General features: G+C 39.5%; 3 protein-coding genes across 4 annotated transcripts; 2 read left to right on the top strand and 1 right to left on the bottom strand.

Annotated features, from left to right (window-relative positions):
- The first annotated feature begins 30,453 nt into the window (after window positions 1-30,453).
- On the top strand, window positions 30,454-96,164 carry nlgn2b (neuroligin 2b). The gene is made up of 9 exons (XM_059351235.1): window positions 30,454-31,261; window positions 57,200-57,947; window positions 64,882-64,935; window positions 70,365-70,514; window positions 83,989-84,174; window positions 87,116-87,381; window positions 88,489-88,642; window positions 90,326-90,692; window positions 91,101-96,164. The coding sequence occupies exons 2-9, from the start codon at window positions 57,431-57,433 to the stop codon at window positions 92,035-92,037; spliced, it is 2,631 nt and encodes an 876-aa protein (XP_059207218.1). The 5' UTR covers window positions 30,454-31,261; window positions 57,200-57,430; the 3' UTR covers window positions 92,038-96,164.
- A 903-nt stretch (window positions 96,165-97,067) lies between these two features.
- LOC131986823 (endonuclease domain-containing 1 protein) lies at window positions 97,068-100,804 on the bottom strand. Of its 2 annotated transcripts, none has more exons than XM_059351951.1 (2): window positions 100,393-100,804; window positions 97,068-100,151 (listed from the first exon to the last, which is right to left on the bottom strand). In XM_059351951.1, exons 1-2 carry the CDS (start codon window positions 100,693-100,695, stop codon window positions 99,543-99,545), a joined length of 912 nt encoding a protein of 303 aa, XP_059207934.1. In that variant the 5' UTR covers window positions 100,696-100,804; the 3' UTR covers window positions 97,068-99,542. The 2 variants fall into 2 exon arrangements, with proteins under 2 accessions (XP_059207934.1, XP_059207935.1); XM_059351952.1 differs by having other exon boundaries at window positions 100,406-100,721.
- A 5,007-nt stretch (window positions 100,805-105,811) lies between these two features.
- Window positions 105,812-129,301, top strand: LOC131986354 (lysine-specific demethylase 6B-like). The gene is made up of 22 exons (XM_059351259.1): window positions 105,812-105,835; window positions 108,022-108,146; window positions 111,163-111,195; window positions 112,131-112,254; window positions 113,272-113,328; window positions 113,572-113,791; window positions 113,888-114,133; window positions 114,263-114,418; window positions 114,499-114,783; window positions 115,740-118,339; window positions 118,450-118,576; window positions 119,864-119,969; window positions 120,792-120,997; window positions 121,710-121,888; window positions 121,969-122,037; window positions 122,110-122,258; window positions 122,359-122,473; window positions 123,172-123,359; window positions 123,493-123,634; window positions 123,708-123,834; window positions 123,943-124,113; window positions 125,988-129,301. The coding sequence occupies exons 4-22, from the start codon at window positions 112,136-112,138 to the stop codon at window positions 126,009-126,011; spliced, it is 5,286 nt and encodes a 1,761-aa protein (XP_059207242.1). The 5' UTR covers window positions 105,812-105,835; window positions 108,022-108,146; window positions 111,163-111,195; window positions 112,131-112,135; the 3' UTR covers window positions 126,012-129,301.
- The last annotated feature ends 326 nt before the right edge of the window (window positions 129,302-129,627 follow it).

Below are 129,627 nucleotides of genomic sequence, written 5' to 3'. Positions count from 1 at the left end.
GGAGAAGGAATGGGCGAGAGACGGGCAACAGCCACTTCACTAAAATCACTGCTCGCAGAGGCTACAATTTTGTTATTTTACAGCTATGTCCCCTGAAAAAAAAAAAAAAAAACTCAATCATTTTGACTGCTCTTCTGAAACAGAGAGACAGTGCTGAGGGAGAGAGAGAGAAGGAGAAAAAAGAGTGCTTGAGGTGCAGATTGTGACAGTTCTCTGTCTCCTCGAGAGGAACAGGATCACCATGTGTTACCTTCCTGTCACATGCACCAACACATCCACACACAAGGCACATCAGCATATTTTGTAGGGGAGTCTTCCCTGCTGTATAATTTTCTGTCTCTAGTCGGTATTCTTCTTCATCGTCCTCCTTGACACCCTCTCATACAGTAGTAACCTCCACAGCTTGTCTGTGATTTGTTTCCTTGAGCTCTACATATGAAATGGAGGCAAAAAATAAAGTGACTTTGTTCCCTGAAACTGGCATTTAGTGTCTGACATATCTGACTGCTGGCTTACGCTAACCCTGACAGAAACATGAGCTTGGACAGATTGAGTTAGACAGCTAACCCTGCCAACACACACACACACACACACACACACACACAAACTCATATCACCCCCCCCTGCAAAATACCCATACAAAAACAAACACGCATATATTGCGGATTGTGTTCATGCCGCTCCCTCATTTGTTCTTCTTGCATTAGACACAAATGCCATGGCTGACATCAGAGATTCCTCTAATAATTTAGGACAAAAACAAACTTCCACAAGTATCAGTAGAGCGCACAAATCATGCTGACATACTTTTGCACAAAATAGCGGTTTCTGGTAAATGACAATGCCCTGCAGTCAAGCATTTCTCATCTTGTTGAGTTGCAACAAAAACGAGGTTTATGCTTACCGTTTTCATTCTGCAAAACAACCTGATTTAAAACAAACAGTATGTTTGGTGTAATGCAATACTAAGCAAATCTATTCAGTCATTTACATAGACTTAATGTCAGGCATTGCATTCTTTACGTAATGTGGTTCTATAGTTTAAACATGAGTTTATCTTCAGTGTAAACGTACACTAATGCAGGCTATATCTTGGTAAATAAGGGCTATAACGTAAAAAGCCTCTTCACTATCATTTTGTGCCATGAGTCTGTAGTACAACTGTATATAAAAGCACTATAAACATCTCTGGTCCGCCCCCACAGACTCAAACCCAATAAATCAACTTATCTGAGAGCTAATCAATCCAATTTTATTTGTCATGGCACCTCTTTTAAAAGTCAATTGCCGGAGAAACCAGCAGCGGAAGCAACTTGAAAATGCAAGGTCGATTCAAATCGTTTCTAACAATGCCGAGCAAGGTCACTGTCTGTCAGGGCTTGATTGACAGGTGACAGCAGATGTTTGGTCTCCACAGTGGGACCAGGCATGGCGGGGGCGAAGGAGAGGGAACCACAGATGAGATAACGCAGTTTGTATCGACAAGTAAACAGAAACGATATTTTTCTCCTTTTCTAATGATTTGTTTTCCCCCCACTGTTTTTCTCCAAACCATCCTCAGCCACTTGCCTTCTTTTTGTGGTCGAAGAATCAATCTCCTAATGGACATCACATTATAAACATTGCCAAAGGTTGTTCTCCTTTTCGCTTGCTCCAATCACAAGTACATGCCAAGTTACACCAAAAGAAAGCTAAGTAGGGATTTTTGGGACATTACACAGTTTCAAGGTTAACAAGTGTTTCCATCATTATAATGAAAATTCATGCCAAAATCTAAGTGGACTCATTAGGAGTAAAAACACTTTTCATGTCTTACTAAAAGCTATCACCTGTATGAACACAACGCAACCTAAAGCTAAACACCCATTATGTCAGGAATCTGTGTTGCTGCCATTAGTTATTTCCAATTTATTACCATATAAATGTTCGTCTTTTGTCTTGCTCAAATATATTTTGTGCACAGCCAGCACACTTTCCAACAAGGTTCTTAAACTCACATCTAATCACATTCAGGATTTACTGTGGGGCCTACCTCAGCTCTAGTGTCATTATTGGAGCCTCTTCGGTGAAGTGGAGGAAAAAAACAATCTGCATAAATCAAAATGAAATAAGAAAATTAAAAATAGAAACTCGGCATTCTGTTCCGTTTCCATTTATGGATTTTCATCATCTGAATAATGCACATGGGGGGGATTAAATGCAGATGTTTTGCTAAAAACAATCCTTGCCACAATCTCTGCATGCATATCAATTCGCATGGAAGCCGAGGGTATTAACAGGATATCCTCTTTGTGAGTGCTTTACGTTGAAATGTTTTTTCTCAGTATAACAGTCCCCACATGTTGCTACATTCCATGTTACCTAACGCAGACTAATCTTTACTAGACTGAAGGTTAGCGGAAATCTGTAGTTTTGCTTTCTTTATCCATCCCAGTGCTGGAAAGTAACCACACACATTTAATCAAGTTCTTAGTACAGTTTTTGATACCCTATACTCAATCTAACTTTACATGAGCATTTGATTGTATGCAGCTTCATACTTCTGCTCCACTACCTAACAGATTAAATGTTTTAGATGATTTCACAACAGAGATTTCTGTATTTGTGTTTTTGTCTGTGCTTTTCTCACTGGTTGGAATTGGAAAGAAGACAGAAAAAGGTTATGTCACATACTTCTGTGCACCAATCAGGATTTAGCAAAATTGCAGTCATACTATGAGGACAGTTGTTGGTTCATCTTTTCTTTTGCATGTTTTTAGTTTTTAGTAAACCTCTATATAAACGGATATCTGCATATGAATGCAGAATCTGTAAGCAACGAGACAAGATGTTGGTATTGGAAGTGTTTCTATTTGTAGTCCGAGTAGTATTGACCAATTACATAAGCCGTGTTTCCATTACAGTCAAAGTGAATTCAAGGCAACATTTTTGAAATATTTTAAAGAAAATGCAGGTTTTGTACATTCCATCAACTGTTTTTGAGGAAATAAAGACAAAAACCATCTCAAGCAAACAGAAAAACTTTTATCTCTTTGAAAGTTTCCTCAAATTTTGGTGTTTCCATCAAGCTTTTCTCATGTGAATCTTCAAAATGCACATTTCAAAATTAAACATCAAAATCAAAATTATTGATGGAAAACAACTATAGAAGCCGTCTTTGGTTAATTGCAGTCAAAAATTCCCTGTGGAGGGCAAAAGAGGTGGAACACATGTAATCTTAGAACCCATTTTCTGTTGACGATTTTTATTTTATTATGATTATTATGCTTTTTATTAGCTTGGATAACTTTGCGAGTTGGGTACTTGAGAAACAAAAAAGGGGCATAGACATTTTTCAACAACCAGTGCACGGAAGAGAAAGTCTTGTCTAAGATATCTGTTATGAAGATATGCACTGGCTACACCATCACCCCAGAAATATTGGCTCTTGTCCCCAGAGGCTGAATTGTCATCAGACAGATGGATTCTGGAGTACTCTTCCATCACATGTACAGATGATTTGCCAGCAACTAAAGCAAACGTCCCAAATCTGTTACATTAATCAACTTCACAATGTCAATATCTCTTGTAGGCAGTCTAGTTGCTGCAAAGTGTCTTTAGTATGCTGGTCCAGTATTCTATGCTATATTGTAGCAATTCTAAATAGTTTAGATATGCAGTCATGTTTACGTAAACAGACACACAAAGCCAGAAAGAGTTAAGCACATCAAAACAATTGGCCTAGTTCTGTCTCTTCCTCCCTCCTCTCTGTATCACTCTCTCTCCTTCAGTCCCCTCTCAGCTCATCACGCTGTCCACAGATGACAGGAGGTATTCTTCGTTAATCCCCCTCCATTATGCGACCATGTGGAATCTGAGGCTCGCTTCTTGCATACAGAAATAATATTTCCAATGTCCATGACCCATGGGTGAGTTGCTCATTAACTTTGAGCAGCACATATCATTCTCAGTTACATTCTTTATTTAGCCCTGTTCAGATGGGTCTCTGGTAATTAGGTTTTAATCGTGAGAGTTACTTGGTGTGTGAGACAGATGCAGATTCTTTTTTCCCCCCCGTATACAACAGCTCCTGACTTTAACATACTGCTTTTTTTCTATTTTTACCACAAGGTCTGTCTGAAATACTTGGCTTTTAAGTAATGCCAATTATGCTGGGTTTCTAAATGAATGCAGTGCCTAATAGTGATCATTGGCAAAGCAAATTAGAAATCTATTATCAGTAAGTTTCTCATTTTATAATACAATTTTTTCTCCATTTTGAACTACACATATCACACATCACATCATTTTTCCTTGCCAGATTCCAGGATTTGATGTATGTTTAGAAATACATATCCTTACAGTCATGGAAAATTACACAAAGAGACCAAAAAAGACTTAGACAAATTTTATTTTCATTCTCGTTAGACAAATGCACATTTGAACAAAGTCTCAATGCATTGGCTCACATTGTATTGTGGAATGTAAAAAACTATAGATAAATATAAGTTTAAATATAAAAACATAACAAGTATAAAACTGTAAAAATAGAATAGTGTATATTGCACAGAAACGTATTGAGACAATAAAAAAAACATTTAAAAAAACAAGACAACATCAAAGAGACACAAAATGAGCACAAAGATACACCGACCACCTGTTTTATTGTGTATTTTTAATTTGCAGATTAAAAAAAAACATGGAAACGAAATGGAAATTAAATGTTGCAAAAAAGTTTTTACTTTATGAACTACTGATAAAGAGCTAAACACGACAGAATGCATTGGAAACGGATGTAACGAATAATTGATGACCTACGTGATGCATGTGATTTCAATGTCCACTGAAAAAATGGCGGCAGATTAAACCTCTCCTAAATGATCCACATAGATCTGATTCAGCCCTCCTCATAATAAATGACACTTATTTCCATCCAGTTTTCAACATTGTTATCCCCTGCTCTATTTTCATTACACGTCATCTTGTTGCGCCCTCTACTTCAGTAATGGAACCATTGTTTCCTGAGAGGAGAATTTTGCTGCTTAGCTCAATGAACCAACTCCAAACAATTGCAGTAGTTAGTTAGGTAGTTGATAGAAACAAGCATTCATTTGCATTTTATTTTGCAGATTTTCTCGAAATTTGATTAACATTTGTGACACGTTGATGGAAACATGGCTATTGTTTTAATGCTGTCATTTGACACATTGTTATTCTGGAATATAGATTGTCAGTAGACCCAACATGCATAACATGCCACTAAAAATCAGAGCAACCTCCTTTCATTCGTTTCTTACAGCAATCACCAGAACCAGACTTTTTTTTTAAATTCTAGTCTCCTACTACAACCATTTGACCCGGAAATTATATCCATGGTTTAACTTTTCCAAAGTTATTCTGTGTCAGTAAATCATAAGACTGAACAAACAGGGAGATGAACTCAACTCTTCCCCATTCTATTTGTAAGTGGGGCGCTATCTTTTCTCATTGCCTTCATCTCGATGGTTGCCTGAGGTAAAATCTCAGCAGGTAAATCTGCAGGATTAAACCTGCCTCTCTCTTTACTCTCTAAACTTACATTGAGTGAGTAAAGATCACTTGATGAAAGCAGATTTTGAAAGTCCTGTGTTCGGGCTGTTTAAAACCCTCTGTCACCCCAGCTGCTTCAACCAGCAGCACTCTCTCCTGTGTGATCCTCCTCACTGCTGGCAGCTCCTGCTGGGAAAGACCTGCTCATGTGGAGGAAGACAGTGTGTGCTTTGAAATTCATTTTATTTGACCTGTGTCTTCACAAGCATCCTGAAAATCCTTCAACTCTTTCTTACCATTGGATGAAAACAGATATTTAGCGTCACAGAATCCCACATCGGACAGCTTTTGTCTAACTTTCTATCAAAATTTCACATAACTACTAATATAAATGATCATGTTATGTTTCCAATGAATTAGATGGTGTGAAACTAGAGTCTAACTTCTTATCTTTCAAACCGTTTATCATTTTAACCGTGTATGTTAGCCTCGGGTTTACTGGAGTCAGCAAAAGGACACTAGCAACAGTGAATTAGCCTAGTGCTATCTTTGTCCCAAATCGGTCAGTTTCGTCTCCTCGCTGTAAAACAATGACCATTTTCAAAGCACTTAACTCTGTGGCATAAAAAAACTGCTGTTTTGTATAAATGATCATGTTATGTTTCCAATGAATTAGGTGGTGTGAGTCTAACTTCTTATCTTTGAAACCGTTTATCATTTTAACCGTGTATGTCAGCCTCGGGTTTACTGGAGTCAGCAAAAGGACACTAACGTGGTAAATTAGCCTAACGCTATCTTTGTCCCGGATCGGTCACTTTCATCTCCTCGCTGTAAAACAATGGGGGCTAATGTATTTTCCGGGGAAATCTATGTTCCTGGGTAAGCCAAATAAATATCACCGTTATCAACGATCGTTATCAACACACCCGGACTGTACTTCCATCCTTCACAATAAAATACAGTTCAGTAAAAAATTCTGAGCGTTCTTACTGCTTTCTCTCATCAGAGTTACTTTCATATTGTAATTACACAAGATCCCAATTCACATAAATGAAATTTCACACGTAGGTTATTAAATACATATAAATCAATTCTACCTACATTGGTGTTGGTGATCTTATTTAAAAAAAACACCGGAAAGTGCGCCATTGCAGATGTGACCGAAGAGGGAATATAGTACCGAACGGAGGCTGACCTGTGAAGTAGTTACCATACATTTCTCCGGAATAACCTGGAGAACACACAATTTACTCGATATAATGCTCAGCAGACCGAAGAGCTTGGTAAGTTAATGAAACAAGATATCCAACCTTAACGACAGAATAGGTCTTTTGTCACCACCTGTAACGCCTCATTTGAGCGTTTTGCGGTACAGAGTGGAGCGTTCTAAAAATAGTCGACACGTCATAGACTGTATAAAAATCATGGATGTAGTCGTGAGATCACCCATTGGATTGTAGACTGCCTGAGACAAAAACATGACAAACAAGTTCAAAGCTATTTAGATGTACACAGTGCCGTGGTAAGCATTATTTTGCTTCGCTTCTCTCCTGATGATGGCTTAAGGCTTAAGGCACTTCCGGGTTTGCTTCACTGCTCAGACGGGGAGGTTGCCGCCTTGTTAATATACATACACGTACGGCTCGTTGTTGTAAAAAAAAAAAAGGCTGCAGTTTTGTTTAATTTAGGCTACAAAAGCAATTATCCAGGTTTAGGGCAAAAAACATCCCTGGTAAGGAGTTATAAAAACACAGTTTAAACAGTGAAAAGATGTAAGTAAATGGTGGAAGTAACAATAATGTAAAAACATGATGCACAGAAGTTCAGTGATGTTTAAATCACATCATTTACTCTTGTTTTCACATGGGACACGAACCCAGCGAACATCCAACCCATCTATCACCTATGGGGTCATTTTTGAGGGGGAGACCAGTCTCGGAAATATGATGCTTCTAATGGAAAGACGAGCTTTAAGTTCTCTCAGCTGCTCCTAGTTCCAGTCAATCCAAGCAGTGTGAACCTAACATGCTGGTCTGGATGGACTATTGAAATTGTTGCATTCTTTATCCTCTAGAAATAATTGTCTGTCACTCAGCATTAGTAGTTGTTTAATTCTGTCTCATGATGACCATTTTCAAAGAACTTAAACATGTGACATTAAAAAACTGATGTTGTGTTAAAAGTCACTGGATGCAAATAAAAGAGAAATTTAACCAATCATTCAGATGCAACAGTAATGATTAGCGTGATTCATATAAAAGAAACAAAAAAACGTTGATGATCGTTTCTCTTCAATACTCAATCTCTTTTTTCCTGTTCTTCAATCTTCATCCCTCATTTCTATGAAATGAATGAAAACCGAAATAGGCCTATGCCAGATTAGGATGACCTTTCATTTCATGGATTAGGAATGGAAATGAAATGTCTGGCTTTAAATAATGACTCCTGATTTATGAACTAATCTAGCCAGAACCAAATCCCATCATCCCTCCAAAACTGTTCTCGGTAAACACAAAGCGTACGTATGTGCGTTCATGTGCACAAATGTATGTAAATACTGCAGCTTTTTTTATTTATTGTGATGTATTCATGTATATATGAAGAGGATATGCAGAGGAATCAAAGCCAAGCAGGAATGCAGAAACAAGATAGTTTGATGCCAGCAAAATGAGGTCACATAAGTGGGTTTTGAGATTGGCTGTGTATTCAATATAAATATTGATTTTGTGTTTCTGGAGGTCTCTCAAGTGTTCCGTCAGTCATTTTGGCATTTCACAACTCAACACGTACTGAAGATTATAAGAATAACTCATTCATAATAACTCGTTTAGGATTCAGAGAGCATTACTGCATAATGTCTTGATGGTTTCAGAAATGGGATTTTTCTCATTCTACTGTCACTCATGGCAGCTAAACACGCCAGAATGAATGAACATGCATAAAATCATAGAACTACAAGAACTGCGTGTGCAAGCTTCTGCTTGTTATTATATTTTGGGATGAGAGTCTGATGTAGATATGCTGTTTAGATGGTGGAGGAAGGAAGTGGTAGGTAAAAGCTGGCATATCCTTGGGGTTATCAGATGGGCACCTCCCATCACAGATGTTCTGCTGAATTAGGATCATAACACCTCTAGAAGGCTCAAAACTAACTTCTGGCTCTGAAATCACCCCACCTGCTCCCAACACTGAGCACTTCCTGTAGATTTTTACAGTTATTTCACTAATTTGTCGTAACAACCTCGAGTCTAGGCCATGTTATGTTACAAAGTGAGAGTAGCTCAGCTGAGTTCATGCTCAGTCCCTGTTAAATGTGGGAGCTGACACCTAGTGCTTTGTACTCATTAGCCTAGCATTAACAGTTTTTAAACAAAGGCTTTCATGCGTACATGACAAATCCATGACAAGATTCTGAGGCTTAGTGAGTCAGTGGAACAGCAAGCAGGCGGACTGAGGAGCACAACAAACTCCACCTCCTCACATCTAAGATCAGTCAGGAGAGGCAATTTAAAGTTGTTTTCTCTTCATTGCTAACCCCTCAGAATATAACTAATATTCAACACTTTTGGAATAAACAAATGTTTGTCTCTATTCTGTTCTATCTACTATTTTATACATGGTAAATGGTAAATGGGGTGCACTTATATATAGCACTTTTATCGAAAGCGATTTACACTACAGACTGCGCTCATTCACCCATTCACACACACATTCATACTGGTGGCAGAGGCTACCAGGGCACACCTGCCAGGGGTCGAACCAACCTTCCTATCAGTGGGCGACCGCCGATGATTCCCTTACTTTTCCTCTCATAGTATTTGGCTGTTGATATTTGTGGTTTTCAAAAATTATTGTCTAGAAGTCCACAAATTGATTAAATATATTCATCACCTTTGGTCGGCTGTGGCTCAGTTGGTGGAGAGGGTCGTCTTCTGATCGGAAGGTTGGTGGTTCGATCCCTGACCATGGCAGCCTTCATGCCGAAGTATCCTTGAGCAAGATACTGAACCCCAAATTGTTCCCGATGCTGCGTTCATCGGTGTGTGAATGAATTCCCAATGGTGGCAGGTGGGACCGTTTAGGGTAGCCTCTGCCACCAGTATGAATGTGTGTGTGTGAATGGGTGAATGAGCGCAGTCTGTAGTGTAAAGCGATTTGAGTGGTCGCAAAGCGACTAGAAAAACGCTATATAAGTGCAGGTCCATTTACCATTACCATCTCCTGTCTGAATTGTAATAACTCTGGTGATCCCCTTATATTTAATCTAGCACCATCATCAGGTCCACATTTCATTTAAATGAATGTACCTACAAAACTAATTACGTTCCCATTGTTTGGGGTACTTTTGGTTACGTGCATGTTAGTGATTATTGACATCCTAACATGCTGAACAATGCTTTTGCAGTTGCACATTTCTGTATAATTTTCCTATCAAGTAAGACTTCAGTTTAGCTACATTTTGTCATAGCTTATTATCCCATTCTGGTGTCAGTCTGTTGTTATTGCTGTGGGGTTCTTCTTTTTGCCCCTGATCTCTGTGCAAGGTGTACAGCTCATCTGTGTCATTGATACTGCTGGCATGGAGTTCTGTTTATGGCCATTATGGTCTATTTCCAGCTGTTTTTCTCATCTGTCACACATATCAGGTGGTCACAGCAGCCATTGAATAAATCCACTTAAAGCCTTCCATACTCTTGTAATTATTTCTAGTGCTGTGTTTGATGTCCCAGGGGTTGAGTTAGAGGAAAGTGAGGGTATTTAGTTTCAGACCTATATGTGCCCGGGGTAGTTTTTCTTCAGGATCACCCTGCTCACACTCACACAGTTCAACACAAACACAACAGGAGACTGCCCAGTTTCACCAGTCTGATCTGCTGGCTAATGCACATCTTTATTGGACCAGCTGGGGTTGAGGACTCAAGGGCACCTTAATGGTTGTAATACAAAAAGGGCAGGCTCTATGTTATCCTTATCCCTTCCCTGGATCAGTGACACTAATCAATCTAAACTATTTACCTAAATAAATAAGTAATATGTATTTCTTCAGAGTGCTGTGTCTTTAAAAGTCAGTTTATTTACTGTATTTCAGCAAAGCAGTAACCACTGTCCCAAAATATGCTTTAATTTTTCCTTTTAATTAAATATATATTTAGAGCTTTATATAAAAGCATTAGTGGTTGTGAGGCTTAGCGCAGTGGGCATTTTTAGTCAGATTACAGCTGGAGACATAATGTGTTCACAGTGAGACAGCACATGCATGATTAACGGCAGAGAGCTGTTAACAGATTGAAAAGCTCAAGAACTTTATGAAACAGACATGACCTTTACAGATGTGGAGAGCTGTGGGGTAATGGAAGGAATAGATGCAACTGAGAGGGAAATGGGTGTGGTTGACCTTTACAAGATAAGATAGTCACCAACAAATGGATAACAACAGTTTGTTTAATTAGGTTTAAAGCACCACATATTAAACAGACTTGACTAATAGGCATCAAACCCAGAGAGACAGCATATATATATATATATATATATATATATATATATATATATATATATAATCAGGGCAAATTTGGCCTTCACTGGGAACATGTAAAAAGTGCAACTGTACAGCAATTAAACCCAAACTGAATAAAACTACATGTATCTTACAGACTGCTGCTTAAATTCAAATTTAACTTAAAACAGGAGCCCAATATGTGACGACTCAATCTGCACTGTGCAAACAAAATCACAAAAAGTAAAAAAAAATATAAGCAGCTTCAGTCCCTAATCAGAACATAAATAAATAGGAGGGCTCAGACTACACTGCACAATTCTCTGAGCTACAAATAAGGTGCAACAGAGAGGTGATGTGCACCCCATTATTTAATCAGTGTATTATATCGGCAGATATCGGCGTGTTGGCCGATGTCCGATAGTTCATTTTCAAACCAATATCGGCCGATACCGATAACGTGCCGATAATATCGTGCATCCCAGTCACAAATATATATATTACAACAAATATATACATATATTACATATAAATATAATAGTAATGGGACTCATAAAATGGCTATCTCGGTATGTGATTTGAATGGGAATGTCCATTCTTCAATCATTCTATTTATATGCTTCTTCTCCATGGTAATGGCTGCTGATGATCGTGGCTGTTATGGTAGTGAGAGCAGCTTGCCAAGCTTCAGTCATTTTTTAATTGGAATCCAGAATGTGGAAAAATACTCTCATTTCCTAATTGTATGTGTTATTAGATTACATACATAATTTAAGTTTTAGCTTCTTTATCTTCATTATGGATAATATCAACCGTATTTGGGAATAATAAGGATGGTTTGACCGCCAACTGGACATCACATTTAATGCCAAATTTGTGCTTTTAAAGGACTCACGGTATCATGAAAGTGTTAGAAGCAGAAGCAGCTAACTATCAGTTTCTCTTGACTTTCACTAGGTCATCAATGCAGAGGTCATTCCAATCAAACCAGTCTTAATTGCATCTCCTGGTGAATCCCAAAGACTCCTCTGCAGCATGGTAGATAGCTGAGCTGAGAGTTCCACATTTCACTGCTACCCTTCATAAGAGAGTACTCTTTGATGTTGTAGAGCTCCGCTGCAAGACAGCCTTTGAACCAGTGGGAAACTGCAGTGGATTAATGGATATTGCAGTCAAGTCTCTTGCTGGGGGCTTGCTTGTGCTATTGTGAGCAGACCATGCAGATCTTTGTTATCATCAACTTACCACAAGTCATGCCCTGCATATGGCCCAGTGAGAGGCAAAGCCATGAGCTCTCATGTTTGTTTTTCAGATGTAAAAGCAGGGTTGTTATGACAAGGCCATGCTCAGGGCAAGTGTAAAGAGGAACACATTGTTATCCATGTTTCAGACTCCATGACAGTTTGTATTGCCAGAGTCCATTTGGGCACTGGAGTTGTAACAAGGCCTGTTATAGCAGTTGTAGATTGTAACTAAGCAGCAGTTTGTTACAAGATTGTGTCCTACAATTGACCGAATCAAGCCATTTTAGAAACAGTCTGTCTCCTCTTTACTGTCTTGCAGGTGGTTGATTGAGCTGTTTTTGCACTTTGGGAAATGTAACCCTCACTTTGCATAAAAAACAAACACAAAAGATGCGTGAATGTTCACACACAAGTCGGCTGGCATATGATAATTCATTCATTGCCTGCTGTGATGTGAAGACATGCACACTTGCACCGTCACACACGCACACAGATCCAGACAGTGGTAAAAATAATTTCCTGTTTGCTCTGTCAGATCCACTGAACAAGCACTGTCCCACCTGTGAAGCCCAATTAAATGACATGCATGATGAGACCTAATAATTGCTGCTACAAATCAGTGAAGTAAATTTCCCCTCGAATGTTCAGGGGCAAATCTCAGGGAGAACATTATTTCTATGTTTGGTTGTGTCGCTCAGAGCTTTTTTTGTGGGTCTTAAGCCTGCATGGTTTGAGATTAGTTGGAAGCATTTTTGATCACAAAATAAATGCCAGGTTTTATTTACTTACTCACCATCCATGCTCCACTGTGAGTGCTGTGTTCAGAGATTTGCACTGCACGGTAGTAGTGTGGGGTAAGTTTAATTTAGTGGTCAGAGCAGGCTGTTTATCTCACGTGAGCCAACTTTAAATCCGGCTTTAGGTGCATTGAGGTACATGCCAGGGTGCAAATTGAACTCGACTGTATATGTATGTGTGTGTGCGTATTTGATAGGGGGCCTGTGCCAATCCCTGTCATGTAATTTGAGTTGAACTAAGGGAATGCAATATGCATGAATCAGTCCTCGGTCTGCAGAGGAGGCAGGCCAAGGAAGAGAAGCTGAAATAAGTTTAATTAAACGCGTGATTCATTCTCAGCTTTTATATGCTGTACCATGTAATGTCAGAAAATGAGTTTAAACCGAGACAGTAACATGCTCTACCTTTACCTCACAGAGGGCATGAGCTTATCCCAGCATGCACTGGGCAAGTTGGCAGTCCGTCACAAGGCTAACACAGATTAACACGCTCGCAGTCACATTCTCACCTCTGAGGAAACAGCACCTTCATGCTGGGAGGCAGCAGAGCAAGTCACTGACCCACCGCAATGTTCCAAATTGTTTAAAATGCAGCTTAATTAACACCTGTGCAGTGTAGCCGACTGATGGCAGACACAGGCATTGTGTTGTAACTAAAACTCTTTCTTTTATGAGTATTTTTACCCCATCCTGATATAATAACACTGTATGTCTTTGTAGGCTGAAATGTGACATTGGATACTTGTTATCATGCAGTGAACTAGTTTATGGTGTTTAATGCTCATGCTCCTGGTAATCAGCCTTTGGATTTGCATCGGTCGGTGCCACCACAGGCTAGGTGCCTTTCAGCCAAAACTGCAGTTTAATCCACCACCTCTGTCCTCTCAATTCCTGTGGAGGACAGCCAAATCCTTGTTTACCCCCAACTCTCATCTGTCACCACATTAAGCCTGTCTCTCAACAGAAGCCCCGACACTGCTTGCAATTAAAATGTTAATATGATACCTTTTACTCTCACCATTAGATACGCAGTAAAATCCCCATAGATGCTTCTCTCTCACACTGACACAAGTGGATGTGTGGTGAGTGCATTACAGAGTGCAGATGTACTTACCCACAAGCACACCAAGTGGATATTTATGTCATCAGATGGAACCAGAGTCCCCTGATTGTCTCTCGCTGACACTTGGATGCTGTTTTTTTGTTTCTTATTTTAAGCATCATTTAATACATACGATTCAAAGAGAGGAATGGAAATAATTTAAACAAGACTATAGGGCTGTCCACACCAGGAATATTAACTATAACAATAACAATGTGAGCATCCACAGTAAACAATGGTGCCCAAAAATGGATATTGATGACCTAACCTTACATTACTCTATCAGTGCCTACCAACATAGCAATTTGACTTGTGCACATGGGCACTCACCTGATGCAATGTATGGATAATCCAGGCTAGGATATCATTTTAATATTGATCATAAATTGGTGAGATATTTGTCAGTAGTCACTATTTCTTTGTGAATTTTGATGATTAGAATGAGAAAAGATTGATGGAAACACTAAAATTTGATAAAAAACTTTACATAATATTTTATGCTTGTGATATGTTTTTTGTCCTTTTTGAAAATTGTTAATGTGGTTAACGGGAGATGGAAACTAACATTTAACTCACATGTCTGATCAGCTGTTTCCGTTCTGCTGTTATTATAAGTTGCCCAATTTAATCCAAATCCTCAAGACATTTTCTTTCTTGCACACTCTTCTACTTCTTCTACTGTTCACTGATGGATTAGTTTACAGCAATACATTACACTGCCATCCTTTGACCAAAGTATGTTTATGCAGCTTTGTTTATTCACTCTAAACCAGGTGAAAGTCTGTTTGTTTTATCAGACGAGGTGGGGTTTTTTTGTTTTAACCTCGATGACGAACCTTGACTTTGAAGCCAATTTGACATTGTATCCAAATGGTGGAGTTCCCATGTCCCTGTAGTGATGCAATGGGGCCTAAAAATACTTTCCCCCCTGGACTTATTTTTTAAAAGAGATATTTTTAATACAGTAGATGCATTTTTTTACATTGCAACCACCACACAAAGACTCATATTACATCAGAATTTGATTCATTCTATCCAATGACATTTGGTTGAGTATAGAAGAGCCGTACGTTTAATTAATTTTGTTCCTGTTTAAGTTAGCAAAGTGCTAAACTGAAAGGAGTTCTGCCGGCGGAAGTCTTTAATACACTTGCTTTATGGGCCCATAAATGCTGAAGAAACAACATCCAAATTGCAATGGCTAGTGTTCGCTGAATGAAAACAACTCAACCGTATAATTATAATAATATAATTATAATATATTATAATAATTAACTGTCCCAAGCTTTACAATTTCGCCATATAGGCCCATTAAGGTTATCATTATGCTACTGTAATGTAATGCAAAGGAGATTCGTACCTGAAGGCATGCAGCCATCAAATACTGACCTCATTTCATTCCCCATGACTCTGTCCTCACAGAAACCCCACCACCTTCAGAGGACACTCTGTTTGTCACTTCTATATGTGGAATAAAAGCTTTTATTTGAGCACATATTGTAGCTCTTGCTTTAAAATTAAGCACTAAAATTTACATCCTGCTAATATGAGGGTTTAATAGCCTACTGAATCTGCCTCTGAAGTAGACCTCATAAGCTTTTGGCAATAAGCAGTATAAATTGAGATGAATCTTGAGTCACAAATTGCTGGAAAGAGGAGCTATAAAATGCATCACACTGTGCAGTGGACTTTATGTACTCAAGGTGAGGAAGTCCAGGCTCCATTAAAACTGACAGTGAATTAAAAAGCTGGTTTGAGTTTTATAAATATGTACAAACATATAGTGCCATGAGGTGCTCTCAGATGCTGTTTTTGTTATTCACATTTAATAATACAATGCTTATATTGAATCATGTAGGAACATTCTGGTCTGAGAAGGCTTCCTTGTCTAATTACTGCCCTTGTGTTCGGACTGCAGCCCATCTAGTGCGTCATGGCTTAAAGAATAATTTGTCACACCCCACTAGGAGTCTGTTTTCTTCTCCCCCAAGCTTTTAGTCTCTTTCTTTTTCTCTCTTTCTGTCTGTGCGTCAACCACTGTGTGTGTCATTTTCTTACTTCTTTGTGTTGAAATTTAAGTTAAAGATGCCACTAAATTGGAGCTAACGAACATTTCTATTCACCATTTAGTTTATCTATAATTTTGTAGTGAATTAGATGAAACTAACTAACTAAAAATGTTAGTAAAATATATATATATAGCACTATTGTGGGCTCTCTAGTATAGTGCAACCCATTGTATGATCAGAAATTGCAACAATGCTCACAAAGAGGATTGAAATTTGTCTATTTCTGGTTGTGCAATTAAGTTAACAATGTAGTGGGCACAAAATCTTGCACCATAGACTGATGGACTGCTGCTGGAGCTGATCGAATGGGAATAATACAGAAATGGAAGCAGAAAGTAGGAAGGATTGATGAAGGAGCAGAGCGAGAGAGATGACGCAAGCAGAGAGGAGACTGGAACACTGAGCAGAGCAAGGGAGTGAAAGTTGATAAAGAATGAAAAACTGATTACTTATTACCCCTTTGACTTGTAATCCAATGGCTAAATCAACTTCTAAGAGATATTTTTGGCCGATGGAAGATGATGTTAATCTGGAACTACAGTATGCGAGGCATGCTGGTCTTGAATCCATCTCAGAACCCATTGGTTCTCAGTCTGACGACAATGAAGTCTTTAGTGGCAACATCCCATGTTTCTGCTCCTTCCCACCAAACCCCACAGTCTCAGCCCGCATCTCTGCTTGTCTTGTGGACATCTCCACATGGATGACAGAACACCACCTTCAGCTCAACATCTCAAAGACGGAGCTCCTCGTCATCCCACCCCGTCCCACCTTATATCAGCCGATCAATCTTCAGCTTGGATCCATACAACTTGTACCCACAAGCTCTGCACAGAACTTGGGTGTCATGATTGATGACCAACTGACCTTCAAGGTTCATGTATCCTCAATAGCTCGATCTTGTCGATTCACCATGTACAACATCAGGAAAATCAGACCTACCTGACCGAGCAATCGACACAAGTCCTAGTTCAGGCCCTTGTGTTATCCCGTTTAGATTACTGCAACTCTCTACTGGCGGGTCTTCCTGCTGCACCACCAAGCCTCTGCAGATGATCCAGAATGCTGCTGCATGTCTTGTCTTCAGCCAGAGGGGGCACGGTGGCGCAGTTGGTAGCGCTCTCGCCTCAGGTCCTGGGTTTGATTCCCGCCAGGACGCTGTGGGCGTTGGAGGCGTGTCCCCACCTCCATGTCTCCGGTGTCCGTAGGGCTGGTCGGTGTCGGCAAAAGGGCCTTCCTGTGTGGAGTTTGCATGTTCTCCCCGTGTCCCCTGAGGTTCCCCTTACAGGGACCTCTCACAAAAACATGCATTGATCCTGGTCGCTATAGTGCCTCCCTCTGGTCGGTCAGGGCGCCTGATGGGGGGGAGAGGAACCGGTGGGAATAACGTGATCCTCCCACGCACTACGTCCTACCGGGGAATCTCCCCCTGGTGACAAGAAGCGGTCTGCTAACTCCTCATGTCTCGGAGGAAGCATGAGTCCAGTTCAGGGCTCTCCCTAGACCGACAGGGACGAGGTGGCGCCCAGGATCGTGATATAGGAAAAACTGGGTGATAAATAAATGGGTTACAAAATTGTGGGATTAAAAAAACAAAACAAAACAAAAAAAACAGGAGAGCACATCTCTCTGCACTGGCTCCCGGTCACAGCCCGCATCAAATTCAAACTCAACTCTTGCCTACAAAATAGCAACGCTCCTCGAGTGAAAGACGTCTGGCTCCTCTGCAGCTGAAGGCCTCTATGTCTCAAACCAGACGTCTGCTAAATGACATTGTAGAATTTTAGAATTATAGAATTCTGCGGTCCTGGTGTAGCCAGCAGATGGGAAAATGAAAACCAGAACACTTCAGATAAGATCCCGATGCTTACAGATTCAAATGGAGATATATGTTTGTTGAAATTAGTTTTGAGTAAGATTTTGTATGAAAACGGTCATCCATTTGTCCATAATTAACATCATTTTGCTTTTAATCATTTGGTTGTTGTAATCTTAGGTTACTTTTTACTAGATTATGTTTTTGGTGCGGTTTGTTTGTCAGCAGGATGACAGCTGCTTTTTAAAAAAAAATCCACACACCAATATCACTAAAACAAATGGGGGCATAATAATTCACATTTTAATGATTAACTCTGATGTTGTGAGGCTTGACATGTGTGCAGGGTAAGAATTTTTGCAGAAACACAAATTACGGGCAGGAAGCGGATTAATAAAACAGTCCAGTGCATGGCTTGAGGGCATGGCCTGTGGGGAATGTCATCATGTGATATTTTTAGTCGTAGTAAATCAAGACTACCTTAACAGAAGAAAATTGGATTAAAGAACAAATCTATGATTGAGAAGCAGTCTTTATACTGACAGCTGGTGAAGCACCAGCAACCAAACATTTCTATTGATATACACAGTAATATTGACTAGAGTTGCATCTCTCAATGTCAACAGAAGTTTAAAATAATTTGTGTATCCACCCTGTAATGCCTTTCATCAATTGTCATAAAAATCATGCTCCTAGTTTTTCCGTAATCCTGCTGACAGACAAACAAGCGAACAAAGCGGAATGAAAATATGACCTCCTCTATGGTGGTAGTGAGCAGCACGTGTACACGCACACATACATAGTAACAAGGACACAAAATGTAAATCAACCATTTATTGACTACTATAATCTGCCCCTAAAAACCCAAGCAGCTCTTTCTTTTCATTTTCTCCCCAGAAACTATTAATGCTCTCACTGTGTTAATGGAGATTAATGGGTATGGGCAACAAACAGACGTGGTTGAGCAAAAGAAAAACCGTTGTGAGTGTTGTGCAGAGGGGGGTGCAGCACCTTGTGAGTGGGTAGAAACAAGGACGAAGTGAAAGATGGATAGAATTCATTAGGCGGGGTAGAGGAAACACTAAGTTCTGAGGTGAAAAACACCTTCCCCCCGTCAGAGCAAGGTGTTCTTCAAATAATTACACTTTATTGTCCCTTCTCAGAGTTAGAGGGTGATTGTCACGTGGTGGAGTGTAGCACAGTATACCAGAGGACAACAAGAAGCCTCTTTGTTTTGCAGAAGTAGCCAAAAGATAAAGCATTTCCTGAAATTGTTAATAAAAGCTGGTTGTTTGAGGCTGCTGAAGCATCTAAGACTGTGTCAAATGGCTCAGTTGCTATATGAGGGTAATTGAGTGCAAACAGTTTCACCTGCAGGCTGGACAACATGAGACCAGTGGAAGCAACGTTTGAGTGACGGGACCTGGGATGGCTTGCTCAGTGGGCAGCTTTGGGGACACAGGAGAGGATGGGGGGGGGCTTATATAACTTGAGCTATGGAAGATCGGGGCATCCAAGCCTGAGTCCAGACCACAGCCTGGAGAGGAGAGACAGAGACAGACAGTGTTCTGTGAGGATGGGGGAAGGGTGGTGGTAGTTGAGGGGGTACAGCAGAGAACATTCCAGGAAACTCAGAGGCATAATCTTTTTATCCATGGCAGATTGGTTCAATGTGTGATGTGCAGCATGTGCACGTGCATGCATGCATGTGTGGTTATGTTTGTGCATGACAGATTTGTTTGTCCTCCTCCACATCACCTCGTCCTTCACTCGCTTTCTTTTTTTCCGTGTGTTTGACCCTAACCTTCACCGCCCTTCCCCATACACTCTCTCCATTTCATCCCACACACCGGATCAAGATCCGCTCATCTGCTTTTCGTCCTCATTAGTGCCTCTTTTCCTCTGTGTCGGTTTGTTCTTTCCCCCACGATCAGAAGATGAAAGTGACCCAATGTGGAAGGCAGAGCGAAGGGAGGTTTCTCACTGAGACTGCTGGTGTTCCTCTGCCCCTGGCCACGGTGGGGATTCGTGTGAGAAGCGGGGGGGTGGGGGGGTGGATGGCGGAAGGGCAAGAGGGGAGGGGGTGGGGTGCTGTGGACCAGATTCTGCTGATTGTAGGAAATTATATCCTCTAATTTCACCTGCAACTCCAAGAGACAAAGGCCTCAGGGAGAGAATAGGATAAGGAAGTATTTCACAGGGTGATAAGAAGAAAACAGAGAGAGGGAGGGAGGGATGAAAGAGGTAGAGAAGATGGACATAGGGGGCATGGGAGAGGATGTAACACTAGAACAAGGTTTGGTCTGCAGCCAGTCAGGGAAGACAGAGAAAGAGGACAGAAAGAAGAGAGGCAGCCACTGAGAAGAAAAGTGGTTCTGCTAAAACCAAACCATGTCCTTAAGGATCACCCATCCAGCTTTAGCACACATGCATGCACACACGCACACACGCGCACACACACACACACACACACACACACACACACGCATCCATGCACACACACACACAACACTTTTACCCACCTATACCCCCACTTTTCATCTTAACACCTTACTAAAGCACCATTTGCCTTGCCGGTCCCTGTGTATCCTCCCATCTTCCTTTTCGATCCTGGTTTCCCTCTCCTCCTTGATAGTCTTACTCATAAACCGTGACTATCTCCCACTGACAGAGCCGCTACAGGATTAGAGGAACATGTAGAAAGCGGAGCGCAGTCAGCCAGCACCTCCTGCTGTACACCGAACGCAACTGACTCACAGGTCTGCTGCATCCTTGAAAAACACAGCAAGGGCATTTCCAGATTAAGACACTTCCTTTTTCTTTCATTCACCAAAAGTACATGTGGACTTTAAACTGAAATAATGTAAAATATATATATATATATATATGATATGAAAAAACAAAGTATTTCAGTTTTTGTTATTTCACGGAGCATCTGATTGCTGAGCCCTTGTGACGCAGGTTGTTATCTACTGATGTAGAGATTATTTGTTGTATTTCTAATACAAGCAATACTAGAATAAGAATTTAACAACTCAAAGCTGTCAGTGAGTAAGCACAATAAACTGATCGACAGAAAATTAATTGGTAACTATTTTTAATCAATCTACTGTCACTTTTACAGTACAATTTGGCTAAAATGCCCCAAAAAATGTGCTTAAACAAGCTTCTTAAACCTCTCGGATTTGCCTACTGGTTGGTTGGTTGGTTGGTTGGTTGGACAAAATGAGCAATTTCAATACATCACCTTAAACTCTGTGAACTGGAGACATTAAATAAATAAAAAATGTAATGGATAATGGAACTAATCATAATTTGCAGCCTTTTCTTGTTGCGTAACAGTAACACAACACCACTTATTCACTTCAATGTGGAAATACAGAATTATCTAAGCGGCAGGAAGCACAATATTTAATTCAAATGTGTTCATCTACTTTACTAAATCAATGGGTAACCCACATGCCCTGTGTCCCATCTGTGTTATACTAATACAGCTAATAAACATATAACACATTGCTCTTCCCAGATCATCATATTGTAATGTCATTTCAGTATTCGTATTTAATCCAGTCAGATTTGGATTTCGGCTGATTTGAAAGGTCTTTGGCAAATTTGGATACAAAGAGGAAAACTGGGACACAGCAGTACATGCAGAGCCCTCTGTGTTTCACAATTCTAATTCCAACAGCAGCTTCAAGTCGAGCTCCTTGAAACTAGACAGTTAGACTGTATTTTTTTATCCAAAGATTGAGAGTCTTCTTTCCAATATTTATTGCTCTCTGAGATCCTACAAATGGTCCAGCCACCAGAGCTCTCTTGACCATTGAACTTTTCAGCATATGCTGTAACATCAAGTGGGCAAACGCACTGAAACAAGTGGTCAAACATTTACTATTGTTTCTTTTTTTTTATTGCAGCGTCCTTGTTGGACCTCTGTTATTAGTCGGGAGTCTGTGGGAGTGAACAGTATGAGCCAGTGCTAAGTAATTCAGAGAGAGGAGAGTGTTCGAGAGGAGACAGAGAATGAGAAGCTGAACGACAGAGAGTGAGCTTGGCAAAGCTACAGCGTTTTACTGCAGAGGTTTTAAATCCTTTAACATGATTTCCCTCATCCTATTAAAGACATAGCTATGGATAGGGAGACTGTAAAGTGTTACGTACAGGAGGGAGGGGGACTGAGTGAGAAGGAGAGAAAGGGAAGGCAAGAGGGAGAGAGATTAAATGGGTGTTAAATATAGGGAACAAATCATCATTCCAGTGCCATTTCTATCTGCAATCAGGCTTCAAAATGTTCTCTCTATCATCTCTTGTAGATCGGGACAGATTACCTTTCCTTATTTGCTCTCCTTGAATATCATTCCTTAATCTTTACATGGACCTCTCCTGTTGGTTAGGGTTTAGTCAAAATGTGTCTTTAGAATTTTATTTTCTCTTATTTATTCTCACCAAATCAACGAATAAGAGTTATACTGGTTATATAAAAATGGTTTAAAGAAACATTTCCAGTGAACATACAGAAGCATACCTCATACCTAAAGGTAATATTGTAAGTCAGTTGCAGTTTGGTCAGTTTCAAGCATTATAACTACTTGGTTAGGTTTAGGAAAACATCATGGTTTTGGATCACATAAGTTTGCTTGTTACATGACCTATACCGTGTAAGTAAGTAACAGTAAACCATTACGTATGTGACATGTATGTTAAGTACATTAAGCAAGTTAAAGCTAAAATAACTTAACATTGACTTTTGGTTGCACACAGTGGCCTCCTGGGTAAAAGTCCTCTGTTTGTTTAAAAAATGTCCATCCACCCTGATCCCACCCCTACGCGGACTTTGTTGCTCTCTATACTACGTCATCCCATCACAAATGTAAATATGGGTCGTAAATAAGATCTATGGTTTTGTTTTTGGGGGCAGGACATTCTCTGACATGTTATATTGCTTTGCATAAGAATGTCATAATGGCACAAAATAGCTGAGAGTAGTGTCAGATGTTTCAGTAGAATTATTAAATTGTTAAAGAAATGTCACTGTTTTGGTACATAGCTGTCTATTTCCAGGTATAAAAGTTTTTTGAACTAGCATAATAATTATATCATGCAGTGAATTATAATACAAAAATGTGGTCCCCCTAGGCGTTATGGAGCTTTACAGTAAGTTCCAATTTATTGTTTAACTGTACAGAACACAACTTTAATGTTTTGCTTCACTCTCATAAAATCAGCAGCAGGCAGCTGTTTTCAGCAAAAGCTGTAAAAGTACACTGTTCACTACCTGCAACAGCACAGAGACATGGTTAAGGGCCAGATATTTCCCCCAGGAGTTGAAGACAAAAAACAGAGCTAGAGCTCAAAGGATTGTGAGTATTGTGTTCAAATTTTAATTCCATTGACCTTGAGTGGCCAAAAAAACTCCATGATTGACTACCAAAATAATGGAATATTCTCTTGTACAATAAAGCACATGACTGTATGCACTGGTAAAGATGATACTTGGGTTGCTGGAGAGCAGGACGGAACAGCTACACTGAAAAAAGGAGATTTTTTTGGCCCTGTAATTATTATTTCAATCATCTATATAAATTATACAAAGAAATACGAATTCAGTGCAGTTTTTCATGTAGTGCATTACTCAGTGATTGTTTGTTATAATGTGTCCTCAGTTTTGTATGTAAATTGAGTCAATCGTTCCAAGTAATGTTCACTAAACCAGTTCATTGGCTTAATTAGTTGATATTTCCAAGTAAAATGTAATTGAGGGATATCCATGAATCTGCAATTTACTTGTGTATTTTCATTTTAAAAAAAAGAAGTGGTTCTATTAAATAAATATTACTTAGTAAATGTCACTCCAATTTTTTTCAGTGTAACTCGACCTTATACTTTGAACTCCTGGACCAGGTTCCACAATGTGTGTAAAGACTACAAAGTACTAGATGCACTGGTTAGGAACTCAGCTTTTTCAACCATAACCCGTAAACCCATAAACTAATATTCTCCCTGGCCATGCGTGGGATTACTATGTAGGTAGTTAGCCAGACATGCTAATGATTAAAGCTGAAATTACAGCCTAGCAGCAAACTTCAGGTCTGAAAATTCAAGCCAATGCAGAAGTGCCTGAAATCTGCATTCTTTCTAAATGCCAGCAGGGGGCGACACCACTGGTTGTAAAAAATGTCAGGTTGTAGTCTATGAGAAAATAATCCTTCTTCTTACTTGATTTATCACCTGAGTAAACATTTTCCTTATTAGTGGATGGTCTCAGTTGAAGGTTTAATTTCTCCTTTAATGCCGCAATGTATAAATTATTGTCCCATTTAGAGTAAAAGAGTCAATACAGTAGTACTTTAGGCTACCTTGTGATTGACAAGTTGTGACCACAGTAGTGTTCCTAGAGTCTCAGTCAGTGGTCTCTTCTTGCTCCTATACACTAATATGACCAAAGCCAAAATGCCAAACCTGAAGCTTCAAAACATTAGTCAGCAAATCAGTGGTTGACGTGCCAGTGGCTATGTCCTCCTCTTTATACAATCTATGATTAAACCACACAAACACACACAATGAAAATGGACAGTAATTGAACACCAAGGCAGGGGACTGAAAAGTTGATAATAACAGAGTTGTTTATTGCTGTTAATAATTTCTGTTATCATGATATATGAGAAAATAGTGGACATGGCTAAGAGAAGTCAGTGTATGTTATGGGGTTGCTTTATCTGTTGCAAAACATCATGCACTATTGCCTGCCTAACCATCAAATAATCTTTGCACACTTAGCCACATTATATTCACAGCACCGGTAACCTTTTAGACCATAACAGTGTCAAATGAAAAATCTGTCATTAAATTTGGTTATAGAAAATCAAATCCTGAAAAAAAAAAAGGAAAGGAGAACGAATGAGAGAGACTGACATTTAGTGTCAACACAAGATACTTCCCATGCTCTAATGCCACAATTACACATCTATTCAGAACAGGACACATACATGGTAAAGAATAAGCTATAATAAACTCATTACCTTCAGCCTTTTTTTGCTGTCCCCATTATATTGTTTATTCATGTACAAAATAAATCTCTGAAATTTTCTATACCCCCTCTTCATATTTGTTTGTGTGCTTATAAGGGCTATCAGAGGACCCCAGCACCATCACTATATCTTTCCTAAAGCAGCTGTTAGGTAAATGGGAGTGGACTCTTCAAATTAGAGGACTCATTAAATTAACATTGTGCATTTTAACAATGCAGTTTTTATAAATATATTAATTAACTTAGCTTGATTTCTGACAGGACAACTAGACCTTTACAACTTTTGACTGTAGTTATAAAAACCATATCCTAAAATGATGTAAATGTAATATGTTCATTAAGATGTTTTTAATACATATTTATTTTAAAGATTAATTCACATGATGTTTATTTCTCCATATTTTACATGCTCTTTATGTTCCAGCACCTAGTAGCCGATTTATCTGCATATGCAGGCAGTTTCTTGTTACCAGCCAGTGGTTTGCTTTAGCTGAAACTTTGCTGTAGTTTAACATTTACATATCTAAGTTAATTTGCTGTACACACAGACATCACATAGTCAAGTAGTTAGAAAAGACCTTCATACTACACTATTTTTTGTAAGAGTCTTGGCAAAATAATGCACAATTTATAGGCCTGCAGACTTTCCAAAGAAAAAAAAAAGAATGAAGAAGAGACGTGCTTATGTCAAACTCATAACTGCACTCTCAACCTTAGGAAGCATTGCAATGACACTGTGTATTCAGTTCATACTTATGGCCTTTAAAGGTTATAGTCAGTAAATGCCAACCTGAATTGTGTCTTCTTAAACAAAAACAAAACACATCCAGAAAAAACATCAGTGCTGCTTTGAGTGTCCAGGGATGCAATATTAATGTTTATCCAGCAGAGTGAGCTATTCTCCAACAACTGAAGAGCAGAAATGAGTCATCTCTTCATGAATGCGTCTTTGAACTGGATCCTGTGGCTCAGCTCAGTCTCTTCAGTGTTGATTTGTAACTTTCACTTACAGCAGCAACCTCATCCCTTGATTGTCTATTAATGTCTGTGTTTATATTAGTTTATGGACCTGATTTTTTAATACTTAACAGTATTTGTATCTGTGAAGTATGATTTCAAACATTTGACTGTATTTACCCTCTACTACCTCTTATTCTCCCTGCATGACTTAGTGGTATCTGGCAGGTTATTGGAAAAGATTCAGGCTGTTCTCATTAACCGTTCGTAGTTATTCCTACGGTATACACTTGACTGATATTTGCGTTTTGGAACAACATGTACAGTAGGAACAGTGTGTACTGTATCTTCATTAAATGCACATGGAAGGCATTCATACAGTTGCTCTGCCTCATCCATTCTCCCAATTATATACCACCTCCACATGCATTCCAACTCTTACAACCCAAGGGCACAAGAGCAGCATGCACAACCTTGATTTAAGGAAACAATGAGCTCATGTCATCCCGTTGAATGCAAACCAAACCAGCCTACAATTGAATTCAGCGGTGCAAAGTTCCACTATTCTCCCTTCTAGTCAGGTGATGATGAAAAGCTTGATATTGTGATGCAATCTGGAAAAAATGAAAACCAAAAACACAGTATGTGACAGAAAGCTCCTGGGCCAGTTTGGACATATACTGCTTTGTTGTTAATACTATTCAGTAAGCAGATGATACTTCTGCAGCTGCTGGCTCTTTAATCTCCTCCCTAACCTGTGATAAGTGGGCAGAGCCGCAGGGACCTTCGCACCCACCGAATCTCCCCTCTCATTTTAACATGACACCTGAGATTTGCCCTCTGTAGAATGACTTTTGAGAAATGTTTTTCCTCCGATCTGACCCTTAGTGAGAAATCGTAGTTAACAGCCTCTGGCTTTGAATTACATTCAGCTTTTTCTCTCTGTTGCAACAAAGCTTTTCTGGTCTTACATCACTACTGTTAGTTATTTATTGAAATTGGTGCATGTTGGACACAACGATGTCTTTAGCTATCAGTTTTCTAGCTCTGTGAATCTTGTCAGAAAGAACATTTGGAAGTAAATAAAGCTTCTAATGCACAATATTTAATCTCATATTTGACCCTTGTTCAACTATAATCTGAAAAACAAAAGTTATTCAATATTCTATGTTTTCAATGCTTTCATTTTTTAACATACCTTGCCAAGCACCTTAAAGGGATAATTTGGATGTTTTTGAAGTGGGGTTGTATGAGGGACTTATCCATAGTCATTGTGTATTACCGAAAGTAGATGGTGGTTGGCATGCAGAGTACAAACAGAGAAGCTAAGGGATGTACTGATGTGGACGGGTCAGCAGCAACTCACCACTTTACCTTGCCATTAGAGTGTCTTCCTTCGTCTCCAGTTTCAGCAGAAGGTTCCTCTCCCTTTGCTTCAGCCCCTTCAGTCTCCCTCTGCAAAACTTCCTCTTCTGTAAACTCTGATTCATAAATGTATTCTCGTCTCCACAGTGAACACCATGTCTTTGTTGCTGTCACAATCACTCAGGGGTTGTCTCTTCCATAAACTGCAGAAAGTCTGACCCAAACAGCTTATCATGGCACAGTTGCACTTGTGCGTAGGAATACAGAATTTCTATGGCTGAGAATATGTAGTGCCATAGGAAAGAGCTCTAGGAAGGCAATGTAAATCAGTGAAAATATTCTAAATATAGTGTACACTTCTACTAATATTACTTTTTTTTAAGGTGACTAAAATATGTTTACCACTATCCACTTTTCTTTTAAAGCATTGCTTTTCATTTAATTAATTTCCCCATTTAATTTGAATGATGGATAATTGGTTTTCTATTTTATTGGTAGAAGATAAAACAGAAACAATGAGAATAATGTACCTTCAACTAGTGTAATTATCATAATTTGAAAATGTTGAGACAATTAAGTAATTAAATAAAACAAATGTGTTTAAGAAATGCTTGGACAGTTTAAGCTTCTCAAGAGTAACAGGGCAAATAATAAGAGTTTCTGAACACAGGCTGGAAATGAAAGCAAACAATGAAAACCATTCAACAGAGGCAGTTTAAAATTATTTTACAGTAAAATTAAGCTTAGGATAGTAATTTGTTTTTTTTAATTAGCAGAATAGCTGAAAAAATGTGTAATTTAATGGGAGTGCAATCTAAATCAGGTGAGTATATTGCTCATTTTCTTTTGACACTAGTGCATAATTATGTTTTTAAAATTAAAGAAAAAATTTGTGCTCTTGATATTTAATGGATAATTCCAGTAAATACATTTCCTTGGTTTATTCCACAGCTGCACAGTATGCACACTTATTACTTAACACAATGTATTACTGTAAATACAAAAAGGAATGGTGTTTAGGAAACAGCATGACATTAATTGAGAATTGGAGACGTTGCACGTAATTGCATGTAGAAATGTGACATCATATTATAGGGTAACAGTGCAGAAAAATCCAATTAAACTAATGGCTATCGTAATCAAAGTAGACTCTGACATCCATTTATTTATCAGCCAGCCGTCTTGTGCTGCATATTGAGGTTTGGGTTGTGTGGGAAGCTGGCGTCCTCCTCCCCAGCCAAATCTTTTACTTCCAGGGACATCCCGAGGCATTCCCAAGCCAAATGGGATATTTCATCCCTCTAGTGTGCTCTGGGTCTACCCCGCATCACCTCCCAGTTGGACATGCCTGGAGGACATCCGGGGAGGTGTCCCGGGGGCAACCTCATCAGATGGCTGAACTGACTCCACTGGCTCCATTCAACACAAAGCCACATTAGCTGTGAGCTTTTTCTGTTTGACTGCACGCTTCACTTAGTTCCTACGAGTCAGACGCTCTGCACATGAAGCTTGTTTTGGCCACTCATATCCTCGATTTTCTCACCGCGTGCATGACCATGGATGGGAGTTGCAATATTGAAATACATGGATTGATGACTGGAAAAATGAGTGTCACATTTAAACTCAGCTCCCCCTTCACCAACACAGTTCAATAACGCCTGCATCACTGTGGATGTCACACTGATCTGCCTGTGGATCTCATGCTCCATGTTACCCTGCATAGTGAACAAGACCCCTAGATACGCAAACTCAATGCAAAGGGGCAAAGCAGCATTTTCTAGCAGTTATCATGGTCACAGTGCAATAAAGCTAGCAGAAATATATAATCAACATATGTTAAGAATTACAATCAGAGAATTACAAAATTAAGAAAATAGTAACTCAATTATGCTTTACAAACATGGAATTTCACTTTAACTTTAAATTTCATCTGAAAGAATAATATTTTGGTAAAACAAAAAACTATATGTGAGGTGTCACTCTTAGTGATGAACCCAGTAATTATCACAACTGCACTTTCCCTCAGCTCTACAGGAAAATTTGATATATTTCAGCTTGTTGTTTTGTGTTGTGTTTATTGCTCTGGTTCACTGTCGCTACTTAACCCAATCAGCAACCTGTTGGGCAGAAAAAAATTAAGCCAATGCAATAACGGCAAAAACTGCAGTTCCTTGAAAGGTCACCTGATGCTGGACCCAAATTAAGTCAAATAGGTCTTTTTCTTGTGCAAACAGTGAATGTGAACAACCTGATTGGTGCTATTGTTAGATCCAAAAAAAAAGTCATTATAGGCTCTCTCTCTTGTGTCTAGTGTATCTCCAGTTGAGACAGGCAATGTTTCAATCTCTAGGATTGTCTTCAGGCAAATGTGATAATAGAAAATAGAGAAAAACTTAGTTTTTCACCCATAGCAGCTCAGAATGTTATAATACAGTATGCCAGGGTTGTGTTTACTGCTTGTTTTTACTGCCACCAGTTGGTGAAATTGAATAGTGCAGGTGTAAGTGTACCAATTGAAAAGTGTCTCCATTTTTTTTTTTACCAAATGTCCTCTACAGGAAATTTACAGCTAAATGGTATTTTATAGGAAATGAAAAGGAACTATGAGACCTGTAGAACTGACCTTGATGGTGAATTATTATTTATTCTAGATACATCACGTGGGAATATTGAAATACATATATAGCCTAAATATTTTTAAAATGTTTTAGTAGTAGGTGTATCTTTAACATAATTATTTTATTATCACCAGCTCTTTACTGCTATTTGAACGTTATGAAATGCACAGATGCCTGGCGCCAAAAAGCAAAGCAAAAAAAAAATCTGACGTCAGCATGGTGCAGATCCTCATCTAAAAACAATCAAAGCAAATCCCAACCCTGTGTTTCAAAAGGATTTTTCCCCCTTCACATGACGATTTGAGCAGAGCAAGCGCCTGTTCGTTGGATAATGCGTCGCACCTCCTCGTCATGACAACTAGCAGTGAGATTGAAATATTGCAAGTGGTGTCCTATGAGCGAGAGAGGCGATGAAACCGCACTGAGAGAGAGAGAGAGAGAGAGAGAGAGAGAGAGAGACTGTTGAAGCACAAGCCGTGGGATCCTATTCAGTGCAGGCATCGGGCTTCAAAATAATATCACTGCATCCTAATATTAAAAGCACCTATGGTGCTATTCTAAAACCATGAACGCTAAACGGAAGATCCCCGAGCAGTTTCTCAATCTGAGCCTCTTTTTTCTGTGAAGAGCATCAGATACCAAGTGAATCCAAGAGAGAGCACCACGCAAGCGCGTAAAGAACAGATTGGACACCTGATTTTGTGGGGTGTTTTTAGGGCGCTATTTCATATTTTAACTCAAACTATCCGCGTTTTTTGACGGCCTTCGCAGTGCCGTGGGCCAGATACCGTGGATTATTATCAGCATGGACAAATGGGGAAAAGAGGACAGATCACTGCGTTGACTTTTGAGGCAACGCGCAGAGTCTTGACGCTATAGCGTTACGCATTTATTTTACTGTGAGCGCTTTCCCCCCTGTTTGAATCACACTCGCTGCTGCATCTCAACATTATAAAAGTCAAATATCTGTGGATAAGGAACAGAGCAGGGTGTTGTCAGAGAGGGATGAGAGGAGGAGGGGGCAGTATGAGGTGTGCTTTTTTTGGAAAAGCCGGAGAAAGACGGACACCGAGAAGGTGTACTGATGTGCGAAAGCCTGCGACGCGTTACCCTCCTGAGAAATAATTGCGATCAGGGAAGAAATGGCCTAGTTAAAACATCATCGACACACCGGCAGAGGATAGAAAAGAAGAATCGTGTTTAGATGGACGGGCCATCATCATCGTCATCATCATAATTCCAGTGCTTGCATCGAGTCTTTTAGGTAAGCCATATGTCCACCACTACCTCCTAAACGTGACTGGAGATTTTCTGTCTATCATGGGTTTTGTGTGTGCGCAATCTGTACGCTTTGGTGACTTCGCACATTGCGCACGTTATCCATCTTGACGCACTGTCACAATTGGGGAATGAGATTTCAATGTAAATCCTCGTGCCACTTTGTTGCTATAGCACATATTTTCTTCCTTTCATTTGGGAGCCTTCGATTGGCCTTGCCTGTTGATAAGCTGTCACATCTTAACATGACCAGTCCACTTTGTGCCTTCAACATCAGTATTCTGTCGTTTTAACCATGCTGTTAACAAGATGATATTCATGTGATTTAATTGGAATCAACTCATCATGTAGGCTGTCAGTCAGACTGGCTGCTCTTCTCTATTGAGCTCCAACAGTGTCCTCTTTTCCTTGCTATAGATTATTTCCATAATGCTTGTATTATGTGTATTGATGGCAGTGTTACAGCTTAATTAGACACACATGCTGCTGTGCTGCAATAGAACTAATCTCAACCACAGTCTATGACAGGCCTTGAACTCAGAAGATGTCCTCTCTCATGAACAACCCACAACACACTCTGAGACACACACACACACACACACACACACACACACACACAGTATGCACTCACAGACACACAAAGCCTGTGCCCTAGAAGATGCAGATAGGATTGTGAGTTAAATGCACACACTCTGATGATCCAGGGAAAGGCTCCATTAATATTCAGTGGTGGTTGGGCAGTGCTCAGTTAATGGCAGACAACAGGACCTCTGTTCTGACAGGTCGTGGATGAGAAATGGTATATTTTCATTTTTAGGGAGTAAATGCGTTTTATTCCCACTGATTCAGTGCCTGTAGCTATAGAGGAGTGACATTTAAAATCCATCAGAAAACCAATAAAGTGATTTTGTAGACTTTTGCAGAATTTGGTATTACTCTTGTTCATGTACTGTTGGAATAGCTGTGATTGCTTTCTTAAGCCGGCATCATGTCAACCTGGTTATTGGCATTAGGGCATTCACTGAAATTCAACAAAGGCTTGCATAGGCTTCACATATGTCATACATTTGATGACACAATCCAAATAGTGTCATCATATATATAACAGAAAGGTATATGGTGCAAAGAGTAAAGATTTAGCAGAAATGTACCCAGAACCCCCAGCTGAAGTGTCTCATTTAAAACCTGTATTCCTTCCAAGATAATAATTTGATTATCTTTTTCTGAAATGGATCCATTTTGTGTCTAGCATTTTCTAGCAAGTGAGCCTGGAAAATTTGGTGGCATTATATTAAAGGAGTATTTTTTTCCTATACCAGGATGTAGTGCAGGGATATACTGTAATCATCCAAACAACAGTTGATTTTTTAAAAATGCCAGCATGTTTTCATCTCTAAGTGAAGAATCTGTGCCTGCAACCAACCCCAGAGTACAGTATGCAATACACTACAGCAAAGGGCCAATAAAGCTAATACTGTGGTGAGCACTGTGTCGCTTGGTTTCCAGAGAAAGAATAAATGGAATAAAAAGAAGTAATGGCAGCTTAATGGATTGGATGACAACGTGAAGTAAAGACCTACAGTCCAGAACAAACCATGTTTTAATGTTTAATGAAGTATGTTTGGGTGAGCAAGGTGAAGTGTAGGAAGGTGTTCAATGTGATATTCTAGTTTAATATAAACTGGATCCAAACCAGAGCTTTCTTTCAGCGGGACGGTTGATGTCAAGTTGTTTTATAGTTTATAGCTATACAAGTGTTTGTTTGTTTTTGAGAGAGCAGCCTTGTCAAACATCAGTGCTTATTTCCATCACTAAGGAGGGCATTTAAAAGAGACATTCAAATTATTTTATCCTGGTATTGTACTGTCCCAACTTTTAGGGTATTTGGTTTTTGGTTAATTGGTTGATTTAAATTTTGGTTAAAGCCTAATTTGGATAGATTACCTTATTATGGTGAGTTCAATTGATTTTGATGTTTCTCATTAAGACCTTGATATGTGATATGTCAATTTTCATCAATTCTTTTAGCTTCTAACTGATGACTCATTGCATGATTGTGGATTAGAGTCCACACATTATTTGTTGAAACAATGCATATGTAATAATGTATACCATGAGTCGGGCACTTGGTGAAATGACCCTAACTCTGCTCTCTGTTGCTGCAGTGCTGTGTGGATGAGTTAAAATCTTCCATTTTATAAACAAAATGTGCTGTTCCACTGAGTCAACAAGCCTTTCTCAGACAGATTGAGCCAATATAAAGACGTAGTGTATGTTAGCAGGCCACCGGTGCAGTATGGGTAAAGGCTGTTTACACTAAATCACTACAGCCATGGGATATGCTTTATACAATTTAGGTGGTAAATTGATGGTAAACTGAGATGTCATCTGTTTCTTCCTTTTACAATCTGAATAGAAACAATAGTATGATTAATGGTTGTTTTTTATACTGGGATTCAGTTATATAATCTGCACAGGAAAGATGCATGAAAAAACATGTGATTATGCTGTGATTTGTTAAAGGCAACCACAATTTTATTTTATTCCAATTATGTTTATGTTCAGCTTGTTTGTGCCTCCATTTATGTTTTACTTCATATTCTGTGGTTTGGTCGTTGCTTTTTGTCGCTGTCCTCTTTAAACTGAATGCTTTTAGTACTGTAGATACCAATGCATCCGTCTTTACATATTATTCTGCTACCAGAGAATCTTGTCTTCCGCTGTATAGTTACGAGGCCTCACTGAAAACAGTGTTAAGAAAAAGTGGTCTTTGAGAAATGGCGCATTTGCACTTTATTCAGTGCAAAAATAGTATATGTTATCATTGTTATTCTCATACAATGCAGTTGCACTTAAAGGGCTTTTGCCCAACACATTCTCATCCCAACTTGTCAGATACAGACGCTTCTCTGTGGCTCCTGGCTTGTGATACAGACGCGCAAATCACCCTTTTGCGTCAGTTTGCAATGTGACAGACGGTGTGTCACCTTTCGCTAATTACAGGCACAGTGGCTTAAAACAACTTCCATACTCACAGTTAATGAAACCAGAGGGTATTAGGGTAAAAGAACAAGGGAACGCTTAAAAACGACAACTGCAACAATGACTCTTTGGTTTACCAGGTGTCCTGGGTCAAAGTATGTGTTTTTTTTACCCATTTACCACCATTCCCATCCACCCTAAATGGACCTTTGCGCTCTTTATAATACATCCGTTACACTAAATGGAAAGCATGGTACGGCTCATACAGGTGTTAAGGGTGCCTCATGTATCGGTATCTTAAACAGAGGGCTGTGATAAAACATTAGTATCTGATGAGTTAGGAGCAAGACTGGGATGCTTGCCTGTATGAGTTAAGTATAAGAACAGGAGATCTAGACTGTGGCTCAGATAGGAGTTTTTCTTTTTGACCATTTGGTGTAATAGTGATCCAATCACATTGTCAACTCTATGGCCAAAACATTTAACCATGGAAATGGAAATTCATGGGATGAAATGGGTCACCACATGACCAGGGCTCGGGTATTTAACTGGCTATTAAAGGCGGAGGACCCATAAGTAATTTAATAATTAACTACTAATTAACACGCTAAGAGCACAGACCTCCACCAAGGCCAAAGGTGCCTTTACATGCTCCTCAGGTGGTCCTATTTCCCAGATTAGGAAGTCGTTGTTCTGACTCAGGTGTGTTCATGAGCTTTAAGTCTTAAACATCATGGAGGCTGCAAAGTTGATGTTGTATTTTATTGCTAGAATTTAAATGTTGATAGCTGTTTTTAATATTTGTGTAACAATGTATAGTAAAGGAAATGGATCAGACGGGCTTATGGTAGGATTTCCCCAAATGACTCAAAAAATGTGGTTCTTCCTTGGCCCATGCTACAACCTAACAGCAAGTTTCATAAAATCAAGTTTGTTGTTTTTCTGTAATCCTGCTGACAGAGAAACCAAACGGAAAACATAATCTCCTTGGCAGAGGTAAAAATGAATGTTCTTTGTAAAATACTGTTTCATCCAATTGATCTAATTGATGATTTATCAATCGTCATGCCTCTATGCCAGTACCTTCCATGTTTTCTATTTTGGCGGTTGTTGTTGTTTTCTTTTTCTGGAGTTGTTTCTGAGGTTCCCCTCTCATTTCTCTTTTTCATGTCACAACACTGTGAACTGTGGGTCAGTCCCTTAAGGAGAGTCTGCAGCATTGTGCACTTAAAAAAAGTGTGTTTCAAGTGCTCCAAAACTCCACAGGAGAGCCCTTGTGTGTGTGTGTGTGTGTGTGTGTGTGTGTGTGTGTGTGTGTGTGTGTGTGTGTGTGTGTGTATATATATATATATATATATATATATATATATATATATATATATATAAACTGTGCATCAAGAGCATTCTTTAAAATCTGAAATTTCTGTTGGACTGAAAGTTGGACGTTGGGATGGGATGTAACCTGTACTTGTTGCTGCTGCACCAGCAACAAGTCCTATTGACTTTATGCGTCAGTGTATAGCACAAAAACAGAATTTTTAGATTTTTTTGTGTTTTTAAGTTTATACCATCATGAGGCAAGAAAAGGCAGACCGAGGCCCAAAACAATATGAAAATCCAGCCTAGGATTTGAGGAGCTTGGAGGCATGGCATCGATTGCTCTCCATACATCCTCGCCATATGACCAGCCAAATTTCTCACCAAGCTACAGCATCTTAACATAAAACATTTACTGTATTCAGGGTTAATGGTGTAGCTGCTATAATGGAGGCTTAGAGATTTTAATTTCTGTGTGAAGATGTCAAGTCAGAAATAGGGAGGTTAAAATGACCCAGCTCTCAGTCACGTCACGACCAAGGAGGAGAAAAGCAGGAGAATAGCTTGACCTGACCCATTATCCGTGAGCAAAGTAAAGCTGGAGAAAACGCCTGTGCAAATGCCATGGTAACCATCTTGTGTAACCTCCTTTGAACAATATCACATAACATAAGCCAGAATAAGTGCTGTCCTGTGTTGCAAAGTCTGGGAAGAATATCTCACCAAACCCCATTAAAATATCTGCTAATTTAATGTGTCTTTTATTAGCAGCAGAGATGCAAGCCCATTAAAACAGGACACGTGACCTTTCCTGAATTGCCACCCTTCAGTTCATCAGACATGATCCATTAAGCAGCTCTAACACTTAGTTCTCCGATATGTTTTGGGCAGTGACACACAAGCTCGAGCTGGCATTCAAATATGACATCTACTTTTTAAAAAAAAAGAAATTTCTCTCAAGCAGTGGTAGTTCATCCGAATTCACCTTGCTTATGACACAGCACGCACATTAAGCAGCTGGTGCTCTTTAGAAAGGTATGTGGTGTGTTGACATGGATTGAACAGATATGCTTTGAAATGTGGCCTACATGTATTTAGGATGCAGCCCATTTATTATTAATTTAATGTCTTAGTACATTTTAAGATGGGAACATAATAGCCGGTTAATGTTGCAGTTTGGAGTTAGCTAATGCTAGTTTCATTGGCTTTAGATACAGCGAGGAACTTTAATGCCTAATGAGATATGGTGCTAAAGGAAATGTTAATAACCATGCCCCCACCTCATCTCTACCCCTGCTGCAGAAGGGAAGTGTCGCCCAGTGAAAAACACAAAAGTATGTCCTTTCTTTTTAGTGCTCGGCTGTGCACTCAATGCCTTGTGGAATCCCAGTGTAGCTATTGTGTCAAAGGTTGAAGACATAATTAAGGACAAATCACGAGTGAAGACTGACACGCATTGACCAATAACAAAGGGACAGTGTGTGTAGTGTCGTCATTGACTCTGAACCAGTGGAAGTTAAGATGTTTGACAATGTTGTTCACATTGTAAGACATCTGAGCAAAACGCTGACATGTCCACCCAGACCATGGTCTTAAAACTGATGTCTGTATATGAATGGAGATTTAAATACGCTAATAATAGGCTAAAATGTCAGACGATAGCTGATTGGTTTCCGAGATTGCATTTCGGCAAAGTGTTCTGCCTCTGTTGCTCTCCAGATTATTTTTAATTTCCATGAATATTGTAAACTGGCAGTAAAAGAAAAGGCAAGTCATTATGTGGAAAATCAGACATTTAGTAGGAAAGAAATATCAACAGCTAGCTTTGACCTGTCACTGAAGAAGGCACAAACCTTGAATGCAAAACGTGTTTAAATATGAAAATTACAACCTTATTAGGTTGTTTTGATTGAATTAAATGTTTCATCTTACAAATAAAACGATGCATTATACTTGACCGTTAATGAACTAAACGTCAAACTCGTTGCTTTGTTGAAGCCCAGTGCAGAAAACAGGCATCTTTACCTTTACCTAAATGGAGTTCAACAGACATTTCTGTGCCGTCTGTGTGTTCTGTGGTGTGTTACAGTACATCAGCTGGTTTACTCCCCTTAACTGTTCATCTGCCCTCATAAGCCGGGAAAGTTAGCCATTTTGTTAACATATGAATCATTGTTGGTTTTTGAATTGTTTCAAGCAAGAAGTTCAGTGGTTCACATCATACATTAATCTTAGTATGTTGTAGATGTCAAAAATCTTGATGATTCAAGGTCTTTGCAGTAGTCATCAAAATAGACCATCATTGAACGCCCTTGGGTCTCTTCAAATAAACTGGGCTCCACTGCTTCCCACTCACACTCCGGAAGAGTAAAAATACCAGGGCTACTACGGTCTCAAAAGGCAAAGACCACTAGTTTGAAGAAAGTAAAACTTGATGTTTATCAGCACTGTATAAGGTTTCACAGACAGTTGCTGAATCAGTTGGCTGGTGCAAGTGGACGAATAAAAGTGGAGCTAAATAAAATCTAGGCCCAGCAGCGTCATTGCAGCTTCACCTGATTTACCTGGAAGATCATATGAGTGGAAACGACTGGTCCCATATCATTTTAAAAGCAAAGCAGTGCTTCTTCTACATCTTCAAATTGGCTAATTTACAATATTTCTGACTTATTATGCCTTATTTATGACTTATTAAACAAAATCAAATTTAAATTATAATTTAGCCTGAAATGTGTAAAATGATATTGTATTCGGGAGGCAAGGGGACTGTATGCAAAATGGAATTTCAGAAATGAATTTCAGCTTCATAAAACAAGACTGAAAAAGGCATGTTAATGCAATTTTCCAATCCAATCCAATCCAATTTTAAAAATGACACGTCAGAATTAATCTTACATATTTTTTCAGTCTGATCAATAAATACGATTTTTCACTTAATTAGGAAAAAGGGAATTGTTTTTTAAAGCTTGGGGGCAACAGGTCTGTTTTTTATGTGGTTGGTTGTTACCGACAGATTTCCTAAAAAAAATATGGGAGCCGGCTACCTGAAATTAATCTGCACTTCTTTGCAAAATGTTTGGATTCTTAAGGCCTGGTGATGTAGGGTCAGCCAACACTCCCAGGCCTAGTTGGTGTGAGAGCATGTGAGAATTTCCACATTTTTAAACCCATGGATTGAGCGGTCCAGGAGCAGTTTTGGAGTGGGATGTAGCAAGATATAAGGTGATGCTCCAACTTAAACAAAAAAAAAACCTGCTCTGCGCTGCAATGAAAATCCTCACGATTACGCTTCCTGCTAACTTGGTCCACTCCGCCACACTCATATACATACCTTTTGATTTCTCATGAATAATGGCTGTTGGCTTTAAGGATTTAAGGATTGTACTTGCTTTATTATGAACTGTGTAGTAGGAAAAGGAATGCCCTGTGTAAATATAACGTAATACCGTCCCTCCGGCTGTACTTTTACATTATGTCCAACAATCTGTCAAATCACTTGAACCATCGGTTGTAGTGAAGTCTAGGATGTAACTAAGGGTTTACATTGTGGACTACTAAAAGCACTACTTTGTGCAGTGCTCTTGCAAAATGTCAGGTAGTTCAGTCAGATACTAACATCAAAGGATTCAAGACGATTTATTGCAAATAGATGTCCAGATGCACTTGATGGAAAACGCTCTGCATTTGAGGGCGGTTGACAGATGAATCCAAGCAGCGTGGGGAAAGTCCGTGTAGTGTACGACCCGTAACAGAAGCAGTGACACGAATAATCACAGGAGGCAGAGTGTGAGCTTGTCAGATTATCAACACCCCCTAATTACCTTGTTTTAATCTGATAGGTGATTGTAAGAGTCAGCTGATTCTTATCAGCTGATGGCATGCAGGAACCCAGTGCCCTACCTGAACCACCATGCTTTATTCCTCTTCATGAAGACAGAGTCCATATTTTAAAAGCCCTGAACACAAAGATGTAGCAATTAACAATCATTCCTTTAAAGTTGTATTTTGGACTCTTTTTATATTCAGCTGTCAGGCTTAATGAGACTGCATGATGTCTAATTTCACTTTAAGGTTTCAGTGTCAGCTTAAATACAAAATTGGTACTGATAACATGTTGCTGTCTATTTTTCATTGAAATATTTTACTCAGCACATTGTATTTGACCTGTCAAATAGACAATTTATGAAAGATTAAATTAATATAACAGAAGTTAAAAAAAGATGAAATATGCCAGCACTGAATGGGAGCAATCACACATGTAATCAAAATTAAGCAAGCTGCAAGGTCTTGTATGTTTTGGGATGACTCGTTCATTTTAAAAGTCAGTACCTGCATTGAAACCCAAATTACATCCCCCATATTTTATTCAGCTGACCTCAGAGCAGCACCTTTGGAGTACAGGAAACCTCTCAACACTTTTGGGCATACAAATCATTTCAGCAGAATACATCACATACAGCGAGTCTCAGGGCTCTACTTAGGCTAACTTACGCATCATCAATGCAGCCAGCCCATCTGTCAAGGTATACTTTCCACTGAACGTGACAGTCCTCTTAAGGCAACGTTTAAATTTCAGCAGCCGTTTTGTGTCGTGGCAGCTTGGATAGCATTGCAAAGTAAACCGTATGTATTTACTCAAATGAATGATGATCCTGAGTGAAAATTCCCCCAGTGTGAGACAATAAAGCAGGCTTGTGTTGCTGAACTCTTCTAGTTAGAAAAGAGCCTAGTGTGCTTTTCCCCTCCGGAACACATGAGCAGTATAGCTGTACGGCCAGCTGCATGACTTGATGATTGTATCACCCATTATTATGATTGTCTGTGGTCAAACATTGTGCACCTGCCATCTCCCACACTTACAGCATATGATTACTTTATGTTTCCATTTGTGACTGATCCTCTATTTAACAATGTGCAAGGTTTCCCCAATGGTGTGCATCTCGATTACCAATTAACTGCGACAGCTCCTTCCTTTACAATGTCCCCACCTACATGAGGTTAGAAGGGCCGTTATTGTGAATGTAGGCAAACTATTATAATATTGATTTGCCCTGTGTATCCATTGATTTATGCCAGAGTATAATAACACATGATCTACTGTATGTGCTGCATCTCAAATAGTATTATAGATCCCCCTGCCTGTTTCGCCACCATTACTTGCATATCTTGAGAAATTGTACATGTAAAGCGAGCTGTATGGTAATGCTTTCTGAAAGATGTAAAGGTAAGTACATTGCAAATAGGAACCAAGGTCAGGAATGTGAATATTGGAAGACTTGTGACCATCCAGTCATGCTCAGATATAGCTGATTCTATGCTGGATGCTATATATTAAAAGCAAAAAAGCTCAAATTGTTAAGGGATGCTAATATTACCATTAAACTGTTTACCACAATAAGACTTTTGACAGTTATTATAATAATATACAATATTTTTTCATGTTTTTGAAGTAAAAACACAACTTAAGGGAGCAGCACGTCCAACCACAGTTGTCTTTCATTGTTGTGGCTTATTTGAGAGCATAAACTCCAGAAAGTTTCATTCAGCTGTGTGTCAGCTGTGTGTCTGCTCTGATTACAGGACTCTGTTTTGCTCCATTGATTGGTGATCGGTTGCAAGGGTGGGGTGTCGGTCAGAAATAAAATCCAAATGATCATCCCTCACAAAGAAAATGCTTCTTCCATCCATCGTACCATGCTGCACACACAAAGTTAGGTCTCACCTCGCTGAGAAGGTGGAGGTGTGCAGCTCTTTAGCTAACAGCTCACTGTGGCTGTTCCTGACTGTTCCCTTACTCCCTGCAATATCTAAAAGTCATCCCTTTATCAGGAAATGCTAATAATTAAATTGTATAGATGCATTTTTGATAAATAATTGCTGATGGCGAGAACCATGATGACAAATGCAGTACAGGCCAAAAGTTTGGACACACCTTCTCATTCAATGCATTTTTCTTTAGTTTCATGACTATTTACATTGTAGATTCTCACTGAAGGCATCAAAACTATGAATGAACACATATGGAATTATGTACTTAACAAAAAAAGTGTGAAATAACTGAAAACATGTCTTGTATTTTAGATTCCTCAAAGTAGCCAACCTTTGCTTACTAGAATATAAGACATGTTTTCAGTTATTTCACACTTTTTCGTTAAGTACATAATTCCACATGTGTTCATTAATAGTTTTGAAAAATTTACAATGTCAATAGTCATGAAAATAAAGGAAACGCATTGAATGAGAAGGTGTGTCCAAACTTTTGGCCTGTACTGTACATTGAATTTGTTGTGGCTTCTTCACAATAAAACCTTTGTGTTTCACAAGTCTAACACTTTTAATTTGAAGTAGTAGTATGTTCTGTTCTGTTCTGATACTTGTAAAGAAAGTGACTAGATAGATAAACAGTGACTCTGTTATAAACGTGATAAGAATGTACCAAATACATGCTGTATGTATGTATCCCTGTGAACTTCTTGTGTGTATGTAGGCAATCTGAATCCTGTGTGGGAATAGCACTCAGTCACTGCTAATAAAACTACAATATGGAGAGGTTATTACTGAATGCATGCATTAATTGGCTATTGCAGGAAAATGGCACCATAAGAAGTATCAAAAATGGACTTTAGTTTTGTGAAAACTGGAAGCATTATAACTTCAATGTAACGTATACATTTAATTTAACTCAAGATACAGGAGTTAGGAAATGAAAAGTCTGTGTTATCATTAGGGAAGGACTGCAGCTGTGAATAAGAAAAGACAAATGTTATTTTGCTAATCAGATCAGTGTACCTGCAAATCATAATCCTCTTAACAATGGTGTGCAAGATATCTCATTTTCCCTCAGTTCTTCTAAAGTGCAACAAAATGTCAGGGAAGTCAGAGTAAGGCCACTTTCACTTTTTTGAACAAACAACAGTAAGAAGAGAGAAAACAAGCCAACAAAAACACAACTTTGTTATTCTTGGGATCCCCTGTCGATATTGCGGGAGCGACTGCATTTACACATATAGAACTCCTCTGGTTTATTTTCAGAGAAAATGGGTTGTGTGTTGCCAGAGAGGAGAAACATGATGCAGGTTACCCCAGCCTTTTTGAAAACACTTTAATTATTAATTTGTTTGGATACTCAGAACACAGCTGGACGACTGTGCATTACCCCAGCAGTTAGGGAGCCGGGGTTTTTTGCATCGGTGAAGGACACAAACTAAACAAACAAAAGCATGGATACCAAATGGATGCCAGATACTTAAAGAACGATAAGCATTAAATCAGGAAAAATTGAGATGTTGGTGTAATCATATCAAAAGCATCTGCGGTCCAAAGGCTAGAATTAATCACGTTCAACTTTCCACTTCCCCTCACAATTCTTTCAACTCAGTGGAGCTCAGTCATTGTACCTCTTAACTCTCTCATGCATGATGTGTTTTATATTGGACAATTAAACATTTAAATGAATAAAAAACGGCAGTCACACAGACTTTACATGGAGTGATTTCATAGTCTGACTATTTAGTGATATGCTGGCTTGTATTTTGGGATTTTTCTGGTGTGGAGTTCTCTCCAATAAAACACAAATATCACTATTTCTGCTACATGGTGAAGTTAAATAAGTGTGAAGAGTGTCAGGTGGCCCGGCAAGAAGACACAACAGACTTTTATTTTTAGAACTTTCAACATAAAATGCCTTGAAGCTGTGGAAAAAGTTATTCATCTACATATATTTAAATCTTTATTTTAATATCGGTGAAAAACACAACATGCTCAATCCTTTCAGCTCTTAGGTTAGATCACAAAATGGATGTAATCATGTAAATAGGCCATTTCTATTTTATTCATAATTTTGGAAATTGCCTTCCAGTAATAACGTATTTGCACAAAGCATATATAAACCTGGCTTTTATACAATGTTATATATTATACAAAACATGTGCCTACTTCAAGTTCTTGAACTAAACTTCTGTTTTATACAACATAACAAATATTATCATTATTCAGTATTGTCTGATATGGAGTCGTGTACAGCACAAAGCTAACTTCATTATATGAAAGGCTTTGTTGATAATGGTTTGAATGGGGTAATGATTATACGAGCCAAGGTGATTGCTGCCATAATCATTACTGTTGTTCTCAATTGGCCAAAAGGTTGTTTGTGTGGCCTGAACGATAATTTCAAATTATTGTTTATGATTAATTTCGAGGAAATTGAACATTGAGTGTACTTTTTTGTTAGAAAATTGTATTGTACCAATGAAAATGTAATAATATTGCAATCTAACATGTGATTGCCATTATTTCAAGTGGCTTCCTGTGACGTCTATTGGTTGTATAAACAATCTTCATGCAGTTAACCATTAAAATATCATAAAAGTGTACCTTGTCAATAGCAGTGTTTGTAATCTATTGATGTTGTCCATTGTTGCAGCCAATTCAAGTATTTGACAGATAAATTAAAAGGACAAAAATAGATAGATAGATAGATAGATAGATAGATAGATAGATAGATAGATAGATAGATAGATAGATAGATAGATAGATTTTATATTAAAATAATAATATTGATAACTCTACCTGTATGAAAAATAAGATTGAAACAAAATGACATGTACAGACTTTATACATATGAGTTTTTAAGTTGTAATGGTGCTCCAACTTCCATTTGTCACGATTAAGCAAATGGTCAGGCAAAATAAGAACTCTAAATTTAGCTACTGTATATTTAGGGTTATAGTGCTGCACGACTTTCAGGCTTCAAGGAAGAACATGCATTAGATTGAATATGTTTGCTACTTAAAAAAAAGGATGACCCATTTCTTTGTATAAAAAAAGGATTTTGGTTTTAATATCCATTACCAAGTAAACATAGAATAGGTTAAACAAATAACAGAACTCAGTCTTTTAGGTATATTTAAGACATGAATACTTCAGCTACATGATCAGGGTGAACCAAGTGCTCTAATGGCACAGCCCTAAATTTTAACTATTCTTTAAACGCTCACTTGTCCAGGTAACTGATCGTAAGTTTCCCTTCATTTCAACCTCTGTAGTGCACATTCAGATGTGTCTGTTTAGGGACATCTACATATTCCTCAGTGTCACTTATATAACTTTACTTTTCGTGCCACTTGATCTTAAATCTCACACCACCTCTCCAGCACAGCCTTTATCAGCCCACACTAGTCCAGCTGCTCTTCTATAATAAAAAGAATTATTGTGCAAATGTGCTGTAAGGTGTCAACCATGTGTGCGTTGTGTTTCTTTGTACTCACATGATCTTATGTAAGAATGAAGCAGGTGTGGTTGACATGTGTCCCTGAAGATGCTCCTTAAATCAAGCTGCAGAGTCCACTAGGGATTGGAGGGGGACAGGTGACAAAATACCTTATTGCAACACATTGTGACAACATCCAAATGTAAATGGATACTCATCATCCCCAAACAATCACATTTTGGAGGTAATTTTAACTGGCTGGACTTGTTTGGATTACATGATAGGAACAATGCAAGGGCATGCTTGTTGCTGTGACAACAGAGATCGCAATAATAGCTCAATTAAGCAAACACAGTCTAAATTAAAGTGATTTGACCCAGCAGGGGTGTCTTTAATTGGACTGGGGGCAGTTTACATCATGAAGCATTTGGTACAAGGAATCACTGAGAAATGTTTTCTGTTTGGGTGTTAATAGAAGCCTGATTATTCATTAGTTAAAGGCATTCACTCAGAATATGGGCTTTTTGTTCACACTCACCTTTCTGTCACCCTCATAAACACTTCAACTGTGTTCTTTTGACACACACAAAAGAAAAAGATGAAATCAGAGCATTCTGACTAGGTTTGCAAAGGGGTGGAACATTTCTGGTGAATTTACCAGAAATTTTCCATTGGAAGTTAAGCTGGGGAATTTTGGAAATATTAAAAATAAAAAAAAACATGACATTTTCAACAACAAAAAAAGACCTATTCAAAAAGGAAGAGCCCCTCTTCCTTCAACATGTAAATGAGTTGAACATGTGATGGAGGAATGCACAGTGCATGTAGGGGGCGTGGCCTCAGCAGGGGGCGTGGCCTCAGCAGCCCTGCAGTAAGCAGTGAGCTATGTTCATGTGATTGAGGAATAGCAGATATTCAAGTGTATAGTTCCCTGTTAAGGGCCAACCTTCGATTTTGTAAATTCCCGTTTATTCTCATGAAAAGTTTCCAACTTGAAAACTCGCCGAATTGTGCAACCCTAATTCTGACCAGATTATTTTTTACAATAATTGTGTTGACAATAAACATGACAACGGGAACTATTATCTTAAGGTCTTAATTAATGTACTGGCTATTTGTGCAGGAATAAATGTATCCACTATCATGTAGGGCTGTCATTTGCCCCAGAAGGTATGATTAATTGACTGAAAATAGCTGCATTATGTATGTTTAAGTTGCTTATACCAAAATAATTTTACTGTAGTTTGATTTAAATTCTGTAATCCAGTTGTCTGTGCTCTGTGAAACAATTTCAGTAATCTCATAAAGCCTTGCAGTAAATTTAAAAACAAAAAAACCCCTATACAACCATTGTGCTGTACTTGTTCCCATAAGTCAAGATTGTTGCTTCCTAGAAATATATCTTTTCTTTCTTGACTGTGGCTTTAAATCTACAGCAAACAGCCAAGCTACTTCTCTTTTGACACTACTGAAATTGAATTGGTTTGAAATGAGTTGCAATGGACATTTAGTGGCAGAATGGATGTGCATCGTAATAAAAAAAAAGTATTGGGACACTGAGATGTTTTGATATGAAAAGAAACAATGGCTGTGAGTGCTGACTTTCAGCCTCGGGGTAGGGTTGCTCATAACCCATTTCTATACATATCCCAACTGCAGAACAGTGCAGCAGGATCCTTAACATAGAGACAACACAAGCAAGGAGCTTCTGGGCCAGATGCTTGTTGGATCTCTAGAGTCACTTTCACAACCCCAGTCCGTTTGGTTCGTCCGAATCAGAGTGAAATTGATACATTAGGTTGGTTTCGTATTTAGTCTGGTTTGCTGTCACAGTACAGAAATGTAAGCGGACCAAAAATAAAAAGATTTGAAGAGGGGCGTGTACGAAGGCAGAGTGCTGGAAATCTACTTGCAATATTATTTCTGATTGGTTGAAAAGTTGGCAGTGAAAAATGTAAACACGAAAATAAACAAAGTAACATGGAACCGAGGGAAAACCAAGTACGTTTGATACTGATCATAATCTGCTCTGGTGTTCACCAAACTAATGTGGAGGGAAACATTCAGAAGGAGCTCCTTTTGAGGCTCGGGGTCGTCAACAATGTGCTGATCCATTATTTCCACAGACGATGTGCTGCAATGAGACAGCTGTATGCATGCTGCATCTACCACCAAGGCAAATATTAAGTTATTTTGAGCAATATGTTAAATTGGGTCAGATTCTGGTCGGATTACGTTCACAGTGAATCGAACCGCACTAGGGTCTGTTTGGAGGTCCGAGAGTCCTCTTGCAAGTGGTCTGGGAGCGGTTGTTTTGGTCCACACCAGAGTACGACTGGAGCATGTACAAGCAACCAAACAGAGGATTTGTTCGATTAAAATGGACTAAACTTTGGGTTGTGAAGCGGCCTAGATGTCAAAGTCGCTGTGAAAGTGCCTTTTAAAATGTATTTTTATATATTTACCATTTCTCACAGAAATATGGCGCGCTTTCATGTAATTTTTGGAAAAGTCCCATTTAAAGTCCCTGGCATATGCTTTAAGTATGTACCATCTTGACAAACCATCACTGTGGTGGAGCTTTTAGAAAGGGGATTACAGGACGAGCCGTATCTTGACATTCAGCAAACCACTTAACCACGCATGTCACCCCTGCTTCATACACGTGCCTCTGTTTTAGCCATGACTGCTTTTCCCTCTATCCATGCCCTTGGTCTCTACTCCTCCTTGCCTTTTTAAGCCATCCTCTTCTCCTTCCTCATTCTGACCTCGCACTCTTTTCATACAATCCTCACGACTGCACACTTACTCCTGTGATTGGAAACCCCACTCAGTTTGGCTGAGAGTGGGTCGAGTGTACAACCACCGAAAGACACACATGCGGATATTTAGTCAGAATTATCCAGATGCAACAGGCAGAAGTTGTTGAATAGACTTTAAACATGTATCATTTTAAACTACTTATTTTCTTGATTTGATTTAAACAATCCAGAGAAGAAGACTTTTTAGAGAAAAAAACTCTTAAATATGTTGAAATAAAGTTGTTGGTGTTGAAGTAAAGCTATAAAATATAGAAAACATTATTATTTATTACCAAATAATATCTGCTATAATGATTTTGGCAACAAAAAGACAACAAAAAATGATAATGTTACATGTATTCTTACATACATCCAACTAATCCTAACAGAGTTTTAGGGCATGTACTGTATATTAGAAATATGCCTCTCTATATATATATAGAGAGATATGAAATGACCATATCAGGATCAAAGATGTTAGCCATCATGTCCAGCCCAGGTCAGACCTATGGAATATTAAATCATCCAACTTTGCTAACTACAGCTCAGCCTTTCATACCTTCAAGTGCACACAAAGTACAGGTTAGGAACTTATTTTTAAAATGCAGAAATGCCAAATAATCAATCATCTTATTGGCGATTACAAGCAGTCAATTACGGGTCATCGATACCAGCTGAAAAAACTTAATATGCATCCCTAATTATTTGTAAAGTAGCCTATCTCCATGGCTTTTATGGTGTTTTATTTCACAACTGCAAGTCCTTTCAGGAAGTCCTCCACATAAAGAGAGATGGATTCGCTTGTCAGTTGGATGTGGCTGTCAGAGCCGGTAATGAATTAGTCAGACATGCACATTGCCAGAGAAATGTTCATAACACAGCCACATCACGAACATGAGACACACATTGACAGTGTATTGCTTGGTAGACAGACAAATGTAATACTTTTGAAAACAGCGAGCAGAGCATTGTCAACCAAAGCACCAGTGTCTCCTTTAAACTAGAGGCTAAAGCGTGATGTAAGCTCGTGCGATGTTTTTGGGCTCTGGCTTGCTGTCATCACTTCTCAATGATCACATTTAAAGTAGGCTAAAGCAACGTCTGGCCCATGGCTACATTCAGACTTTTGGGTTTCCTGTCAGCCTGGGATCCTCGGGCTCTTTTGACTCTTTCTCAGTCTTGAGTCAAGAATAAAGCCGATTGCAGTTTTGCTAGGGGGGTTAGCGTTGAACGTGCCTGCCTCAGGAACGTAAGCTAGTTAATTCAATGTTATCCAGTAAATCTCTTTTTAAATTGCACCCCTCTAGACATGCTTTTATGTGTTGTCTTCATCTTTGCAACCACCTTCTCTGTCTCTTTTCCTCAATTTTGTTTTTTAGAGATTGTATATATGAAAAAAGATGAGCATCATTATTATTTTTGGCATTTTTAAACTTAACAGCATATGAGTGAAACTGGGCAATCACGTTAACATGGCTTAGCTGCCTTCTCTATTTAACTTAGTGGGCCATTCTATTCTTAAATTAGCTTTAAGCTCGAGGCAAAGCAGCTGTCAGACTGCTCCCTCAAACTGTGTGTATCGCCCACAGACACCTATACACACGCTAACACAGCTAGCATTTCACCTAGATCATCGCTAATTAGTGTGTCACCAGATTGTGCACACTACTTGGCTTCAGTATGACACATTCTCCCACTCACGACTACCAAACACACTTAAGAAAACAGATAAATAAAAAGTAACAGCCCCCTAGAGGCAGCAATGTTCATCTATACCAAAATTTTTAAGAGTGTCTGGCCAGTGGCTGTCAAGATATCTCACTCTGTTGGTGTGTTGGTGTGGAGAGTTGTAAGATAAAGGGTTTTCCATGTGATCTACAGGTGTTAAGGAGAAAGAACAGTGGTGACCAACAGCAACATATTGATTTTCTGGTCCAGCAGTGACAGAGGGCCTTTTGTCTAACATCTCCTATCGGCTCCTGCTGCCTGCTGCTTTGTGATCCCTGCTGTTGCTTTAATAACCTGCATTCATGCTTCATTAAGGCCTCTTTAATTGACTTCTTCTTGATCATTTGTGATTTTTTTTTTTTAATCCTAACTTGTGTTCTCATGTTGTTAATTATTGGGATGGATCCGTGCAGCATTGTAGCGAAGGAATATAATGACATTTAGTGTGTTTTGTGCAGCAAGCCTTTATCCATTTTGTATGAGATGTTTGCAGCAATTTCTTGGGTTAATTGGAGTTATAATAAGTGCAAAGTGATATTTCCTTGTGGATGTTCCCACATTTTCTGGCTGCAGTGTGATGAGGATGGGAAAGCAGTGGCAGATGGAGCGGCCATGGTATCTGATTGAGCTGCTCTTTGAGTCTGGAGGGCTTATGGTAAATAGAATAAATTGTGGGATGAAGCTCGCGGCCCTCATCAGCACTGACAACGCAGTGGTTCTCCGCAATTATGGGGTCGCAATGAAATTAACACTGTGAAAAGAACTTACAACCTAAAATGTTCATTTTCTCAGACGGATTAATGGTAACACTGGAGCGGCTTGGTAGTAGAGTGGTAACAGCGCATGCTATACTGTATAACTGCAACCTCTTGGGCTTTAGTCTGGCCTTGGGACCCTTTGTACTACCTTGTCATTTGCAAATACCTTCATCATTTCAAGTGTTAATTGTAAAAAAATAAATAAATACATAAATAAAAAAAATTCCAGACTATCCTCTGTTAAATAAAGGCAAAAATCCAAACAATAATCTTTAAAAAAATGTTTAACAACTTAAGTGCCCTATTTTGCATTCACAAGCAGTATATGAACATTTATTGATTTTTCAATTACACACTACAATGTAGGAGATGGTATTTGTTACAACGTTTAATTTTAAGGCCAGTATTCAATTAAATCCAAGTAAGCTCACAGAATTTGAGGTAACCCAAAAACAAATCGGAAGATGAATGTAATAAATCAAGTGAGAGGTGGTTCTCGTAGGCTGGACTTCTGGATAACAAAACTTCTTTTTGCAGCAAGTGAAGTCGCCCCCTGCTGGCCGTTAGAAAGAATGCAGTAGTTTTAAGCATTTTTCAGAGGCCATGTCCACTTGTCTAATGCAGTTTATGTCTGAAGACAATGATTATCAAGTTCCACTTTCATGGCAGTCTGGCAAGTAGTTCCTGAATTATTTTTGCTTTGGCCCAAAGTATAGCCAGGCTTTATATTAATTTAAATTAAATATCTATTCAAATAGATAAAACAGAGGTATTACAATGTGCACAAAAAGGTTATTCTCCATCAAAAAGAAACAGCTGGCTACATTAGCTGCCTTGAGTCACGACAGTCCTGTAAACTGTGACGTAAATAAAACACTTTATTACCTGACTCCAGACGTCTCCCGACTCCAGATGCCTAGCTTGCTCTTGCCATCACCTACTGAATGTAACGGTCACATCAATCAAGTGAACCGTGTGTGATTTTACGTTGTTCAGTCTATTCTAACGTGGTAGCTTGCTAATATATACATACCAGGATGATGTCTTGTCAAGGAACACAAACATCGGGAGCAGATGAATCCGTTTACACATGATTTTACTCTCTGTGTGCTGAAACTGTTTATTAAGTTGAATGCCTGTGCTGTTTAGTTGAAGCATCTGGCACTGGATGCATTTAAACATGCATAACAATGACAGCCTTGCAGGTATTTTATTGTCTTTGTTCCACTTTCTCTATATAGATATGTTTTTTTAAATCATATATTTTCTTTTTTCTTTTCACAATTTAAGATAGAACTTAATATTTTTCAAAATGGCTGTAACCCAAAAAAATTGTCTTGCATGAAAAAAAAAGACATATGTTTCTGTGATGGGTATATCCTTCCACTTCTCCATTATAATCTGTTTAGACTAAATTCCTTATCAAGCTGCCTGTTTATATGTAACAGACATTCGTATCACATGATACATGAAGATACGGCTTAAATGGTGCTGCGATTTTTCATCTCACCGACTTGAAAAAAGAACATACGGTACTACAAAATAAAAACGTATCTTCCCAGAAGGTTCAACAGTGATCCTATTACAATAATCCTAATATGGTTTAAAGCTCGATTGACATAAAGTCTCTCGAATCTCTGCCTATTACCCTCGCAGCCCTCCCCTTGTCTTCGGGGGCTTCAGTCTTCATTATGTGACATGTCATATGTTGGAAGACAAAAATATTTCAGGGACTTGGCCTGTCTGTAATTAAAAGACACTTTAAAATATAAGTTGGGCAGCTAGTGACTTTATATCTACCAAATTGATGTATTAGTTGTGAGCTGTGTGCACAGGGTAGTATTATTTCAGTTGACTAGTTTTGTCTCAAAGCAAAAGAATTTCACATCCAAATTGACAAGAATAGGCTGAAACTCTGTCTCCTCCGCCCTGTTGCCTCAGCATCATCGATGCATCATATGGTTGTTACAGATTACAAAGGAGAGGAAGTGACTTTTCTAGTGGTGGTTTCTGAGTAAATCAATTCTGATATAATGCTGCACTCTCTAGGAGTGGCAGCCATTTCTTTCCTCATCTCCTCTTCCTGTATCAACCAGTTCATCCTGGCAGTCTGTACATTGGGGCAGATTCTGGATTGCTTCAATGTCGAGTGTGAAAAGAGGATGAGGCCCTTTGGCTGAGCCTACATATGCAGCCTGACAAATCTAATCTTGGCACCAGTTCTTCTTCTTCTTAGCCTCTCTTTCGTCAACAAGACGATGTATTCATTTTACCCTGTCCATTTAGGATCTAAGGGAACATTGAGGCCTATAAACAACTATTTTCATTAAAACTGCAGGGTTGTTTTGCTATACCTGTGAAAAGAACACTTCCCAAAGCAGGCGAAACCCTATTTTCTTGTTGCATATGTTACATCATGCAGAGCCTTCATGGCTGTGTTGGTTACATGTTTGTTCACTCATTGTCAAACATTCCTATCAAACTATAGCTCATAGCAATATATATTTGTTAGGAGGAGTCGGGCACTGCCAAGATGACAGCCATCCACATTTAGCTTCACATTGGCTCTTCAGAAACCAATGGGAGATGTTGTGGACCATACGTCCATATTTCATACAGTCTATGATTACATATCAGTTATTTCTCTAGAATATCGAAGAGATATCTAAAAAGGAATGACCACTGTCGATCACTTGCAGACACCAGTTCAGTGAAAGAAATAACCAGAAGTCATATGATTCCCACAAGGTGTCATGGGGCTTGGATGAGGTAGATTTGCTTTGAAAGTCATTGCATAATAGCTCTAAACACCACAATTAATGGGTAGTGCAAAAAGGAGTTATCTGTTCCATTAGATACCGAGCATAGAGACAGTGTATCACTGTGTCCAGACATTGTCGCATTCTACTGCAACCAATATACAGCCATCAGACCTTTGTTTTCTTTTGTTTTTTAATTAAAGGCTCCCTTTTTCATAGCACAGTGACAGCAGACAGCAGACGAGAAAGTTTAGTCAAAAACTCAGCACTCTGTTTCTGGCTTGCTAAGCTTCTTGTCGTCCACAGATGTTGACTAGTAGAGAAGAGCAGCTTGACAGCTGAAGTAATGCATGTAGTTTTAACACTCAAAGTGGAAACAAAGCAATATAAAATCCCAAGGCAAGCATTTTCTCCAGCACCGCCGTTCTGAAAGTTTTCACAAACCACTCTGACCATTCCATTTTAAAAATACCCATAAAAGTGTCCCACTGGCAGAGACATTACCTTCTCAAACAGCTTCAGCTGACAAGACTACCTTTTATATAACAATAGCTTAAAACTGCCTTGTGATTTGTGTGTCAATTTATCTCATTTTATGCGTGAAGATGCACGCTCAGTGCTGTTTCAGCTCACGGATGGTTGACATGAACAGATGTTAGGGATGTTCGGGTACTACCATTTGCAAGTCACATGTGAGAGGTTGAGAATAGACCAATTTGTGCTTACCGTAGAGTCTGTGCTCACGTGCAACATCTGATGCCTCATCGGATTTTACGCACATGTATGTACATCATTGCTAGTGCACTCAGGGAGGCGAACATAACAGAGAAGAATATGCTGCACTTGACCCTCACCTGTGCTATCTCAGTAAGTAAGGACATACAATACGAGCACAGATGGCAGTAATAAATTCAAAATATCTAAATGACGATAGCATGTATAGGCAGTGAGCAATGACAGCAGCTCTGTGTAATTTAATTGAACTTGAAGCCACAGGCTCATACTGTGTTCTGTATATTGTATTGATGCGTGTGTGGCTCTCCACAGTCTTTCCCTTGAACTTACCAACTTCCAATACATTACAGAATAAACAGCAAACATGGTTCTTTTGAAGGGTAACAAAATCTGCCTACATGGCAAAAAAAGGCTGTCTAAAAACAAGATAAAAACACTAAATTGACAAGATTTCTTAAATTAAGACTGTTAAATCTAGAAATAAGCATGTTGAACGGTTAAAATAAGAAAACAAGATCAATTTTATTCAACACTTCTAAATCTAAAGTTTTTTTTTTATCTTGGTAAGAACCAAATCATTTGCAGTGCACCCTGCTCAGGCCAGTTCATCGCTGCTTGCAGCTTTAATTTATCTTGTTTTAAGAGTTAATTTCTTATTTTAAGCGTTCAACATGCTTATTTCTAGATTTAACCATTTTAATTTAAGTGAAATTATCTGTCCATGCAGCCAGATCATTTCCCTCAGATTTAGTGTTTTGATCTTGTTTTTAGACGCACCTTTTTTGCAGTGTACCAGCACTTATAAGGGTGTTTATTTGATCTGTTATATCATGTTTAATCTGTACTAGAAACAAAAGTGTAAAATTATAATCTTGTGGTTGCTTGCATGTTACCCCTGTTTACACTTTATTTGCTCAGCTGAGCTAACTCTTTCTTGAATGTAGCTTCATTTTTAACAACCAGGCATGAGATGACCTTCATCCACTAAATCTCAGTGGGAAAATGGTTAAGCTAGGACTGTACCATTAGCTGCAACGTTTCATTTATATTGACTTGAATTCTAAATTAGCATCCAAATGCTGCACAGTTTTTTTCTCCATGTCTATTCATTCAAACCTGGTGGATCTGCAGTTGCAGATAAAGATAAAGCCACAGTAATATTAGCAGTAGTCTACTATTTGGAGATTTCGTTTTTTTCTTTATGGTTCTAAAAAAATATGGCGTCATAAAATCGGGTGACAAAGAGTAAAACTTCATTCAAAAACATAAATTAAATCTTTGAATGTAAAAAACACAAAACACAAAAAATCATTGGTGCAGCCCCAGATGAAGCTTATTTCCCAAAATGTTGAACTTTAAATAAACGTGTTTGGGTGAATGAAGGTACAGAGAAAAGTAACATATCTCCCTCATTTACTTGCGTCCTATTTCAAATAGCTGTAGTTAGTGTCTTCTCTAAATCATGCAATCTTACCCTCTCACCAATGAGTCTTTACTACAATGTGTAGTTAGTCATGCACTGTGTATAATTCACATTAATCTTTTTTTTAAGTTGGATTTTCAGCTTGACTATGTATGCACACTAACTTTCTTGATGGGAATGCAGGGTGTCCTCACATATCCTACCTCCTCCTCAGAATGTGTAGACTTGTCATAAGATGGAGTCGCTCAGAGGGCTTTAATGAAGTGAATATTTTTTTCCAGACAACTTGTTTCTGTTTTGTCCTGATGAAGCAGAGTACTGCTCACATCACTAACTTTGAGCATCCTGTAATGTTGCACGCCATCCTTCTGCTGTATTTCCGTATGTCATCCCTTGTGTCTGCTGCCTGGCAGTGGAGTGTGGATATTGCAGAATTGAGGGTGGAGGGACGAGGTGGCATTCAACCAACAGTTAGCGCCACATAAAGCCTTTATCACACCTAAACGGCTCCGTCTCCCAAAGCCAGAGTGAGATAAGCACTGCCCATTCATCTGTAATGATGTGGAAGCAAGAACCAACTGAACTGAGTTGAGAGGGAAAGGCTAACTCTGACACAGTGGGGATGGCTGAAAAGGGTGCAGGGCCAATGGGGTTTGTCTTGTCCGCTCCTCAGAATGATGTGTTTATTTAGTTTGTGTTCTCTGTGGATTCAAGCTGATTACAAGATGAGTGTTGTTTTACACTTCAAAGTACTGTAATTATCTGCGAGATGAAAATGTGAAGCAGAGGCCACATTACACCATGGTCATTGAAAAAGTTCCCTTTGGACTACAAATTACGTTTTTGCAACCAGACTGAATATTCCTAGACACTTAACCCTGCCTTCAAATGCTCCTTGGAAACTACTGTTCTCAAGTAATAAATACAAAATCCATATGTCAGGGCTGTAGTCAAGACAAAGTCAAGTCCAAGACCTGGTCTAGGTGAGTCTAAGTCAAAGGCCAAGACCGAAAGCAGTCTGCACTGAGTTCAGAATAATGCTCATGTAGTGATTAAGTCGTTCAGATGGACTAGAATTATAGATTTATTTAGTTAAATTTGATCCATCTTCCAACATCAATCTAATCTAATGCAAGGAAATATTCTTAACAAATAAAATGAGATAGTGATTATGAGTAATGGTTAAAAGATTAGATTGACTATCACTTAAACAAGCTTTCCAAAAAATGAGAATAAAATGAATCTGCTAGTTTATCTTTCTTCATCTGTTGATTGTACACACTGTATCTTCCATTGTTCCTCAGACAAACAGATGCACATGGCTGATTATTATGCAGAATAAAGTTATCAGACCTTCTCTGTTGCTGGTCAGCCAAATTTACAAACAGTCCAGTTTGTGCCAATGTGCAATTGGAATGACTATTTATGTTAAGTTTTTTTTTCACAAATTGCAAATGTATTGTCTTTCTTCGATACCTGTGAGAACTGCCAGAATGTAGTGAATGTGATTCACAACCATTTTAGTGTTGCTAAGATAAATTGAGTTGCGTGTTTTGCATGATCTGACCTTTATAGGTTTAATGGCATTTATAGAGAGCACCAATCAAACTATCCAGAGTGAATATTGACCGATCACAGTCGATGGCCGACTGATTGTAGCATCCTTAGCATTTATGAAATCAAGAGTATAGCCTGACTGGCCAACAGCAAGCTATTTGCCAGGAAAAGTAGTGATAAAATGCAATCTACAAATTTACTATGCACTCAAGTGACAGAAACGAAAGCAAAACCTATATTCACATGGCTCTCTATGGTAGTTGTTGGCTAAGTAGCAATGATCTAGCTGCATACATGACAGTTAAAAACAGGTATATTACCACATTGGCAACAAATGAGTCATCTGGAAAGACACCAGTGGGTACAGTAAATGATGTTGTGGTAAACACAGAAGAATACAGCATAGTGGCATATTCTCTGGTGGTTTCATATTTACAATAATGAAGATTTATGCCTCCTATTTTAGACACCTTTTCTGCTGAACTATTACATCTGCAGTCAAGTGCCGTTATTCCTTCATTTTGAACTAACAGACACTTCATCTTAAGTAAAATCAGCTTACCCATGTTGTCTCTTGTGCCTGTTAAAAAACACTGATGGGGCTTAAAGAGAACACACACACTGACTCAAACCTGCAACCTGTCTGTGTCTTCCAGGTGTAATTGGCTCCCTGACTGCAGCTCTGGACCCATCAGGAGTTCCAAAGAGGAAGACGAATGAGACCACAGAGTCTACCTGAGAATGCTACGTGTCCCCCAGCCTCACCATGTCACCCTAGGAAAATTGTTAACCTGTCCCCGTCCACAAATCCTCTTTTTGCCTTTGTTATTTCCCATAACCCTCTGAGTTTGTGATCCCTCTCTACACCCATCTAAAGTCCTAGTGATATGACTAAAAGAGCCTTTATTTTGGACATGTTGTTTTTTCCTCTCAATGCTGCCAGCCACCAAGGCTATGGTGGGAAGCGCCATTATACTTCTCAGCAGGTTGCTCATCATTGTCTGCTGTGGCTCTTGGGACTAGTGCTACACCTCACCCTTTCCTCGTGTCAACGGGTTGACCTGAAACACCCCATAGTGTCCACTGGCTATGGAAAGATACGTGGCATCAGGAAGGAGCTCAACAATGAGATCTTGGGCCCCGTGGAACAGTTCTTAGGTGTGCCATACGCCACCGCACCTATCGGCGAGCGCCGCTTCCAGCCTCCTGAAGCTCCAGGCTCCTGGCAAGAGATTCGCAACGCCACGCATTTTGCGCCAGTATGTCCCCAGAATGTCCATGGGGTTTTACCTGAGATTATGCTACCAGTGTGGTTCACAGACAACCTGGATGCTGCAGCGACCTATGTTCAGAACCAGAGTGAGGACTGCCTTTACCTCAACATCTATGTACCCACTGAAGATGGTGAGTGAGACAAAACTCTAATGCTGGATATTGCTGGAGATTTAGTTAGTGTTGCTCTGTTAAACTGTGCATTTATAGGTGAGAAATCCTCTGTCTGCCTGAAAAGATTAGTTTGTGTCACGACTTTTTCTCTGTGAAGAATAGCTTGTACTTTTCTAATCTTTTACAAATATCATGTTTTTGTCAGTGCTCCAGGACTCCCTGGAATAGTGTCATTCTGATCAGTTAGCCAAGATTATATTAAATGGAAGAAGATCTCTTAACGTGACCCAAAAGACACCCAAGAGATTAATAGATGTATTATCTCCTGGTCTTTTATTAATTTCAGTCTTGGTTGTTGGTTTCTCAATTACAATCAGTCTAATCATTATCTAAATGTACATCATGCAGCATAGTCACACGTGCATCATTTCTAGTGTCAATACTCTTTGATAGACTTTATTGTTATTTCTCACATTTTAACATTAGATCAAATATTGAAAATTAATACAAAAAATATTACTATTACTTAGCTGCATTTTGTATCAATCAGCCACATTGGGATGTTTGCTTCAACCAGAATATATCTTCATGATGCTCATTTTGTTAGCTGGCTAACATTAATCATTAATAAGAGTAAGGAGCATGTATTTCAAGAGACTTGACAAAGTAAAGAACAGGCTAGTATATCAATTCAGATTTTGTTCCTTCAACCAGTAGAGGAGGAAAATCTATCCAAAAGGTCATGCACTCAAAACAATTCAGATATTTCTTTTAAACATTTAAAAGAACATAGCAAATATATGTTTTGCCAAAGAAAGCCCTCACCTTTCCAGTCATAGAGATTGGACAGTACGAAAAAGGCTTGTTACATTTAATGTTCAACATAGAAGCTGGACTAAGCTCAACATTATTATCATTTCAATTCACTGAAGGACTAGAATCCACATGGAGATATATTGTATTATTATTAAATACTCAACGAATAAGCCTTTTATGCCATGACTCAAACAGGATTTTAACTATTCACAAACTGTCTGACAAAGGTTTCCCTGTACCTGTGCTATTTTACTTAAGCTTCTTGCATGGTTGCTTCACTTGATTCTCTGCTTGGCCTTGGAATGCTGTTGTAGCATCTAGGTTAGAAAATATAACAAATACATTGTCAAAGACAGCCTTGTTGAGGTCTCCTGGGGTGAAATTAGCCAAAAACTGAAGATCACTATAATGCAAAACGTCCATTTCTTCATAGGCTATCTGGGTGTACTTCTTGCATTAACGATCCATTGGAGAGCATTTGAGAAAGCAGATGAACAAAGGATCAAAGTGTAACTTTGGAGACAAAGCATATGCTACTGATGATAGTAAGGGAGGTTAATGAAAAAATGTTAAAAAGTCTATGATTAATGGGCTCACCTGAGAGTTGCGTGAGAGTATGCAAGAAAACACATGTTTATGCATTACTGTTCTAATATTGTATGAAGTCTAACAGAGATTTGTAGGCCAATCTTTGCACCTCTGCAGCACCACAATACTAAATTTAGAATGGCATTTTGACACTGTATTTTGTTGCTTTTCCAAATTTTGCGCCCTCCTACGACCTATATTCCATATATAAATTGTGATTAATTTCCATATTGTCATTCAACATGGAAAATGTACATATATGGGTAGAGTGAGAGCTCTGCAGTGACAATGTGCAAGCTGTATGCTACATATGTCACATACTGACTGAGAGGCTGATGTAGAATCTCCTGTGTTATTCCCAAGGGACAAGGTGTGCAAATGAGTGAGACTGATTTAACATGTAGCCCTGTCTGCTTGTCAGAATCTGTCGCTTATTGTCAGGGGTCACTGCTTACGCAAGGCTGATGCTGTCCCCAAGGATATGTTTTGCCCTGTGTGTGAGAGCGAAATAGAGACTGAAGGAGACTGGAGTGGTCCTGAAATCAAACACACCACATTTTACACGTAACTGCTGTCACAATATTGTAAACTAAATAGTTTGCATGGTGTTCAGCTTGTGATTATGTCAGAAGAACAGGGTTCTGAAAGCTTGGTTTCAAATCTGAGGTATTTTGCCCTGGCATTCAATTTCTATGACTAAATAAAAAATATTTAATTGACACTCAAAATCTCAGCTAGTCTGCTTTCTCTGGACTGTGCGGTTTAACCAAATATAATTGGCAGTGATCTTTTATTTGATGAACCACAAAAAAACCACAACGTCAACACAGTCCTCTCGCTGGAGATGGAACCTGTACAGTGCTTGTCCTGATGTCGAGATAGAAATTTGCCAAGAAATAATGGGTCGCCCACTTGTCTTTAAATTGTTTGACTTTAGTCAACTTCAATGTGTTTAGCCAATGTCCAGACTGAAATTTTGCAACTGTTGCAACTGTCAATGATTGCCACAAATTTTGTACAGATATTCATGCTCCTCAGTGGACGAATCACTCTGTCTTTGGTGAATAATTATGAGAACAGGTCTGTCATAATAATTGCAATATCGACTTATCAGGCTCAGTAAAAATGATCAAGGTCATGCCCATACTGTTCATTATTGCCTGTTGTGTGTATTTGTTTACATGAGAATGTCTTAAACACTTAAGCCAACATGTCGCCATAAAAACAGCAGGGTTTTTCCGACCATTATAAGACTTGTGCACTGTGTTTCTGTGTGTTTTTTACAGCACAGAAGCCGAATGAGCAGAAAAGTAACTGTGCTGAGACATGTTTTACTGTACTTTCTGATCTTGCACTTTTATGCTATTGTATTATCATTATATCAGTGACATAATATTTTTCTAAAATAACAATAATATTGTTTATTGCTATTATTTTTCTGATAATGTATCATCCAATGAAATGTAGTCATTGAGACAAGGGTATATTAGAGCTCTTACAGAGATCCATGCCACTCTTAGGATGATTTATAACAACTTTGATGGTCTCTAACACCATCAAAATTTGAAACCGTCCATTTTGCATTTTACATGTCCATCTATAATTTGTCTTTAGTGCTAAGTAGCAATTGTCAGCACGCTTAAATGCTAAATTCAGCTGGTAAAACATCGTCTTCCAGGTAAATTCGCACTTAGCTCACAGCCTCACATAGCTGCTAATGTAGCTGGAGACTATTAGTGGTGTTTCAGTAAGTTAACTTTCTAACTTGATCTCAGTAAGTGGTGGTCAAACATGTTTAAAAGGACGGTGTCAGTGTTGTTTTGCACTGTGTTTGGCAGTGAGCAGTTGCATGGCGGATGTAGGTGGGCCAAAATGAATTGGCAGCACAAACTCACACTGCCTGGATCAAAATGTTTTGGTGCCAAGTATGGCCTTCACAACTTGATTTTAACACATTTAATCTCGGTAGTACAACATTATGTATTATCTCCCCATTCTACCTTAAGTCATGCCCCAATCTAATTTATGCGTTCGAAGTCTAGAAATACTGTCATTGAACATGTTCTTTGCGTTATTCTTCGGACAAAAGAAAATTCACAGCTCTCTTTTCTTTCTGCATCTGTTCACCCCTCCTGCTCTCTCCTCCCTGAAATCATCCCTGCCTCCTCTTCTCTCTCTCCTCTCCCCTCTCCTCCATCTTTATGCAGATGGCGGTAGAAGGGGTCACTGTTCTGAATGCAAATGAGCTTTGTGCCCTTCCCCACCAGGCCTCTATGTAGCCTGCTACTTTCTCAACTCAAATGAAATTCAAACAAATCCTTAGAATAATGTAAATAACACAAATGTTCTTGTGGATTGAACATTGAGATTTACACTCTCCCTTTATATCTCTGTTTTGCTCCCTACTGCCTTTTACAGTGTTCTACCCTAACTCTCCTGTGTGGCCAGGCTGCTAGGCAAGAACACTGTCTCACTGCATTCCTGTTTCCTCAAGACACTCCTCAGCCATGGGCCTGAGATCCTTCATTTTTATTGCCGCTAGAGCAGCCATTTACCGTGCTCTTTATTAAAAACCATATTTCAGGAGGCAGGACAGTGGAGGCAAGGATGGAGCTGGAGGCTGGGGGCACAGTAGAAGAGATGGAGAGCAGAAGCATAGGACTGCATGTGCTGAAAGCTGCTGCCCGGATGCAGGGGGGGTTGAACCGAAGCTGTGTCTGACACCTTGTCAAGCAGACAGGCCACCATAGACATGACATACTGCAGCTTCATCCCGTTTACTGCACTGAGGAAATGGAGAGGGACGGGAGACAGCTTGCGCTCTGGCCACTAGCTCACTGAACCGAACAGAAATGCTGTTGACTGAGAGATGGAGCTGCATTAGGTCAAACAGTACTGGGACAACCCAAGCCAAATGCTCCAGCGTAGGCCAATGCATTTCAGTGACCAGTGGCCCATTACATCATGTGACAGTCAACCTACCGGCAGGCTTCTCTACTGATGCAGAAAGGAAAGATTTTTTTTAAAAACATCCTACTTCTTGTCTTCTCTGATCTATTCTAGTATTTCTGTGTGGGGTCTGGTCTTTCAATGCAAATCATCCTGCAAAAAACCACATGGTTTGGCCCACGCTAGCATGTAACAATGCTGTCTATTTCTGTAGAGGAATGCTAGGAGTAAGTGACAGTCAGTACGGAAAGAAATCTGACATCAATTGTTTGAGTCATTTTTAATATGTGAAGCCTTGCTGCTTTTCCTAGTATCCCAGGGCTGTCCACCACTTAGGTCCAGACTTAAGTATCTCAACAACTATTACCATGATGTTTGGTACACACATTCGTGTTTCCCTTAGGATGATTTTTGATAACTTTGGTAATCCCTAACTTTTCATCTAGTGGCATTATCTGGTCAAAAATGTAATTTTTCAAAAGCTAATGACATCCCCATCAGCCTCAGCTGTACTGTGTGTTTAGTGCTGATTAGCAAATGTTAGCATGCAAACACAGAAAGCTAAGATGGTGAACGTGGAAAACATTTACTCTGTTCTTTCTAGACATTACTTTGCTAGCATTGTCATTATGAGGTGTCAGCATGCTAATGTTAGCATTAACTCAGATGGACACAAGTAGCCAACATTAGTTACTGTCACAATGTGGGCACTGGGCGTAAAAATGACAACTGCATTGGTTGCAACAACAGTTTTGTAGCACTATTTAGGTGTGATACAGGGCCTGTATTCATCCGGGACTGTTGATCTGACAAAATAAGACTGTGATGGGCATGTCTGCTATTTTAAATAAAACAAAAACATCAAGAGATTATTTGATCATGAAAATGATTCTAAACACTTCAGCACTTGTTCTTTGTGATTTTTTCCATTTCAAGCATTGGTGTAGGTGATGTGCCACATCTTAAAAAGTGTGACTGTCTGTTTGTGCAGAACTTATCCCCATCTATAGGTAAACTCTTTCTTAGGCATTAGAGAACCAATGAAATTATAGTAGTCTCCATTAGGCGGTGAGGTGTGGTTTTAGAGTGGTGCTAAGTAGTGGGGAAGTGCTGACAAGACGGAGGACTTATGTGCCTTTCTATCCATTACCGGTCTGTGTACCTGTCTGCTCTGTAGCCCAGGACCAGCTACTGTAACATCTCCCTCCATGGCAGGAAGTGCTCTCTGGATCAGGCGCCTGTATGGTGGTACCCTGAGGATGCAGTAAATCCATTCAGCATTGATCTTTTTCCATTTAGACGGAAGATAAACATTTTATATCAGGAAACCATATTCATATGAAGGGATGGGTGAAAATGCAACATTATAACGGTGGAGTAAAGTGATGCTCTGTGTCTCCTTTGTCAATAAGCACCATGAAACGGGTATATACTCACTTCACTGTGAGCTTTTCAACAGAATGGTAGAAACAGACATGTCAGCAGCACTCTGGCTGAGTGATAAACCCCTTGGCAACCCAACGTAGAGTATTCTTTAAAATAACGGACTGCAACGCCTCCCCACCGGAGAGCTGGGTGGGTACAAGGAGGACAGCAACAAATGATAAGGACACTGTTAACATGCTGTGTGTAGTGTGCTGACGTTAAATGTGTGTGAGGCTGTGTGCGTGTGTTTTAATGGCTTTCTCTAACACGTGCATATGCAGACAGTGACTGAGAACGACACTAAACGCAGCGGTAATTGTGGGCTGATGGAAAGCTCCACTGACAGAAACCAAGAAAAAACAAATTAATGGGATCCTTATCAGTTAAGACTTACAGAGGTTGACGTGCCAGGGCGTTGGCTGGTCATTGTGATAAATGCTTGTTATTGGCTGTGCCCTATGGAGCATTTAACAGGCGTTACCATTTAAGCTTAATGTGGGGCTCCTCTTTGACCTTGGTGAGGGGAATCCTGTCACAAGCCTTTGCAGGTGGTGTAAATATCAAAAACAGCGCCCTCTTTGCTAATTTGGTTGGAAAGACTTACATTTTATGCCGTCATTACTCTGCACAATGTGCATGCATAGTCACATGTATTCAGGTTGAGTCTCTGGGCATGCCCTTGTGTACGTGTCTTCAGTGTTTTGACACTCGAGTCTTTCTGTATCGTGCAGGGACTTTTTGCCCTAGGACTGCAACACTGTCCTGAGCCATAGCAGGATCCAGAGAGTCTTGGCATTCCTTTGCCTTTTCTGACCGAAAAGAGTGATGGCTTGATTCTGCTCATTGATTTTTCTTCACAAAGCAGCAGTGTGTCAGGACTGATAGGGAGAAGGGTTGAGGAGAAGTGGCCTCTGGGGTCATTTACAAGGCAGTTACGTGACTAGATCCTAAGCAGTTAAAAAAGATGGGATTATCTTTTGAGGAAACGGTGTGTAATCCTTGTAAACATTTTTCCTTCAGATGTACATACAGCCACTGAAAAGTATCAGAGCGTAACAATTCTGTGTTTGCAATTTTTCTCTTTTAATCTTCTGTTGTTTTTCTGCAAATGCAATCTTTTTGAATTTGTATCTTTTGTCTCCCCCTAAACCCCCTCCTTTTTTCTGAACCTTAGGTCCGCTCACAAAAAAACATGATGAGTCTACAATGAACAGACCACGGGATGAAGGTATTTTAATGCATGTTTTTTTCCTTATGCTCCATTTTTTCAAGCTCTGTGGGGAATGTTGTGCTTGTATCTGAATTGATAATCACCTTAGACTCATCGCTCTATGTGCACATTACATTGTCCATGTTAACTGCTTTTATTAGCACACAAATCTGCCACTCCTTCTCACAGTCACACATTTATCTAAAATGCAAGAGCTACATACAGAGTGGTTGTTCTTCATGCCTCACTGTCAAAAATGCAGCTCTTTGCACAGAGAGCTAATTTACTTTCCTTTCTCAGTTGCTATGTGGTTGATCAACCACACGCTGATGTTCTGACTATCCTGTGTGATGCATCACTGAAAATCAATATTCAGTCCTTTTGCACCTGCGCTTTTATTCTTGTACCGAACTCCTTATGAAACGGTCTGCTGAATTATTGTCCTTCATAATGTTATTGGGCTTTTTCCAAGTCTCCATTTTAAAAGAAAAAAAAACTGGAGGATTTCTGCGTATATTCACTATCAGCTTTACATTTTCAAGTTCACTGCAGTCAAATGGAGATGCTCTCACTGCTCTCTACTGATGCAGCCACAATCCATGCAGACAGCGTGTGCATCTGTTTCTGTACACATGCCCAGACATACTGTATATTACATAGCTTTAAGCACACATAGACTGCATTACATTTGTGCATTGTGTGTCTACTCAAGCGCAGTGCATGTGCAAATCTACGCCTGAGTGCATGTGCTCTAATTTGTGCCAATGTGTGTGGCTTTTTTTTTTTCTTTTTTTTTTTTGTATTTTGGGCTCTGTGCTATTTGGGTATTGAATTCTCTCTCCCTTGCATCTCTAATTGCTATGGTTTAAAAAGAGACAGATGTAGCTAATCCAATTGTGTGGTTTCTTAACGGTGAAAACAGAAGGAAGGATTCATGCAGGATTGCCTAGGAGAGGGAGCAGAATGATAGAATAGAGATGAAAGAAAAGGAAAAGCTGAGCACTGCGAGAGCACAGGGGAGGGCAATGAGGGGGAGAGAAGGGAAAAAAATAGTCATAATGAAGACAAGTGCATGATGAAATGACATTTACAAAGCTTTGAAAGTGAGAGAGATGTAGAGAAAGAGAGATTGAGAGGGTGGATGAGTAGGAGACTGGTAGAGCTTGACATTTATGCCGACACCTGATGGATCTTGACAGGATCAGGAGGGTTCGGGTAGGACTGAATTCCTCACTTAATTGCTCAGGTATGGATTGGACACAGGCTCCCAAACACTGTTTTCAAAATACTATTATTAGCATCTTGTTTTTTGTTCAAAGTTATTTGCAAGAGACTGCATTGCTTGGGCGTGGGTTTGGATGCAAAAAATATTCAAGTGCTGAGTCAGGCTGAAACTTTTACGCCCAAATCAATTGAGATTTCCATAAGAGAATGAATGAGAGAAGACCAGAATAATGGAAAACCAAAAAGTAGGCAGTTTCTATTGGGAGGTAAGACATTACATTGAGAATAGAAGTGAGGGTGGGTGGATATTGAGGAGGATAGTATCAGGTTAGGTAGAAAAGAGAGGAGTGAATAATGTGCCAGTGTTTTGGAGGCAGGCAGGAAAGACAGTGAGCTCCTTGTTGGCCATATAGGCTTTGGATTTGGGCTGAGTGAAACACTTTCACCCTGCGACCCTGCACCCCTAATCACCCCTCTGTTTGTGCCGAGCCCTCTCTAGTCATTCTACCATGCCTCTCACTACAACACACATCCAACTCTGTAAGCGTCTTTTATAATTTATTTTTTATTTTATCACAGGTTGTTGCACAAAAGTCATTATCTCGTGCAAAAAAAAGGAGTCATATCTTCAATTTGGTTATCATCACCTGAGGTCGCCTTGCCAGACACCTCACCAAAGTACTTGCCATGTGTCTATTTTTAAAAGTAATAGTCAGAATAAAAGTCAGACAAATATTCTTTTTAAGCCTACCTGAGTGAAGTCTATAGCCCCAAAAATGTTGTTTGAATAAAATGTGATGAGATGTAGAAGTTTTCTTCTTCAACACTATTTGAACCTTTTCCTATCCACTTTATTAAGCATTGTAGGTATGCATGAGCTTTTTATCTTTTATTCCAAAATGAATGGATTTTTATTTCCATATAGTTGGGTTTTTTTGCCTTACTTCCAGCCTCTTTTGGATTTAGCAAATATTTCAGTTATAACTTTTCATTTTTCCAAGGTTTCTGTGGTTCTGACAAAAAAATTTCACTCATTCTGTTATTCACAGTATAGTGATGAACAAAAAACTAAAAGTGAAACAAAGGAGTCAGAACAAGTTTGCAAGTTTAGTCCTGTAGCACTTAATATGTAATGACCTTGCTGTTCCGTAACACTGTACGATTACTTTGTGTACTCTTAAACTACTTAAAGGGAAACTGATATTTTTTTTACCTATTTTCCTGTTTTTGTATCTAAGTGACTAATGGGGACACCAATTTTTTAAATTGGTCAAGTATTGAGTGAGAGTGCTGGCGGCAGGTTCTATTATTTTCATTCACCCACTTAGTCATTATATACACATTACTGATGATTATTTTAGAACTTGTCAATGTGTAAATATTTTTGATATTTGATTTTCTCCTTATTAGCCAGCCCGAGCTTGGTGTTATTGAAAAGATGTTCAACTTCATTGCTAAATATTTAGCTGATTCCAATAATGTGGGAGATTTTAGAAGGAGCCTTCTCCTTGTGTGAGAAAAAGGTAGACCCAATAACAAACAAACTGGATCAAGCAAATGCTAAAGAAAATGTTTAATTTCTCTCAAGGGTTTTTTCATAATTTTTATCATCATTAGTAACTTAGATGCAAAAACATGTGAAAAAAGGGACCAGGTTGAAAAATACCAATGTTTCCCTTTAAAAGCATTGAGCTGTATGATAACATTATTGGTTAAGATTGCAAGCTGCTGGATTTTTACTGTCCAGTACAACAATAGATACCAATTTAACTTTCTAATCAAAAGAAAAACCACAGTCATGTTTCTGCCTTTTGGAAAAAAACAATGAAAGAAAAAATATTTCCTGGTCAAGGCTAGTGGAGCATAGGCTAGCTTGAAAAGGTGGCTCCTTGTTATAGGCACAATTCATGATTTAAAGATGAGCAAAAGAGTCACTCAACTTTATCTATATAGCACTTTCCCCAAAATGAAGTTGTTCCAAAGTGCTTTATGGCATTGGTTTTCAATATTTTCATGTCAAGGACCCTTAGTTAGGCTGGGTCCTTAGTCAATTAAATAGTGAAAATTAATTATTTTTCTGGAGACCTCCTGGAACAACCTCAAGGATTTCTGGGACCCCTGGTAGAGAACCACTGCCCTACAGCGCAGAAAGAGAAAAGCAAAAACTACAAAATGTATTGACAGGCTAAATTTGAAACTAAATTTAAAAGGGTTCTCCACCAATTTTACACACCAATGCTTCAAGATGATGGAAGTACTGGTGCAAAAAAGTTGTTTGAAGCCTTTTGTGGCTCCAGAGGGAGCTTTGTGAAAGGTAACAAATTACCTTAGGTGATGTCACTTGAGTCAGTGTTAGTTGGGGCAGAGGACTACAAGTTTGAAAATGAAAGAAGTTGAAAGAAGTTAGCTACCAGACCTCTGTAACCTGCTCTCTGCTGAGGCTAAAAGCTCCATTAGCTGCTTAACCTCCAATTTAACTGTAGGCAGTCATGTTGCATTGTGGGTAATGTAGGTGTCAGACTAAGAGGAATAAGGTGGAATAAAAAAGACTAAATCTCCAGTGCTTAATCAGTGCAGACTCTCAAATTGTTTTTGATGTTTGACAGATAAAATGTTCATTAAATATGTTAACATCTGTGATCTGTGTAAACACAGCAGTAAAACAAGCATTTCAAAGTTTAAAATGGCTTCTACAAGTTATTTTTCTCTCAGGATTTAATTTATGGTATGAGTGTTACTGTGGGCCTGCTGATATGTCACTCCTCTATACTGTCCTGGTAATGCCGGGATAATTGAACTTGTTTACATATCCTCTGGGAAATCAGCAGAGCTACAGAATACACCAGAGAAGAGCAGAAAAAGAGCAGCGCGTCAGAGTGTACGACTGAAAATCTTTATTTTTAGCCCGTCTGTTTGTGTCATACGTATGATCCATAAAAGATCTCTGAATGTGTGAAGCCATATGTGCCATTTTCCCATGTTCACTTGTATGTGTGTGTGTGTGTGTGTGTGTGTGTGTATGTGTGTGTGTGCGATGGTGAGTGACGCACCCAAGTGCATGTGTAACCTGAGATTCAGGTGGTGATGCAGGCGGGTGTGCAAATACGTGAGTAGAATTTGTTACCACGGCAACAGGCATTCAGTGAGTCGGTGCGATGGAATGGCTGGTGCAGTTCTATTAGCGAGAAGCAGTTTCCATAGCGACTCAACATCGCAGCTGCCTATGCAAGAGTTTGTGTGTGTGTGTGTGTGTGTGTATGTGTGTGTGTGTGTGTGTGTGTGTCTGCATGAATATGGTGTGAATCCTGTGTTCATTAGCGTACCTCACTATGTATGACTTGCTTTCATATTTTTTCATCCTTGCTTTCGTGTTTTTGTGGTGTGAACCTCCCATCCATGTCTCTACCCCCGTCCGTTCTCTCACACTGCCCTATTTTCATCTCCTGTCGTACCCCTCCTTTATCTCTCTTCCTCTCCTCCTATCTCTCTCTCCCTCTCTGTTCCCCATCTATGAGTGCTGAAGCTCATCAGGGTAAACAGATGCTGTGGCTGTTATTTATGTTTCCACTTGGTCTGGCTTTCATACAAATTATCCACAGGCCCTGCACAGTGCAGACGCTCAGCCTAACTGGGCTGCACTGGCAGCTCTCTCAGCCTTATCCACGCTCAGACACTCAGACCATACCACAGACGCTGTGATGGGGGGGGTTCAGAACGGGGGGGTTTGGGGCTGACAGAGTGAACCATAGCAACACACTGATGGGCACAGAGACACCAATAACAGATAGGGCATCGGAACTGGCTGCACCATTTGCTCCACACATGGAGGGGAATAGGAGTTTGGGAAGGTACCATCACTGCACAGGACAGGGGAAACACACATCACAGAATGAAGTACAGAGGATAAGTCCAGTGGGGGCAATTGAAATACTTGCTGCCAACTTAACGGCAGTCCACTGAAAATGTTTCATACTTAGTATCTTAGTCCTCTTTTTTCATCACTGGCTGTAGGGGGTTAGAAAAAGGTGCATATGGATCTTCAAAGACTGCGGCAGTTATTCAAATCTGGAGCTGTCACTTTAAAATGGGCTGATTACCTGTTGCCTGTGAACACTTTAGCTCAGAGGGAACTCTTAAAAATTCTGACTGTGTGGTTAAGGATTTTACCAAAGAATGCATTAGAGAAAAACTAATGAACGACATCGTTTGTCTTTGTTGTGCAGATATTCGGGATCGCCGTAAGAAGCCAGTGATGCTGTTCATCCATGGAGGCTCCTACATGGAGGGCTCAGGCAACATGTTTGATGGCAGTGTTCTTGCTGCCTATGGAAATGTCATTGTGGTCACCATGAACTATCGGCTTGGTGTGCTCGGTAAGTTTTGTGTGCCAAATCCTGCTGGCTTTATTATGGATGTTTAGATATCCACATTCAGTACTATGAAATGTACCAGAGCTATAAAAAAATAATAAAAAAACAGATCCACGATCAGATGGGGAAGAAATCAACTGCGTGTTCGGATGTATTTTTGGTTTTTTAAAAAGGGGAAAAAATCATATTCTGTGTGGCCAGAGCTTCATTTCAACTTTTTGCTGTGGTATTGAAAGAGGTAATGAGTATCTTTTTTTCTTTTTTAGGATCGTATTGAAAGGTACAATGCATATATAAGGTCAAAATCTGTCAAAAACACCCAATTTAAAACCCCTCCTTCTTGCAGTTCCTGCAGGCTAAATAGGTCTTAGACTGTCTATTCTCATGCACTGGATATCAACTGTGAATATAAGCCTGTCATTGGTGGCGTCTCTCACGCAGCATTCTCCTACTTCTCCTCTATGTCCACTAATTAATTTGCAGGGGCACCATTGTTGCATCCTACACTGCTCCCTCCAAGACAGTTGTGATTGGTTTAAAGAATAAAAAACAAGCTGGAGCAAGTTGCAGCCAGACCTTTCTCCAATGCTGACACAGCACTATAGAGATTGGCTTGGCTATACCAAACTATACTGTATATTGTACATCACAACGCATATGAATGTCAGTTTAGACCTGCATGGCATATGAGTACTATAAAAATGCTGTTTGAGTTTATGACATAAAACAGGCTCTTATCTCAAATTACTTCAGGTTATGCAGCCGAAATAAAATCGAGGGGAAAGTACAGACAGCATGCACAAGAGATGTTGTAAAAGAACAAATTTTATGTCAGTACATATATCAAAAACTCACATTCCTGGCCTTTGGGCGGCTGTGGCTCAGTTGGTAGAGCGGCCATCAATTGATCGGAAGGATGGTGGTTCGATCCCTGACCATGGCAGCCTACATGTCAAAGTACTGAACACTGAACCCCAAATGCCTCACCGATGCTGTGTTCATCGGTGTGGGAATGAATTCCAAATGGTGGCAGGTGGCACCAGTGTGCCCTGGTAGTCTCGGCCACCAGTATGAATGTGTGTGTGAATGGGTGAATGAGTGTTGTGTGAAGTGTAAAGCGCTTTGGATAAAAGCTATATAAGTGCACTCCATTTATCATTTTGCTATGAGGGTTTCTATTAATGTTCTTAAATTTAGACATGGCTTCCCAAAGCTGTAATTAAGAGCCAATCAATCAATCAACAAATCATTCAAACTTTATTTGTATAGCACTTCATACAAATAACATGTAACACAAAGTGCTTCACACAAAATAACCCCCCCAAACTCCACACAACCTAACCTCCCATAGACCAAGCAATTACGGAATAAATGATTAATACTGGTGGTAAGAACAACATTTAATAACAATCAAAAGCTTGCAAAGTAAAAACAAGAACTGAGGAAACGCTTTCTTAAACCTCATCAATTTACAGTGAGGAAACGCCAGATAAAATTATATAAATATATAAAATGACATTTTTTTAAAAAGGATACTAAAAATGAATAATAGATAATAACAATTATAAAATAGTAACAATAATAAATATTATTATTTTTATCATTACATCATGAAACCTAATAAAAGACTATACTAAAAATAAATAAATAAATAAATATTTATGCATAGGAACACCCTTAAGAGTGGTGTGATGTCACTTGACTGTGATACTAAAGTAAATTCCAGATAATAAAAAAAACAGTGATGTGGTGTATTTGGCTGTCTGTAAGCAATGCTTTGTATAAAAAAATGCATAAATCCTAAAGTGCAAATGTTGTAAACTACATTGAGAAATTTTATACTTTTTTCCAAAATTTTCAGTTCAAAACCAAACCTCAGCCAGACGAGGTTAAAACAGTGTCCAAAAGTGCATTGCCTGGTAGTTCAGGACGTGGTGTACAAGGGAACATCATAGAATTATTTTTTGCATTCGATTTTTTTTTTAATTTTCATCGATTTTTGGGAATAATTAAAGCATCTTCTCTGCAAAAAGAAAAAGAACTACCCTTGTGAATACTGTAGAATGGGCTCCGGGTCAATGGCTGGTGTATTAAAGTGACTGTACACAGAATGATTCAAGTCAAAAAAGTGGATTTGGTTTTAAGTTACTCTTTAAGATGCTTTGGGGGAATAAGCAGAACTTAACGCTAAAATTAGGACCTGACTCTGACCCAAGACTCAAAGCCATGTTTTTGCTTTGTTGCATTCTGACAGATGCAATACTAATCCTCAAAAACACATTGCCTACACTCTGTGTCCCTCAGTAACAGGGTCGAGGTCAGGTAGCAGAAGTCGAATGCACGTCTGATAATACAGACTGAACTACAATCTACTATTCTACTGGTCTTAGAAAACAGCTACAGTACAGTCTTTGTGTGAACCGCTCTTTGATCTGAGTGTTGTTTCTGTGCACCCGGGATTTTATAATAAAGCACAAACAGGTGTGTTTACTGTGTTCACTTAGCCTGAAAATTAATTTTTTCAATTAATTAATTGTTGTATTAATATGCACTTCTGCAGAAAAAGCAGCCAGGATCTGACTCATTATACTTCAGAGACACCACAGACCACTTAATGCCTTTGGTGTACATTCAGCTATTGGAAACAGAATTGAAATGTGTGTTTGTTGCTTTCAGTGTATTTTTGGATTAAGGGGGTTTCTATTTGTCCATTCTGTTGGAGCTTTGCAGTGCTTGCATGGCCTGTGACTGTGGGCTGAGCTGTGTGTGTGTGTGTGTGTGTGTGTGTGTGTGTGCGTGTGTGTGTGTGTGTGTGCGTGTGTGTGTGTGTGTGTGTGCGTGTGTGTGTGTGTGTGTATCCTGCCGTTGTGCTGCTGGATATCAGTGGACTCAAGTATTTACATTTGCCGTCATCTTTTGGAGGTGTTTGCACACAGACTATCTGACGCTGGCATTGCGGCTGCCAGGTTGGGTAATCAGATCTTGTTTATTGCATCACGCCTGTTTCAACATATCAGAATAATGATAAACAGAGAAATGGGAGTAGTTTAGGAGGCTGTCCAAGAGTTGCAGCGAGTATTAGCAGAGGGTAACATGATCCAGAGCGTTATTGAGAGTGCCAATGGAGAGGGGACAAGGACAAACTGAGAGTTAGTGGAATGAGGACCTGAACCTGCAGCTTTATCCTGCTCCATTTCCACTTGTTATGTGGTTTTTCACAGCTGGCAGACAAATCGTGACTGTTAACAAATTGGGCGTGAGATTCAGCTCACACTTTGAAATCAGGTTTGTTGGATGTACTATTAAATTACACGTTAATGGAAATGCTCTTCTAGGGTATCTTTGTTTGCCTCCTTTACAGACATCCTGACCTCGTCGATGTACATTAGCTGTGATTCATGTTGGAGATGTTTGAAGTGCACTCATGCATTGTACAGTATGTTTATTGCAGTGAACTCCCATACGCTATTATTAAAATGTATATAAAATACATAGAAGTGGAGAGCAATCATGCTGAGTGATTATGAGGGATGACGCAGTGTCCTCGATTCCCAACATTGTTGAAAATTTTGGTATGTGGGCGATTGTGTGCTCTCTCTCTCTCTCTCTCTCTCTCTCTCTCTCTCTCTCTCTCTCTCTCTCTCTCTCTCTCAGATATGCTTTAAATGGGTTACTGTACTAAGGCGATTATCCTTGTGTGTGTGTGTGTGTTTGTTTGTATTGTTTGTGTAGCATAAACATGCATGTTTGCCCATGTGCACAAAAATATCTCCTTGTGCATGTGAAAATTCGTAAGTGTGTGTATGTGTGTGTATGATTGCGCTACTTGGTTGCGTGCCATGCGTAAAATATATATATGAATAATGCACTATCCATCTGCATTTTTAATGGTCCTCCTCTCTGACACTGTGAATTTGAGTCAAAGTGAGAAACACAAGCGTACCGTATTTTAATAGTTTTATGTTCTAATCTTAAGTATTATCCTTTACTTACACACACAGGAGCTTACACATGCCAACCTCATTTCATACAATGCCTGCGCCTTTAAGAGAGTGATAGGGAGTCAGGAATAAGGGAAGAGCAGGGAATAGAGACAGATGAGCGAGGGAGAATCATAGAGAGACAGTGAGGGAAAAGGAAACAGAAGGGGGGAGATGGAACAGTCTAAAAATAAACCGTCAGAAATGCTTTTTTAAATCTGCAGTGATGCAAAGTATTCATTCACGTAAACGCTCCTGCAGTGTGACCACAGCACCTTTCCATATGGTTTAACGCCGTATGCTTCTACTCCACTACGACACATGCACATGTAATTTCCCAGCAAATTACATACTTTTCTTATTAATTTATGAGACGCCCTGTCGTGGCAGAGTGAAATGGGTGAATGAGAGGAAGATGTCTGCAGCACATAGCCCGGTTCAGAGGTCTGGTGACAGTTGAGATTCCAGATTGCTCCTCAGCTCACCTTCTTCTACCTTCCTCCTGCTCCAGGCCCAGAGAGCCTTCTGATTTGTGTTGCATAGCCATCTGTTCAGACTAATTAACTAATTAACTAATTAATGAACTCTGGGGAAAGGCCCACCATCGTGGGCTCTGAGAACATTTTTCACCTCAGGAAGAGAGATGAAACGCTTCTTCTGGAAACGTTTCTCTGTGCATTCTACCCAATTTCAGCTTTTTACTTCTAAATAAGAGCAACCTATTTAATAGTAAAACCCACAGCTTTTATGCAGAGTAAAATTTAGCGTTTATTTTGTTATTACCCTGTCAAAATGTACTTTCATATTGTGCTGGATGATACTTTGTGACTCAATATAACTCAGTTACTAAAACCGGATTAAAAACAGTTTTAGAAAAGTTCGAAACAAACTAATCGTGCTGTCCATGTTCTTAAAATGAGTCATGTTTTGTCTAACTAGATCAATACTGGTGGTCTAATTGATTTGTGGTCTATTGATTAGATTAGTTTACCACTAAGAAGAAGTGCAACAAGCTGTAAACACGACACCGACATAATTTCACCTTAAAACATTTATACAGTGTTTATGTTAGCAAACAGAGGCCTATCTACACATTATTATTCAAAGTTGTGTTTCGTATGTTTCTGAAGCTCTAGTTAACTTTCTTAGTCTACTATTTAAGTACTGGGCAGGAAGCTTTTATTGTCTTCTTTATCTTCCTTCTGTTTTATCAACCTTTTGCAATTAACCTAAAGAAATGTAATGCAAATCAATACTCAATATATGTTTAAATGTATTCACTCTAGCTTAACCAACTAAAAATCGTGTGCTTATGTACCCTGTTTGTGACACCCTGCTAAACACTGTTTTATCTGTTACATAATAAATATAATTTATGTATTTTTTATAAGCCCATGCACATGAGAACATTTTTAGCACAACTCATGTCAAACAGTATCCGCTAATTCTGCTTAGCCCAGTGAACCTTTGGAATCGGTTTAAATTGTGTTGCCCGTTGTTCTTGAAAAACATCCCGTTGAATATGACATAAACAGTATTTTTAGCCAGCAAAGATTTTGCTGTCAGTTAATTTCAGCCTGCTTCCTTCTCACAACTCAGCTGTCCCTAAATACAAATGAAACACACCTCCCACTCCCTGCACAGAGCCACAATCTTCCCACTCTGCAAGCTATCGTTAACTCTTCTTTCCCTACATTTTTCCTACAGTGCACAACTGTGATGACAGCACAGAAAAACGTAATAGTTTAGTGTCATTCTTATTGTGACTATAGGTTCACATGCAAACCACAATTTTGGTAATTACATTTAAACATAAGAAAAAATGTATTCCCTTTGCAAAAATAGCTAGAATATGCTTAATGTTTTCCCTGATATCTGGCCTTATTTCAAGTTTGATTGTATAGAGAGTGGTAGAAAGGTAAAATGGTGTGGGTTTGGGGCCAAGAACAGTTGCCTTTTTTATATAGGCAAAGTTCACATTGAGCACTAATGACTTATAGATATGTTGACTGAAACTGACACCAATCTGCCTCCCAGGCTGGCAGCCAGCTGCACAGCTGGACCAATCAAATACAAGGAAGATAATGAATGCAGCGAGTCACACTCGGTGCTCGACATCTTACACACCACATTAAGTGTCAAAAGATCAAGGTCTCCAGAGTACTACAGTACCTGAAATATAAGTATATACGTTATATAACTCTCCTTAAACTCCAGAACAACCTTAGAACATACCAACTTTTTTTTAGCATCGAAGTGATCCACTAATATCTTTCTGTTCATGTATGGGTACATTGTGGAGAGGAATTGGTAGTAGTGAATTTGGTATTTAGTGCTAGTTTGCCAAATTTAAGGCAAAAAAAAAATAGGCATAGCCTTTTCAAGGGCACTCATTAAAATACTTGGAAAATTTCAACTCAACCAAGTGTTATTGGAGGATGTTACAAGACAACAAGTCACTTTTGTGGTTGTGTTGTCTTTTGTGTTTCATGTTTTTATGTTGCAAATCACAATTGAGTCAATTGAGTTATTATTATTGTATAAATATTATACTGAATAGTCGGATGCCATGGCGTCACTATCTGTGATATAGCCTGATCTTCACTGATTAGTTGGGAGAAATCCATGTGGTTCTACGACCTCACTGAGAGGCATCGGGACCCAATTTGGATGTCCGCTGAAGTTACCAGATTTGGTCCTTTGCCCGATAAAGTAAGTTAAAATTATAACAGTTTAATCTACTCAAACACTATGCCGCCATCCATCCAACCGCACACTGGAAAATTCTTTCTTATATTTCTCAAAAACCTTGAGTGTTGCCAGTAAATTTGTACTGATGGTATAATATCCACATTTCAAAAAACTGCTTTATGTCTGTATCATTAGCTTTGTAATTAGAAGGTCTTCCTGTAAACAGGGCTTTAATTCATTTAATGTGATCCATTTTTAATTCTCACTGACTGATTTTCATCAGTGATAAGTCGTTTCTGAAATGGAACTTTCTTTGAAGAGCTTTGAAACGTCTTTGTGTCACTGTGATGTTTGAAGCATTGCTTTTCAAATTTGCATGACAGCCTGGTTTTACTGCACAGCTTGGTACCATTTCAATGGACCTTTGAGAGTAAAAATTGAGTGAGATAAGTAAGGTAATAAATACAATGACATTGGAAGCCTATGGGCGGTGTGCTAAAATGACATTAGTTCAGCAGGAGGAAGCCCAATTACAATTTCATTTCATTTCATTTCTGGGTATACTTGACAAAGAGGGATGCATAATTGAAATGGACTTGCCGGCAGGTTGTCAGATTGAGCTTCCAGCGCCAACGAGGAGATTTAAAAGATTTGTGTAAAAATGTTGATAATCCAATGAGCAAAAGGTGATATATACAGCAGCAGATCTTTGAATCAAAGAATGGAAATGATCATGAGAAGGTTGCCTCCAGAGGGTGCTAGCAAACATTTAATGTGGAGCAATTCAATAATGAAGAAGAAAAAATGCCATTAAATTACCATATTAGCATGTATATAAACTCACTATTATTCAATGTATGTGTTGTTCACGTAGACTCTTGTGAGAATGGGACATTACACTATACAGTTCTACAGGATTATACAGGATTTACTAACTTGTACACCAGATTCAATGCTTTTATTTGCAGAAGAACTTTTGAAAATATTTTAGAATGAGATAAGCTTAAGTTATCAGTACATAGTCCATACTGTATAGAGATATTCATCAATGGCTACATTCATGCACAACAGAAATCCCCAAGGTTGCCCCACAATACCGAATAATAAATCCACTTTATTTCAATCTTAAAAAACGGATTCTTTGGTATTCAGTGTGCAGGACACATTCACCATCTGCTAAAGTTTGTATTTCCTATTTTGTAATATTACTTTTGCTTGATTCATTTTGTGACTCACTGCTCTGTTTCCTCTCTTCAGTCACCTTTTCTGTGTGTATAAAAAGACAATATCTTCCCTCTGATTTTTGACAACTCTAATCATCGCCCGTGTGACGTCATAGTGTAATTATATAATATGCCCTTCAATATATTCCTTTCCCCTCTGTCATGTAGGATCTGACAGTAGCTTTGGGCAATATTCAGCTTAATAACTGTCTTATGTCTGGATTTTTTTTAACCCTCCCCCATACCCCCATTCCCTCCCTCTCCTCTTGTTCTCTCTTCACTGTTCACAGAAATATGTTCAGTGACCCACTGCAGTCATTCTGTTCGGTCCTGAAAATTACTCTGCAGATGCATGTTCCCGTCTCAGTAGTCAAACAGTCAGATGACTGACCGCACTTCAGTTCTGGAGTGTGGATTTGTGAACAGAGTAGACATTTACAGAGATGGTCGACAACAGAGAATGTACTGAATAAAGCTTTTTAATATAGTGCACTAAATACACTACACAAAATATTACATTTAAAAATAAATCCTTCTGATGCATGTCTCTATACTAATACATCTTCCTGGTGCAGATGCAATGCAATATCAATAAGGGATAACGGCTTTTACCATGACTCATCTCATCAGCGTACATTAGAGAAACACTAAGTGCTCCAACTCTTTTTTTTTGTTTGCATCTGGTGGTAGTGTGCATTATGCTTTCATCATTTCATACAGATAGAGATACACTTTTTGAAGGAGTCTCCTGTGAAAATACAAGCGGAAGCAGCACTTATGATTAGACTATCTTGAAGGACTTTTTGCAGGACACTCTGCATGATACAGCATACTTTTAAATATTTCTGTTTTAAATTTCCCTCCTTTAGTTACTCACCACTCCTCTGTTTTCTTTCATCCATTCATCTCCCTGTCTCCAGCCTGTATCTTTACTTAGAGGTTGATGACTCTCCTCACAGTTCCTTGGCCGTTACCTAAAGCAAGTGTTGAATATGCATGAGTTCAGCCTCATAAACTGCTGCTCTCAGCGCTAAAGTCAGTAGGAAGCCCAACTCAGCAGATGGGGGGAGGGGAGGGGGATCAGAAAGAAAACTTGCTAAAAGAGAAAGAGAAGAAGAGGGAACTTGTTTGACTTATCTTCAATGGTGAAAGATAAACCACATTTCCTCTCTTCATGTTGCCCTTGCAAAGAGAGTGACAGGAGGTATAAACTAGCATGCTAGCTTGAGCTAGCATGCTAGTTTATACATTCAACTCATTCAACTGTGTGTGTGTGTGTGTGTGTGTGTGTGTGTATTGAATTTGTTTTTGTGTTCATGTGCGTATGCATGCAGCTGTTTTTGTACTTGAATATGGAAGTGTTTGAATGTGTGTATGCAAGTGCTTTTGTGAGTGTCTGTCCATATCATTTTGCCTGAAGCTCTGGACAGTTGCCAGGCAACTGTGGCAGGCAGCTCCGCACTCAGCTGGGCAGCCACGGAGCAGACACTTCCACATGCCTATGGTTTTGATAAGTGGCACAGGTCAGTGCTGATACGTTACCAGGTCAGAGTCACATCAGGCTAAGAGCCAGTCAATTGCTGGGATGATTTAAGGATAATACAATTACACAATAACATGTAAACTATATCTCAATTACTGGGAGTAATCCTATTAATGTAACATTCTGCCACCACATTGATATGGTGTAACCCCTTAACAATCCAAATGCCAATACACTGATATGTTGTAATGGAGGTAAATAATGCTACAAACTATGAATCAATTTTGCCAAGAGAAAACTGACATGGCCCTTTTAAAAGTGGTTCCTTGACCTCTGACCTCAAGATATCTGAATGAAGATGGGTTCTATGGTTAACAATGAATTTCCCCTTTACAGACATGCCCACTTTATGATAATACCACACAATTTGGGTAAAAAATTATTCAGTTTTATGTCATTTTTGCCTTTTTTTTAACTTTTCTATATACTGTGGTCCCTTAATGGATGAGGAATTGCATAAATTGGGTATGATTGGGAAGCCAGATCTCTTGTAATCAAATGAGCTCAATTTTAGTCATGTGTGATGATGTTAGTCCTCATTGTAGCCATTGTGTTATAGTAAGAGCATTCTTGAATACTTGACCTCACGGTATAAAATGACCTGTTGTGACCTCTATGATCACAGCCTCATGGAACTTTATAACCAAATGGTAAAGACGTTGGTTATGTTGACAAAAAGCAACTTCCAGAACATTAATAATTACCGTCCAATCTCCAAAATGTCAAAGGATTAGATTAGTGCCAAATGAAAGCATGATTTTTTTCCTATGGTGCTTCTCAAGGTCTTGGTGTCTTAGTGTGGTATCTTGGAGGGATTCTTGTCCATTTTAAAGGGATCGTGGGGGGTTAGAGGAATAAGATTTCTATGTTTCTAACACTAATCACTACACTGTGTCAGCCCAGAGCAGCTGTAGTTTCTTATAAATTTGGTAATCCTATTATCTCTAGATCACAATTTAATCAAACTGTGGTTTCTCATGATTATTATCTCATTATCATTAGGTAAGAAGAAGGATAATTGGTGGGTCACTGTTTGTGGTTACATATTGAGCTAATATCATCACGTACTCGAGCATGAATTTGTTCTCTCAGGATAGAAGATAATTTACTTGTGAGTGATGAATCTGAGATCATGTAAAAGAATAAATACAGATATGGCTGCTCTAAGCAACTATGTTATTTGCTTAGTAAGTGCAACATCCTCGTCTGTGGATCAATATGAAAACATTTTGTTGAGTGTTTTCATCCCTAAAGCTGGACATCCAGATAAAGGCACAGACATAATGTACATTTTGATGAGGTTTACGTTAATCTACTGAAGTTTTGATTATTGCTGTTCATGCAGACATGGAGACAGGAGACAGGACAATGGCGTTCATGTCCCTTGTGAAAACATAAGTGAGTTTTGATTCACGTTTTCAAAGTAACTTACGTTTTTTTAATGCCACTGCCGTGGCTCGCGTTTTGTGAATCACATAACTTAAATTCTTCCCACCCTCAAAACTACCTCACTTCCGGTATTTAAATATACATTTATTTAATGTTTAAACTATCTTTTATAATGCCTAACCAGGAAGTTTTTTGCCCTAAACCTAGATCAGTGGTTTTGTAATATGAATTAACAGAAACTGCAGCCTTTTTTACAAACACGAACCGTACGTGTATGTATAATGATGTGTGTGCTATTTTTAGGACGCTCCGCTGTACTGCTAGCCGCTTTTGTCAAACGATCTATTCCTTCGTTTAGGGTGAAGATCTTGTTGCAAAGAAATACTGTCCATACTGTAAGATGCTGGCACAGCAGCAAAGCATTTATTAATGGCAGCCAACAAGTCTCTCTTTTTATCTCCAAGGAAGTTGAGTTTTCTGTGCAGTTTGTTTGTCTGTCTGTCTGTCTGTCTGCAGGAATACAGATAAAGTATTAGCACGATTTTCATGAAATTAGGTGGAAGGGCGTAGCATGGGCTAAGAAGAACCCATTCCATTTTGGAACGGATCTGAATTATGTACAAATTACATTTGTGTCAATATTGCAAGACTGTGCTGCACTCATGTACAGTCAGAATAATCTGAATAAATACATTAGTTCCTGATCATTTCCTTTGCTCGTCATTGTCACGCAAATACTGGAAACGGCTTTCAACTTCTTTAAACACTACACAATATAATACAAATAAGTTGAAATAAACAACAAAATGCCACTTCCCAACTCAGAAATGGGACCATGTATATGTCACATTTGCACATAAACATTGTCCAAATGTGAACCACAACAATATATTTGGACAGTACTCTAGTTAAAACAGATAAAGCCATCAAATACTACAGGCTTAAAGTGTAAGTACACTAAAGAGTGTGGAGTAAGATGTGTGTGCTGATTATTGTAGAGAGGTCAGTTTTACAGGTTATCACCACCATCACCATCATCATTACCATCACCATCATCACCATCATCATCATCACTTACATTATAATAATCAACAATAAAAATGAATCTGCAGTTCAACACACTTCAAAAACGTGCTGACTGTCCTCTTTTACCATCTGCCTCTGTGTACTCCCTATACTGTACTTTACGGCTGTCCCACTCGCTCCAACAGCACTTTAGAACTTGCAGCTCACTTTTTAAATTCCCACACCAAGAATCACAACAGTAGTCAAAAAAATACTAAAATGTGGTCTTGTGCCATAGAGACACATCATAACCAGCACAGTTTCTGTGGACAGTGAAGAGGACACCAGGCTCCTGTTTGTGTGTGAATAACTGAGTTATCAAGATCAGAATGTGGACAATTTGAATCTAAAATGTTTTGGTTCTTTGAAGCTCGCTTGATTTAAATCTGCAAATATTGAACAGGTTTTCCAGGCCAAACTGTCAAAAGGCCAGACCCATTGACAGTTAGCTGGATCTGTGAATCATATAAATGAAGTAGTTTTCAAAAACAATTAGATCACTTATAGACAATAAATATGTGTTTTTAGATAAGAACATGCGGTTTATTGTGAAATCAGCATGATCTGTAATTATTATAATTCAAATATCATAATGAAAACTTACCAATACTTATAAATAATAAAACAAATTTTCTCACTTCTGTCACATATAGCGTGGTTTGGTGTCTATACCAGAATAAATAGCAGCAGAAATCGGGTTTGGTATGGTGAAAATCTTAAGGATCATTTTAAAACTTTAAAAGGTTGTGTTTCAGCTTGTTTCTTCTGCCAGATAAATAGTTATTGCAAGTTTAATTGAGGAAAAACAACGTCATCATTTTCAGAAATTTTGCTCATGCAGCAGAGATGGCATAAAAAATGTAAACAAATAAATAAATAATAACAGTCTAATAATATTTACAACTGTTAATATAAGAAACTTGAGATGAATAGGCCACCTTGAAGGTGGGTGTAAATTATTATTATTTTTATTTTTCATCATATCCTCTAACCCAAGAGCAACTAATCTGAGGACTGTGCAGTTCACAGAAATCATTTTTGCATGTTTTCTGGGTATTGAAGTCATCCAAACCTTCCTTGTTGCAGGGTGAAATATCTCAGTGCTGCCTGAAACACATGTGACGTACTGTAATTCACTATCACAAGAACAAAGAATTGTGTGTGTGCCTGTGTGTGTGACATTTTGTTCAGTTTTTTTTATCTTGTTGTGGGTGTGCACCTACTGGGTAAATGTGTGTCCTCGAAGTAGGTGAAACATGCCTTCTGTTGCTCTCCTCCTCTCTCTGCTGACAAGTTCTCTTAACTGTGTTGTATTTCCAGCGTGGGTATTAAAAAATGAGTAATTTGGCAAAGCTTTCGTTGTGAAATCTCCTCAGACTTGCAATGAGTTGGAGGCTGAGAAGTTCCTGACAATGACAGGATGCCATTTTCTGTTTCTGTGGGATATTTTCTTTTTAGAAAATGCGATAAACGCACAGGATTATGTTATCCTGTGCTCCAGAATCTCTGCCCTGCTCCTCTTTCAGCACATAATCAGTTTTTTCTTTTTCTTTTCCTCTCTGTGTTTGTTCTAATTTACCCTGCAGGGTTTCTGAGCACAGGGGACCAGTCTGCTAAGGGGAACTATGGCTTGTTGGATCAGATCCAGGCCCTGCGCTGGCTCACTGAAAACATTGGCCACTTTGGAGGAGACCCAGAGAGAATCACCATCTTTGGCTCGGGAGCTGGTGCCGCCTGTGTGAACCTTCTCATCCTCTCCCACCACTCCGAGGGTGAGGTTCTTTTACTGTCCTTGTCACATTAGTAGTCATATACCCTGCTCAAAGGGGATTAACATTTCAGGACAGTGTGGGTAGTGTATTTCTTCACAGAGCATGTTAATAATTTCAATGAACATCCTAAACCAGATTTTTTTTTAAAAGCAGTATTATTATTCTCCCAAGTGAAGAGATGCAATATTCAGAAATGAGTCATCCAGTATTTGCAGCAATATCGTGTCCATATAGTTTTTCAATAAACATGCAAAACTGCAAAGATTGAGTGATGTGAAAGAAAGCAGATTGTAAATTTGGACAGTGCTAGAGTCGACAGATGGATGGAAACACGGGGTTATTTGCCATAAAACTATTATTCACCTTGGGACACCAGCCCTTTACTAATCCCAAATAACGTCACTCAGTGAGGGACTAAGATCACTGAACTGCACTGACAAAATTATCCCTCTCCAATAAAACTAATCCCCTCTGGACAGAGCATTCAGAATATATATATGTGTGTGTGTATATATATATATATATATATACACAGTTGCCCATACAGTTGGAATAATTTTGTTTTCAGACACATTCCTCTGTAGATTGTGGTTTAATTTTCATTGTGATATGTTTGGAAGAGATTAATAAAGTTTAGAGAATATATACACTTTATCTGTCAATAATTAATCACATGGTCACAGTCCTTTCATGGAAAGAGGTAAAATATGTTTTTACATATTTTTTTCCAACTTCATGGGCGACAGTGTATATGTTTATATTTAACTTGACTGTTACTTTCGTGATGTGCTAAAATGGTTGAATTGTTTAAAACACCTGATCTAATTTTAATGTGAATACAAAAGCAAGGGATGTACAAACAAACTTTTTGTTTTTAAACCATGCCTTCCCTGCATAATAATCCACCCCAATGGTTCCTGGTTGAATAAAATCTACAAATTTTGCAGATGAATATTGAACCAAACAGTGAATAGAAATTCAGTGTGCTAGTTGGTAAAGTTAATCGATTATTTTGTTCAAAAGTAACATTTTCTCTTATTTTAGGTTTTCAGTGGAAAAAAAGACACATATGACTATTATATCATGCATGGATTCTGGGTTTATTAACACATCTTAGTCCCATAGTTAGTATCTTTTCTGGCTAAAAATGTTTTTGATGGGTTTTTTTGTCTCTATGTCTTTTGAACTTGATTGGTACCATACCCACATGTCACCCCTTCAAGTGAATCTGGTGTGGCACAGGTGGCTTACAGCCTTTGGAGGATAGGGGAGTGTTTTCAAGTAGATCTAACTATACGGCAGATTCTTGGTCAGTACAATAACAGTCATTATTTACGACCAATTCACAGCTAGATATTGTGAGATCTGGAAACTGTATTAAATTACTATGAAACCAGCCACTGTAAGACCAGTCGCGTTATAACTGCATATTTAACAGGGCTTAAAATATGGTGGCTTAGATGTTTATTGAAAGAAACATGCTATTGAAATACTGAAAAAATAATTTCATCTGTTGAAATGCTCTAGATAACTTACAATAAAAAAAAACACCCTTGGCCTGTCCTCGAGGCCCCACCTCAAGATCGACTCCAGCTTACCATTTATTAAGGACTATAGTGTTCTTTCTTGTGTTTGTTTTTGAATGGCAGATCTCTTAAATACCCACCAGATGTTTGATCACTAATCCTCTGATGTGAGTATAGCTCAGAAGGTGAATGGCACTTTATACCTTTCCAAGAATTCAGATTATGTTATTACTGAACTGTTAACCTTCATGCTGAAAAACTGACCTTGGACTGGTGAAATTAAAACATTAAAAAAACAAACTGATTCATCTCCACGTATAAATGAAAAATCTTTTTTGTTTGACTTGACTCGGAAAACCTTCAGGAGGACACGGATAAGCATGTCAATAATTAGTTAGTATCGGCCAGTTTGGGCTGTATTGCATGCAGCATAGACAGACAAAGACAAATACTCAAGCACGACTAGTGTTCAAATTATAATGTTGGTGGGTGGTGTCTTATTAAAAACACATCATAGTAAATAAAAAAAAGGTTCATGTACATATATATGGTGTTACTACAAAGTTTCCTTAAGAATTGGGTAGTTTTTGGATCTCTTAATTTGGCTTATTTTGCCCAAATAATGGTAAGTTTTTACTCATTTGCACAGTTGTCATGTCAAAAAATAAAGGTTGAATATCCATGTTATCGTTTTGGGTTGTTATGCATGGATCTGAGGCAAAACTCCTCTTCTACTCCATTTTGAAGTCTGGCTGTAACACCACAAAGTGCAGAAAAAAAGTTGGTGAGTGAACAGTTCTTAAAGGTACTGTGTGTGTGCAGAGAGATGAGATGAGGGGTAGAGCTGGAGCTGCAGCTGAGAGGCTTCTTAATTGATTTCACAGGGAGAGGAGCGGGGGTGGGGCACATGCAGAATATGGGGGGGCTTAATTATTAATGACAGAATCTGCAGATAAAACAGAGGGACAGCAAGCCACTTTACATAACAGTGCAGCGGTGCAACAGTGCGAGCAGTTTTCTTTCTCTCTGTCTCTCTTTCGTGCTTTATCCAACACGGCCCATCAAGCCCACTGCTGTGTGTAGAGCTGCCACCATCTTTCTTGCTGCGGTCTCCCGTTGTATGTAATGGAAGCACTTCATTTTCCTACCCTTATGTTCATAAAGATTTTCTCCGTCTATGAAAAGCAGCAGAATATCTGCTTCATCTTGCTTCCTATGTAATAACCTACAATTGCTCCTCCTCCAACATATGCATTATTGAAAACACTCACGCTGTAAGGCCTTGAAGGCCCCATCAGCTGCTAGCAAAAGTGTGTCAGAGGGAAAAAAAATCACAGCATGAATCGAGAGAGAATAAGTGATTGTATGTTTTCTATTGAAGCTTTATGGGCGCTATGTGGTCCTGCTGTGTGTAGGTCTGTTCCAGAGGGCCATCGCTCAGAGTGGCTCAGCCATCTCCAGCTGGGCAGTCAACTACCGGCCCATGATGTACACCAAGATCCTGGCCAAGAAGGTTGGCTGCACTCTGGGGGACATGGCTGAGTTGGTGGACTGCCTGAGGAGGAAGAGCTTCCGGGAGCTAGTGGACCAAGACATCCAGCCTGCACGCTACCACATCGCCTTCGGACCGGTGGTAGATGGGGACGTGGTGCCCGATGACCCAGAGATCCTCATGCAGCAGGTCAGAGCTGACTTCACTGCACGTCATCCAGTGAATGATCCACTTGGGGCAGCTGTGGCTCAGCTGGTAGAGTCGGTTGGCCCCCAACCGAAGGCGGTTCGATCCCTGTCCGTCGCGGCCTACATGTCAAAGTATCCTTGAGCAAGATACTGAACCCCAAATTGCTCCCGATGCTGTGTTCATCGGTGTGTGAATGAATTCCCAATGGTGGCAGGTGGGACCGTTTAGGGTAGCCTCTGCCACCAGTATGACTGTGTGTGTGAAAGGGTGAATGAGCGCAGTCTGTAGTGCTTTGAGTGGTCGCAAAGCGACTAGAAAAGCGCTATATAAGTGCAGGTCCATTTACCATTTACTTGTTTCCCCAAATAAATTCCTATTATACTTTTTTTAAAAACTAACGAAATAATGAAAACTAGAATTGAAAAAACATTTTCATTAACTGAAATACATAACGAGAGTTTTTAAAGGAAACGTTAACTAACTGAAACTGTATTGTGTGGTTACAAAACTAACTAAAAATAACTAAAGTTATAGTGAAAATGTACTTGGTTTTCATCTTTGTTCGACTTTTTTCATACAAAAGCCTTTTTGTTGGTATGAAGTCTATCTATTTAGCTCTGACCAAATAGCTGCTGGTAAGTGAACATGCATGAACACATTGATAAATATGTTTACTGAGACTGGGATGTCTACAGGTCTGTGTGAGTCAATTGCCTTCAAAAAGTTCAGCACTTAACTTGAACCAAAATTCAAAATACCCAGAGCTGCAAGAGCTAATAACCGTTTTTGGGCCAAGATAGGCAAAGGAAATAAATTGTGTAAGCCAAAATAAGAATTGTGACCTTTTTGAATCTCGCACCCAACAAACACCCTATTACAAAAAATAAATCTAACACTAAAACTAATTAAAACTAAACTAAAATCAACCATTAAAAAAAAAACTAATAAAAACTCACCCTGAAAACAAAATTAACTGAATTTGAAAGCTAAATTAAAACTAAAACTAATGACAAATCCAAGACTAGTATAACCTTGTTTTGTATGTGGAACTGCCCTCAATAACTGCTAGTGCTGTCATGTCATGCTGTGTGTTTGTTGTGACACCAGGGCGAGTTCCTGAACTACGACATATTGCTGGGAGTCAACCAGGGAGAGGGCCTGAAGTTTGTGGATGACAGCGAAGGAGAAGATGGAATATCAGCAGCATCGTTTGACTACACCATCTCCAACTTTGTAGACAATCTGTACGGATACCCTGATGGTGAGACCCAATCTTTTTTACTTCAAAATGAGTAATTTGTTTAAATCTCAAACGTTAACATGTTTTTGGCCTCTACAGCACTGAGAAGTCTGATTTTAAAACTACAAAAAAGATGGCAAAGCAAAGAACTCCAGAAGCCCATACAGTATAAAAAAGTTGTGCATTGAAAATTATTAAATATCCAGTGTGTAAGATTTAGTTTTGAAGGTGAGGTTACAGATTACAACAACTTAAATACTCCTTCACTTTACGCTGCATGCAGAGAAAATGGGAGATAATAAGCTAGCATGTTTTCTGCCAACTGCGTGTGGTATTATTACAATGTTATCTGACAGAAAAAATGACTATGGGTTTGCTGTATTTCAGAAGAAATTGATACTTTCATTTTTTTTTTACTCTGCTGCAGTAGATGTTTCCTCTTCATTATCTGATGCTTTTTTCATCCAGACACTCTGAACAGAGCTGGTGGGCGTCTTGTGCTGAGCGACAGACCCACACATTAACAAATCTGATGGGAATTTTGGTAATAATAGAAGTGTGACACAGACAAGCTTTCAAAATTTGATCAATTATAAGTTTGCATTCAAGTCACGGTTATGATATACTGTCAAGTTAAAAAATAAATGGAGGTCAATGAACAAAAAAAAGGCGGGTTGAATAACAAGCTTTCCGTTTTTCTCTTTACTGTAGTGTAAATAACATTTAGCAACACTTTGGTTGATTAACTTAGCTGGAAGGAGACAAGCTAGCAAGGCTACCAGAAGTTAGCCTGCTGACGCCTTCATCTGTCTTTGTCGGTCATGTTAACCTTGTCTTGCAGTCATAGTGGTCCCTTGAGGGTCTCTGGTACAGTCTCACCTCTGTGAACAGATGTCTAGCTGATTTTATTTAGTGTAATGTAACTAGAGATTATAGTAGCATAGGATACCATTGATTTTGCAATATAGAACAATAGTCATGGTAATTTTATTTTATGATCTGGTGTGAAGACAGCAGCACTGAGATAGGAAGTCCAGAGAAAATCTAACAACACATCTGTGGAGATGACAAAGATTGTCAAGATTTAAACCAAATTACAGATTTCATTGTTAAATATTTTCACCTAATGTTTTAGATAACCACACACCAGTGGTGGAATGTAACAATGTACATTTACTCAAGTACTGTACTTGAGTACAATTTTGAGGTACTGTGTAACTTTATACTTTTACTTCATTACATTTTAGAGGCAAATATTGTACTTTTCACTCCACTATATTTAGCTGACAGCTGTAGTTTTCAATTTTCAGGTCGAGATTTGACATAAAGAAACATGATTAATGAAAAGTTATTATACATTTTTTTAATTTAAACTCATAACAGTATATTTAGTAGTTAAAATTAGTCCTACCTTTATTAAATTAAAACACTTCTTACATAAATGCATCAATATAAATAATCCAATAACATATTTATAATATATTTAACAATCTGATTTGGGTCATTCGTCATAACAAGTATGTTTACTTTTTATACTTAAAGTACATTTGATGATACTTTGACTTAAGTAAGTTTGGAATGACTTTTACTTGTTATTTTCACAATCGTGTATTAGTGTTTTTACTTAAGTAAAGGATCTGAATACTTCTCCCACCACTGTCACACACTGCATGCATACTCTCATTCCTTTTTATTTCTTTCAAGGTAAAGACATCTTGAGGGAAACCATAAAGTTCATGTACACGGACTGGGCTGACAGGGACAACAGTGACATGCGGCGGAAGACCCTCCTGGCTCTGTTCACGGACCATCAGTGGGTGGCCCCGGCTGTCGCCACTGCCAAACTGCACGCTGAGTTCCAGTCGCCTGTCTATTTCTACACCTTCCACCACCACTGTCAGACCGAGGCGAGGCCAGACTGGGCAGACGCAGCCCATGGAGATGAAATCCCCTATGTGTTTGGGATTCCCATGGTGGGGGCCACTGACCTCTTCCCCTGTAACTTCTCCAAGAACGATGTCATGCTCAGTGCTGTGGTCATGACATACTGGACCAACTTTGCCAAGACAGGGTTTGTATGATGTCAAATTCAATAATGACTCTATGGTGTTAAGTGCAATTGACCAATTAAAACCGTATCCCATATTTACAAGCTCATGTGTAACATGGTGCTAAAGGTAGAATGTGTTTAGTTTTGATTTTGGAGATTTTCTCTTGAATCTGTCGAGGTTTTGAGCATGTTGTGAGTCTAAACATCTGGGTTGGGACTGAGTCGCACTATGACATGCAGCACCTGCTGTTTCCGAGGCGTTTCTTTCTGCCAAAATCCAAACAAGATTTCTACACAGGTGCTCAGCTCAAATACAGATTCCAGCTCTTGTGTTTTGGTATAATAAATTGCTGTGTTAGAGAGTAGAGTAGACAGTGTAGTGATTCATAATTCTAAACATAAACAAATATTTTGATTCTGCTCCTCCAGGGATCCTAACCTACCAGTTCCTCAGGACACCACTTTCATCCACACCAAGCCCAACCGCTTTGAAGAGGTCATCTGGACCAAGTTCAGCTCCAAAGACAAGCAGTACTTGCATATCGGCCTGAAGCCTCGAGTCAGAGACAACTACCGGGCCAACAAGGTGGCCTTCTGGCTGGAGCTTGTGCCACATCTCCACAGCCTCCACAAGGAAATCATTAACTCCATCACAACCCGACTGCCGCCTGGAGGCCCCAACCGCTGGAAGGGCCCTCCCAGCTCTGGCACCCGCTCCACAACACGCCACCCTATAATCTCCACCTATCCACCTGAGCCCGAGCACGATAGTTCAGAGAGGCCTCGCTTTTCTCCCTTCCCCGATGAGACGAGGGACTACTCCACCGAGCTGAGCGTGACAGTAGCTGTGGGCGCCTCGCTTCTTTTCCTCAACGTGCTGGCCTTTGCCGCGCTTTACTACAAACGGGATAAGCGTCACGAACTCATGCAGAGACGCCACCGCCGACTGTCCCCGCAGCGCGTCACGACGATGGGCATGGGTGTAGGCATGGGAGTGGTAGGGGCCCCACCGCACAACGACCTGGCGCTGAGTCAGGAGGAGGAGCTAATGTCGCTGCAGATGAAGCAGCAAAGAGTGGAGCTGGAGCACGGCACACCCCTCCCGTCCCGTGGCGTCCATGGCGACCTGGAGCCTCTGCGTCCTCCCGTGTGCCCACCTGACTACACGCTGGCCCTGCGGCGGGCACCGGAGGATGTGCCCCTGATGACAGCCAATACCATCACCATGATCCCCAGCACCATCAGCAGCATGCAGCCCCTCCACCCTTTCAACACTTATCCCCCTGTACCGGCCCCCTCCACTACACCTGTCCCCAGCCACAGCAACAATGCCCTGCCACACCAACACTCCACCACCCGTGTATAGGACCAGGCACAACCTCTGCTACCCCACTCTGGGCTTACAGAGACGCACCACACAAACTGCTCCATACAAACTCCACTGTCACCACCCTCTATTCTTCTTTACTATATCTTTGTCTTTTCTCATTAAGCCCTCGAATAAAGCTGCAGTTTGTAAGATTTTAAGCAGTGAAATACCTCTAAAATGTAATCATAAATCACAGGAGAGTTGATTAGGAAACTCCTTTGCCAAAACCCTGTCATCATAGTAGAGCCCGACTGATGTGATATTTTTAAGACCGATACCGATTTTAGAGGGAAATAATTCAGGCGACAACAGGCGATATAGTGTATTTTTGAGCTGGAATGAAAATATACCCTTTCTATGTGGACCGTGCACCGATTTTGCACCAATATGACTATGCAAAGGTACTCAGAAGGATGCTTTCTTAAGCGAATAACTTTGTTAAATATATTTAACATTATTAAACATGATTATATATTATACTTACAATTTATTACATTGTCAAACAATTCTATAAATTAATTCAGGAAAATAAAGAAAAATATAAATACAATAAATAGTTTTAAAAAAATTGCTACTATATGTGGAGTATCAGTCGATTCCTGACATTTAAATAAAGAATAAATAAAAATAAAATAAATATCAAAATAGTGTTTGTTCAGTATCGGTTTATTGCTGCCAATTTACATAAAGAATTAATAAAAATAAAATATATAGCTAACACAATTTCTAAATCACCCCAAACTTAGTTTTCTGCATTTTTTTGTTCTGTAAAACAGGTTTTCATATTGGCAGAAATATGTCGGAAAACTAAAACGCCAAGAGTGATATGGCTGTGATAGGTCAATATCGGCCAATACATCGGCCAACCGATAAATCGATCGGGCTCTACATCATAGGAACATACCGCTTTGCCCTGTTAAAGCTCTTTCAGTATTTCATGTTTAGGCCTCCAAACGCAGCTTTAACCTTGTAGCTCTGTCTTTTAAAGAGCTATTGAGCTAATCAAAATCAGTCAGATATTTTAAGTGTAGCTTGGTTGTTTTGCGCATGTGTTGTTGTGTCAGTGTAAAACTATGTTTGACATAGAATACATATATTCATTTTCATCCATTTAGCGAAAAGATAATACAGTAGTGAGCAGCTTTGAACGAGGCAACATATGCCCCGACAAGCTGTCTGTCATAAAGCGGTGATTTCTTGAAACTTACAAATTGCAGCTTTAAAGGCCCAATCTGGAAGTGAAATTTGGCACCCTGTGTTGAGCACTATGTCCCAACAGCTGTCTCTGTGTTCTGATTTTGGAGACTTTTGTTAAGTGTGAAATGTATTGACAGCACCAGAAGTACAAGGACAAGTCATTTGACATTAAAGCATGACTTTTTCATAGATTTTAAAACTTTATTTCTTCCGTTCTACAAATTTATGTACCTTGTTTTAATTTGCAGTGTGACCCTTTCTGTCATGTAAGTTTTTTAAAAATCTGTATACTCACAAATGCTGCTTTCAAAACATTTCCAGATTGGGGCTTCAACTGTTGGGCGGTATAGGAAATAACTGAATCATACTCAGTCTGTGGGATGCAACCTGGAATCCAGGCTGCCCATTAGAACTCGCTGCATCTCTGCTCTAATCATGTCCAGTACTTTATTTGTTTTTCACTCATTATCTCTCTGTCTGTATCCCCATCTCAGCCCATTTAACTGCTTCTCTTTTCGCTGCATCACTCTCTCTCTCTTTCTCTCTCTCTCTCTCTCTCTCTCTCTCTCTCTCTCTCTCTCTCTCTCTGCATCTGCCCTTGTAGCTCTTTTTATTAAACCATTGACATAATCCATTTCCATCTCCACTTCTCTCCTCTTTCTCGCAATCACTTCTAGACTCTTTTTTCCTTTTGGAGTCTTTTATACAAAAACACAAATGTAAATGATGTATTATTAATAAATTGTAAGGATATGAATGAAAAAAAAAAGATATTCTGATATCTCGTTTTTACCAGCATTCTTGGTGCCAAGTACTGTGATAAAGTTCCTCTTTCACTGGCGTCCAGTGGACCGCCTGGAGAGGTCCATCCTGACTGTATCTTACAAAAGGAATTACCATCATAAAAAGTGCCAACCCCTTCATCTTTCTTTTTGATCCACACACTTTTGTTTTTTTAATTACACTCAATGTTGCACTGTGGCTGGTCTCTACTTTAAAGGGAAATCAGATTCAATATATCCTCGTTTAAAAAAAAAAAAAAAAAAGAATATAACGTTTTATTAACTACTTTGCTGTCTGGGATATTTGCATGATGTTTTTATTTTATTTTATAAAGAGTGTGGACAGAGAAGTTTGTTTGTCATTTTGATGATTTGCCTTGTTCTTCATTGTTTTTTTTATTTTGAAAATCATTTTCATTTTCTATTTTAATATCAGCTGCACTTTGTGGTACTTCAAAAAGGTATTAAAGTATTAAGAGATGAATATTGTGTAAAACTATGATTATAACAAAGAGAGTAAATATTTCCTCTTTATTTTTTTCATTTCCTAACACTAAGGCTGTGCCGCAAAACTACCAGAAAGACTGATGAAAGCCTTTTCTTTCCTCCCTTTTGCTCTGTTTCTCTTTATCTTTTGCAACTGTCAAGTTTGCAGTCACTGTCTCTCAATCTCACCTGAAGATAGCACTTTTTTAAGTTTCGAAAAAAAAAAGAAAAGAAACAACTTCTTTACATGAATAGTCTAAATAAGGTTTTTGTCTGTGACTGACATTAACCACATGCTTCAAAGACTGCCTGACAGTTATCTTTTCGTCTGCTCTTTTGTTGTTTCATGATTCTCCCCTCTGCAAGACGGGAGAAAAGGATAAGATATATTTATGTCGGTCAAAAGGTGAGAAAGCCTTGTACGCGCGTTTCACATCTTTCGCACAACAAGAGGCGGGTCACACTCTGGACAATTCTGAAAAAAAAACTAACCCAGTGACATTAGGACAACACTGGACAAATGCTGGCAGTGATTCACTGGTGATGACGATATAGCTCGTCAGCTACGGTGATCTGTCAATGCACAGAGGATCCATTCGAAAAACCTGATTTTAAAAAAAATCTTTAATGACAGACATTACTCATACACCATATACCACAAGAGCAAGGCGGGCGGGATTTACTCCCCCCTGCTTGTTATGTTCTGTATCCTGTCTACTTAGGATAACAACACTCTGGAGCCAGACTGCCATCCCTCACACTGGACTGGAGCGAGCTACGAGGACAAAAGAACAAACACATGAAACAAACTGTACATTTTTTAAGTGTAAGAGAACAAACTGGAATTTGTAAATATTATGTTTGTCGTTTGGTTTGAGTGATTGGCCGGATCTTTTCTTTGTGACAACAGGTGCAAGTTTAGATGACTTACATGATTTAAGCACTCATTTTTGGATTCTCCTTTATTTCCTAGATCTCAAGGGCAAATTCCAATAGGTTATGGGCACATGAATACATCTGTTAACATACCTGTGTAATTAAAAAAGAATCACAGCATGGTTGAGGTCAACATAAACACGAAAAGGAATGCTTATAGCTCAGGTTAGCCTAGATATTGTGGTGATAAAAATGCTCTTACTGCATACATGGCTGTCTAAAGCATAACGTACGCACCTGGCAATATCCCATCGATCATGAAGGCAGCTTTTGAGTGAAATGAGTCCTTTAATTGGTTAAAAAAAAAGCCAAAGAACAGCTGCAGAGAACAGATTAAGGAAGGGAAAACATGGATGTTTCGAGAAACGAAGCAGAAAAATTAGATGGGGCGGATGTTTTAAATGTGCTCAAAACAAACCACAAATCAAGGAATTTTACTTGTGATGCTGTTGGATTTAATTGTTAGTGTCTCACATTGTCTTGAGCATTGTCATGCAGTATAACCTGTAATTGGGAGGTTGGGAAATTCCTTTGTACTCTTTTGGTCTTATTTCAGACTCTAATCATGGTGGTTGTTTTGCTACCTTTTGCAATTTTGTCTGCACATTCTGTTTATGGGATTATTGACCCAGCTGTTTGATGTGAGTTTGAGTTGCCCACGCTTCCAAAAACAGCATTTTTTCTTAACAAGCGTTTGGACAGCCAACAGATAATGGAAGCACACTCACCAAGTTTACATGTTTACACTACAGTTTTGATGTTGGCTTAAGGTAAAGGAAAAAATATATAAAAAATAAGAAAAAGCATTACAAGGATCCAAATATCTTCTTCTTACAACATTTATTGCTGGAATGGTAAAGTGAAGGCTTGCACCTGTTTGTCTGTTTCATTTAGTCTGATTCAGTAACCTGCTTGAAGCTCAAGATACTGTGAGAGAGCATAATGACCAGAGGAGTTGAAAGAATTAAAGTTAATATTTCTATTTCAAATAGAGGCTATTACACACTGTATGTTGTGTATCTGAACTGGAAAACATTAAAAGACATTCTTAAACAAATGCTTTGGCATCATTTTTGTCACATTGTCAAGAATGCAATATGAACGGTGCAATTTGTTTTTTAGCCACGTGGGGGCAGAAGAACCCCAGAATTTAAACAGTGAAGCTGTTATAGTTAGCCTGTTAGCTCGTTTGCTTACACAACAAGGAGATACTGGTAGCTGTCTTTTATTTTGAGCAGCGTTTTTGGGCACCTGCTTAACATTCAATCCAGACTAACCTTATAGGTCAGGTTGATCCTGAGGGAAATAACTGGGCCTTTTGTTACGCTAACTGCTATTTTGACATGTTTTACCAGTTAGCTAGCTTAGTTGCTATTTCGTATCGAGGAAAACGGTCCTTTGTTCCCCCTTTTTCTGAAAAAGTGTCCTATGTTCCCCACTGTTAGGGTTAGCTCGAGACCTGCAGGTTTGCCACCCCTAACCTAATCTTTCCTCGTTGAGGCCTATTTGCATATGTGCGTCAAACAGCCCGCAGGCCTATATAGGCCTATTTGCCATGGAATGGCAGTAATGGTGGAAAAAGTAACAGACCGGGAAAAAGGGTCCTATGTTCCCCAGTCTCATACAAAGAGGGGAACATAGAACCCGGGGAGCATAGACATGCTCCACATTAGCTAGCTTAGTTGCTATTTGGTATCTATGGAAGCCCATTTTCTGTCACTGTATGAAAAGAAAAAAATAACATGCTGGATGGCCTAAGTCAAAATTATTTTTAGATATTAAATTAATATTTTGAGATACTAGGTCAATATTCGAGAAAGGTTAGCCATTATTTTGGGAATGTTTCCCTTAATTTTTCGAAGAGATTATTGCTATTTTTGAGATTCTGTCATTTCAAGATACTACATTATTTTACATTATTTTCAGTTGGGATATTGGAATTGTTTTGCTCATAATTACTGGCTGCTGATGCTGGAGATGTTTGAAAATGGAAAACCTGATTCATACAGAAATGTTATATTTGTGGAACATAAATGTTAAAGAGGTTTAAAAGTTTTAGTTGTTTGGTTGGTTGGGTCTGTCACGATGAGTGACTCCTCTCATATCCAGTTATTTGATGACTGACTGTGTTTAAATCAGTGATTATTATTGTTTTTTTTGTTTTCCTTGTTTAGACAGAAGAAACTGATGTGGCTAACAACAGAGAAACATGTAATTTATTTCTGTAGTAGTGTGGGTAAGGATTTGAGGACATCATGTTTTTCTGTATTTGTTGCTTTTTAGCATATAACTAGCATTCATAATGAAAAGTAGCTATCCTCCTAATGCCCAGCTTCCCATGATTTCACACAAACTTAGTTCTGACTTTCATTCCATGAGGTCTTAAAGTGATCCAGAGGATTTGAATTTCAAACCCTGAAATAACTGCGCCAGTCTTTTTAAGGGAACGGCCCTCTGATCTGTGTTTATTCAGCTGCTGTACACAATAAATCAATATTATGGCAAATATACTGGAGCAGACTGATGCACTGGTGCTGTTGGATGAAGCATTTGTGCTAATGCAGGGCTTTCCATCCATCCAAGCCCTAATGTGGAAATAATTGAATACTGTCTTTGGCCACAGACATATTTTACTTCAGGGTTATCACCGGCAAATGAGCACTTTTAGACCACATTGCTCCTATTGCTCCAAAGTCAGTTTGCACTCTAATCAATTGATCTTTTCCCCCCTTGATTCCATCTTTGGCATTATACATATCACAGGTAGACGACAAATAATTACCTTGGCAAAACAATAGAGATAGATCACTTTGAATTAAATAAGCAAACCCTGCCTGCCTTTTTTTTTTTTTTACTAAAATGCCCCCATCTGAATTTGTTTATATGCATCCAAAAAACTTTTCTATATTTTTTTATTTCTGAAATATTAAATCATTACTTTTGATTTAGAATATCTGGGTTGAATTATTGCTGCAATAAAGAGTCAGTTATTAGACCTCACCATGTCTAATAAATCTTGTGGTGGATGTGCACTGTGTTAATCAAAATCATCTTTGTTATAACTTCAGCAGTTTCATCATGAATAGATTGCACAATTGTTCAGATGACTGATGTTTATGTTAATGTCACAACATTTTTCTTTTGTGCTCAGCCTAATTACCTTTGCAGATAATCATACTCTATTGGTTTCCCTTTGAGCAGTGATCACAAGACATATTTTCCCTCCATCACTAGATGGCAGTGTGCAGCTATAATGAATAGAAAATGCCTGCTGCTGCAGGAGAAAATGACTGCTTCTTACTCAAATGAACCATCCTATATTTTTAACCCCTTTTGGGATGATGGTTGGTGACGCAAAGACTATGTCGTCAGCATCACATGAAAGGAAAAAAATAAATATTTAAACTACAGTATTCGCAGAAGTAATATTTGATGTTCCATTGAATACCCAAACATTATTCTCACTGTCCTTTATTGGATACAATTTAAACTTATAAAGGCTCTCAAATCATCTGAAGTCTGCAAAAAGTTATGCAGCTGTCTTTGAATTTTTTTTTATTATATTCAAAATACTTTTATTACAAGTAGATGAACTGAAATGATTGAACACACTAAAGCCGTCAGATAGCCATAGAAGTCACTTACTTGATTCCTGTGGTCTATGTCTAGTACCATCAGGTTGAATGCACTTATTGTAAGACGCTTTGGACAAAAGCGTCAGCTAAATGACATGTAATGTAATTTAATGTAATGTAAAAGTCAAATCCAATTTCCAAAACTGATCAAACATTCAAACTTACATGGGTAAACGGAAAGGGGGCTGTTTCTAAGCTTAAGTATCTGGAAAAACAACACAATCACAATAAAGTAATGATCAAATAATTTTATTAAATGAGCCAATTTGCATAGCTTCCCACACATCCGTTTTACAATATTTTCCCCTCTTGTTCTGTACAATGAGAGATAACGTTAGAAAACATGCATTTTTTAAAAAAAAAGCATGCAACCAACAGCTGTTTAACCCCCAAAATGACATCACATTGTTTTCCATCATCAGTGTTAACTTGAAAGCTGCCTAGGCTCTGCACACAGAGTATACTTTTAAATAGTATGCTGGAGGTACAGAGGCAGGGGTGAGGGAGAGATGCAGTTGTCATAGAAGATCTGGAGGTTCTGGTCAACATCCAAATTACTTTTCAGAAAGATCTCGAGTTCCTGCAGCGGCATCTCGTGCACGCTGTTGCCCTCTTTGGCGTTTTTGGCCAAGACCCCGTAGGTCGGGAAGCGGATGCGCACATCGTGGGGCGCGTTGCGGTCGTAATCAGTGCAGCAGTAGGCGGACCACACGTCCTCCGGGATGGCCACGCGGTCCTGGTTGTTCCGGCGGATCATGTTGCCTCTGGTGGTCACTCCGGTCACGATGTAGGCCGTGCCGCGGCAAAAGTTGTTGAGGCGGATCCGGATCCGCTCCTCGTACTCACGCCAGGGCCCGATGTTGAATTCGCGTATCTCTGGGACCACGTTGGTCAGAGTGTAGGTGGCGGCGCGGTCGTGTGGCGTGGACTGGTGCTGGTCTGGGTTCAGGTGACCTCTCTCATACAGGACCACATCAGAGTAGTCGTCCAGGACTGCCTGGCTGTCCTCAAACTTCATGTGGAGGTAGCCAGTGGGGAAAGGCTGCATGTTTCCATTCCCATCGATTTCTGCCAGCTGGGAACATAGACACGAACAAAGACATTGTTTTTTAAGAAATAAACTATATACTGAGAAAAAACAAAGCCTCTTCTGGAGTAGACTTATTGATTATTGCAGCTGGCATCATTTTGAAGGATATTTTACTACTTTAGCCTGGTTAAAGAGTTATTAAATTAATGAAAATCCCCTTTATGACTGAAATTCTTGCCCTTTTTTAAAAAACAAATCTTAAGTATTACTCAAAGACAAGTCTGACCTGTGGCTCATACATCCAAGGGTAGTCCACACGTCTGTCTCCCTCCGTTTTCTTGAAGGTATAAGCTGAGTAAACTGGAATCCGCTTTTGGGGGTCGTACAGGGTCACAAAGCGGGGTCTGTCTGCGTAACGTTGGCAGATCCTCTTCAGCTTGATGTCGGTGAACCCGCGTGGTGGTGTCCCCATGTACAGGGAGTCCTTGCATCTCTCTACATGATTAAAATCTAAAACAACTGTTGCTGATATTAGAGGCAAAAAGCAGGTGAGAAAAAGGCCAAGAGCTAAAGGTGCTGACACATTCATGGTCAAAAACGTCTCTTCGGTCTCTCCTCCTGTGGCTTCTGGAAAGCTATGGCAGAATAGGTTTTGCAGTTAGGATTATGACAAATCAGATATGCAAAGCAAGTAGAGTAAGACCGAATGACAGGCCTTCTATACGTGTGTGTGTGTGTGTGTGTGTGTGTGTGTGTGTGTGGGCGTGTGTGCGTGTGTGGGCGTGGATGTGCAGGGCATTGCTCTTACCTGGAATTCTAAAATACTAGTGAATAAAAAAGCAGTTTGTTCTCTTGAATATTATCTGAAATGTTGTGTTTTTTTAGGTTTCATTGCTCTTTTTTAAGTAAAGCTGTTGTGACACACTGGATCTGTTGAGATTATGTCCATCATCTCCTTGGTCATTTAAATTAAATTTTCCCCTGTGGGTTCATAATGAAGTTATGGTTTGACCTTTGCTGTGGAGGCCATTACATTATATTTATGGTGCAATCAAATAGTGGGGCAACAAGACACTGGATCATTGACTCCTTGCAGGTGCAGCCAGCACTGTCAAATGTCAACTTTTTACCATGTCATTATTTCACATAGTCAACTTAGTACCTCAAAGAATTCACAACTAAAACACCTATTCTGAAAAAAAAACTTGTGAAGGCTTTATTTGGTGCAAAATATAAATTCAAAAACTACCTGACAAAATAACTTTCCCTTGCAAAAGTATTCTGGCCTTGTAAGGTTTTCCTCCTGCTGTAGAGGATCAAGTGCAATTCACTCACATAGTGTGCTATTGAAATGGGCATTTAGAGATGTGCTATCAGTGTAAGGGTAAAATGCAAAACTGTTTAATCTGTCTCAGTAATGAACAAAAGGCCTACAGTGACCGGAGTGCTTCAGAGGTACTATGCTGCTCAGCATGAATGGTGGAGATAAAGCATTGAAGATTAAGCAATAAAGAGTGTACGTTCACAAATGGCCAGTCATGTTTGCTATTATATAATCAAAGATGACATTCAAAAGCAAGAATTGTATATGAAGCAGATGTGAAGAAAATTATGAAAATAACCCAGCACTCCATAGAAAATGAAGAAGTCTAATGTGCCATGGAGTAGAACAAGTATTTCATAGCAATTGGTTCAGTGTTCTGCCAAAATGGGTGCTTGACTTATTCTGGCAGCTCACTGTGTACAGAGCAATTAATCCATCTGAAACTCTCATCCTGTATCCAAAGGGTTTTTTGTCTTTAGTCCTTCATGACAGCTTGGGCACATTATGTAAATTCTGCATTTTTATTATTTTTATCAAACAGATATACTCCCACTATTTCCCCTCTACTGTGAGTGCTCAGTTTTCTCCCTCCCTTGTGTCCCTCGTGTTTTCTTATTATTTGATACAACATGCCATGTGGTGGTGTAGTGGTTAGCACCTCACAGCAAGAGGGTTGCAGTTTGAATCTTCTGTGTGTGGTTTGCATGTTCTTAGCGTGGGTTCTCTCCAGGTCCTCCAACTTCCTCCCACAATCCAAAGACATTCGGTTTAGGCTTAATTTGTGCCTCTAAGTTCCGCGACCTGAGTTCGGATAAGCAGTTAACAGCCTTGTAGTTGCATTGAGCCTCTCACAACAGAAGGGTCACTGGTTGATCCACTCATCAACCACATGTCCTGTCAGTGTCTTGATCTCATTAGACATGCTCTGAAGAGGATTATTATCTCAATCAGTCATTCCCCACCAGGGTTTTTCTCATGGGTATGTTGAAATTGTAAATTGTTGATTTAATAATGAATAAGGTACAAAGGTATTCACCTATACCTGAACACCAGTGATGGAAGAAGTAGTCGGATCTTTTAAGTAAAAGTAGTAATTCAGCAGCAAAGAAACACTGTTACAAGTTCAGGTCCTACATAAAAGTTTAACACAACGTTTCGTATGTTTAAGTAAAAGTACAAGAGTATGAGCATTAGTTTAAGAATTTATTATGCACAATGAAGATTTGTGGTGCATTCATGTGTACATCACTTTAATATTGCAGCTGGTAAAGCTGGAGCTCATTTCAATACCTTTATATATTGCTGGGTTCCATCATCGTCATTTATTAGTTGATTTAAAATTGATTTAGTAGTAGTAATAATACATTACTATTGCCTAAAGTGGTCATATAAATGTAGTGGAGTAGAAAATAAAATGTTTTTATTTAAGGTGTAGTGGAGTAGCTGTATATGGTAGCATAAATTGTGAATAACCAAGTAAATAGAAGTAAATATACTTAGTTACATCCCACCACTGATGAACACCATGCAGTGCTTACAAACTAGTGAGAAAATGAGCTGTAATGTTAAAACACTTGGCTAAAAGTAATGGATAAACAGTTAAAATAGTTAGCTATAACAATAGCCACTTTTATATAACAAAAAATCTTCATACATATCCAGTTTAAAATCAGTGTATATAAATACAAATAATATTTGGAACTTGGCTGGTGGTATTGATGAAGGGGTACTTGAGCTCATGTAACAGGGCTGTCTATCAAAAAAGACTGGGAACCACTGGTCCAAATGTCTGAAATATCAAGGAAATAAAATTTGCTGCATATCAATTACTGAGTGTCTGTGCTGTGCTACACTGCCCTCTCTCCAGTCTGTCTTATGCAAATAGAAACTGTTTGTCAGATTAGCTGGAGCAACAATCCCTCACTGCCCTAATAAGTCAATTTGAGTGACTGAGTGTGGTTATTCATCGAGGGGCCAGCTTGCCTCTCTGATCTAATCCTGAGTTATGACAATCATAACTTATGTAGCTGGGGCCGATGATGCAGTTATGTGAACAGACATTTTTCAGCTGTCAGCATTTTACCAATTAAAATTATAAATTCAGACCAAGTGCAGCCCCAGCTCAGCTGCCCTCTGCTGCTGCATCGTCAGTAGAGGAGGGAGAAGACTTTTCAGTGTTTCAGTAGAAAATGCAGTTACTGGTCATGAATTTAGTTGTCTTGAAACATACCTTACCAATGTGAGTCATATTTGCAGCCCTTCAGGGTATTGATTTTAAAATATCTCATTGTCTGTTTGTTTGGGTGGAATAAAGACTTCTAGTATCTGTAATTCTCATACAAATGATAGCAGACATAATGATAATAAATTCTGCTATAGTAGTTCTGTGTCTCTGAGTCAGGCTTATAAAAATGGTCAGTCAGTCACTTATTCAGTAATGACATCTCAGTATAAAGGCTGACCTGGAATGAGCCCATTAGACAAGTGTTAATGTGCCATGCAAGTTTAGAGATTTAATGACAAATTCAATACATTATTATTTTTTTTTTTATTAATGATTCATTCTGATACTGGGAGGCACACAGGTGATTTAAAAATATCTCATTTGAGCAGTATAGCATAAAACATATTTTTTTAAAACATTGGATCTATTATTATTGTATTTTAACACCAATTGCACATTTAAATGTCCCTGGCAGCCCTACTTCTTGTTCTGCATGTTCACGTCCAGTATGTCATCATGCAATAATTAATATTGCCCACTTGGAGGCAGTGTCGGCTTGTTGCTTGCTTCTTCCCATTCCCTTTTTCATTATGAATAGGAATAGCATAGTTTCTCTTGTATTTTATAACTTTAACTTTTCCCTTGATTGTTGTGTCACTTTCTATACCTTTCTGTGTTTATTTCTCTTGTTTCTGTTTTACTGCTGCAACACTAGAATTCCCCCGCTGACCATCAGTAATAGTGTGTCATCTTACTGTTGTGACATTATTTTCAATTCTGTGACTTTTGATTAAATCCACATTAGAATTATATTTATAATTATCAATTAAGTGCATGGGTGACACTGTAAAACATTTGGTGTATCATTACTGTATCAGTAGATTTTGGGGGTTTTGATAGAAACTATTGAGACAGACCTTCAGTGAGCCACCAGGGGGCTCAGTTTAGCAGGTATTCTGGCCTATGAAGCTGTCCGCTCTTAGTTCTGCACCAAAGCCTTCTGATTGGTCCAAATACCCACATGGGGTTGCGCATTGACCAATAGAGTTTGAGCTGATCGGGGGCTGTTGCTAAGGCACTTGAAAGGTAAAAAAAAAAAAAAAAAAAAAAAAAAAAAAAACTGTCAGCAGGCTGCTTCCACCATCTCACTCTCACACACTGTCTGGCTCCGTCTCTACCTCTCACCGTGCACTCTGGCTCCGACAGCCCAGCCTGCGTTTTATTGGCCGCTGATGGCTGAAACGAGCAGAGTGGGTGAGGGAGCGTTGGGTTTTTGCATAGGGAGCCACAGAGTGTAGACCCTCCCTCGTGAACCTGGAGCTCTAGCCCCACCTCCCACTGGCTGTCACTTGACATTTGAGCTCAGCCAACACTCACAGCCCCTCTGTCACCATTTCACTCTGCTCACTTTCTAATCCATCCAGGAAGAACCCCGAGTGTGCAGCTCCACCACCAAATAGGGGGGAAAAATGCATTTTTCACATTATATACAGTTTATTCACTTAAATGAGGCCATTAAATATCTTTTCTTTTTTTCTTTTTTCTTTTTTAGGATTTAGTGGCAACCACTTGCAGTAATTGGGGGTGAAACATGTCTATATGAGCTCAAGAATATTGTTTTAGAGCCGTGTGGAGAAATTTAAAACACCTCCTCTACTGTACTGGCCTCGTTCAACTCACACACACACACACACACACACACACACACACACACACACACACACACACACACACACGTATTGTATACACATAAACCAGCACACGAGCACACAGAGAGAGGAAGATGGAAATAAAGAGCCCCTCCGTGCCTCTGTCTGCTGTTTCCCCCTCCTCCTCCTGCCTCCTCCAGCTCGCTGCAAAATGTGATAGATAAGAGATTCTCCCCCTCTCATTGGCTGGCGCGCCGTGATTGGCAGCTTGTCGGCCCGCCTCGTCGCCTCTCTGTACATGGATCGGTCTGCTTAGAGAGCCCGAGCATCAGAGTGGAGTGGAAACAGGAAGAGGAGGAGAGGGGGAAGAAAGAAGAGAGAGAGAGAGAGAGAGAGAGAGAGAGAGAGAGAGAGAGAGAGAGAGAGAGAGAGAGAGTGGATCGGGTGAGACAAGGTGGCGAGGAGTGAAAGGAAGGGAGGAAAAGGGGAGCAGAGGGGCGTGTGGACCAAAGAGAACGAGGACAAAAAAGAGGTAAAGAGTGACTCCACGGGAGCAGCTTTATGCGATAGCCTATTTGCTTACGGTTGAATGTAAATACACTATTTACTACATCCACCAGTGTGGAAACAGTGTGTATGTGCACTTCTCTTCTCTTCTATGTGTGTGTGTGTTCATTTTTGTGTTTTCTCAGTGTGTCATTGTTCTGAACAATCTGTCTTGGCAGAGCATACTGCAGTGTGTGTCTGCAGACTGTGCTGCACATTCATGCATGAAGCTCACACACACACGCACACACATACATGCACACACAGTGCTCACGTGCAGACAGAGACAGAGTGCAGGAGCAGAAATGTGAAATGACGAATGTAATGAAAAGAAACTGTTGCGGTTACACTTGTGTTGTGGTTACATTTGTGCTCTGAGGAACCTTTAACTGTTGAATATCAACCTGTGCGTGTGTGTGTGTGTGGGGGGGGGGGGGGGGGGGGGTGTTACAGTAGTAAGAAGCTACAGTGTTACCAAGTGTGGTGAATAATTGTCATTTAGAGTCATGTCTAAACTGTGTCAGATAAGTAGTTGAGCTCTTCTCAAAGTTCAGTTCAGTCTGTTAAACATCTCCCCCTGAAAGCTTTTGGCTTTGTTATGTTTTTAGAAAAATATGTGACTCAGAGAACCATTTTAGATAGTTTAAAATAGAATTAATCAAGTATGAAGGGTCACCGAGTGCATGCCTCCAGTTGACATGATTGCCGGCTTAGGCTACCACCTGGACGTGAGATTCTAGGTTACAAGTCCTCACACAAGCCAGCTGTCTGACGCGCGCACGCACACACACACACACACACACACACGTGGATCCAGTTCCTTCTTCAAACCTGTTAACCTGCTTTACTGTCTTTGTTCACAAAAAACTGTAGATTTTGCATTGTTTGCAAAAGACACCCCTCTTTCTTGTTCTTGACCTTGCCTTGGTACATTCCAGTACCCCTCAGAGGGGCTGTGCTTTATGGAGCATACACCAGGAGAAGCTGCTAATATAGAGAGGGAGAAGGGGATAGAGCCGAGGGAAGCGGGGCTGCAGCGGTGTTATTTTTAGAAATGTGATTGATATTCGGCTCATACTGTACGTTCAGTCTCTGTGATCGTGACGCTATTTCAGGCCTGAATCCAATAAAATCACATGTGTGTGCGTTCAGGGAGTGTTGTCTATCCAGGCTGTACATTGTCGCTTCTTGCTTCTGCTCCATCTGTTCAATCCATGTCTCTGCTCCTCGTGTTAGCTAGCCTACAGTAAGAGCCACCAGAGACTGGCCTGATCTACTGCAGCCCATCCTTCCTTTTATGGTATAGGATCAGTATCCTTACTAGTAAGTCTCAGCAAGAGATGCACATCTGCAGTGGTTCACTGCAGCTAGCAAGCAGCTCCAGACGGTGTGAAGCTTGCAAGAATGTGATGCGGTTTGTCTTAACGAGGGCATAATTGGAGAACTGAATCACAACAATGAATATTTTTCATTCAGCTGACAGAGCGGCTGTGTAATTGTTGCAGACATCTGAGAGGAATGAGCAGAGAAAAGAGGAGGTGGAAGTATACATTAAATCCTATGGGCTTTCTCCCCCATTGCCCCCCTCTCTCGCTCTCTCCATGTCAAAATCACACACACACGCAAACCCTCTTTGCTCGAGGCCTTGCTCCCAGCTCTGGACTAAATGATATCATCGGTTGCCAGGGATACAGGGACACAGCGTGCAGAGAAGAGGGAGGGTGAGGCATAGGCAGAGCCATACACATAGCCTGAAAGAGAAAGGAAGACATTGGGATATTGGGTATCAAGAAAGAAAAGGAGCCTTGTTGAAACAAATAGTGAAGATAGCAAAGGGCAGGGCCATGAAGAGGAAGGAGAGGGGAGAAGGAAGCCTACTAGCCTGTCAGAGGTTACTGGCTCATCCTTCCTCTCTCTTCTTCCTCACATCTCATTTCATTCGCTTCCTTTGTCTAGTGAGGGTCAGGTTTGCAACAGTGCAAATGTGTGTGAAAGCATGTGTTGTAGGAAATGAGAGGAGAGAACAGAAAGGAAGAGAATGGCAGCAGTACTTGAGAGATGGAGGAAAGATACTGCCCTTGATTTGAGACAATAAAACCTTGTACATCTGTGCACCAACTGACTATGGTATTTCCTCACTCCTTCTACTATGTGTGTCTGTGTGTTTGCCAGCTTGCGGAGGATGAACATGTCTATTTAAAGGTATCTGAGACTGCACGGGTCTGCTGTCTTGCTATTCCTGACTGACAGCATCATCGGAGTCTGTCTCCCCCTTTTCTCTCAGTGCTCATTGTAAGGTAAGACACATACATGTCTCCAATTTACACTTAGCCGATGGGAACAGTGAGGGGAAATTGCAAAAGGTTAGACATCCAAATAAGGGTTCAAGCACAGACATGAAAGGATGCATGGCTATACCTATGTGGTGACAGAGAAATGACCAGGGTTTCCTTGGTGACAAGAAGGAGGGAGGAAGCAGACTTAGGGGTGCAATCAGTGGGTTTAAAGGGACAGTTCACCCAAGGGTCAACTGCAGTGCCATTTATCATTCTAGATTGTTTTGGTGTGACTTGCTGAGTGCTGGAGATAATCCACAGACATTGTGAGCAGGAGGAACTATTTTCTTTCTATCACACTACACCCACGCACAAAAGTGTGTATCTACGTATGGGCGAGAGGCCAGATGTAAACATTCCTGGTGTCTGCCTTGGTTCAGCTATAACGTAAGCTAGCTCTCAGGTGAGCTAGCAGTTAGAGATGACACGATACCACTTTTTCAGGTCCAATACTGATACGGCAACTTTATGTATCTGCCGATACCGATGCCAATCCAACACTGTCTTTTTCCCTTAAACAGCTAAGTTGTTCAAAAAATTTGAATCTTCAGAATCCACTTTGCTAAACCTGGCTATCTAAAAAAATCATGCTCAAACTGTGAAACAACTTCTCCCCGAAAGGAAGAAATACATTGCCCACAACAATACTTCAATATAACTGTTCACATGACACATGCCGCTCAGCTCTCTCTACACCAGGTCACCCAAAGCATAGTTAAGGCTTATAGGTTGGATCAGATTTTACTTTTTTTTCCTTCCGATATCTGATCCAGTGATTTTGGCCAATATTGGTCAGATACAGATACTGAATATCGGATTGGCGCATCCCTCCTAGCAGTATCGAACTATTCCTTCTTCGGTAGAAAGAAAATAGTTCCTACATGAAACAGGCACACAACGTCTGTAGAATATCTGGAGTAACTGGGTCATGCTTTTTGGAAAGAAACATTGCTGTTGAGTTTTTAATGTTTTTTTGCCAAGTGCCATCTAGTTCCATTTTGAAACCCTCTAAAGCAATCTAGGTTGATAAATAATATATGAAATAGCACTACAGGTAACAAGAAAAATATGTATTTTGATTTTGGGGTGAACCGTCACCAGTATTTCACTATACAAGTCAGGAACAGAATAGTAGCATTGTGACATTTAACACAACCCTGTTTGCATTGCACATTCTTCTCTTAAACTTATCTCACTGTGAAGCAGAGCAGAGCAAAAGCAACTTAACCCCTTTTGCACATGACATCATTTGGTCTCTGAGCTGAATTCCAGATGTCTCGAATTAACCCTGCACAGATGGGTTTAATATTGGAAGCACAGAGCCATTGTTGTGTAGAGTCAAATTTAAGCTGCCGCTGACTGACGGCTCCGGCTACAACGCTGTACCAACATTGTGTCCCAGTGTGCAACAGGGAGGGTCTACAACAGATGGTTTATCTGCTGTCTGTGTAATGTTGCTCAAATACCAGCCGGCTCAAAAAAAAAGGACAATTGCAACACTTGTGTCTAAAAATGTTCTAACACCACACAAACAGTGAAACAGTTCTGTTGGCATAAATTAAGCACACAGTTACAGTGATGTGACATGAAGAAAAAGTTGCCGTTCTGGCGCACAAATAGGCATGTCTAAGAATAAAGTCATCTCAACAAGCAAAGCTTTAAAGTGATTGATGAAGAGTTTTTTTTCACCATTAGCAAAGAAATGCAGATTTTAGTGGAACAGGAGGTGATGTAGGGATTAGTGAATATAACAAGACATGCTGTCTATTCTACAGTTTTAGGTGCAGATTTAATTGACCGTATGTTTGTAGTGTAACATCCTATTCACAAAAACGCCTTTTGTGTCCGCTTTCTCCTCTAAAAATAAATCTAAATGCACTCTAAAAAGCCTAAAGCTACAGCAGGAAGAACTGTCTGGCTTCAGTTGCTCTAGCAACTGGTAGGAAAGAGACTCTTGAAGAGGCTGCTCACTTTGCTCATTCAGCACTCACAGAAAGGTTGTTACACATGTGCAACAGTCTTACCACAAATAAACCTGTATGGAACAAACTTGTTAAGTGTACCACAAGGGAAGTGGTAAAATGTTGCACAGCAGGTCTTCATAGTATTTATAAATAGCTGCGGGAAATGAATGCATATAGAGATGCAACGTATCATTGGTACAGCAAAGCTATCTTCAGCATAGCTAAGTTGATCTTTACAAGGTCAACTCATTATACTGAGTGTTTGGCAGCAGCAATTGAGACAGTAAAACATATTTTACTGTCCACGGCCAAATAAACAAATGTATTCAACAAGTCTGTTTTAATCAAAGGAAAGAAAGACAATAAATATGGAAACGTGTGGAAAAGGCAGAGGAGGTTAGGATCTGAAATTGTGATTAAAAAATAACCAGAACAGCTTGAAATTCTGCAGAGAGACAACCAGCTAAGCTCATGACCCGGTACAGTGGTTCAATTCTCAGCTTGCAGCTATATGAATACAGATGCAAACTGAACTAGCAGCTGATGAACTGTTGGACTGGATGGAAGATGAGTGCTTTGATTTGACACACATTCGGACCCATCAGAGAAACACAAACCCAGGGCTTTTACTGTCAGCTGAGAAAAACACAACAGCAGCCCACCCTGTTATTTTTTCCCCTCGCTTTTATTTGTTCTTAAAGCAAGGTTGCCATGGCCTTTTTTTCTTGGTGCCATGTTTTTTTTTTCTATCATTGGATGGCCACTGGCTGTGTGGCTGCTGGGTAGCAGTGATTAGAGACAGGCTGAATGCACACTGCAGCTCTGGCTGACTGATGATATGACCGCCTAAAAGATACAGTGCAGCAGGAAATACAGCAGGAGGAAATAAAATGGACTGGAGATACACAAAATGACATCATGGTCTTGATGTAAACCATAGACCCACAAGGGTAAGCAAGAACAACAGCAGTTGTTGTATAGACATTCATGTTTCTCTCTGTTTTTGCTCTCAGGTGTGAAGGCCTCCCAAACACAGACCAAGACTGGTAACTTTGTTTCTCTCTCTGTACTTTGAGTGTGAGTGTGTATTGCTGTTTGCATGAAAACGTACTCTGTAGGCAAATTGTATTGCGGTAGTACTTCCTACATAAAACCAGTTAGGGGGAGGTATAGATCAGTGGTTCCCAACCACAAAGCTCAACAGTTACTGTTGATGTTACTGATAGACTGATGAAGATGCAGAAATCCACGTTTTGCACCGTCAATTTCATCAAACCCCCAGTTTGAGTCTCTCCATGTAGTTTTTTTGTTCGTGTTCACCTTCTGCTGTAATTAGATTTTACTGTACACCTGTTCAACTGCTTGTTAACACAAATATCTAATAAGTCAATCACATGGCTGCAACTCAATGCATTTCGGCATGTAGACATGATGAAGACAAGCTGCTGAAGTTCAAAGCGAGCATCAGAATGGAGTAGAACGGTGATTTAAGTGACTTTGAATAGGCATGTTTGTTGGTCTGAGTATTTCACAAACTGCTGATCTACAACCATCTCTAGGGTTTACAGAGAATGGTCCAAAAAAGTGAAAATATCCAGTGAGCTGCAGTTCTCTGGGCCAAAATGCCTTGTTGATGTCAGAGGTCAGAGGAGAATGATCACACTGGTTGGAGATGATAGAAAGGCAACAGTAACTGAAATAACAACTCGTTACAACCAAGGTCTGCAGAAGACCTCAAAGCAGATGCGCTACAGCAGCAGCCCACACTGCTTCTTTATTAGGTATACCTTACTAGCTAATAAAGTGGGCGGTGAGTGCACATGATGGTTTTTTTACATTATAAATTAGTGAGCAGGGCAGTCTTCTAAATAAGCATCAAAGAACTAAACGTCAGTGCAAAGTGAAGTGCAGGGCAATCTCAATGCATAGGTTCTGTTTGTTTGAAATTGGCGTTATGCACTAAATCTGATATGTCTTTTAGGCTGCATGTATCACCCAGCAGAGCTGTACTCTGGCCGTAACACATGGGACTCCTACCCAGCTGGAGGACCTAACAGAGGACAATGGGCTCCTGTAAATGGTCGCCCCTGGAGCCATACAGAAAGGTCAGCAGCACCATAACAACACTCACACTCTTAGTGATTTTACGGTGTTACCTGGTAATACTAAAGGGTCCATTCACAGGTACAAATCATTTCACATTCACAGGATATAGTCCCTTATGCATTTGCTAGATTGTATAGTTTTCTTAACTGATTATTCCTTATGATCTCGAGTTGTGACCAACCCAGACTTCTGTCAAAGGAGGCACTGTTGGTGTTCAGAAAGCAGGCACAATAGAAATGCCTTTAACACCTAGAGTGATGAGAGAAAAAACTGTCCAGACTTCCTGAAAACAATTTGAGCTCAGTAGGAGAGGATTGTTGGACAACTTGAGGCTTGAACTTCCCCAACAAGGGTCAGTCCAGCAGGTGGGACTCCAGCCTTTGTTGTCTGGGGTGATTCAAGATAAGCACCACTTTGAGGGACTGACTGATTAACTGAAACTGTGATGAGCATATTCATGAACAGCTCTTACTCCAGCTGCAGCTGTGAGCGGGAGCCCATCTGCAGTTCAAACAACCAGGACTCTGGTGAATGAAACTATAACTTCTTCAGCTGCAGCTGAGAGAAGCCTCAATCTGACTATTCAGCTGCAGCATTCGAGGGTGGCTCTAATGAATATGATTGTGTCTGTAGCTGACTGGTTTTGGATTTGGCAATAGAAAAGGTGTGACATACTGACACAATAAACAATTCATTATATTTGAAAATGTCTATGCATGAAGGATTTCACTGAGCAACATATAGTACTGTGGCTTGGTAAGTTGTATCCAAATGTAAGTTTTTATTTAAAAAGAGAAGAAAATGAACACATATCAGTAATTGAGTTATCCAGTTGTCTGCAAATAATTGCATTCTGTTTTTATTACGCTTTCCCCACGGTCACAATTTTTTTGGAATTGTGATGTGATTCAACATACAGTACAAAGCAAACGCGTGGAGAGAAAACTGATGGTCGGTGAACCTGGTTCAAAACTGCATTATATATGCAATTTTTGTATGTTTTATTTTCATCACAGATGCCAAGGAGGGCGCAATCAATCACATCATCCACCATCAAGTCGTCTTTATAATAGGTGAGCACTTATTGTGCATAAACTGCAGTGTGATACTGTATTTTACAACGCTGTTACTTATAGCACAAGTAATCTTTCTCTCTGAATACTCTTGTTTCACTTGTACTTACCTCTTGAGCAGCAGAAACGTAACACACTTGATACCACCATGGATGTGAATATTCACTTAGTGTATAAAGTCCCATTTATGTGCCGTGGTGTCAGTTGGCAACTGCATCATGATACTTTTGGTCTTTTGCTCAGGGGGGAGAGAGCAGTCCACCATGTCCAGGATAAGGGTATCTCGAAGGGGCAAAGACAGCCTCTACGTCTCTGGGATGACAAAGAGCAGCCATTTGAGGCCCAGAACTGGCACCACAACTCCACACGCTCATTCCACAACAGAGCTGGCACCGACAGCGGTTATCTAACAGGACCAGGAGACCGCTACCCAAACTGGGACAGCAATGTCAGCAACTCTGTGGTAAGTCCTGCACATTACTTCCAACAGAGTTCATGGTGTTAACATTCTAGAATGTCTTCATTTGTCTTTTTGTTGATGTCCTTTGATGACTGTTAGCATGGGGGTCCTCGCCTGCATCGCAACAACAGAGACCTCCAGTCCCCACTGGATAGATGGGCCTCCTCAGACTGCCGCAGGAGCTTTCCAGACAGAATGATAAACAACAGACCAGGACCCTGGAAACGGCCTGCCCCCCACCAGCGGCGAGACCAACTGCACCAGCACAGTCCCCCTCCACAGCACCCTTTGTCCCCTAGGGAAGAGTGTCCAGACAAGAGGAGACGAGAATCTGGCCCCAATCAGGTAAAGTTTGTTGGCTTAGCACAGCAAACTTTGATTCTATTGTTTACTATGGTCTATTTATGGAGACACAACCTTTCATTTCTGTCCAATAGCACCACCCATTGGTAAAATATATGCTTCTCTGTTCAGTCATCTCATCCTGGATCAAGGCATCTACCTTTACTTGCCCATGCACCATCACCACCTCGCCACCACCGCTGCAGCCAAGACGACTGGAAGCCTCTAAATGACAGGGCGGGTCACTGCCACCACTCTGACCACAGGACCTCATCAACACAGCAACAGGTTTGCTTGTTCAATCAAAAAATGATTATAAAAAAAAGTGAAAAGGCTTCAGTTGTTCATTTGTATTTTTGGTTTTACAGGAAACCTCTAAATTGCGAGCTGGAGGACATGGCTTTAGTAACAGTCACCTAGCGGCTCTAAACCAGAGTTGTGGCAGCAGACCACCACATCATGGAAGCAGGGGGAAGGTCGACCGGAAAATCTTGTCTTCACCAGCAGACCACACCCGTGTGCCTTACAGCTACCACAACCATCATTACCACTACCAACGGCACACAGGCCACCCGAGAGCCGTACAGCACAACCCGCAGCTACACCCTCTTGAGGAAAAGGACTCACGGAGCCATCATCATAAACAAAGCACAGTGAGAAATATATATATTTACACATTTATTTATTTTTTATTTGAATAGAATCAATATACAAAACTAGGTACAATGTGTTATACTCTGTATGAAAAGGAATATTTATTGATTAATCAAGTTCATGGAGGTAGTGAATTAGACATGACGGCTGTCAGTACAAATTCAAAAGCTATTTTTGTGCCATTTCAGTAACTATAAATAATATAATTCATGTCAGTATAACAGTACACATATTTATGATTCGGTTACTCCAGGTTGAGATTTATCATAAACAAACAAGATCAAGTTAAAGTGATTAGACCTTTTTTTAATTAAGCCTCATAACAGTATATTTAGTAGTTAAAATGAGCCCTATCTTGAAAAAAATAATTATATATTTGGAATATATGTAAATAACAGTCACAGTGGCTCCATTCTGCATAACAAGTACTTGTACTTTTGATACTTTAAGTTCATTTTGAGGCTGATACTTTTGTACTTTTACTTTAACTCATATGACCAATAAAACAATATATGATGATATTCAAAAAGGAAAATATGATATTCAAAGTAAGAAAAAAAACAAATACATAGTGTTTTGTTCACTACTGGATGAAAACTGAGCAGGAAAATGTATCAACATTTTGTTGTCTTATACAGAACTGTGCAAAAGTTTTAGGCAGGTGTTAAAAATGCTTTAAAATAGGAATGCTTTCAAAAATAGAAATGTTAATAGTTTATTTTGATCAATTTACAAAATGCAGAGTGAGTGAACAGAATACAAATCTAAATCAACTAAATATTTGGTGTGACCGCCATTTTTTCACGACTGCCTAAGACTTTTGCACAGTACTGTATAATAATCACTTATAATGCAGCTTGGATTCTTTGAACACATGAAATTTTACCTGTGATGTGAGAGAAGAGCGTCTTATCCCTGAACAACAGTCTAAACTGGTGTAATCCTAATTCTGCAGGAACCTCAGCGCACTCATCAAAGGGGCAGTTCAAGGGATCGAGCCCTCTCCAAGTCTTCTGGTGCAGACTCTCCTCCCTATTCATCCCTCCTCTGCAGCCCTAAAGATGGAGGTTCTACTGCCAGCAGTCCACGAGCCCCTTCCAGTCCCTCTTTATACACAGCAGCCAGTGGCAGAAAAGATCCATTAATTATTCATCAGTGTAGCCCTGGCCTCAGTGGACAGCAGAAACTCCAGGGAAGCCCTAATCACACCCTGAGACCTAGCCTGACATCTACCACATCTCTTTCATCTCACACTGGCGCGAAATCCAGGTTTTCAGATGTCAAATATAGAAAGAGCTTGCAGCCTCTGTGCTCACGACAGTCCCCTCACAGCAGGTCGAGAGCGAACAAGCCTGAGAAGGAGTTGGACGAATACAAAAAATCTGAGAAGCTGGTGAAAAAGGAGAGGAAAGGTGAGGTTGATAAGACAAACAGAAAGGGCGAAGAGAGAAAGAGACGGAAGAAAAAAGAGGAAAAGAGGTTGGCTGAGAGAAAAAAGAAGAGGGACAAAGCTGCAAAGAGGGAAAGAAAGCTACGTTTGAAAACTAAAATGGCAGAAATGGAAATGTTTACTTCCATCTCTACTTCCAACTCTTCAGGAGAGGCCAAAATGAGTAAGGTGGAGACTACAACTCCATCGCCAGAGAATCAAGGCCAGTTACCTCCCAAACACAAGCACAGGGAGAGGAGTGAACGGACAGAGAGGACGCACAGGCCATCCACAAATACTCCTCATCCTAGCTTCACTTTACAGCTTTCCTCAAAATCTGAAAATCACAAAATACCCAAGAAGAACAGCGGTCCTCCAATCCGCCCTATCAGGAAACAACTAATACAGTCTCTTCCCAGAAACACCAGCTCCAACCAGACCAGCAGGAGGCCCACCATCCTGTCATCCTCATCAGAAGACCAACCAAAAGCAAAGCCCGATGACACTCTCCCCTCGCTTTTATTTAAAGCCTTAGCTCCTCTCACTACAGCATGTTCTGTTAGCTTAGAGCAGCCCATCCATGGCAAAGACAGTGGGCAGGGAGGGGTCCTCAACGCTCCAGACCTACAGCCTGTGGGGAATTTGAGGGAACTGGGAGACAACCTTGCCAATACTCCTCCGGTCCTCAGCTGGCAGGGCTCTCCGGTTTCAACTCTGGGAGAGGACGAAGAGGAGCTGGAGAAGGGAGTGATGAGCAGACCCGTCCTCCAGCCCAGCCCCACAGAGTGCTTCTCTCCTCCTCCTGTCGACAGTGAGAGCACCGATGATATAAATAAGGAGACTCGTGAAGGTACACCGGCTGATCACTCCAACGATGACATGTCTGAAGCAGCTTGTGTAACAGAACAAGTTGCTGAGGAAGAAAAGGAAGAAGATGTGGACAGCAGCGTGGAAACTTCTGGCTCTCTTCTCCGTGAGCTTCGCGACCATAAAACAGGTTTGGATGACGTCTTCAAGAGCCTAGCCAACTTTCTAGGCAGCCAGAGGGTCACGTGTCGAGGTGGGCCCTTCGGGGGGCCTCCTGCCAGCACCACCAGAGGAGTGAAGTACATGTCTTCTCTCGAATTAGGGCCGGACATTCAAGAGCAACCGGATTTCTCCCCCAAATCAGACGATACAGCAGCCTCCAAACCTGGTAATCAGTCATCAACTCACACTACCTCAGACGACACACTTTTGGATTCCCACAGTCCGACACATCCGAGGGAGCCTGTCGCTAACGTCCTGCTGCACGAGAAGCAGGATGAGATTGAGAATGACATGAAAGAGAAACAAGAGGGTAAAGGTCTGGAGATCCTCACTGAAAGATCAGAGTCGTCTCTTTTGGATGGCTCGCTGAGTGCAAAGCTGAGACTGACCACGACACACGCAGCTTCTTTCACCAGCCTCATCACTGTCTCTGCCAAGGAAGAGAGAGGACACAGAGAAGACACAGAACGCATAGGTACAAACAGAAAGAGGAAACAGAAGACTGAGGATGGAGGGAGAGAAGGAGAGATCAAAATTAAGATAAAGACGGAAGAAAGCAGCATCATCTGTTCTAAAAACAAAGTAAATGAAATAAGGGATTTGGAAGAAAGGGATGTTTCCTCCTCACTGCTCGTCATCTCCAGGAAGTCACCCAAACCTCTCAAAGATAGTATGAAGGGCCAGATTCCTCAGGAAAATCAAACCCAACATGGCATCCTTAAAGAAAAAGTGGACACAGGGAACACCAAGAATAAAACAGAGAAGAAGGAAGCTGTCAATGAGTCGGAACATAAGACCTCCTCAGCAGCCACAAACACAAATACTGAGACCTCAAACTCAGCGTCACCTGTAACAATCAATACATCCAAATGTGTGTCCACACCAGCAAGTAAACCTCCCTGCTCATTAGCTCCAGTTGACCCACTGAAGCTGAAAGCATTGTCCATGGGCTTGTGTAAGGAGCTAAAGATCCTGTTGATTAAAGTGGAGAGTGCCGGAAGACAAACGTTCAACATATCAGAGGTGGAGGAACAAAGGATCCCACTTTCCAGGATCAGCATTAAAAACACAGGCGCTGAAGTGGTCAGAGCTTGCAAGTGAGTACTCTGACAAGGATCCTGCTCGTCTGATCATCTCATTAATTTATGCAGGTTTTACATCTAAACTCTTCCTCTTGATGTCTTTTATTTCTGTGTTCTTTTTCCAGGGGGACGAGAGTGAAGGGGAAATTCAAGGAGTCCTTCCTGCTTCCTGCCTTCTCTGTTAAGCCGAACATTTCCAGCGAGATCCCCATTCCTCGAGAAAAGCTGAACCCTCCTACACCGAGCATCTATGTGAGTCTACGCAGATTTACTAACCATGTGTTAGGACATGGTTTTAGGTGTGGCAGTGTTGGCCTGTGGTCTGTCTGCCTATTACTACAGAAGGCAGCTTCGCTAGTGGTTACGGCTACATGTGTCCCACTGAAAAAGTTTACAACATCCACTCAACGTCAGTTGTATCAATTTATTCCTCATGTGTCACAAGCAGGTAAATCCACAGAATCCTCTTGCTTGATATTACAAACTAAACAGGACAGGACGCAGCATGAAACACATCCAGTCTAGGCTCCAATGCTGTTTCTGTTCCGTAGTTTTTTTACAAAGCAAAATTCACAAAGGTGCGCTCTCTTAAAGTGACAGTCCGCAATTTTCAAACAATGAACAAAATTGCCTGTTCCAGTTATAAATAGTATTCTTAACATTCCTAAGTTACATTATCAAAATATGTACTCATTCTGATAGTTCACTCGATGCTGCTGTGGCTAAGTAGAGCGGTCGCCCACTGATCGGAAGGTCGGTGGTTCGATCCTTGGCTGTGGCAGGCTACATTTGAAGTAAGATACTGAACCCCATATTGTTCATCAGTATGTGAATGAATTTTCGGATGGTGGCACCATAACCTCTGCCACCAGTGAATGAGCACTGTCTGTAGTGTAAAGTGCTTTGAGTGGTCGCAAAGACTAGAAAATTGCTATATAAGGCTTTACCACTTGATAATATAACTTCAAGTTTTTTCACTCAAAAATGTACAAAGAATAGAATTAGAAGTATCTCAGTATCTGTTTTTAAAATTGAATTTTAATGTTTCGCTGAATTGCAAAGGCCTCTGTGATTCCTTAACTTTTCATTTACCGCCTAACTTTTATGACATTTCTGTCAGCTTTAACCGTACTGTAAAATATATCGTATATATATTTGTCTACAAATCTCTATCGCAATGTAGAAAAAACAGTGTCCCAATTGTGGCAATATTTACTTCACTTAGATGACACTTTCCATTGTGATCCTTGTGTGAGTAAAGCACAGAGGTGCTGTTTTTCCAACATGGAGTATGGAGTATACAAAAATAGTTATAATTCGATAAAATGATATAATTCATTTAAAGTAGTTATTTGTTGAAATGCCAGAAGACGTGCTAAATTGCAACATATCTCCCTGACAGCATGGAGAGTGGCCTTGTCACACGTTGTTTCGAGACATCTATGCATTACCAACCTATATTTTCATGTGTTTTTAAGACAAATTCATTTATTCCAGCTTTATATTCAAATATTAATAACCATTCTGTTTGTTCTGCAGTTGGAGAGCAAGAGGGACGCTTTCTCTCCAGTTCTGCTTCAGTTCTGCACTGATCCCAAAAATGCGGTTACTGTCATCAGAGGCCTTGCTGGCTCCCTCCGCCTTAGTAAGTGTATACACCACGCTCATCTCAGCTCATTTACCCCACTCTAGTTACTCTATTTAGCTAAGCTCAAATTCCATTCAACTTAAATGAGTTTTTGGTGACTGGTAACACATTGCAATTAATTAGGGCCTTTTGTTTTTGTGAACATGCAAGGAGCAGGGAAAGAGAGAGAAAAAGGGCAGTATGCACTGATTATTCTGTTATGAATGTAGAATACCATAAAACTGGGGTTTATTTTAGATGTAGAAGACATTTACCACCAGACATTTGAGGAATTGTGAGTATAGGCGCTCTGACCCAGGACTTTCTGCACCTTGTATGGATGCTGCATCTTTCACAATGATTGTGAGAACAATATGCAAACCCAGCATATTCTCACAGTCACGATTGTGTTCTTATGATCCGTATTTGAATGCAGACCGTGTATGCTCAACCATGACCTGATGGTTCTGCCACCGGTAGGCTGTACGATAATGGAGGCATGTTAGTTTGAACTTTGCATCTTTCAGTGTGTGTTTTACAATCATCCAATTTAGATAAAGTAATCTTACTTCATTTAGAGACAATGAATAAATGTATTTAAATAGTGCAGTGTTGTAGTGTCAGACTGAGGCTGGTGCAGTTCAGGGCCAGGCTCAGTGTGTGTGTGTGTGTGTGTGTGTGTGTGTGTGTGTGTGTGTGTGTGTGTGTTTGTGTGTGTGTGTGTGCGTGTGTGCGTGTGTGTGTTTTTGTGAGAGCAAGAGACAATGAAAAAATACAGTTTAGAAATGTGTATTAATCTCATAATTATCTCTTTTCTCTGCTTTCCTTTCCCCATGTGAGACCTGGGTCTGTTCTCCACCAAGTCTCTGGTGGAGGCCAATGCGGAGCATGCGGTGGAAGTGAGGACTCAGGTTCAGCAGCCGGCTGATGAGAACTGGGATCCCTGTGGTTCTGTGCAGACATGGCCCTGCGAAAGCAGCCGCTCACACACCACCATTGCCAAATATGCTCAGTACCAGGCCTCCAGCTTCCAGGAGAGCTTGCAGGTAGACATTTTCCCGCACGGCAGACAAATGTACGTACACGTACAGTTTAGTGGATATGGATATAATTAAATTGACATACACCGGCCTGGCTCTGTGCTGACTTTTGTTTCCAAATGGAATCAAAAGCCTGAAATGCTTGTTTCACAGACATTTGGCCCATATTCAACTGTTGCGAGTCTCAGAAGCATCCCAGAAGCGATCTTCTGCTCCTCTGCTAAAAATAGATTCCAAGTCCATTTTTGATGGAGCTGCAGCAAGTTGCACAGAGCAGATTGACCTGGGCAATTTTCCAAATAAGCACCCTCTACAGACTTTCAATCGTACGTTAATATTTATAACAACTAAAACACAGCCACAAATCTATGATGCATGTCATTCATAACTGGAATTTTAAACTATTTACTTTGTCTGTAGGCTACAGCGCAACAAAGTACAAACTAGCAACAACAAACAGATAAAAAAAAGAAAAACATTTACCAATGTAGCCTACTTACTTATGATAGAAGCACTCATATCAACGAAAATGACCAAACCAACAAAATCTGCAGGTCAGCATATTTGGCAGACAAAACACTCCACTTTTGAATTGCTCCAGGTGTTGCATTTTACAAATTAGAGTTTTTATATCTTATAAACTTGGGCGGTGATACGTGAAAATGAACAAAGTGTGTTTTATTTCTATAACAAACAAACTCATGTAGATGTGTTGTAGGAGGAGAAGGAGAGCGAGAATGAAGAGGATGGAGAGCGGGCTAAGTCAGACACACCAGCCACAAAATCTGCTCTGAGATTGGCCAACAGTAAAGGCAGTCCTGCCTCTGCTAACATTAAAGCCAATTCTGCGACCGCCTTCAGCAAAGCCCAAGCTGGTCTTACCAACAGCATACCCAGGTTAGCACAAAACTGCTCAGTATGTACAAAGGATTCACTGTCTTAACGATACTCAACACACACTTTGTTCTTTTCCCCAGCCCAGAGCAGAAAGCAACTGGAAAGATCATTAAATTTGGGACCAATATTGATCTCTCTGACCCTAAAAGGTGAGACTATGTAGTTACTTTCCGAGTGCACTCACTCCTTGTTGTTTAATTACTGTCATATACTTTTATAAGGTGGAAGCCCCAGTTGCAGGAGCTGCTGAAGCTGCCAGCTTTCATGCGTGTGGAATCCAGCAACAACATGCTCAGTCACGTCGGTCACACCATCCTGGGCATGAACAGCGTCCAGCTCTACATGAAGGTGCCAGGCAGCCGCACGCCAGGTCAGTGTGTGTCTGACAACACAATTCGAGAAACACTAATGAATTCTGCTTGATTTTTCATGAAGGCAGGGAATATATTTATGTTTGTGCTTTTTGCCAGGTCATCAAGAGAACAACAATTTCTGCTCAGTCAACATCAATATCGGGCCCGGAGACTGTGAGTGGTTCGCTGTCCATGAGCACTACTGGGACGCTATTAACAAATTTTGTGAGAAGTGAGTGAAGACAATGTTTATTAGCACATGCAGTGATATCCTACAGCAGGGGTGTCAAACTCAAATACACAATGGGCCAAAATTTAAAACTTGAATAAAATCGCGGGCCAACATTGAACAAATAAACCTTTTAATATATACCAAACATGTTTTGCTTTAACATTAAATATGGAACCAGCAACGCTTATAAACATACAATATATAACTAAATAGTGCAGACATGCTAAATCAAATTTCAAATAAAAAACACATCAATGTCATTAATTTATTAAATAAAAATTTAATAAAAATCGTATGCCTCTTTTCTATTTGCATCCTTCTGATTTAAATATCAAAATAAACTTTTTCAACAGGTTAATAAATTCTGCCTTTCTTTTCGCCATTTTTGGGAAGGGGTAGCTCGGAGACAGCTCTAGCTTGAGGTTGCTATGACGACTGTCACAGAGGAGTGCGTTTCTGGGTCCTGTCCTTATTGACGCACCAAAACAACAGCAGGGCATTGTGGGATTTGTAGTATTAGCGGTTAATGCGCCGTATAATACCGGCGCGTCAGCTTACAATAATAATATAATAATTTGGTATTGCCTCGCGGGCCAAATAAAATTACACTGCGGGCCAAATTTGGCCCGCGGGCCAGAGTTTGACATCCCTGTCCTACAGTGTCTGTGCATGCTAAATTGCATTATTGCTTCCCTCAGGCATGGAGTGGACTACCTGACAGGGTCCTGGTGGCCAGTCCTTGAAGACCTCTACAGCTCCAACATTCCTGTGTACCGTTTCATTCAGAGGCCTGGAGACCTGGTTTGGATTAATGCAGGGACTGTGCATTGGGTCCAAGCAGTGGGTTGGTGCAACAACATCGCCTGGAATGTGGGACCACTCAACTGTAAGTTACAATGAGGACCACAAAATAGCGAAAAGCAGCAGACTGAATCTTGTTGTTCTTTGTGTCAAATTACAACTTCAATATGCTGCCCACTTTCACGCTCACCACTGTTTGTGTTTTTTTGCTCTCCCAGCATACCAATATCAACTGGCCCTGGAACGCTATGAGTGGAATGAGGTGAAGAAGGTTAAGTCAATCGTTCCCATGATCCACGTTTCCTGGAATGTGGCTCGCACCATCAAGATCACCGATCAGGATACCTACAAGATGATCAAGTAAGAAATGTTGTATCTGTGTGAGTGTGTCTCTGTTTACATATTTCACTACCCGCTCCTCTTTCTCCCTCAGACACTGCCTGATGCAGTCCATCAAGCACATCCAGATTCTGAGAGAGCAGCTGGTGGCTGCGGGGAAGAAGATCTGTTACCAGAGTCGTGTGAAGGACGAGCCAGCCTACTACTGCAACGAGTGTGACGTGAGTCCCTCTTCCTCTTGCTTTTCTGTCTGTTTATACAGAAAATGTGTGTACATTGAGATGCATAACAAGCTTATTAACTGCAGTACCAAAACTGTGTCTGTGCAGCTGGAGGTGTTCGACCTGCTCTTTGTGACCAGTGAGAACAGCAGTAAGAAGAGTTACGTGGTGCACTGTGAGGACTGTGCGCGAGCTAAAAGCCCATCTCTGGCGGGAGTAGTGGTGCTGGAACAGTATCGGGTAGAGGAGCTGATGAGAACCTACGACAGCTTCATGCTGGTCAGTGCCACTTTCTAATCTTGTACACTAACATTAATGCTAGAGTACTTCTGAAAAAGGTTCTGAGGCTAGACCAGGAACCATATTATTCTTCTACAGTGTAAAGTGCCGGGCTGCAAGAGCAATGAAATATGCATTACATATGAAGCAGAAACTAAAGAAAGCAAACAGTCTTTTTAAAGATCAGGGTTTTTTTGCATGGTTTAGTCCATTATCTAGAATTACAATACTCTTGGCCATTGTCCAAAGTAAACCATAAGTTTTTAGCTGCCATGAAACACCATAAAATAGTATGTTGACGATGGTAACAGTATAGTTTGTCCAAAAAAAAAAAAAAAAACACCATATAATAGTATGTCCAAAAATATATATTTTTTTAAATGCCATAGTATAGAATGTCAAAAACTTCTACACCACCACATAATGATACAGTGGTGTTTCAAAAAATATATATATATATTTATAATTTTGGTAGTATGTTGAAAAATGTAGAAAAAAGTATTGGTCATATTATATGTCCAAAAATGTATATTTGTTGAAAAAAACATGCAAACAACACATCTAAAGGCCTTCAGTGAAATTCAAACCTGGATCTCACTACAAGTCAACAGTGCTGATCACTACTCCACCACATTACTTTGTTTTGAAAAATGAAATAGTAGTAGTAAGTTGAAAATGTAGAGAAGAGAAATGATCATATTATATTATGTTGGTAAAAGGGCATTTGTTTACTCTGCACCTTATGCATGGAATATGCGCCAGAAAGAATGGAAATTAACTGAATTTGTATCTTTGAGCACTTTTAAATCCAAACTAAGAGTTATTGAGGCCAATTCCATAACATGCACTTGTTTCTAATGACGTGTTTAAGGTCTGTATGTTATGTAAATATGTAACTGTATTCTGTGTTTGCTGCCTCTTGGCCAGGGCTCCCTTGAAAAAGAGGTTCTTAATCTCAATGGGATATTCCCTGGTTAAATAAAGGTTAAATAAAAAAAAAAAATATGTACAAAAATACGTTAAAAAAACGCCATAGTATAGTACGTTGAAAAAAAGTTTTAAAAAATGGTCATAGAGCCTTTTTGCCCAAAAATGCCATGAAAAGCATAGAATGTTACGATGGTAACAGTATAGTTTTCAAAAAAATATATTTTAAAGAAACACACCATATTATAATTTGTCCAGTTTTTTGTTGTTGGAAGAACCCATGCTGCTATGGATAGAATGTGCAAACAACACATCTAAAGGCCTCGTGCATGTATTTGAACCTGAGATCACTTTCTTGAGTATTTAAAAAAAATCTCATATTAAAGCATGTCCAAAATGATACCGCAGGATAGTATGTCGAAACAAGTCAAAAATTGGTCATAGTGTTATATGTCCAAAAATGCCAAGAAAAGTGATGTAATAACAAACAACCTCCACAGCTTAGTTTGTGGAAATAATCCATGCTGACAAAAATCCTTATGCGGAAATTGAACCTGGATCTGACTTATAGCGAGTCAATTGTGCTGACTGCTACTCCACCACATAACTGTAAAATGCTGCTTTGAAAATGAAATAGTAGTAGTATGTTGAAAATGTAGAAAAAACAAATGCTCATAATATAGTATGTCCAAAAATGAATAAATAAAAACTCAATAGTATAGAATGTCGAAAAAAGTCAAACTTTGGTCATCGTGTTTTTGTTTGTTTTTTTCAAAAAATGACAAGAAACGCCATAAAATAGTGTGTGGAGTATTTGATTTCTAATGGCTTCCAAATCATACCTTCATGTGCAGGTAGACAAAAATAGGCGCGCACACACAGAAACACACTCGTATTTTCCAACTGGCCAGCTGAGCTCTGTCTCTCCTCTCTTTCTCCCCCCTCAGGCTCCATCACCCTTTTCAAAGTGAGGACTGCTCCCTGGTGTCTTTCAGCCATAAACCAAAACTCTAATGGCAGCACAACTGTTGTCTTCAAGGCAATCTATTCCTGTAAACACTCTCTGAATCAGCCAAACACGTTTACTCAGTATTGTTTACATCACACAATAAGGTATGGATACTCCAAGCCAATCCAACTATAGCTCACCGTCTTCCCCATACCAGCTGCTGATTGGACGTGTGTTTTGAAATAGAATGACTAGACTGGTACTACTCATGAAAAGCATTTCAGATATGTTCTCAAAAAAATTTGAGCACTGCTAGCACTGAAAATCAGGTTATATGTTCATCGGACACTGCTGTGATACAAAAGCGTCAAGTAGCCAGTTCTGTGTATAAATTCAGGTACTTTTATGCAAATTCAGTAGAACTTTTTTACACCAATCTAGTTATTCTATATGTCCATGAATTTGCTGTGATTCTGTTGTACCAGCAGGGGAAGCACTTCACAGGAGAAGTAGCTGATTGTCACATATGGCATCGTATTGGTTCCTGTTTTTGTTTGGTATTCAGGTAAACTCTGACACTTGTAATTCCTGTCTGTATACTCTCTGAGGTGCTATTCCAACCTAATTTATTCTAGTTAGAAACTTAAATGTTTTACCAGCCTAGAAGTACACCACATTGGCCTTGCAAACTGTATTTAGAGGAGAGGTAATTAGTGGATTAAACACACAAATTTATGTACGTATTAAAAAAAAAAAAAAATGAATGAAAAACTTTTCTCAGTTTCTCTAAAATACGGGTTAACTGGAGGACTAATATGGTTTCATTCTTAGTTGGAAATCTAGTACGTAGATGGAAAATTAGATTCTTGTTTTTTCACAAGTCCAGCTAAATAGTCGTCTGTGTGGTTTCTATGATACAACCACAAAACAGACATGGTGTCGTCTTTATTTTTGGAATGGGAAAACAATCCCAGTTTTATACCTCTTTTGTTGCAATGTTCCTGTTTTTAGATGACAGAAAAAATAAATAATTGTAAATTGTGAATGAATTTATGGAATACGCAGTGGTGTGCATAGACGGGGTACAGAGGGGGGAGGGAGTCACAGCTGACGATGGTGTCAATAAAGTGCCCATTACAGTCTGAAAAAAGTAATATGTCCAAAGAGACACACAATCATATTCTTATAATGCAAAAAGCCAATGAGGCCAAATAAATGAGCAGACTGAATGGCACCTTGTTGTTTTAATTTTGCCCCAAACATCCGTCCTAACGAGGCTCCATGCACTGCCAGGGGCTTAGATGACTGTATTTCTAGTTCCACATGTTGAAGAGCACATGAATGGAGACATGACAAGTGCAGCCCAATCATTGTGTTTTTCCCCGTACATTTAACAGTCCTTAACACATAACTAAATGACATAAAGTGTCTCATTTTGTTGAGGGTGCATAACCCTCGGCTTCATTTCATTTCATTATCACTTACTGCACTGGACACTGTATGTTAGGCCTGTTTCCTTTATTTTCATTTTTGAGGCCTATTTTATTTGAATAGAGGTTCATACAGAAGCCCTGGGAGGTGAGATAGAAAAAAAATCAAATAATACATTTTATAAGTCTGATTTCTAAGTCTGATCTGAATTGTTTTCTGTGTTTATGACTTAAGAACAGAAGAGAAAGGGTCTGATAATCTTTTTTTAATATGTCTTTAATCTGTGAAACAGTTGGAAAAAAAGGTTTTGCCAGATGATTTTGTTCTCATTGTTGCAGGATTATTTTTGTCAAGTGTTTGTTGTTTTAATACTCATTTCGGCCACAAGAAGCTTAAGTGTGCCTCTGCCTCATGTTCTAAATAGGACTAAAAGCATCCATGTTTTCTTCCAGGTGTTCCAGAAATCCAGAATTTAAAAAGAAAAACATGACAATAATGCTACATAACTTGCCAACACACAATATATTGTATGTACCTGTAGAGAGAAATTGAAACCTACCTGGGGTAAAAAAAAACGAACTGAATGCTTTTAGTCTAAATAAGAACATGGGGTAGTGGTACACTTCAGCCTCTTGTGGCCTAAATGAATATTACAACAACAAATAAAAATAATCGCCAGCTAAAACTTTTTTCTCACCTGTTTTTCGCAGATGAACAAAAGCAACCAGGCGAAAAATAGTAAACCTGTTTTTAATTCATGATCACGAGAGAGAAAACAATATTGAGAATGTATCCCCAGAATTATTTCCCTCTCAAGGCTTCTGCGGGTTCAGCATTGCTACTGTAAAATAATTCTAATAAAATCCCCACAAATAACAACTTGCATATTTTAGCCCTGCCCTCATTGGTCTGTGCACACCATTTACTGTACATAATGTATCTGTTTTCAGGTTCACTAGAAGACTTATGTAGTTTTGTTCTCAATCAAAAATCTAATTTGTATATGGTCAAATTTGTCCACCTCAGTCCTTTGTTTTTGTTGTTGCTGTATGATAATACACCCTAAAATATCATGTTTCACTCTAGTTTAAATTACTGCAATGGGAATTTCTTCCCACTTTTATACCTCTTTTTGTTGTCAGTTTCTGTTTTTTGGATTACAGAGAAAATTGTAAATTGTGACATTATTTATACTGTACATGGTTGTTTTGTTATATATTTATTGCATATCAAAAGTTACTTCACTTGATAAGGGGCTACAAGGTATTTTAAAAATGTAGTATGGTCATAATGAGTGGATAGGGGAAGTGCAATCAGGGGGGTGGTTCAATTTTCATGGTGCTAGACCCCTCCTTGCCTCAATGCCCCCTCATTAAACAACATAGTGTATATGAACGTAAGTCAGTGATACAACTCAACCGGTTGGTGCTTAGATCCATTTCAACACAGTTTGCTGGTTAACAGAAATGGAATGATGTCTTTGTACTGTAACTAACAGATAAATACGAGATCTTTTAAAATGTTTTTCCATTGTATGAAATTCATAATCTTGTGAGGCATTAGTGGTTTTATGATGAGCATTAGCAGTAGTTGTAATTCTTGACACTTTTGCAGAGACTTTTTGGGATGTGACTTTTACTGACGTCGAGGTTTCTTTTTTTGTGTGTCTTGTCCTCGTTATCGGTATTCTTTCAAGGATGTAATGATGCTCTTTTTTTCCTCTTGACCTCTTGACTTGTTTGATTTATGCTGCACTTATTGTTTTAAAAAAAAGAACTCACATAGAAGAAAACCTGAGCCAGACCTGTCTTAAATCCCTCTGTGATTTTTCTGTGACATATTGTATTGTTGTTCAAGAAAATAAAATGTTTTGATAAATTATTCAACACAGACTCTTCACTTTTGATTCTCTCTCTGTAGTCTCACCAGATGCTTTTTGGTGCGGAGATTTTGATTGATTCAGCTCAGGTATCAAGCCATTCTCTTCTTTTTTTTTTTTTTAATTGGAAATTAGCATTCATAAGCATCAGTACAATACATAACTTATTCCACAGCTGTTTTCCACATTCTTGTTTTTTAAAGGGTACATTAGAACAAAGAACCACAAAAGAAAAATAGCCATTCTCTCCTTATATGGCCTAAATGCAGTAGTGCAATGTAACTCAGTACATTTATTCAAGTAGTGCAATTCAACACTTCAGGTACTT

This window comes from Centropristis striata, chromosome 15 (assembly GCF_030273125.1).
Source record: "Centropristis striata isolate RG_2023a ecotype Rhode Island chromosome 15, C.striata_1.0, whole genome shotgun sequence".
Lineage (NCBI taxonomy): Eukaryota > Metazoa > Chordata > Actinopteri > Perciformes > Serranidae > Centropristis > Centropristis striata.
This window is presented reverse-complemented; position numbering and strand designations above follow the sequence as displayed.

Excerpts from the sequence above, each read along its gene's own strand:
- nlgn2b (XM_059351235.1), top strand. The coding sequence starts at position 57,431 with ATGACTAAAAGAGCCTTTATTTTGGACATGTTGTTTTTTCCTCTCAAT. Across the intron at positions 70,515-83,988 it reads CTATCGGCTTGGTGTGCTCG|GGTTTCTGAGCACAGGGGAC; the intron begins GTAAGTTTTGTG and ends TTTACCCTGCAG. Across the intron at positions 90,693-91,100 it reads ACCAACTTTGCCAAGACAGG|GGATCCTAACCTACCAGTTC; the intron begins GTTTGTATGATG and ends CTGCTCCTCCAG.
- LOC131986823 (XM_059351951.1), bottom strand. The coding sequence starts at position 100,695 with ATGAATGTGTCAGCACCTTTAGCTCTTGGCCTTTTTCTCACCTGCTTT. Across the intron at positions 100,152-100,392 it reads CTTGGATGTATGAGCCACAG|CTGGCAGAAATCGATGGGAA; the intron begins GTCAGACTTGTC and ends CTATGTTCCCAG.
- LOC131986354 (XM_059351259.1), top strand. The coding sequence starts at position 112,136 with ATGTATCACCCAGCAGAGCTGTACTCTGGCCGTAACACATGGGACTCC. Across the intron at positions 112,255-113,271 it reads CCCTGGAGCCATACAGAAAG|ATGCCAAGGAGGGCGCAATC; the intron begins GTCAGCAGCACC and ends TTTTCATCACAG. Across the intron at positions 122,259-122,358 it reads GCCAGGCAGCCGCACGCCAG|GTCATCAAGAGAACAACAAT; the intron begins GTCAGTGTGTGT and ends GCTTTTTGCCAG.